General features: G+C 38.6%; 2 protein-coding genes across 3 annotated transcripts; one reads left to right on the top strand and one right to left on the bottom strand.

Moving 5' to 3' along the window:
• Window positions 1–31,284: 31,284 nt before the first annotated feature.
• Window positions 31,285–53,364, top strand: PRPF4B (pre-mRNA processing factor 4B). Its single transcript, XM_058805929.1, has 15 exons — window positions 31,285–31,431; window positions 35,169–36,362; window positions 39,215–39,388; window positions 39,656–39,811; window positions 40,546–40,627; window positions 42,139–42,349; window positions 44,732–44,805; window positions 46,174–46,264; window positions 46,627–46,774; window positions 48,001–48,138; window positions 49,759–49,912; window positions 50,840–50,954; window positions 51,440–51,591; window positions 52,048–52,134; window positions 52,797–53,364. Exons 1-15 carry the CDS (start codon window positions 31,394–31,396, stop codon window positions 52,998–53,000), a joined length of 3,018 nt encoding a protein of 1,005 aa, XP_058661912.1. The 5' UTR covers window positions 31,285–31,393; the 3' UTR covers window positions 53,001–53,364.
• An 11,570-nt stretch (window positions 53,365–64,934) lies between these two features.
• ECI2 (enoyl-CoA delta isomerase 2) lies at window positions 64,935–88,822 on the bottom strand. 2 transcript variants are annotated; one of them, XM_058807608.1, is made up of 11 exons: window positions 88,749–88,803; window positions 79,659–79,846; window positions 75,767–75,929; window positions 74,405–74,503; window positions 72,538–72,729; window positions 71,654–71,723; window positions 70,204–70,306; window positions 69,367–69,487; window positions 67,220–67,309; window positions 66,247–66,390; window positions 64,935–65,472 (listed from the first exon to the last, which is right to left on the bottom strand). In XM_058807608.1, the coding sequence occupies exons 3-11, from the start codon at window positions 75,887–75,889 to the stop codon at window positions 65,317–65,319; spliced, it is 1,098 nt and encodes a 365-aa protein (XP_058663591.1). In that variant the 5' UTR covers window positions 75,890–75,929; window positions 79,659–79,846; window positions 88,749–88,803; the 3' UTR covers window positions 64,935–65,316. The 2 variants fall into 2 exon arrangements, with proteins under 2 accessions (XP_058663591.1, XP_058663585.1); XM_058807602.1 differs by lacking the exon at window positions 79,659–79,846 and having other exon boundaries at window positions 88,749–88,822.
• Window positions 88,823–144,179: the final 55,357 nt, after the last annotated feature.

The raw sequence follows: 144,179 nt of genomic DNA, 5'->3' as shown, positions 1-144,179 counted from the left end.
GTAGAGATACACTTCCCACAGCCTGAGCAATTTGCTTTAGCATGTGACTGCATTGCCATTGACTTACCCCTTGCCTGAGTCACAGCTGAGCCTATTTGTTTTAATCCTTGTTCTGATTTAGTTACAGCACCACATAAAAGACAATGGGATTTGTGAAAATCTCCTATGGAGGTCTACCAATTCAGGTATGCACTCAGTAGGGCCATGCAAATTGTAAGGCTGGGAAAAAGCCTTTAGAAGTAGATTTCCTGGAAGGCTGGGGGTTTACTTCCTTTGCCTGATGACTTGGCTCACTCACCACTTGCACTCTGGAAAAATTGTTTCTACTATGCATCTTTAAGTCACCAGCTAGGTCTTCAACCAGCACTTTTTACTCAAGACACACTTGTCATCTCAAACTCTTCTCCCAGACACAAAACAATTGGGTATTTCACTCAAAAATCTAATATGCTGTTAATGGCATCACCCAGCAAGACTAGAATTTCTGGTGAGAATTAGAAAATTAAGGTAGGAGAGAATCAGAGCTCTGGAACAACAGGGCAGGAAAATGACAAACTCTCAAAACTGAATTGAATAAATTCATCAGCATTCATTTAATTACTGGAAGAAGAGGGGTAAGACAAAATCACCCAAGAGATCAGCTGCAGCCCAGAATTTCAGAATTGATAGTTTTGTGGTGATTTCAGCTGACCATTTCAGAATTTAGTTGCCTATATAATTGAAATATATTAATGATGTCCACTTCTTTATAAGAGGCATGTTTTCCTAGCACATCTTGCTCTAGCATGAGACAGGCAAGCACACTGGCTTCACTCCTAAATGACTTTTAAGGGATAGAGGAAAGGAACATTTCTTCTATGTAGGACTCTTGCCAGCAGTTCTGAAAGCTGGGGCTGTTGTCCTTATGCCTAGCAATACACATATGCAACACCCCTTCATTTCACTGTAAGGACCATATGGTCTGTCTAGCATGAGCTTGAACCACTGCCATTTCATCCTAGCCTGGCTGTTCTGTAACAACAGAGGAATCCAATTTTCAATCCATCCATTTTGTCAGTAGTGTTGTCTTAAACCTATACCAACTCATCACCCAGTGAGAGGCACAGCTGCAGCCAGTGAAGTTTAACTTTGCTCTGCAGCAGCACAGGAAAAAATGACCTGCCAGCACTAATCACTGAATGCTTGAGGTTAAAACGTTTCCTAAAAAAAGGATACTAGTGCATCCTATGTAATTAATGTTTAGCCATAAGGTGAAATGGTTAACTTGACTCTTCTGATCACTCTCAGAGACTGAGAATTAAGCATTTTACTGTGTCTGCATGAAACTCGCTGTGAGCAAGAGGTTTTCAGCAGACAGTGAGATGATGCTCTCATGTGTTAGATAGGGGCAAGCAAACAAAAGTGGCGCAAGCATTTACCCAAGAAAATCATAAGAGGATGACCACACTAGATAAAACTGAGACAGGCTGGAAACTTAATCACATTTGTTTGTTATTGCAATAAATAAATAAATAAATAACTCATTCATAGGAAATTTATAAAAAAGCAAAATCTGGTCAAACACATGCTCTTTCTGCTTACAGTTTTAAATCTTTTGTGATGCTAGCTTGCCAGGCAATTTAAGATAACAGAGCAGCCTTGATGCTATCCCTGTGCAGGGCAAGGAGTTGAATCAATCAGGATCACTAATCACTAATGAGAAAAAGCCACAGCACAACACCGTAGAAAGAAACAGCTGGCAATAATAAATCTAAATTGTTCTTCATAGAGAGAAAAATGGAATCATGTAGTGATAGACCAACATCTTCCTGAATGCACACAGTGCTTGGCTTTGAGCAGGGCATTTGAGGATCTCAAAGGAACAGCATGGTTCAACAAATGCTTGCTAATGAATGAAAAAGTTGTAAAAGGAAAACGAAATATAAATATAAAAATGCAACTTCAAATTAGCTCATTCTACAGCTTTACTGAAGTAGCATCTTCACAGCCATAGTGGAAAAAAACCCAAAAAACAAAAAAACCCCCAACAAATTAGTTGATGCTGCCATCCTTACTTTATCATGCAAAGCAGATAGGAAACTGGATATTGCTCTCTTTCTGCAGGATCTGTGCCAGCTAGAAAGCATACTATAGCCAGAATCTGACAATTCATTTAGAAATGTTTTTGACCACACAGATTGTAATTACAGAGTGAGGAGTTAGAATATAATGGCTAGAGAAAATGCCCTGTCATTGATGGCCAAATAATTCAATTTATGCTTCATTTATCAAAAAACAAAATCATGAATGATCCAATTACAGCACACACACCCCTCATTGTAAAAAATAGCTAGTCTCAAAGGGTTGTTTAAGTTAGCAGGAAAATGCAGTGTAAGAATCAATAGCAAAAAGTTAAAGCAAAAAAATAACACCAATTTAGAAATAAGTAACATTTCAGTTGTGACCTATTGGTAAGACTTATTATGAAATGAAGTAGTAAACTTCCTTTTTTTTAAGTTCAAATTATAGAGTGTTTTCATAAAAACAAGGCATGTCTTGTCTATCAGGAATTCTGTGAAATGGACTAGAGAGAACATGCCAGGTGGGAGATCGGACACAGGCACCTTTCTGTGCTTTTTGGGGTCAACCACACTATGAAATCAGTAATTTCTCAAAATTCATCACCACACCCCTTAGTCTAAATTTATTGCCAAGTTTCCCATGAAAACAAAACTTAGCTTTGTGCTCTACATAGACATGGGCTTGTCCAGTGCCTCTTAGTAATTCTGGAACCCAGTAGCAAAGTTTAATGAATTCAACAAAAGGCAGGGGGTTGCTAAATATGAAATGCTTAAAGGATTTATAAAAAGAGACAAAAGAGAGAGGATCACAGAATTACACAGAGAATCAATCAGATTGGAAAAGACCTCTGAGATCATTGAGTTCAACCCATGAGCAAACACCACCATGTCAAGTACACCATGGCACAAAGTACCACATACAGTCTTTCCTTAAATACCTCCAGGGATGGTGACTCCACCACCTTCCTGTGCATGGGAATGGCAGTCCATTTCAATGTCTATTCACCCTTTCTGTAAAGAAATTCTTCCTAATGTCCAACCTAAACCTCCCCTGGCGTGGCTCAAGTCTTTGATAAGGTCACCTCTGAGTCTCCTTTTCTCCAGGCTAAACAACCCCAGCTCTCAGCTGCTCCTCATCAGACTTGTGATTCAGCCCCTTCACCAGCTTTGTTGTCCTTCTCTGGGCTTGCTCCAGCACCTCAATGTCTTTCTTGTAGTGAGGATTTCTAAACTGGATGGAATACTCAAAGTGTGGCCTCACCAGTGCTAGATGTAACTCCATATGGAATTGTTGTGGCCAAAGTGTAGGACCTGACCTTTGTTGAACCTTCCGCTGTTGGTCTCAAGCCCATTGATCCAGCCTGTCCAGGTCACTCTGCAGGGCCTTCCTGCCCTCCAGAAGATCAACACTCCTGCCCAACTTGGTGTTGTCTGCAAATTTACTACAGGTAGACTCAGTTCCCTCATCCAGATCATCACTAAAGGTATCAAACAGCCCAGCCAGTCCTTAACACAGAAGACATCCTCTTAACCCATGGATCTCTTATTCTCCACAGAGGAACGGAACACAGAATTAGACATCAGAGAATCCCCTTGGGAGGACATGCATCATGCATATACACACTTTGAGAACAAGGCTTTAGTAGCTTTGCTGTTCATGAAATTGCTTAAGTGAGACCATTAAAAAAGCAATTTTTTGCTGTGGCCACGGATAGCATACAGTCCACGTTTATCTCAAAAGTTATCTGGGAGATGTTGCTGTTATGATCTCTTCTGGCCTTAAAATCTATGCCATTGTGTTACTTTTTCTTCAGCTCTACCATTAGTTGAATTCCTTCACCAATATTAGTCTGAGTAGCTCTTTAAAACATAATAGAGAAAAACATGATGGACAATACGACTTTTACTTATGAAAATTCCACATTGAGCACGAGACTGCAGGGACTGGTCTTTTTGAAATACCGCTACAATTTTCAGATGATTTCAGAAAGGAATTGTAATAACTAATTTGACTATTGACAGCACTTAATTTTTTCTGAAAATACAACTGAAAAGGATCCCATGCCAGATCCTCTTGCAAGGCTGGGTTTGCAGAGAGCAGAGATGTTAGATAACTTGTTAAAACAATTCCTGCTGTGGCTACACCTAGGAAACAAGCAACTTGCTACCCCACCACCCCAACCAGAATGGGATTGATTACTTCCAGGAGCAAATACTGTCTTCATTGCCTCTAGAAAGTATCCAAGTACTAATTTTAGGTGGAATGCATTACTTCTTAGGCCACTTAAGTTTGCAAAGCTCAACCACACATCTGGCTCCAGAAAAGCTTGAAGTTAGTACGAGACCAGGTTGGGAAGAATCAGCTGCAGCCACTGTGACCTCTTGCAGCAGGGTGTGGAGTAAAGTCATTGTTTGCAGAAATGGTACCAGCATTTAACCATATCTATCATCTACAGGAAGGAAAGTACAATACAAGGAAGGCCATGCTAAGTCCATCCTTAGCAAGCATGGGTTTTTTCCCTGAAGAGATTTCCTCAAACCTGTAACAGGACATGTTTGCCTCAGTTTAATTAGAGACAGTTTCTGTCAAAAGATCTGTTTCTGCCTGTTCCGCCAGCAGTGACTAAGACAGGTTTAATTGCACGCTAGGAAAGGTGTGCTGCATTGCTCACTTTCTATTAAGGGAAAAGAAATTAAAGCTGCCACAGAAAAATGGAATGGAGGCACCTCCACACAGCAGCTGGCAAGTGAAGAAAGGGCATTCCAACCACCAAGACATCATTTCCGAAAAATCAGACAACAATCAAGTGCCTTGGCCAGTTGCACTGACTGTGGCAGAGGAAGTAAAGCTTTCTTAGTATTAGGTTAAAACATCATATTATCTTGTTGCTTCCTTGTATTTGCACACGAAGAAAGAACAAGGACAATGAAACAGTAACACAGCTATTTACCAGTGCACGGCCTTTTTTAACACTGGACACACCCACCGCTATAAACTGGGAGCCAGAGAGAGACATTGTTTCAGAGCAAGTGCGTCAGGAGCAAAAAACTGGAACAACTCCCTGAGCAATCTCATTCTGGACAAGGGCTGTTAGTACGTGTCACCTCAGTGGCAGGGCTGAGGACAGGGAGCCACGCTTTCTTGCCAACCCGTACTGGCAAGAATACTAAAATTCTGGCCAAAGTATTCTTCATGACACAAAAGAGGAGTGCTACAGATCCCTTTCCTCAGGGATGAGAGTTACTAATAAGTACAGCAGTGCACTCTGTTCCTCAGCAAGACTTGAATCACCACCTATAAAGAAAAAATTCTTCTGCTCCTGCTAACAGCTATTACTGGGTACAATTCAGACCAGAATAAATTAACACCAATTAGATGCAATCAGCATAAACTTTCAGCAGCAGTTTATGGGCATACCTTTGCATATGCCTGGCTGGGAACACAAAAAGAGCTTCCTTCTCCCAGGGCTATGGTGGTTTGTCATTGCTGTATGACCATATTACTCAGAGGGTGTGGAATTATCAGGGCAATAACCCAAAAGAATGCTGAATATACATTTACAGCACTGGACTTTCACCTACCCTACCTCTGTTGGTTCATCTTCACAAGCCATCTCTTGGCACATATTTTTTGTGTTTAAGAGTCCACAGGGAGCTGCTTATTTAGAAAATACAGTGTAAATGAGGAAACATAATCCATAGATATTTTCAAGATATTTTCTGCCAACACTGCTGCTCTGTTTGTAAGCAGTTTATTCCTCTTGGTCTTTTATATTTCCCATTATATGTAGAATTACCTTGGAACAGGAATGTGAAGTTGGAAACACTGATTTAGGCGCAATGCAAACCAAGAGTGTACATCATATATACCACTAAGTCCTGTATATTTATGACCCAGAAAATAATAATGTACTAATACAATGCAGTGTCTTGCAGAATTTAGAGTTAACTACATATAATAGCATTAACTATTGATTCTTCAACAAAAATCATATTTGATCAGTTCTATCTGGCTCTCCTCCCTACTTTTTAAGTTTTTGTAGCTATTGTGAATTAGTTTTCACTAAGAATCTTCTAAGGAAAGAAGGGAAAGAAGTAATTTTTCTTCTCTATTTCTAACACTGTCTTAAAGAGGACAGGTATCTTTGAAAAGACTCGGATATGAGACAGAACCGTTTTTCCTTGCCCGACTTGTGCCCCAGACTTACTTTGAAGCCACAGTGAAAAAACTTAAAAACCTTCTTCTGCCTTATGTTACCTCTGCCACCCCTAAAGGAAGGGCTCTGACCATGAAGCTAGAAGAACATCTGAAACCACTGCTAACAGAGCAATCCAGTCACTATTAGCCATTAGAAAAATAGAGAAAGTCTATACAAATAACATTTAAGATATGTTACACTGAATGATGTAACCTAAATCCTGTTCCATTTAATACTGCATAATTGAATATTCTCTGAAACAGAAATTGGGCTCCTCATGCGTAAATAACACTTTCATACAAGCACTTAATAATCCCCATTTCCAAGAGGTTTTAATCCTTCTGCACTCTTAGGAAACTCAGAATACTAAACATTGTCTTACTGTGCTAAGGAGTCTTCTGAACCATGACAAAGTATCTTCACAGAGATAAATAAATAAAAGTAGGGGCACAAGGACTTTCCCAGGTTGTCTCTTCTCAATGGAAGCTCCAGCAATGAAAGCAGAGTTAAGAGTTGATGAGTTAATCATGACCAGCTGGAGGTACTTCAGTCTGAAGATTGGGGCTAAAAAGCCAGTCCTGTGGTCAAACTTGCCTCTTGAAGGCTCCCTACTCAATGTCAGCATCTTCTGGAGAGCACTCTAAGGCACCTGGCTCACCTCAGTACACACCCACACTGAAACACTGGGCTCCTATGGGCACTCTGAGGTTGGGGTCCTGGGTTCCTCCAGCCTTTTCTGAAATCAGCCTTCACGCACTTCTGGAAGGATTCCACATCACTCAGGACTTCTACACCTAAATCCTATTGCATTCCTAAATTCTCCATCTTAGATGCATTCTAGGTCTAAGTTGCTCAGGCTTGACCACAAACAACAGGAGATTGGGGGCCAAAAGGGGACAGCAATAAAATATCATTGGCCACCCCAATCTATTTCTCTTTTTTTTACAATTCTGCAAGCTGTGTGGCAGGAGCTCATTTACTATTTTAACATCTATAAATTACTAATATAATTTGCAAAATTCATCTTGGCACTGTTAAATGAGTTCAAAATAAGACTGATGAATGCATGCAAACCAAAAGGATCCAAATTAATGAAAAAAATCAACCTAGCCTAAAGCAAACTACTAGCCTTCACACACTTAGACACCACTTTGGTGACTGTCAGACACCCTTAGTGAAGTCAGCAAGATATTCTGTTCAGAAGAGGCCTTAAGGTGTGGTTTTAAATCAATTTAATTAAAATAGTATGAAAAGTTGTGCCCATCTTGTTGGATAGGATTACAGTTCCAGATTCATACATTAGCCAGGTATCAGCCTAGCCACTGTGGCTGTACATGGAGGCCTAGGCCTGTGGTTAACATCAGGCACAGTGTGATTAAACCCAGGAAAATCTGGCAAGAAATGTATGTTCATTATCTTCTTTGAAAGTCATTTCCTACGAATAATCAAATTTAATAGGTATGGTGTGCCCTCCAATTAATATCAACCAAGCAGAAAGGAGACCAATATTGTAATTCTAGGAATACAATATTAGAATTCTCAACATTAGTGGGTACCCTATCTTGTAATGGTGTTTCATGCAACTTTTATAATACACAGTGACAGAAATTCCCAGATGATTATGTAGATATGACATTTACCTTAATTTATAGGAAAGAGCTCACTTGTGCAGATAGTGCTGATGAAGAAAACCAACTACAAATTTGGGAAATGTGTTGCATGTTCAGCATGTAAGCAGAATCTGCCCCTAGAGATTATACTGAAATCAATGAGCCTTCAGAGAGGGATATTTCCATTCGAAGTTTCCAGTCAAAACATGCATTATTTATAGCAGTAGAACCTTTGCCTGAATATAACACAAGAGTCTTTTGTCAGCTCTACCACAGCCCTTAACCTATGCTGTGCCTGCATTTTGTTGAGATACTGCTCTATGAAAGGTCTTTCCTGACAGCAAAGTAGGAAGGACAGGGAATGCAAGGATCAGTTTGTTCAAGAGGAAGCACAGGTAACACCCTAATACCTCTCTCAGACTCACAGAAATTGACATTCAAAAGAACCACGCACACCACCACCGCCTTCTTTGCTGGATTACACAGAGAGAAAATAAAGCATACTAATTCAGATTTTCCTTGAAAAATTTGGCTTGGAGTCAGAAGCAGACTTGGAAGACTTCTACTATACTTTGCAGTTTGACTAGAAAATAATTGTTAGTAAACAAGGTACATTTAAAATATTTTATATTATTCAGTGATAGTTACACATGAAAGCCTCACCAGACTTCCACTACTAGCTGTTCCTCAAATACCAAAGTGTGTTAACTTCTGATAAAAGGCTGCTGCTCCAAGATGTCTTAAAAAGCAAACCAGAAATATGTCAAAATTATTAATTTCTGCACCAAAATTTTCTTCCTTTTCTAGAGTGCAAAGAATTCTGATAGAATCTGTCATATTCAAATTGAAAGATCACTTACAAGGACATACCAAAATCCTTCACTTTACTATGCTCTCTGGGGTTGGGATAAAGAACAGATTAGAATTTGGTTCTATAAATTATACCTTGTATATACAAGACCTATTATCAGCAGTCAGTCTTTTCAGTAAACTAATTAATGCTGAATATTTCTGCCTTCTTATAATAGGATAATAAACACACACACACACAGAAAAAGAAATAGAGCACTTATTTTGTATTCAAGGTCCCCTTTCTAATTAACTTATCAAGCTTACTATACAGCCTTCCTGAACAACAATGGGGAAAAAAATGAGAACCCCCCCCCCCAGCATATTAAAAATTCTAGTGGGCATGCAACTGCAGCATGTTACACCTGCAGCTCTGCTACTCCAAGCTACTCTTGCCTGTTCTCAAATGCTTGGTGCTTAAGTGAAAGATGTAAAAACAGGGCAGAATGCTGCCAGAAATAATCTCTTGCCATTACTAGTAATTTAGTAAGTGGTACAGACCATTCTTCACAACACTACTGAATAAATTCCCTAGAAAAGCAGATTCCTTACAACACAATTGTCAAGGTGACACCAAAATGAAAGCTCAGTTCACTTACCAACTATTACAAGTCTCTTTGTGCTCTTTGCAAGATTGGGACTGTTGATCTGAGTTTTGGCTGAATTCCAATTTGTTTAATTAAATTCCACATAGCTACATCTCCCTCGCATCCCTTTGCTGCTGCTAAGTGCTATTAAACAACCAACACATTACATCAGTGTCCTCTGGGCCCAACACCAGCAAGGATCAAAACATTTCTCCAGAGCAGGCAGTGGAAAGCCACTGGAATCCTTCAGAATAAAGTACTGCTCTTGTCATAAATGAGTACTTACCACTCAAGCAATTTCAAGTTAAAGAAACATCAGACTGTTGTGCAAACAAGTTAATACAATTCACATGGCAGTATTTTAAGGAAAGAAAACATTTCCCATTAGTAATTCTGTATGTACTCAGTTGCAAATGTTCAACTACTGTTATTTCAGAAGAAGAGGGACAAAGTATTGATGTTTGGTATGCACCTCCAACCTTTTCTGTGCCAAATGTACAACAGGAAGATGAGACTGGGGATGCTTACCAGTTTCTTCTACTGTGACAATTTTCTTCTCTTAATTTTTTTCTTGAATTCTTTCATAGACATTCTACTTACAAATTGCCAGTAACTTCTCTCCACATAAGCCTCTAACATTTTCCTGTAAATCAAGAAATCCACAATTTACCTGAAGGAAACCTTTTATCCTGTTGTAGTAGTACATTCTTCACAATTGTGTTTCAGAGAACAGTGCTTCTGTCTTGTAGAAAGTTGTGATACTAGGGTTTTTTTATCCCCACAGGTTTTTTTAAACCACAGTCAAATAATAAATGTGGAGTCTTAGAGTAAAACCATTTTAAAGAGCAATTTCTATTTGGCTAAATAAGATTCAGGTATACTTAGCCACTGAATTTTTAAGTCAAGTTTATTTGATATCATGTTTTAATAGTTTATATTTTTATTTCAACATTGGTAAAGTTTATGATAATATACTCATTTTGTTATAAAAAGTAACCATGGAGAGATTCAGTAAATTTTGTTTACTCCACTGAATGCTACAGCATCAGTACATTTTCCTGAATAATTTACTGTTCTATATAGAGACTGTATTAAAAATGAAAGATGAAAAGAAGAAACCACTTATAAGGTTCACTGTCAGCTTTGACACATTTCAATTGATCCTGCCTTGAAATGTCAAGCTTTTGATTTGTAAGTAAGCAGAATGCATCAACAAGAGGAAACCAGAACAGAAATCAACACATTCACCCTTTGGACAGGACAAATCCCAGAATCCTCCCAGCATTGGAGTTACCACCTGTACCACACCCCATGCAAAGCACTTTGGAAAGACCACTCTTAGTGCTTTTAATTGCCACATAAGAACCATTTCTTCTTTTCTTACATATAACCCCTGGCTTTCAGCACAAAAGCCTGACAACACCAACAACTTCTTCCTTTGCTGGAATGCTTTGGGGTTTAGTTAAGGAACCTAATGTTCCACAGGAAGTGGTTTGAGGGTAAAGATGGCCCGGAAACAGGTTAATGAGATTCCCAAACTCAGGTGATATTTCTTTAATGTATTTTCAGAGAAGTTGTTTGTCAACTTCTCTGAAAGTACAGAGAAAGGGGAAGAGGAGCAGCAAAAACTACGGCCAAACACCTCATCATCAGTGTGATGTCAGCTTGTGTGAAGGTCCAAGCTCTTCTGAATGCTGTGATAAAACAGAATTATCTCAGTGATGACTACCACCAGCAGTGAGTGAGCACTGCACAAACACAGCCTATCAGTCTCAAGCTGTAGTGCTCACAAATCCAAAATACTCAAACAGTGGGTCAGGGCACAAGCCATCCCTAGCAAGATCTGGCTCTGCCCAGCAACAGAGCTAACCCCAAGCAGCTCTCCTGAGCAACTTCACTGACAGCTTGGCTGCATTCCAAGTGAGAGATTCTACACCTAAAGTGCCTCTCCTTTTACACAAGCAAGATGATGCTTTTCACCTTTTTTTTTCCCCTACTACTGCAGTAAGTTTTTGCACCATGTTTTCAGCAGTATTTCTATTTCAGTTGTGCAGCTGTGGATGTATCTGTTCTTTTAAAATAAAACCTCCACAGAGACAATAAAAAAATCTAAACTCCTACAAACAGAAGTGTCCCAATTTAGTTTTCCATCTTAATAGGACCTATAAGCATGGAGATCCTTCAGATACAATTGCTCCAGCATGCAACCAGCTACCTCAGAGCTGCACACTTTTGTGTGTGCAGATAATTCCAACTCAGTGTAGTGAAAACTGCAAACTGCTCTGAACTTGCGTTTGTCATACATTCTACCTATTTTGCATTATGACAAAAGGACATGCCTCAGAATAAAGAGCTTAACTGTAACACAAATACCGTCAAGGATTCATTCTATATTAAAATGTGAGATTTGCCACACATTTACTATGGGTCAAAATCTTACCCTGAGATGGTGTAATTATCATCTGATACTAATCAAAACCTCAGTTTTTTCATATTCAGGAATACCAAATCTAGAAGCTAAATCTTTGAGTTCTGGCACTTTCCTCATGCAAGACCAGCCAAGAATACAGCTGTACACAGGTTACAAGAGAATCTAGTCTGTGACTTGTGGGTTAGTCTCAGCACTTGTGACCTAACATCAAACAGTGAGACTCTCAAACTTACCAATTTGTAACATCAACTTCTCTGAATTTAAGGTTTGCATTCAATAAATATTGAGAATCCATTTATTTTGGCAGCACTCTGCAGACCCACAAGGTAAGACACTGAAAAAAAATCACCTTTAGGCAGATACACCTACTGTTAGCAAACTGGTGTATTACCTTCTAAGATTCCACTGCAAAGTTAAGTGTAGGCAGGCAGTAAGAAATCCTAACAGGTGAATAACCCACACATTTAAGTGATGCTTCACAAGAAATTATGATGTCTTGTAGGAATGCCCATCATTCTCCAAGAGTATAAAAGGGGACACACAGAGAGGTCAGATTAAACAATTAAGTGTGCTAAACTTAATTTTTAGACTGATTTTTAGGCTAGTAAACCATACTAGTTTAAAAACCTCATGGCTTGTGATGCCAATATTAATGGGTTTTCTCTCTTTGGAGTAGCAGTACTTGGGTGGTGTTGTTATCATATTGTTGTTATCATATTTCTAGAGTCTCATACCTTCTGGGTGGTTTTCTCACAAGCAGCTCTTCACAGCACCGTTGTTCCTGCTTCTTCATCAGGGCTCCTGCAAGGCTCCCCCTGAGCACCTAGCCCACCCCCCTTTTATCCCAGTTATCTTCATTGGCCACAGCTGCCACCCAGTTAAGGACATCACAGCTGCAGCCCATCAAGAACAACTGGGACCTACCAGGGCAAGGCCTACATACAGCTATTCAAGTATAATACTGATATTTTACTAGGACTCAAAGGCCACCTCTACTGTAGGGCGGTGGTGCTATTACATGAATACAAGCCACAAAAACCCCAAGACTTCCTTACAAGTATGCTTAATAGGAAAGCATATTTCCTATGAACCTGTCTGATTCTGTGCCATCAGAAGCAGTCATCTGCCTCTTCCAAGTCACTAATATGGCAAATATCTCAAGCAAATTCACATCCCATCTTCTACACAGCTCTAAGCTCTTGAGAAGACAAAAGCCTTAAAGTAAAAGATCATTGTGAACAGCCCAGTCACATACTCACACACATATGTCCAAGTATCAACACATGTAAAGATTCACTCTTTTCTAACTGAGTATCAATAAACACTTTCTATTTATTCATTAATTATATGAGAATACTGTAAAGGTTTATAGATTACACTTTTCAGCATATTTCATCACAGTAGTTATGCCATCCTTAGTCTTGCTTACACTCAGATCTGTGTGTTATTTCTGCTCTTTACACCTCACTTTTGAACACAGCCCACTGAATCAGTCAATGGGTTTTGTGTGGGTGCAAAGTGTGCACTTGGGGACTGGGTGAGGTTTGTCTTGATTTTTCTTTCTTTTTTTTTTCTTTTTTTTTTTTTCTTTAGTATTCTTAAATTTTATTGTGTTTTTTATATAATTTCAGAAGTAGAGGGTGTTACATTCCATTGTGCTTACAAGTCTTATGACCAACACAGACCCGAAATAATCTATGTAAGAAAAAAAAAAAAAAGCAACACAACAAAACCCCAGCCTTAACTGTATTTACCCAATTCAGGCCGTGTCTTTCACAAGTGGCAATTCCAAACATCCCAACTATTTAGGTCAGGAACATCATGCAGATAAGAACTAAATATTTTTTAAGTACAGATTTCACATACAACAAAAGAGTACTTCTAGACAGTGTTATTGTTTACTTTAATGAATACTAGTTAAGTTATTCACTTCCTGATCTCATAGACTGTCACTATAAGTTTTTGACTTATTAAAGAAAAATCCTATTCATTTCCAAGGGAACCAGTTTCACAGCAGAAGTAGAGCATGCAAGTGTTTATAGAATCATGATGGCTAACATGCACCTAACAGGGCAAAGCAGGCTCATGGAAGGAGGCACATTGATAATTTGCAAGCAGCAAAATAGTTGGTTTCTATAAGAAGGACTGATTTATTACAAGTAAATGAAAAAAAAATGCTTCTAAAGTAATACTGCAAAAAGAGACAAAATACTATGACAGATATTACAGAATGGCTTACTTTTAAAAGGAATTTTAGTAGCACAGGAACTTAAAGAGTACAGCTCCCTGTCATTAAGTTGTATCCAATCACTAAGGAAATCGTTGTAACAAGGTCATTAAGTCATCATTCCATTACATACATTTAATTAATTTTTTGTTACAACACTTGGAAAATGTTTACAATTCTGCATTTCCACCCACCTGCCACAAAAGCTAGGAAAAAGTGTTTTAGCCTGTTATTCCATGACTAGATATTGAAAAGCTCTGGGTGAAGAAGGAGGTTACTTTAAACCCAAGGTGTTTTATCACTTTTGATAAATGTGTTTCCAGACTTCAGTCGAGGCATCAAAAGACTCTCCAAACACAGCACTAGTTTTGTAATCAGACCTACCATTATTATGACAGCTAAAGAACCAGAATAGATTATATTTTTTGTTATGTAAGTAATAAATCCAAGCTAATCAAACCTTCTCTCCACCAACCACTGCACACCTCAAGAAGTGAACTCGTGGACATTAGCTTATCTTAGTTTAAATCTTTCAGCTTTAGGGGAAAAAACCCCAAAACAAAAGAGTATTTAGTGTAAAGAGTTTAAACAGACATGAATGTAACATTTAAACATCCGATAAGGCTGCTAGGTACGTACTTGGAACATGTATTTCGGCTTTACTAGGACCAGCTAGTGCTCCCACTTATCACAAGACACGCCCTGCCAACACTGCAAGAGGAGATGTGTTTAGCACTAGCAAGAATGCGATCATTTCCTCAGTCCGCGGGGGCGGGGTGGGGCGGTGGAACCAAAACACAACAAGCGAAGCTGCAGACAAATCAGTGAAAAAACTGCGTAGTGAGCCTAAACCACCAAATTAAGACATAAAATTAGTGAATGAACACGTTTTTGGTTTTTTAATGTAAGTTACTACCACCTGCCCCAGTACCCCTTCACACACATGCACTGATACTGTCACCTACTGGATATTTTTGTATTTATCCCATTAGCGTTCCATTCATGTTCCAGCAGGGTCTATGTGGTAGTTAGATACAGAGAGAGCTGTAAAGAAGAGCTAGAAGGCAATTCCCTTAAGCAAAAAAGCCTGCACAGAGCCAAGGTCCCAACAGGAATATATGTAAATGCTTGGCTTGGGTAGGAGTGCATACCTTAAAGCGTGGGATTTTGGCATTTTTTAAAAGCCAGCAGATTTACAGAATTTGTCTGGCAGAGGGATTATTTACACTTACCAACTCTACGAGCTCAGCCAACATTTGTAGGGCCTCTCACTTGCATGTGTTTGCAAGTGCCACCATAGTGGCACAAGAGCAGCACTCACATTTGGAAAGCTTCCCACTCACCAGGAAATGAAAAGCAATAGGAAGGATGCTTTATCTTCCAGGCAAACGCCAAGTGTGTGGGAAATTCAGGAGAGTATCAGGGGATCAGCATTTACAGCACATCCTCCAAGCCACAGCTCATCTTTCACATGATCCTGTTGCTAATGAAGCATGATCTTAGACACTGCTCTGGGCACTTAAAAGTTGCAGTCTCTTTAAACAGCAGCAAACCTACTGCATCTAAATTTGGCTTCAACCACAAGTCTAACCAAGATAGACTGGCCAGAACCGTTTCCAAATTGAGTTTTGATATTTTCTTCTGAATCAAAGTTCAGAGGGACAGCTTCAAGTGTATTCTATGCCACCAGCTAAAACCAAACAAATTCCAGAAAGTGGAAATGTAGCAGAACAGGAAATTTTCAAAAAGCAATAGGAAATTACATTAAGGTACAATAATTTTAACTTAATGAAGAAAACACAAAGAATTTTCTGTAAAGCCATCAAGGAGAACATTTACATCACAAATACAAAATAAAAGAATGACTTTCAAAAACAAAAACATCAAGAGGTATGTTCTTAAAGGACAGGCCACCCCTTTCATTTACATTCCCACTGAAAAAAATCTAATTTACAATGTTTAATTTCACATTTGTATGAAAATTCTGAAATATTAGTCTTACAGTGGAGAACCTGAAATGAACCTAATCAGGAAGAAAGCACAGACTGAAAAAATGAGACAGAATCACAGAATGGTCAGAGTTGAATAGAGGACAAGCCCCACGTAAGCAAAACAATTCTCATTTTTTATGTCCAAAAATAAAACAAACAACGAAAACATTTGAGTTAAAAAAAATAATGAAAAGTGAACATATTTTAAGAATCAAGTAACAATTCTCCTCAAGCATTTCACTCCAGCATAATTACAAGCATCTCTCCTGTACCAGTTCTACCACTGTTATCTTTCAAGAGTTAATGCACTGCATGAGCACTGCATAGCCAACATTCTTTAGGTTTACCTCCAACTGTCGATGGGGAAATGAACAGGAAGAGGCTGACATCATGTTCATGAGCAGCTGTCAAGGTAGCAAATTGTATTTTCCTAGGTAATAAGTAGCTTCCTAAAACTAGTTACATGTGCTTGCTGTTGGTCACATAGCAGCATAACAAGGAATAGGAGGTAGTTCAAGATTTGCAATTTTCTTTTCAGCGGTGACTGTCTTCTTTTTTTTTTTTGCAAGAGTTTAATTTATTTTGCAGGGGTTTGGACACTTGTTTATTTATGCATCTAAACACCATTAACAGTGCCTGGCCACACTGCCCAGACAGTCTCCCAGCAGAAAATGTTTTGCCCATCACTCTCCTTCTCCTGTAACTTTTGAAGGCCTGTCAGTTGGCTTCTACATAAGCTAAGAATATTTAATAGAGCAAATATCTGTCTCTGAAGACATGGCACACTTGCTACCACAGACACTGAGAGCCATCTGTCCCAGTAGCAAGAGATGTCTATCAGCCCCCTTCACACCCAGGTTTCCTGCCAGGCATCTGCCTACTCTCCTGTGCCACCCTGAGTGATGCCACGGCTGCGGGATGCAGCACCACCCACAGCACTTCAGTGTTGGAGCGCCACGCTTCTGCCAAGTGACTGCCAGAGTGTTTCCTTTCTTCAACTCAGGGAAAGGTAATTTTGTCACTAAGGACAAAGGTGGATATTCCCCATCCACTATGCTGCCAGGTCCTATAGGACAAGTTCTCCACAAGCTGTTTTATTTAAGTATTATCACAAGCATCAAATTGGCTCCCACTGTCCTGTCCATCCATTCACTGCACACCCCAAGTAGGAGGTTTTAGGAGAGCTTTAACCCAACATAGCCTGTTTCCATCCTATGCATTCACTTAACCTTATTTTCTAATCCTGTAAAATGTTCAATTCAGAAGAAAGAAGGAAAGCTTCACTTTTTAAATACCAACAAGATGGAATGGAGCCAACAGTTCTATAGGGGGACAGAATATAAGAAAATAAAGATAGTGCAGAAAGTAATCTTACCCCTAAGGAGTTGCAGCTGGGCCAATTATCAAAGATTAGGAACAGGCCTGACTTTAACAGGCCACAGCTGTAACCAATGAGAAGAAGAGTGCTTAAAAGAGTGGGGTGGCTGCTTGAGAAGGGAACTGGAGTCAGTTTGCTGCTTTGTGGAGAAGAAAGAGTCAGTGCTCAGAGGAGATACCCACAAGAAAATATCAAGAGCACACAAAACTTCTGTGATAGAAGACAACAGTACGGAACTCCTGCAATAAGATGACAACACAGTTCCAAGCAGATAGTACTACAAGGTACTATTTTTGTGTAATTCAGAATTTGTAATGTAACTGCCTTTTTTTTTTTTTTCCTTTTTTTTCCTTTCTTTTAACCCTCAGAATTATGGCTTTACTATAATCACAGCAATGCCAAGTCTATTTGAACAAATCACTTGGTTGAGTCAGAAAGACTGTCAGAGCATCAGTCACAGAGACTGGGCCTTTGACAGAGGTTCAATGAAGTTCAAAACTGAACTTCAGGGTGAAGGCTGAAGTAGGGAGCTTTCCAGAAAGTGAAAGGGAATGTAGTCAAGGTGGAAACCCAACTCTATGATATTGAAAATCTTCAAATATGCCTATATTTGCAAGTTGATTTTAGAAGTTTTGAGAAGACATTCCTATTTCTAATCTGGCTGTAGAGTAGCAGAAGAGAAAAAAAAAAAAGGTGTGGTTAAAGTCCACGTCCCTAAGAACTAGCAAAGATGCTCTTTTCAGTTAACAAGGCAGGAACATAAGCAGTCCTTGTCTTTGCAGGGTTTATATCTTTACATAGGTGTCTTCTGAACACAAATTCTAAACCAGGATCAAACATATCCTTAAAGATCAATATCCCAAATTGCCATTAAAAACCATCAGTTAAAAATTCACCTGTTTTGTTAAATCAGGGTCACAGTGTTTGGTTTTTGCATATTCAACATAAGAGAGAAAACTACCAGCAGGGGAAAAATACACTTTTTCTCTAGAAATCCTTTTTATGTCACAAAATAATCACTCCTGCACAGCACTCAATACTCAACAGTAGAGTACTATTTTTCCTCCCTGAGCAATTTACACAAGTGGTAACATGAAGAGGACATCCATGCAATTCACCTGTGTTTGCACCTGCTGGGTTAGAGAGACCTTGTTCCCTATTCCCAATGAAGGGCTTTGGTGTCAGCATGCATTCCCATGGGTTTCTAGAAAGCTAACTACAAGAATGCTTCCTGTCAGAAAGGAAATGAACTCTGTCACAGCTGGAAAATCATCACCTACTCTTCCTGCGTAAGTGGTCTGAAGGGATTACATTTCTCAGTTGCTGTGTTAATTTAGGCTTTTAATGTGTTTTATCATCAGTATTTAAAGCTATTAGTTAGGAAAGATTCATACCACTGTGAGAAAGGTAAGAGCACAAAGATTCTTATCAGACCTGTATACAATGAAATACTTCCATTTATTATGTTTCAATTATTTATTTATATTCCCAAAATGCCATGGTTTGCTGTGTTGAATTAAATTCCTAGCAGCCAATACTGCATAATGTAACACGATCATATTGGATTATTCTATTCTGATGATTGATTGGTCCACCAAAGCTTTCTAGAATTCTTTTGTTTCTGCTATATTACCTGTTATTCTTGCAGGCCTACAAATGGAATTTATTTAAAAAGGGGGAAAAAAAAACTCCATATGAAAACTATGTATGTGCTAGTATACAAAGAGAAAATTCCTTGGAAGGGAAATGGTAAAACATTTGAAAAAGCCAATGCAGATTACAGATTTGTTATCCCAAATTCATTGATTTTTCTGGATTATCCCCCTCACCATCCTCAGTGTACCTCAGGAACAACAGAGGAAGCACTGGCTGCTCACAAATTCAAGCACAAGTCTTTATGTTTTAAAATCACATCTTTAACACAATCATTTCAAAGAGATAACGCGAGCATAGAAGTTTAAAATCCTTGTCCTGTGAAAAACAACTATAGCAGGTTTAAAAAGTGCTTACTCACCTATCCAGATTATGGACCTTTCCAGCAAAAGGAAACAATGTCCTTTCAAAACACACTGTAAATAATTAATAACTGAGTAAATACTATTCCCAAAAATATGCAATACATTCATATATTAGATGTAATAAACAGGATTACTCATTCTTTAAACACTCTATAAGGAAATCAGAGCTATTTTAATGACATATTTGCAAAGGCAGTTCAAGTCCAGACACTCAGAAAATCAAGTATTTTAGAATACTATGGAATTGATTTATACTATGCTCAAGACTTCTACTAGTGAAAGTCTTCTTGCTAATTACTACACAAAGCAAGAATGAATCATAGAGTTATTTTATGCAACAGTATTCAAAACAAGAAAGAAGAAAAAGGGAATTTCATCCTCAGTTATTTGTGTGGATCTTTCCTGCACTAGAAAAATAAAGCTTACATTGCTCAAAGAATAAAAGCCCTGGACTTGCATGAGGGAACTTAAATACTCAGGGGAGTTGTTGAAGTGTTTGATGCATAGAAGGTGCTAAATCAGTGACTTCAGTGGAACCATAAAGCCTATATATAAAAATCTGTGATTTAAAGAGTGGGATTTAAGATGAAAGGCAACTCTGAAAGGCAAGTTGTGCCATTCTGAATAAATCTTTGTCATTATCTCCTCCTCTCCTCTTAAACATTTGTAATCTTTGAAAAGGAAAATCACCAGAAAAGAAAAAGTCAAGTCACTTGATAAAGTTTTAGGCTCCATAAAGGTCTCACATGCATTACAACACTATTTTAATGAAAATCATCAAGGCAAGTCTATCAGTGAATCAGTCCTGTTAGGAATTAGTTTAATTCTTCCCAGTTAGCTACTGAATGCTGATTACAGCAGCTGATAGTCACAGAAGCCACTATGTTTTTTCTTTCTCTATATAAACTACTGGATAAAATTTAGCAGCTGAAAAGTCTTGACTGCTCTCTCTCTGTGGCTCTTTGTTAACTGCTTGATCTGTAACTTAAACAGAATTACAGCCACACACTTTCAAGAAATTCACAATGGTATGTAATAATCAGCATTTTCCCTACAGTTTATAAAGACTCCACTATACTCCCAATCAGTAATATTGTACACTTCCATAATGTTTTAGATGATAAACCTGCACTTTGTGGCTGAAATAATGCAATAAAATTCGGTTATATTCTTTAGCATCATTAGAACTGCCGTAAATTGAGGACTTTAACTCCCATGCTCTGTCAGCAGAATGCACAAGCACAGAATGTACATGAGCACATTCATTACACACGAATGAAAAGCATCACTAGATTCAGTGCATTCTTGGTCTTTTTTCTCTCATCAGAAAATAAAACTATGAAAACATTATTTGGATTTGTAATATGTAACTTGATAGAAAACAAGTAGTTGAAAGATGTTAAGTAAGACTTAGGTGACATTAACGGACAAGCTCATGGGGTTGGGTTGCTTGGTTATTTTATCCTCTAAAATATATACACACCTAACTGCCATGTCATAAAATCTTAACTCTCAATACTGAACTGCCCTTTCTATAAACTTGAGATAGATTTTGCTGAATATATTCTACTGCTTAACACTGAACAGAATTCACACATTCCAGCTGTCCTCGTAGCGAACAGGTAGGAATTATAATTTTAAACCCTCCCGTAGTTATGGAGCCCCTGCTGTAATTCACAGGCAGAGGGGGACACTGGAAAGCGTTTGAAAACTAAGAAACAGCCCCTGATGTTGTTCATCTGCTGCCCCCTCCTGGAGGAAAACAAACAAAGCGCCACAGCACGGCCAGGAACACAGCTGGATTTCCAAGTCCAACACTTTGCTGGTAACCTCCTGACAGCAGATCTTTCTCCGTTTAAAGGAATTCCTTGAAGTTTTGCAGTATCCATAGACTCTAAAATATACTTCCCATGTGCATCTGTTAATCTGGGCATAACGAGAGGGACAAAGAGAAAATGAGGCTGCTTGCTCCGGCACTCTGGAGCTGTGTGCAGGGCACAACCTGTGCTCTCAGTCACAGTGAGCACAGCAGAGCTATCCTCACACCCTTCTGCCATCAGCGATTCCATGTGTGCCGCAGGACACACCACTGAGCTGGCTGTGATTCCCAACAGATCCCATTCTGCTCTGGGGACAAGGCCTTGAGAGGAAAGAATTACAGAACAGCTGCAGGCTGGGACTACAGCCAATGCCAGTTTTATGAGTTTGCACCTCAGGGGGACTGTAGGAAATGAACAGTGTTGACATGAAGTTCGTTTTGCTGTATAAAAGTCAAGCAAAACTCAAGTCAGAAGTAGGTATGAAAAGTTCAAGTAAATTCTTAATCTCCTCTTCCAGGGAGAGCTCCAAAATACATGATACCAATATTTTATAGTACCATCAGTCATGGAAAGACTTAAAAATGAGATATGAAAATGTCAGGTGATGAAAGACAAAGCTGTAGAGAACATAAACCTTGCTCCTCATTCTGTGCTATGTTTGTGACACAGACATAAAATAGAGCTTCTCAAGAAAAGTAATTTGTTTGAGTTGGTTTTTGTTTGTTCATTGTTGTGCTGTTTGGGGGTTTTTTAACCTGTAGGGCAAAATTAGATGCAAGTTAAAGATAAGTAATTTTTAAGTAATTTTGAGGAATGAACTGCTTGATTTTATTTTTGTGTATACTGCAAATACTATGAATCGGCAAGTGATTTACAGAAATGTTTAACTGCCATTCACACACATCTTGGAAATACAGATTATCATTACTGGATGCACAGTTGCATTATAAAATTGCTAAAGTGCTGCTCAGAACAACAAAAGGTAAAAATAAAATTAGGTAAGCACAAATTATAATCATAAAAATGACAGCATTTGAGAAGTTACTACTGTGTTTCGTGTACTTGCCATGACAATAAATATGCCTTCCTTTTTAAAAGTGACAATGCAGGAAGGAGAAACATGATTTTCAGGTTTCTCATTTGACCTGAATCACTTTGTTCTAGTAGATTACCATGTTTTTAACATATAAAAAATTTATCCTACAATGCACATTTCTAACATTCCTGTCTTTTCTAAGCTTCCTCATGTAAACTTCCAGTGATCATAATACATACAGATAAAGAACAATAACCTTTTTACATAATACAGCTACCATGCTACAAGGAGTTTATTTTCATTATGTCATGAATATCCAAAAATTGTTAAAATAACATAAAATGCTAATTACGTTGTTAAGACTAATACAAAGATCAGTGAAATGTCAGACCAAGACATAACCTTAAGAAATAGAGTGCTGCATACACTTTTAAATATATACACCATACTTTGTAAAATTACGAGGGAAAAAGCCCATTACATGATTGAGAAGATCATGTTTGTTTCAGAGTAAATTAAATACTTTCAACCATGCAAGTATCATTTGGCACAGAATAACTTAATTTGACTCATTTTTTGGTGCTGACATAGTTTGTATATTACTGCTTTTGTACAAGCAACAAAGTACCAAAATACCAAAAATTGTCCTTTCACCATCCTCCCAAAAGCTTACAAACAAGATATAAAAGCTGATGTTAGCTGTTATATAAATAAATCAATCTCAAAACAGAAGTACCAATTCTGAAGATAATTTGTAAAAAGCAGAACTTGATCATGTGAGACATTTCAGCAGACGGCTGTTTACAGAAAGAAAAATTTAAAGACTTTTTCCTCACCCAGTGTCACCAAGCCTTACTTATTAATTTGCCTACACCTTTTAATATGATGACACAGCAAGCATCAGATTACAAATACTGCTGGATTCTGGAGTTTCTAGTGACTAAGAGAAAAGGGAAGATAAATTGCCACTTTTGTGACCACGTACAGATTAAAAAATATTTGAGAATATTATTGCTTTTTTCATGTGCTGTATTCAAGCATAAACAAACACTTACCTGACTCTCCAATTCAGTGTGCACCAGCATGGTTTAGTCAAGATACCACAAACACATGTAAGGATGTTGTGAGGGAGCTGAAGCCAGTAACTCTGAAGGGTCTGCATGTCACAGGACATAAGGAAGAAATATGTGAACTTTTATGTAGCCACTGTATGGCACATTCATGGGGTATAGCAATGTAGAACCTAGTAGCTCAGAACATACAGCAGTACCTACTGCTAAAGCAAACAGCATTTCTGGTCATTTATTTTAGTATATTAAGGTAAATTCCCAACATATTTCCTACAACATAATATAAAAGCTGTATTAAAAAACTCTAAGCCTCAACTCATTAAGGTTGCTAAGACAAGAAATAAAAATTAAATATTGCCAAAATTAAAGTTAAATTGCAAACATCAAAGTTGCCTTGGTAACCTTAATCTCATTGTTTTTTGTATATCTACTCTGCTCTCTCATAAATAAAGCAAGGCTAATGAAGCACTACCCATTCTACACACTGAATTTCAAAAGGATCACTGGGAGCAGAAATTTGCATACAGGCAAATCAGGAAATTGAAGATTTTGCAAGTGTACCCACCCACACAGATGAGTGCTTGGCTTTTTGACCTGTATTGAGAGCTCTCTTAATTTCTTCTCTTTTTTTGTGATTTTGTTTTCTTTTCAACATTCAACAAGTTTTTGGTTTCATTTTTGGAATCAAAATACCTAAGAAGTTAAAACATTAATGCCAGGTTTCACATTGGGGAATTTTTATATATATATAAACACACACACCCCCCCCAAAACCCTCTGATGCTTCAACTAATTGTCATTTGAGTAATGGCAGCAATATTAAATGGAAGTGACTGTGCACCCTGTTAATTTAATGCTGGTTCACATGTTTGAGACTAAATCCTTCTGTTCACTTCAGACTAAACTGCGGCCCAAGTTATTCTCATTTTCTGAGACTCCCCATTATTTTACTATTTGCTCACTTTGCCATGACCCATTTTCACTTTTCCTAACACACCAAATTCTACTTAAGCTCATCTCCTCATCTTGTCTTTATCTCTGGCAACACCTCACAGGTTTTCCAGCCCCACTGGTGCTCAGTAGCCAACAACTTTTATATTCTGTCAACAAAACAATTAAAAACCTTTGCAAGCAAGGTGCCAAAGGAAACTGGAAAGTTTTCCTAGTTCCTGTCCCTGCCTCCCTAAAACAGTCTGTTACAATTAGCTTCCTGCAGTAAGGTATTGTCATTGTTCACTGCATTTTTCAGAGACATTGAAAAGGCCAAATCTCAACAGATTTTTCCATCAGGAATGTGGCCTTTCAACGGTTCTAACAGAAGACACCTCCTGAAGAATGCTGATATATTTCCTTCAAGCCATGGACTGTTAGGGCTTTTTCAATAAAAGGTATCCACAGTCTTGCAGGTTCCACTTGGAAACATGAACAGAAAGTTTTCCCCATATACCTTCTAGAAAATTGGCTGAATCATTTTGGCTGATTTGCACATTTGACATCATGAAATATCCAAAAAGAAATCAGAGAGAGTCTAAACCCTTGGGTAAAAATAGATCTAAACTGAATATTGAACCTAGATGGTCATCATGAAGAGCATTACAATTCTGGTGTTACTCCAGCCATATTGACATGAAGTTAAAGCCAGAAAAGCTTCAGACATGAAGCATCCTTTAGCTTTGACATTCTCAGCAGTCCAGGGTCCCCAACCCCACTTTAGCAACACAACAAACAACAAAATGATAAGGTTATAGAGTCTTCCTTGCATGAAGCAAGGATCTCTACCTCTTGCAGATGGAAATAAAGCTTCACTGAGATGAAGCAACACTTGACAAGGGAAGTGACTTGCTGCTACTAACTTAACAAGGCAGAATTTCCTTTTAAACTAACAGCTACTTATCCAACCTAGCAACTATCAAATGCCAAAATGAGCCCACCAGAACCTCAAATCAACCTAAGAAGTACTCAAAACCCCCATCATGTCCTGCCATCCAGATTTCCTGCACTGAAGGTTGCCTTTTCTCCTCTACCTATGTAAGAGCTGCTCAGCTGCAAGCTCAATGCAGCTGCCACATCCCAGCCCACCTACTGCCTTGGAAGATGGGGATCCTTGTTGAGTGCTCTCAAGCAAACCCTAAGAAGTCCCTAATCCTTCCTCCCTGACCTTCAAATCACTGTTCTAATCTATCTTAATGAGTTTTAAAGCCTTCTTCCATCAATTAAAACAAATATATTTGTATGTACACTTGTATTACACAAATATTTAGCACTGAAAGAGAAAAAAACAACTGTAAGAGAAATAAACAACTGCAAAAAACCTGACATCTTGCATTCAGTACAGTTAGAAACAGTACCTGTGCTTGCACAGATGCTTGCAGGCCTTGATCCATTCCTTAGCTGTATTAAAAGCCATGGTTTGTTGCAGTAGCTTAAAACCAGAGCAAATATGTTAATCTAAAATAGAAGAAAGACATTTATCCACATTAAAGTTATTAACATGAATGTTCAAACTGAACTCCTATGCAGTTTTAAAGTATTTTGTGGTTATTTAGGCAATATGAGGCCAAATTTGGCTGAGATGCACAGCATTAAAGAAGAAAGAGCAATTATTGATTATGACAACATAATTTGACCATGGAGACTGTGGCAGCAAATCCAAGGTTAGCTCAGCTCTAAGAATGCCTAGTGCACTCAAAAGTGTCAAAACAGAGCAAAAACCAAAACAAACCAAAACATAATAACAAGGAGCTCTCAAAGATTTCAAGCCACAATTAAAAATGAGTTAGCAAAATATGCACTTGCAGTGGAGTTATTTTGTTGTAAATTATGGAGCATATGAAAAATATTGAAGGAACAGATATCTCTGAATACCCGAGCTTCAAGGATTATTTTTAGTGGCAGACACAAAACACTTTATGTGTCCCTTTTCTTCTAAGCACAACTGCTGACAGGCTAAATTTGGTCTGGAGAAAGTAGTGGTAGGAGGCTGCAGGTTTTGCCCAGAGGATTTCTGTTTAAAGGGAAATGCAATTGAGACCACTAACCTTTCTTGTAAAGGTTTTAATATAAAATAACTCAGCTTCACAGCAACTTCTGAATTCTTTTTTAAGATTTAAGATTCAATTTGTATATTGCTTTCCACTAACCAGTTAGGCTTTCAAGTAGGCTAAAAGCTACAACAAACATATTGTACCAAAAAACATTAGCAGTGAGATTACAGTGAGAACTTGATACTAAGTTAAACACTAGCTTAGTGCTAAAAAGCTGTGTTTAAAACTATTTCAAAAATCATTCCCATACCAACAGGAAGGCTCTACTGTATCAGCTCCACAAGCACAAGGAATCAGCAGAAAACAAATTTCATATAATTTTACACTAAAGCTTCCTTTACTAGAATGAAACATCTGAAAAACATTACCAAGTTGAAATTTCTTAGTTTCTTTATTGTTTCTTCTGCACCTCAAAAATGTATAGAAATTAGCATGGTGTTAAAAATATTTAGAAAGGTTTTCTTTGCTCACATTTATCACAAAAATACAAGCAATATTCAGAAAAAAATATAAAATGTTTGCAATTCCACAGTACTATCAACAGCTAAAAACATCGTTAAGTATTTAACCTCTTAGATTTTTTACTAGGAAGCTAAAATTAAGCAAACTTCTGCATGTTAACATAGCAATGAATAGTAATATAACCTTCAAAATTCATTGCCCTCACACATAATGGAAATAGTCAAAAGAGCATCTTAGGAATCCCAGTCCCAGGTTTTCTCACTACAGTTGTAAGAAAGATGGATTTTTGATCCCCACACCTCCCACCCAAAAGGAATGAAAATATTCAACAGACAATTTATAATTTGTTAATGAAAAGCAGTTCTCCTTTCACTTAAAAAACCAACAACTTGTATAAGCACTCATAAATTTTTTTACTGCTGTAGTCATCTCTGTTTTGAAATACTGTGCATTTCAATTGTCTTTCCATGTGCTTTCCTTCCTACCCCCTTAGAGAAAATGTTACATTGGACTGCAGCCTTCTTCTTGGCTTACAGTCACAATCAAGGGGACACTGTAATTCACTGTGAAGCAAATAAAAAATCTGGTTTGTTTTTAGTTCTAAAATTTGCCATTTTCTCAATTACTTTTCCTCCAGGAATTCTGCTATAACCTTTTTAAAAATTCTATCTCCTGCCCTGTCAAGCAATAAAAACCTCAGAATGAGCCCATGTATCCCAAAGACAACAAAGGCATCAAAACCAGACAGTGTAACACGTAATGCAATCTAAACCTTTCCATCAAAACCCTTCATAATCTAATCTAAATCCTGCACCATGACACAGATGCCTGGCTGTAACCACAGGATGCCCTGTCATTCCACATTCTTCCACATTCCTAACCTTGCCTGTTTCCTTACCTGACCACTGCCACAAACTCCAGCACACACCCATGAGCCATCACCTTATTTCACAATCACCTGTGCCATTCTGAGCAATCACAACCAAAGCAGTAGCTCAACCCACAAAACAAGAATTTGGTTTATGTCACAGCAGCAGCCAGGGCAACCTTGCTAAAATCAATTAATCACTGCAACCACCCGCAACACCGAATGGTTAAACTGGGAAAAATGCCCAGACTACCTTTGGGCACTGTCATTCAAGATTTTTACCTACAAACATGAAGGTGAGCAGTAAATGCACAGTTTTATGGAGGGCAAAGCACTTGAAATTACTAACAGAAGCATTATTTAAGCAATGAGGAAAAAAGTGTAATTGGTACCAAAGTGACATTAGTAATTAATGCAAAGGGGAACAGAACTAGAGTACTGGAACAATGTTCCTTTGTGATTTAGGAGACAGATTATGCTACTCAAGGTCTTTCATATATCAATGGAGATAATATTTAGCTATAAGAAATGTCACCAAACTCAGAGCTAAAAGGCATTCACCTAGATAGAAGTACCTTCACAGAAATGTTTAGAGTCATTAAAAAACTACTAATACTGAAATTGCTGGACTATAATGATCAACTACTCATAGAAACAGTCATAATCCAAAATATTAAATGAGAAAGGATTTTGCAGAATGAACATCATCAAAATGTGAACATTTACAACATATTTTTAGAATTTTTACAGTTCTTACATTTTCTTTACTCAAACCAGCATGAATATGTTCTACAGTAGCTTCTGATACTGAAAGGCTCCAATACATTTTGACCAAACAAAATCATTTGCAGCAATAAGTTCAAGCTGAGGAGGCAATTGGATGAGAGCAAAAAATAAAACCTGACTTACTGGTAAAATCACTGTGTGGGCACATAACCATGTCCTGATAATGCCAAGCAAGCTACTTGAAAATTGCTTATCTGCTCAGTTTCAGATGATGTGCACTGAGATGAGGTTTCCTCTGAGGGATGTTTCTGTGCACCTTCCAGGCACTTCATAAAGTGATATAAAAGCACTCTCACAGACGAAGCACAGGCAGGTTTCTTTTACCCACATGTGTGATTTTCAATCATTTTCCATTAAGATCTACTCAGTCATGTGACAATAAACACATTTAAAGCCATGATCCACATCATGACCCTTTAAATGGATTTTCTCAGCATCTTGTGGCTCTAATGCTGTTTTCTCTCAGAACTCAGCTTTAAGGCACAAGCCTCTTCCATAGGGTGAGTTGAGCCTTTAGATCCAGCTTCCAATTGGATTTTCAACTGATTTTCCTATTATGTTTACACCCTGATTGAGCCTTAGGGGTTTTTTATTTCCCCAGCAAATGTCTGGGTTCTAACACAGGAAATGTGACAGATGCTAAGAGGCATAGACTGGGTTTGTCTGTCTTTTCTCTTGGAATATGGAAGAGAAGTCAGCACCGCAGGGTTCCTCAAGCTGCTATAGGAAATTCCTGCTCAAGGAAATAAGCTGCTACTTCTCCAAACAAGGTGTTCATTTCACAGGAGTGAGATGCATGAGGATTATGCTTGAGCTCATGTGACAACAGCAAGGACTCTTATTTTAAGGCATCTGACACACAGGCAACAAGAGAGCAATTTTTTGCAAGATTTTCTTTGTTTTTATTCTTTTCATCTCCAAAGCTCATTTTTACCTTGGTCCATTTTAGGGCAGCCTGAAATTCGACATGCCATATCATTTTCACAGATTTGAGCCAGGAGTTTCCTGATCTTACTTTTTGCAATGTCACTTTCAGAGATTTGAGCCAGGGGTTTCCTGATCTTACTTTTGATCCTGCTTGTGAAATAGCAGAGCTTGCACCTATGTATCTCCACCAGAAATATTTCCACCAGACCAGGCAATCTGGGCTTCAAAATCCTCAAGCAGAGCAGCATACAGCTGGGATGTTGTAATGTCGTCATGGTGATGTGTGGGTTCATTGACAGAACACATGGATATTCGCAGTTAAATGTGTTAATTTTCCAAAGTTGCAGTTGGCTAGAACATGGAGCTGGTAACACCAAGGTGGTGGGTGCAATCTCTGTACTGGACATTTACTTAAGAGCTGGACTCGAGGATCCTTGTGGATCCCTTCTGTTATGAACAAAAATTCAGTTAATATTTTTTTCTGTGAGAAAAAGTTACCACTACTGCTGGGCTGCTGCCTTTGTTATTGTAATCACGAGTCGTTGTCGTTAATAGTTGTTTTTGTATTAGTAAAAGCCCTGGCTGGGGCGAGTTAATGGCCCTTCTCCTGAGACTGTAACGGGTGGGGACCTTCCCAAGGCTAAGTTGTACCTTTCCAAGAATAGTGAAGACACCTGAGAGGGTGGGGGGGGTTATGCAAAATGACTCCCAAGACCAAAATGCTTTGTGGAACCCCCGACTCCAAACCCACGGAGAAACCCCAAAAACAACGAGCCAAATAAGAGTTGAGAGACTAGAGTGATGTCTGGACATGAAGAGCCGAGTGCTGAGCCTGCAGAGACGCGGAACACCTTCGGACCCTCTCACCCTGACCATGGGAATTGACCCCGGCGGTGAGACCAAGCTAACAGAATGGGAGGGGCACCATCTTATGGGATCAAGCCCTAAAGGCTCCCAAGAGGATCTGATCCCCAGCTCTGCCCCTAGTAGACAGAGCTGTGCATATCCCCCTCCTCTGAGTCGCCCTGGGAGAGACGACGGGAGACTGCAGCCCCGCCGAGCTACCCAATCCTGAGCTGATCACTTTTAATAAAAGCATTAAACAAGAGAAGAAGTCTCCTGGCCCTTGTTTATTTCACCTTCCAACTCAGTATAGTCTGTGAATCTATGAGAAGACAATAATAACATCCACTTCATTATTTCGAATGTCTTATCTACAGTCTGGGGAGCAACGCCATCCAGATTCAGATTCCAGCCCTGGGCATGCCTGCAGATCTTACGACTATCTCAAAGAAGTGAGGGTCCTGCACGAGAAAAACGATGCCATAAATGCTCAAATTACCTGTTGAAATTAAAAACGAAATACAGGTTAGCAACGGTACGAGATTTCTGTGCTAAGTTTATAACAGCTCCTGTTAGCAGACAGGCAGGAGTGATTTTAAATCTAATACTTATTTTAAAAGGCGAGAACGCTGGTGAGAAACCTGCCCCCTCCAGCCCAGGAGCCGCCACCGGAGCGCACCCAGCCCCAGCCCCGAACCCCAGCGAACCCTTCCCTCAGCCCGGCACAGCCAGGCCGAGCCGGGAAAAGCAAATTAAGCGGAGAGACGTATTTCTACGGGACCACAGCATTACAAAACGGCTTGGGTTGGAAGGGACCTTAAAAACCACCCAGTTCCAACCCCCTGCCATGCGCAGGGATAGCCTTCCACGGGACCAGGCTGCTCCGAACGCCCCCAAGCATGGGGCATCCACAGCTTCTCTGGGAAACGTGTTCCTCTGTCTCAGGGCTCTCACAGCGAAAAGGTCCCTCCCAATACCTCATCCAACCCCGCTGGTTCCCAGCCGGCTCCCTTCCCGCCGGACCCCTTCCCGCTCCCTTGCCGCCGCCACCGCCCTCACAGGCGGGGTGAGGGGCGGAGCCTCCGCCACGCTCCCGGCCCCGCGCGCGGGGTTCACTTCCGGTCCCGCGTCTCCCCCCGCCCCCTCCCAGCGGCGGCGGCGGCAGCGAAGGAGTTCGGAAGTTCAAAATGGCCGCCGCGGCCGAGCCCGAGCAGCGACCGCCCGAGTAAGGACTGGCTGGAGGGGGGGGGAGGCTGCTCGCGCTGGAGCTTACGGGAGGAGGAGAAGGGAGTTGGAGGGAGAAGCGCGGGCGAGGGGACTGGGGAGGTGGGACATAGATACGGGACGGGGACGACCAGAAGCGGCCCGGGTGGAAGTGGTGAGGGAGGAGGAGGAAGGGGCTGTGGAGAGGAGGACGAGGGAAGGCGGCCGCGCCGGGGGAGAGGGGTTGCCGTAGGCGCCGCTGGCCCGCGGCGAGGCGGCCCGGCGGGGCCTGGGGCGCTGGATCGGCCCGTGGATTCGGGAGGGCCGCGCGGGGGGAGGGGGAAGGGAAGCGGCGGCGGGCGCGTGTCCCCGGGAGTCCCGCGTGCGCCTTCCCGCCCTGGGGTGCTCCCGCCGCGGGGAACCGGGATTGCCGCCGGCCAGCCGGGATTGCCGCCGGTGCGGGGGACGTGGGACGGAGGGATGCGCATCTTCCGCGTGGCTGCGAGGCCGCTGCTGCCCGCCCGGGCGCGCAGGGCTCGGGCATCCCTGAGGCCGATCCGGGCCGGCGCTCCCGGGAGCCCCGCGCCACTCAAAGCGCGCACACCCCCCACACACTCTCCGAGCCGGGCCGGGGGCTCCGGGCCAGCGGGGCTGCCCTGGGGCCGCCGAGCCGCTGCCCGCCCTGCGGTGAACCCTCCTCCTCCCTCCCTCCTTCCCCCGAGCCCCGGCCGCTCTCGCGGTGTGGAAAGTGCCCGTGCTGGGGGAAGCAGAAAGTGATTTGTTGCCGCCAGCCCCTCCTTCCAGCCCTCGAAATGAGTGGCAAGTGGCGGCTCCCGTTGGGAAACGCAGACGGAGCTGCCGCCTCCCTGCCGGAGCGGGGCTCCCGGGCGTGCGATTTGCAGGCGCCCCGGTTTGTGCCGCGGGGTTTGGGCTTGTCCACACTCTCCTGAGTGAACACAATCTTCTGGAAATTCTGCTGGGAGTTAACGATCTAATGCTTCCTCTATCGCTCCTCTTTACTGCATTAATATTTTAGCCATATAAAGTGCTTTCTGTGTCATTTTCTCCTTAAAAGTTGTGATTTGAGGCTTGATTTTATTGTTTATCCTGGGAGTAGAAAACGGGCGAGGAAAAGCAGTGGGAGTATATGTGAGCCGTGTAAAACACATGCTCATGGAGAATAGGGTTTAGTATTGTAGAAAGTTAAGTGATAAGGTAGAAGCTGATGATAGGGCTCCTGTATGAAGGAAGAGATGGGTGAAATCGCTGCACATCCTTGTGAACTTCCTGTTATTCTTCTTCTTGAATTCAAAAATAGGAAAAAGTAGGGCTATAACAAGTTCATGTCGCAGTTTCTCTCTATTTAAAGCCATTAGCACCTAAGCATTTAGACATGCCTCATCACCTTCTGAAAAGGCTTTTTCATCCTTGTCGTTATATTTCTGAAGCGTTGAGTGGAAGTAAAAGTTTATCCACAGTTTGATGAAATTACTTGAAATAAATGTATTCCCTGTACATGAAGAAAACTTGAACTGTTTCTTGCACATTAATCAGCCTGATGTTATTGTTGAGCTACAAAGACAGCTGGCAGCTGTATTGGCAACCTGTAGTGGCCTGAGATGCTGCTGTGGTGATGTGTCTTGTCTGGCACCTTAGCTACCAGCTGGCTTTTCCAGAATTTAGGATGAGGTTATTGCATAACTCCAAAATAAATACAATAGCAAAATAACATTCCTAAATATTTTGGTATTGCTTTCTGCTGTTAAGAGAAGGAAGGCTTACCTGGAACAGCTTGAACACATGTAATTTGTATTGTATTTAATATTTTTATAATGTCTTGAAGTACTTTTAATGTGCTAACTGGGGACTTTACACAGGATACTGGATCCAACTAAAAGAAATTTTGAAGGGCACATAGTTCTCTTAAAATTCTTCTTGTTACATTTCCCTACTTATGTCACAGATAGTCTTGCTCAGGATGGCTAATCCAAGTTGAAGAAGTTTTGCATTTAATGCTGCTTCTTTTTAAACTTTTTATATTGCCAAGTGCAAGATTAAATAAGCTCTTTTTAAGCCACTTTTTCCTCCTTTGTTCTGATACACTTTTATCATAATGGTGTGGAGTGTCAGGGAGCAGCAGTTAAGAAAAACACCTTGCTGTGTGCCTTGAATAAGCAGAAGTAGTAATTTAAACATCAAAGACAAGCAGCATTCTGAGTTAAATCTCTCAATATTTTATATTCTTAACTCTAACAGTTTGTTCCTTTTGGACATTATTCATTTCATAGCACTAGAGTTCTAAAAAATAATTTTAGCCAATAATTTAGTGTACTTTGCAGAAAAGTCAGTTTTATTTACTAATACAGGAATTTGCCTAACTCGGGCAGGAGAGAGTAAATTTGCACTGCTTGAAGATCCTGTCCTTAATTAGGAAGACACTAATCAAATTCATAGTGAGATGCTGTCCTTTAGGTCTGGCTTAGAACATCTCAGATACATTTATTGGATCAGATGATTGATTGGTCATATTCTTCAGAAACAACTGAGACCAGTAGAGTTCAGAAGATAATTTCCACATTTCTGTGTACATTCACCCCCTGCTCCTGACTGTCATGTTTGGGGGATTTCTTTTCACCTAATGAGGCTTAGTATGCAGCAAAGAGCTATGTTTAAGTTATTAAAGTGGCAACTAGTAAATTTCAAATCTGTTGTTTAGATGGGGTGAGTTTGTAGAGAAATGAACTCTGGCACCTGTGATATTTCAGAAGGCAAATGTCTGTATTAACAGACAGTAACTTAATTGATGTTGTGAAGGAGATGGGGAGGAATTTGCTGAACACTCTAAAAACCCCTATTGCTAAGCCAGTTTCAGTGGCTATGGAAGATAATACAAGGGAATCTGTAACATCAGGACTGAATTTTATATTTTTTAAAGTTACTATTTGGAGAAATTATAGTTAATTGAAAATATTTTTCTTAGAAGAAACACTGTATGTCTTTATTTTAATAACCTGCTGTAGACTTATTTTCAGCAGTTTTGGTCAATGGCATTTTACAGGTGTCAAGATTCACACATTTTTTTGAAGCTACTAATCTGCTGCATACTGTCAGAAAGCTGCTCTGAAATTAGACTTCCTTAATTTGTCCCATTCCTCAGCAACGTTACCTGTATTGCATAAGTAATATAAATCTGTAAGAACGTTTCTTGAACTTCTAACAGGTGTGTACACTTAGAGAAAAGAATTGCAGCTAAGAGAGTCAGCTCTGGATGAGATTTTGCAAGAAAGTTTCATAAGGTGGTCAGCATCATACCTTGAAATAAATTTTGATCTTTGTATCCCAACTGTTTTCTGCCACTTGAAAATACTTGTAAAAGCATGGCTTGGGTTAGGCATTGGAGTGGAGCAGAAAGTGACACAGATGATGGTGTAGTACTGACAAATAAATATTCAGCACTGTGTATGCTGTGAACAGATGGGTCAGAATTGAATGTAAAGGTATAAGCATTGATTCCATCCACACTTTTGTCAGTGCATTTGCTGTCTGTTCCTTCTGTACTATTTCCTTCTGCAGCCATAGCTGTCTGTTCCTGAGGAAGTGTATCTGCTCTTATAACTTACTTAAATTACTGGTACATTTTTAATTCTCCAAAGGTAGGTGAATAAATGCCAGTTAGTTTCTGTCATAAAAGGCTGTCTATTTAACATGAGATAAAGGACTACAGTGAGTTTATAGTACTGATCTCTTTATTTCTTGCAGGGTTGAGGATGCTGAGGCATCGGAGAAAAGTGTGAATGAAGAAAATGGGGAAGTGTCAGAGGCAGACCAACCTCAGAACAAGCACAGCAGACACAAAAAAAAGAAACACAAACACCGAAGTAAACATAAGAAACACAAACATTCTTCAGAAGATGACAAGGACAAAAAACATAAACACAGACACAAACATAAGAAGCATAAATGGAAAGAGGTGGCTGATGCCTCTGACAAAGAAGATGGACCAGCTAAAAGAACTAAAATTGATTTTTTGGCTCCTCTGGAAGACTTAGAGAAACAAAGAGCATTGCTGAAAGCTGAACTTGAAAATGAATTAATGGAAGGAAAAGTCCAGTCTGGGATGGGATTAATATTACAAGGTTATGAGTCAGGATCTGAAGAAGAGGGGGAGATTAATGAAAAAGCACGAAATGGAACAAGACCTACAGCAAAGTCAAATACTAAGGGGAAATTAGAACCTGTGGACAATAAAACTAGTTCCAAGAAATCAAGTAAGAGTGAATCAAAAGAAAGGACTAGGCACAGATCTGACAAAAAGAAATCCAAGGCAGGAGTTGATGGAGTAAAAGAGAAGACTACTAGAAGCAAGTCAAAAGAAAGGAGGAAATCCAAAAGTCCTTATAAGAGGAGTAAGTCTCAAGATCAGACAAGGAAATCTAGGTCTCCAATACTTAAGAGAAGATCTCAGGAGAAAAACAGAAAGTCTAAGTCTCCTCCAGAGGATAGAAATAAGGCTGATGATAAAAGTAAATCAAGAGACCGCAGAAAGTCTCCAGTTGTAAATGAAAGCAAAAGCAGAGATCGTGGTAGAAAATCTAAATCTCCAGCAGAACTAAGAAGCAAATCCAAAGATAGAAGATCACGGTCCAAAGATAGAAAACCTAGGAGATCAGAGACTGACAAAGAAAAAAAGCCAATTAAATCTCCTTCTAAAGATGCTTCTTCAGGGAAAGAAAACAGGTCCCCTAGACGGCCTGGCCGCAGCCCAAAGGGGAGAAGCTTGTCTCCCAAGCAGCGTGAGAAGTCCAGAAGGAGCAGATCCCCTCTCTTCAACGACCGGAGATCGAAACAGAGCAGGTCCCCCTCTCGAACCCGCTCTCCCGTTAGAAGGGTGAGGAGCAGATCTGCAGAAAGAAAAAGGAGAGAATCAGAAAGGAGGCGTCTTTCTTCTCCCAGGTAACTTAAAGTGTCATGAGCCGCCACAAAAATGTGTTAGGGGATGAACTATCTTCTAGTTTGGAGTTTATCTTCTCATTTTGTTCAGAAAATAGGTATTAAAAAAGATACTCAGATAGTACAATATATCATGAGCTTCCTTTGTATGTATTCACGTTTTTTTTTTAGGACTATTTTTCCCAGCTGTCAGAGGTGCAAATTCATCTTGTGGTTGTTAAAGTGCTAAGTTATTTGTTGCTCACACTCTTATTGGGAACAAGTTTTGTAACTGTATTCTTCTGTCTAATCAGAATTTGGCTACTATTTTGATTCTTTGTCAGTAGTTCTGTTGCTTTCTGAAACTTCTGTGGAGTGAGAATCCTCTTCAGTGTTACATATTAGTGTTGGCTGAAAGTGAGAAGTTAAACCCTGTTTCCCCTCAAGAAAAGCCCTTATGATAGTGTCAGTATGTGTGGAAGTAAGCCAATTTTTTTATCAAGATATCCTTCTCAGAGTTGTTTTTTTTTCCTTCAAAATACTGTGGATTTGCTAATGGAATGGTAATGTTGCTTTGTTATTGGACTGCCATATGTAATTATCATATTTTGCATACACTTAAAGGAGAAGGATGGATAACTATTGTATTAGTGCAGTCTTGGCATTTTTTAAAAAAGATTTAGCCTATGAAAGCAGTTGCCTTGAAATTTGAATGCTAATAATGCCTGGGTGGCGAGTTTCCAAGAAGAGAACAATATGAGTGTACATGTTTTTGGAAGTTAATTCATTGGCTGTAAGAAGTTTAAGAGTTAGAAAAGTTCAGCAGTGGACAATAAATAATTTAAAACTTTGTATCAGGGGGTTTAGTTTCACCCAGGCTGAGAACTAAGAAATATGAATTTTAGAATGAATTGGAACCACAAAGCTTAGAGAAGAGGCACCTAAAAGTGTGAAAGTTTCAGCCTGAATCACTGTGGTTACTCTGGTTTCGGGTATGGGGTATCTTTGGGTGCTTTGGAGAGTGGCCCCAGTGATGCTAACCCGATCAAGTGAGAATTGTAAATGCTGTCAGTTTATCAGGAATGTGTCGGCCCCAACCACTGAGTATTTCTGGCATAGTAGTTGACTTTTCCTCTGCAACGTTTTGCATCTTTCAGTTTTCATTTTTCTTGACAGCTTGCATTGCAGCCAGCTTGAATTGCTTGTCTAGACACCTATTTCAAGTGATGCATGTGTCTAGAATTTTGCTGTCAAAGTCATACTTCTGTAACTGCGTGGTGAGCAGCATGTGAGTGGGGGACTACTAACATATTTTCTGCTGGAGGTGTTTGCAGATCAGCAGGAATAATCTTTCCTTGTAAGACATCTAAATTAATTCCACCTGTGTTCGAGGTTTAACTACTTGTAATTACTCAAACTGCCAGAGAATTTCAGGAGCTTTAATGAACAGTTTTAACAAAAACAAAAATCCTTGTAATTTCATTTTTCAAGTTTGTTTCCAGTATTCTAATCTTGTAAGACACTTCTCAGGTCTTTGACTGAAGTTACTCATTATGTGATGTTACTATGAATTTTTAATCATCTTCCACTTTTTATCTCACCCTTGTGATCTCTGAACTAATTTATTTTTTGTGACAGATATTGTGATTAGATTTTGGCAGTACAATGGCTCTGTTAGGAAGCCTGGAACTCTTCATCCTGTGCCTTTTTATGTAATATTGTTCACAGGAACATAATATAAATTAATTGGGCTAAAGGTATTGGCCTGCTCCAGCATTTGAGTGCAGTAATTCCTTGTAGAAACTGCCAGTACTCTGCATACGCATAAATTTTCCTTTTGCCTCACTGTTTACTATTTTGCATCAGTTCTGTATGTCTGATCATTGTCTCTAGTTAAGGTAATTGAAATTGATGTAGCAGTCTCAAAACAAACGAAAAAAAGTCACAGAATGAGTGGAATTAGTCTTCTAAGATATTTTGTTCATTGATGAGATATAACACCTGTTATTCCAAGTTGTTCCAATTTAATTAAAAAAAAAAAAAAAGGAGGGGGGAAAAAATAGAGTAGCAACATTTCCTTTGAAATAGGGTGAAACTATTTTCCGATTGCTAATGCAGCTTCGTAAGAGTAGTTGTTAAATTTATAATTTATATTCTTTCTAGTTTTTAACTGACCTCTTGCTGTCATGCAGTTAAGCTTTATAATCCCATCAAGGATTTTTTTCCTTGAATAATTATGAGAATAATCTGTTTAGACAAGAATAAAGACATTTTGAGGAGTGTATATAGTATCAGACTTGAATTATTTTTTTAATTTGAGAAGGGATAATTTAGATTTTAGTTAAGAATTCTAGTTTTCATCTGCTGTTTTAGAATGTGTGAAATGTTGAAGCCATGCAGTTGTAGTGCCCAAATTGAAACAGACATTGTTGTCAGTCCTGTGAAATAGCATGATCCTAAGCCTAAATTTCAATAGCATGGTGGGAAGTTGGTGAAATAATTCTCAAGAATAAGAGTCTGGGGTTTATATTGTTTCAGTACTGTGTCTGGTAAACGTGAAAACGGGCCACTATTTATGTAAGACCTAAAAACAAGCTTTGTTTTAAAACCTCTCTTAGCTTGTTGGTAGTAATTAATGAACTGTTTCCAGACTTGTCCTGAGCTAGAGCTCTGCATGGGCACACACTTCCCAGGGTGGGGAGAGACACACAGGAAAGGCAGCCAGCTCTGCTGGCTACTTATCCATCCCTCCCTCAGAAGCCCATCTGGTGGTCCCTCACCTGCAGTAAAATTTTCAAGTGAGTTTTTAGAGGGAATAATTTCTTTTTTTCAGCTTGCTCCTGATTTTTACTACCACTCTCTTCCTCTGTTTTAAGAACACGGACCAGGGATGACATTTTGTCCAGGCGTGAAAGATCCAAGGATGTCAGCCCACCCAGCAGATGGTCCCCGTCCAGGAGAAGATCTCGGTCCCCCATTAGGAGGAGGTCTCGAACGCCCCTTCGGCGCAGCCGATCTCCCAGGAGGCGGAGCAGATCTCCTCGGAGGAGGTAAGGGCACCCTGAGATGTTAAGTGTATTTTGTAAGATATTACAGGAAGAATAAGGATTGCCATCATATGTGTAAAGAGATCATGTTTGGGGTTTTTGTCCATATTAATATGTGCTAGCACAGTTAAATTCATTTTGTCCTCCATTAATGAAATTGTTTCATTACTTGGAATCATTTGATGTCTTACTTTTCTGGAAAGATTTTCCTTCTTTTCTTAAAAACAATCCCCCAGTCCAAAATCCAAATCTCTTGTTTTTATCAAACAGGGATAGAGGCCGGAGAAGTAGATCTCGCCTTCGGAGGAGGTCCAGGTCACGTGGTGGCCATAGACGTCGGAGCAGAAGCAAAGTTAAAGAAGACAAATTTAAAGGTAGTCTTTCTGAGGGCATGAAAGTTGAACAGGAGTCTTCATCTGATGAAAAGTAAGACTATATTTCTGACTTACACTGATTATTTATAATCTGCAGTTCCATTGATACCAAAAATGAACTAACATTTATCTTGATGCTGTAGGTTTGAGTTGTCACCTAAAACCATAATCATGTCTTTGTACTTGCGGTCTTGTCCAGTTACTGTTGTGAGAATCTGAAAAACTTAGGAATATGCAAAAAATACCACAACCTCTTGGCTAGTGGGCAGACCTGTGGGGAGGATGTATCATTAGGTTTTTAGGATCCTAAACCTGATCAGGATCTTTTGAAAACTTTTGGCCTGCTTGCTAAAGCTTACTGCTTGAGGAAAAGCTTTAATAGCTGAAAGGATTAACTGCTATCTGCAAATTGTGTTTATATTTCCTAAACCTCTGCCTATTTAATTGTGTAAGAGTATGCATTCTTAATGAAATTATTAAGGAAAAATGATGCTGCAGTGAAAAGGAACAAGGATTTTTTGTTTGTTGTGTTTTAGAAGAGAGTTGTTAATTGTTTACAATTAAAAATAGAATGTAGAAAGTCTCAGTGAGATACCAAGAGATAAGTTTTCTTTGTAAGGAAATGTAAATATATGCAGTGGGATACACTGCATAGCTTTCTGAGTCATTTGAACAGCTATTGTTTAATATATTCTGTGCTTTATATGCCAAGCAAGTTCACTTGGTAAAATTCAGTAGATAATTATATGTTTGTGAAGTCATATTAAAAAAATCATATTTTTGTAGTCTTGAAGATTTTGATTTGGAAGAAGAGGATGAAGAAGCAGAGATAAGACAAAGGAGATTACAGCGACAAGCAATTGTTCAGGTACATGGTTACAGGAACTGATTCTGTGTTTTTAGTGTAAAATGTCAGGGTAATGGAAGGCTCTTTGCCTCTTTGCCTATTGCTGAATTGCAATAATAATGCCTATTGCTGTATTTTTCCAGTTAGTTCATTGTACATGTTAGTCTCTCTTAAACTCTACGCTTCTATTGTCACAGCATTGCTTTTAAAACTGAAGTGACTCTTCTGTGAGTCATTTTTTGCTACAGTTAAACATTCTCTGATGGTCTTAAGACAAGTTAAAAATGTTCTTCAGTTACCTTTTTCTGTAGGTTTTCTCTGTAGCTGTATCACTGATACAATAACATCAGTGTAACAGTAAGTTTTATATCAATTAACCTAACTGGGTCAGTTTGTTTCAAGTAGAAGTTGTTCTTGTCAATTTCCAAAATTACGTAAAGCCACTGTCATGTTGTCCTCCCTAAAAGTATATGTGACTTGCATGAACTTCATACTTCAGTAACAAGGTAACAGTAATCACAAGTGTAATGTGTGATCAAAACCCCTGAAAGAAGCTGTGGCCAGAGGGGGTGTCACTGTACAGTACGAGTCAGCTATCTCTTTTCAAAGGTGGGATTTGGCACACAATTAGAACATAGTAAGCAAAATGCTGTGGTGTATTTATGTAGTATCATGTACAAAATTACTGACTTTGATGTAGTGCTTATTTTAAATAGCACTAAAAATACTGTTCATGGTTTTATGCAAAGCCCATTGTAAAATCCTTCAGAACTATGACTGAGCCAAACCATATAAATTCTTTTTAAAGACTGGTTACACCTGATGTTGGTGCAGGCTGGAAGCAAATTGCAGAGCTGAATTCCCTAAATGGAAAAACCTCTGCTTGTATGATTGAATAGTTCAACCTGGACAGCTGAGTGGTAGCAGCATTTCTTCATCTTGATTTTTACCTTTTGGGATAGGAGGTGAGGTCTGTATAACTTCATAGTACCAAAGGGTGGCAAAAATTGGAAAGATGATATTTGAAGTTTTTTAATGCTTTGGAAATTTTTCAACACAAATGAATAAACAGGATTTATAGTTCACATTAAAAAAACTGAATCTAAAGGCTACTTTTCTGTACCATAACACTAATAAAACTGGGAAATATTCTAGAATGTAGGATATAAAATAGGTAATTTTTCATCAAAGACTGTATTTCAGTGTTTGTGTGCCAGGATCGTTTAGTAATAAATTTGTTCCTGCTCACATTTTTTTGTGCATAACTAAATAGTTAATATTCATTAATAATCTGTTTTTACAGAAATGTAAAAACCTAAAGAACACATATTAATATTTCAGTCTTATGGTCTGGACTGTGATGCATTGTGACATTCAAAATAATCTGTTGTCTTTATAGACATAGGTGATTATGAAAGCAAAGATTAATGTTTCAGCTGAAAGCTCAAACCATTGAAGGGGTGGATATGAAAATGTTTAAGTTGTGATAAATTGTAACAAACAGTGAGATTAAAAACTAAATTTCTTTTTAGAAATACAAAGGCCAGACAGAAGACAGTAACATATCTGTACCGTCTGAACCGAGCAGCCCTCAGAGCAGTACGCGCAGTCGCTCCAATTCTCCTGACGACATCCTAGAAAGAGTCGCTGCTGATGTTAAGGAGTATGAACGGGAAAATGTGGACACATTTGAGGCATCAGTGAAAGCCAAGCACAACCTCATGACAGTTGAACAGAACAATGGTAAGATTCTGAAATCTCTCTATTGCTATTTATGAAAGCTCAGACACTTGGCTTAGTTTACTTATGTACTTCCAGACTAGGAAGTAGATTGACTTTTTGGATGGAATCTGTGCATGTTTTTGCAAATATTATGGTGCTTAAAACATAGCATTAAAATAAGGCTTCCTCATTAGAAAGGATAATATGAGTGGAACACGTTCTCTGCATTTCTGGTAACTCTTAACACAATTTGTGCATTACATTTGGAAGAGCAGACAAGGATATCTGTCTATATGGTTAAGAATTACCCTTCCAAATTTTTCTTTTCACTCAGGCAAGTTGTTTTCTTAGAAGCTTAGTATAGTCCTAGACTTTATTTTGTGAGGGTTGGAAATTAGGCTCCTTTTTTTATACCTTTTTTTGGTCAAAGCCACTTTTACAGAAGAATATAGGTAGGTCTGTAGTAATTTAGAATGATTAAAGCTTTTGAGAGCCATTGCTAGTAAGTCCGTTTTAGCAGCATAGCTAATTGCTCAAATTAGGTATTTTCTTTCTCTTCCCCCTGTCATGTACTCTGTTGTACAGCCATGTTGAAATGAAATAAGTTTTGATAAAAACCTGCCTTTTGCCAGCTGCAGCAAAAGGAGCATGGTAGATCTCCCAGCACACCCTGTAGTATTGAAAGTGTGCTGCTTTTTTTTGTCTTTTGAAGGTGGATTACTGTAAATCTTCCAAGTAGTGAGAGGTGTGTGCAGTTGCTGTGTGGTTCTATTTGAGCTAGTTTAAGGTGCTCTGGTTTCTCTCTACAGTTTAATTGCAATTGCAATGTTTAATGAGGCTGTGGAGCCTGCCCAGCCCCTCTGAGGGAGAATTGCAGTTAGCTTGTATTTCATGTCCTGTGCCACACCTATCTTTGGGGGGTAAATTCACTGTCTCTAGTGGATGCTTCTCTTCAGAGTAATAAAGCTGCATCTTTTTGGGACTGCTGTACTGCTCTGTAGTTTATCCTGGCATTCCCTTGAGCCATATATTTTCAGATTGTTCTCCTGCAACATTAGTGAAGAGAACTGTTATAGAGCTTTCTTTGCATACCACAAGTTTAGGTTTATGATGTCTAATAGACTATGTGTTTTTCCTATTTTGTCAAAGCATGTACTGCTCTAATTTTGTCTATTAAAGCATATGAAAATTTAAGTCTTAACTACCTAGGCATTCTCCCTATGTAAAAAAGATTTTTAAAGTTACATTCACATCTGGATTCTGGGTTGGAGGTGGCTGTAACAACAGCTGAAACCAGTGGGTTATCTTCCTCTGTAAGAGTGAATTTTTATTTCTATCCTGACCTCTTATAGGGCCAGAGTAGTAAGTTGCTAAGAAACTAGTCAATAACTCATTGTAGCCTAGTACAGGTAACTGGAACTAAGGAAAGCTTGAGGAAGTTTCTAGGAGAGTCTGCAGCTCAAAAGAGTGGTATAAACTGCCTCCTCATAAGTGTCAGGTGACAGTTCTGTACCTTGAAACAGTGGTATCAGCATGCTGGATGATTTTTTATGCTGTCAGATTTTAGTCTGGTTATTTGGTGTGGAAGGGGCTTGTGCATCACAGGACCTGAAGCCTCCGAGCTGAATTAATTATTTTTCTTCACTGCGTAGTGAAGGGAGGGTCTCCAGTTTTCCATGTTCATGGAGGGCTGCCATAATGTGTGCATGAATGAAATAGTTTGAAGTTTGCTTGCTTTTACTAATGTGTACTTAATTTATATTTCTTTGCTTTTATCTTATCAACCAAGTAAAATGTCTTTGGGATTTAAAGATGATTAAGAGGTGAGAAAGGGATTATCTTGCCCATAACAAAACTGTTTCTCTTTAACACAATAGTAAACATTGTGTTTGACAAAAAGCTGTACACTGGGTCCTTTTTAGCAGGGTTGGAGAAAATGTTTTCCAAACAAAGAATTTCTGGGCTTTACAACTTTGGCTTTTGGTAAAATATCTCATGATTAGCAGAAAAGCCTGAACTTGTGTATTGAAAACATGACTGTATTTTTTTATGTAGACACATAGTAATTTTATACTTCTTTCCATACATATATATAGATAGTCATTATTTGTAGGGAGCATGTAAGTATGTAGTTTTTTCTTTCTGCTATGTTTACTTGAAAGCTATTGCACATAGTTTTTTAAAGAAATACAAATTTTTGAGTTGTTTGAAGAACTTAACTAGTCTGAGTTTTATATTCTAGAATGTGAAATGATATTTGCTAGAAACATTAGTAGAGCTACCTGTTTGCCAATGTACTGATCTTAGACTATGTTGTAAAGATACCAAGTGCCAAATTATACTGGCAACAGAGTTATCGTTTGACATCTTTTTCATGTTGAGTAATCTGAATCTCATTTTAAGGTTCATCTCAGAAGAAGCTGCTAGCTCCTGATATGTTCACAGAATCAGATGATATGTTTGCTGCATACTTTGATGTAGGTAATTCTGGAGATGAAATGTATGGGGTTTTTTTCTGCTTGATTTTTGCTAGGGTCACTGTCACTTGAGGGTTGTGAGAACTTTGATTTGTAAAAGCATGTGCTGCTAAGTGACTGTATGTTCTTAATCTTTTGGTCAGCCAAGGCAGGCAAAGTGCTTCCTAATTAATATTTCAGTGAAATAAAACCTGCTGAAATTAGTGGCAATTTTATAGAGTTAGCAATTGGGGAATTTACCTGCTGTTTGAATACAATGGCACATGGTAAAAACATGAATCTATTTATAAGTTCAGCTTTTTATTATTGTTACCATGTTGCATGTTCTAAATATGAGCTTTTTCCAGAGATTCATGTGTGGTTAATTAAAAAATGTGTAAAATACTGCAATTGGCTAATGATGCTATGTTGGAGTAATCTGGTGGTTTGTTTGGAGATTTTTTGGCATGAAGAGATACATTTCCTGGTTTTACTTTAACACTTTTTCATTAGCTTTTCTCTAAATATGCTGCAGTGACCCTCAGATATTGGCAGTCCAGTGACTACTTTCGAGACTTTATGTGCCACTCTCTTTAAATCCTCTGTGTTGTAGCTGATGCACAACCCTGAGAAATAACTAAAGAACTTTCTTCTTAACTTAAACCAAAATAGACTGGAGAATTTTTTTGGCAGATATAACACAGGCTATGTATAACTCTGGTATCCCTCTGACCTGGAAAAAGATGAATACTTGAAGGGTAGTGTGTGTGTGAGGGTGCATTTTTAAAAGGTCAGAAGTTACAAGTGGGGATTTATATGGCTTGTAAGTGAGCAGCTCCCTCTTCCAGAAGCTATTGTTCAATTGAAGATAAACTTTACTACTCACTGTTTTGAATTTGTGGTTAAAATACTATCCAGTCTGTTAAGAGATGTCAACAGCAGTTGTAGAAGTGTTATGGTAGTATGTGTAATAGTATGAAACAAGTGGCATATAATGAACAGAAATTCAGAGCTTAAACAGTTGTGCTTTCCTTGCAAACTGCTGAGCCTTTTTACTATAAACTTACTGTAAATAAGTAGTCCTACTTAGATGGTCCAAAATGTGCATTCTGATGTGACTTATATAATTTCCTTGTGAGTATTAATTGAAACTTTGCCCATTTATGTTTAATAATAATAATAATTTTGTTGGTGGATCTCATCCTCTTTCCTTGCATCAGTCTTTAGATACTGGTATGTAAATAACATTGTTTCTCTCTCCTGCAAGATAAGTGTGTTTGTATTGTGGAGAGAGCAGTTTTTCAGTAGGGAAAAAGGGCTTTGGGAAGTAAACATCAAAGAAAAATACAGAGCACACAAGCAAAGCTGTTACTTTTCTTTTTATTTCAGAGTGCTCGTCTAAGGGCTGCTGGGTTTGGAAAAGACTTCAAAGAAAACCCCAATCTCAGGGATAACTGGACAGATGCAGAAGGCTATTACCGTAAGTTGTGTTTGTCTGTCTGCAAGGACAGGTAGAGTGAGGGTGCTGAGTGAGGCTCAGAGAGTATTGAAATGTTGTTCTAATGTAGATATATCCCAGATCCCTCTCTGAGTGTGTAATGTAATGGATGAAACAAGCATGCAGGTCTTAACCTCAGTTTTGAAAGGACTCCAGACTTAGAAACTTACCCTTTGTTCCCCATAATTTCCACAAAGCTAGGTGATACAAAACATTGTGCACCATGAAATTAAAGGATCTTGCTATTTGCCCTCATATTTTGTAATGATAGTGGTTTCTTTTTCTTGAAAAGTTCCATTATGTTAATCCCTCATAACTTGAACTTGCTTGGTTGTATCCCTCAGGTGTTAATATAGGTGAAGTTCTGGATAAACGTTACAATGTCTATGGTTACACCGGTCAGGGAGTCTTCAGCAATGTGGTGCGAGCCAGGGACATGGCCAGAGCAAACCAAGAAGTAGCAGTGAAAATCATCAGGAACAATGAACTTATGTAAGTAATGGGGCTTTTTGATGATAATAAAGCATGTGGAATAGTTGGAAGTTTTTCATGGTGTGATTTCAATCTCCCTGTTTCAAGTGAAGTAACAGATCACAGCTGTGATTCCTGCCTTTTCTGCTAATGTGAGCCAGACAATGGGAAGCGCTTCAAGACTATGTATCCACACTTCTTTACAGCTATCACAGGAAGAAGGCTATTTGCATTTTTGTCAGGCACTTTCTCATTTGCAAAACTGAAGGAACAGTGATAGCAAGAAACAAGGTTACAGCTAATTATGAGCCCTACGTTTGAGATGGGAGTTGTGAAGTGTAAAAATTTTATTTCGATGGAACAAATCTATTTGGCAGGCTGTGGGTTGGATCCCAGTCAATCATCTGCAACTTAAAAAAGATCTCCATAGATGTAATTATTTTTGTATGTTTTCTAAACATTTGCATGTATATAAAATACATAGAAAGAGATGGTACTCTCACTGTTGAAATACAAAAATAAAAGAGGTCTTTCAGAATGAGTGAACATTAACAAGTAAGATCTCTTAAACTATGTCATTTGAGGACTTGACTTGTCTACAGTACTTGTTTTCACCATCTGCTGCAGTATTTATGCAGTAATTTCTTGTGTCCTCTTCTGTTAATGACAACTTAAATGAAATCTTTTCCATCTATTTTACCTTGGAAGTTTTAAAAATTGTCTTACTGTGTGTATAACTGGAATTGTTTTAATTACATGAATAAGTATCCAGAAAAGTTTTAAAGGCAAAAGGGAGGTTGATAAGCTGTTTTAGTTTGGTGAGTTGTATAGGTAATAAGCTTGGATGTGTAATTGAATCCATTGTCAGTTCAGTTTGTCTTTTAATACTGTTGTATGTGTTGAAGCAGTTTTTTAAACAAGTAAACTTCTCAAGTGGGTGATGTTTGAAATTTGTCACGTTACAGGACAAAATCCAGTTTTAGCCTTAGATGCAGCTGAGAATGAGGAAAGAATAATTAGGTTGCAAAGGTACAGTGAACATCCAGGAATTAAATAAACTTACCTAGTGTGTAGTCACTGGCAGCAAACCATTGTTGTGATTTTGGTTTTTCAGCTGTGGTACATTAAGTATTGACAAGACACTTCTCATTCCTGGATAATTATAGCCACACAAGTGAATGTTTAGATTTAAAAAGGTATTAGAATCTAACTGATTTTGTTTTAGAGTCACATTTCTCTGTTTTCAGGCAAAAAACTGGCCTAAAAGAACTGGAATTTTTAAAGAAGCTCAATGATGCTGATCCTGATGACAAGTTTCATTGTCTACGGTTGTTCAGGCATTTCTACCACAAACAACATCTGTGTCTGGTATTTGAGCCACTCAGGTAAGATGACAAATGTTTGGGGTTCTCTGTAAAAGGTAAAGTACTACTGTATGTTCTTTACCTGTCTGGTTTTGGCTGTTGTTGAGATACCTTGTTGAATCTTGTGCCAAGATTCAAGAATGCAAGGAACTTTGAAAAAAAAAAAAAAAAAAATTGTCTGTGGGCACAAATTCACAGACTACTGGACTATTTCTGATTTATTTTTAGCACTGTTGTGAATTTTCTGCCTGGAAAATATTTGAAACAAGATAATGTACTAAAGATGGTTCATCTCTCTAGTACTGCTGTTAATGATTTATGTCAGTATTTTTATTAGTTTTCATAATTCTTCATTTTAAGGGTTTGTGTTAAGATGCATTCCCAGAGAGATTGAAGAAATACTGTATATTCCGTAAAGAGTACACATACAGTAACAGCCTTAGGGAGAAAGTTGTTACAGTGATTCTTGCATGCTCACTTTCTGTTCAAGTAATTAAGCTCTTGTGACAGGTTGATTGTAGATATTGTTTTATGATCAGATGTATTAATTGCCTGTTTTATGTTCAGATATATTAATTGCCTTAGTCCCCATTCCTATTTAGAGACATCAGTTGTTCAAATCTTAAGTTTTTTGTGTATGTCATATTTTAAGTTTTGCCATATTTGGGGTGATAATAAGTTATATACTACAACAATGCAAATTTTGTGAGATTACTATCATATTTCATTAATAAGCTGTAGAACAAATTATTCTCTTGTGCTACACTGTCTTGTTTGTGTTAAGATGCATTCCCAGAGAGATTGAAGAAATACTGTATATTCCGTAAAGAGTACACATACAGTAACAGCCTTAGGGAGAAAGTTGTTACAGTGATTCTTGCATGCTCACTTTCTGTTCAAGTAATTAAGCTCTTGTGACAGGTTGATTGTAGATATTGTTTTATGATCAGATGTATTAATTGCCTGTTTTATGTTCAGATATATTAATTGCCTTAGTCCCCATTCCTATTTAGAGACATCAGTTGTTCAAATCTTAAGTTTTTTGTGTATGTCATATTTTAAGTTTTGCCATATTTGGGGTGATAATAAGTTATATACTACAACAATGCAAATTTTGTGAGATTACTATCATATTTCATTAATAAGCTGTAGAACAAATTATTCTCTTGTGCTACACTGTCTTGATAACACACTGTTACCTTATTTATGTCCAGTTATGTTTTTGTCCTGGAATGATGGAATGATGGTCTTTTTATCTGCTGCTTAGGTCACCAAAAAAATCTCAGCTTTTATCTTTTGTGTGCTTCCTTTTCATTTATTTCTGGAGAAAATTAGTACAAAGGGTTTACAGTTGTTAAGAAAATTCTGTTTGTGTGCAAATAAATCCTCTCATATAAATATTGATTAAAGATATAATCTGAATTAAGTAAGTCCAGTGTAGTAAGTAATTACACAGCATAAGACAGATCTGACTGACCAGCCTTTTTATTTCAATTTCTGTAGCTCACATAGTGGAATATTAAATGCTACATTTCTCAAAAATACATAAAGCTAACTGGTTTGTTCAAGTTTGTCATAGAGTTTAGGAGTTTTTCTGTCAAGCTCTTTCCAATTTTTTTTTTCCCCCTTTTCCCTTAACAGTATGAATTTACGAGAGGTGTTGAAGAAGTACGGGAAAGATGTTGGACTGCACATTAAAGCTGTGCGGTCCTACAGCCAGCAATTGTTCCTGGCTTTAAAACTTCTTAAAAGATGCAATATCCTACATGCAGATATTAAACCAGATAATATTTTGGTAAGTAGCAAATAATTAAAACTTTTTTTGCATAGTCTGTAGCGTAAAATGAAGTATTTGAAATTCATATCATTCTGTTAATTTAGATGAAGTCAAATTTACTGACAATGTTAAGGGTCCACACTTTGATATAAAATGATACTGTGGTATAAGTAGTAAGAAAGGAATACAACACAGCATCTAATTAAAATCTTCTCAAACAAATATTAATCTCCTTCTGTCTTTATAGAAAGCAAACTTTCCAAAGCAGGACATTGCCTTACAGGAGAATTATTTCAAAATTTCCCTTCAAATTTTCCCATCAATAGTTGAGAGATGTTCTTGCTTTCTGCAAAATGGAAGCAGATTGTTTGAGTCTGAAATGGAGATTTTGTTTATGTGAGTGAGATGATGGGGAAAGGTCTTTAATGCCTCTTTTCTGGTAGGGCATAAGAGCTACATGAGAGGAATCCAGTGGTTTCCTTTGGTTTTTCTTTGGACATCATCCCTGTGACAAACTCAGATTTTTAATTTATCTAAAATGTTTTCTTATTACGATCTCAGCAGTAAAATCTATGTAAGCATGAGATGTGAAAAATACACTGTTTTATAAGTGGTACTCTGGGTTCTGGAGTTGCAAGTCTAAATCGACAAAATTTCAATACCTGGAATGAAATCTGGGTCCAGCAAGGATGTTTTGTACATCCTTGAAAAGTACATGAAACTGACCTTTTTTTTTTTTGTATTTTGTACGGTCTGAAGACATTAACTCTCACTTTCATTTTGAGCAAGTTTTATAATTTTCTTAGAATATAGAGAGGAAGGACCTTCCAGTTTAAAGCCTGAAAGTTTTTCCTGTCTCTGACTTCAGTGTGTTGTCACTTTTACAGTTCTGTTATCAATTCTGTCCACAAATAATGCTAATGGATATTTATGTTTAACTTGCAGGTGAATGAGTCTAAAACGATACTAAAGCTTTGTGATTTTGGCTCAGCTTCACACGTTGCAGATAACGACATCACACCTTATCTAGTTAGTAGATTTTATCGAGCTCCAGAAATCAGTAAGTGCATTTTGGATTAGCTACATCTATCACTTGCCAGCAAGTGCCAGTATTAGCAGATGAAAATTTGACTTGAATTTATTCTCTAGTCTTAGCAAAACATGACTCTGAGAATACAATGGCTGTCAAAAATTCAGACTTTGAAGGCACGTTTGTGCGACTCTTGATGTATGTTAGTGATCAGCTCAGTGAGAAGTCATTCTGATGGGTTATAGCTATGTTTCAATTTAGAGGTATTGTTCTGACTTCTTGGATTTTGCTAATTTAAAGCTGATCAGTTTAGGTGTTAGGTAAAAGTTTCCCTTTCTAAAATAATGGTACTTCAAAAGCTAAAATGTTTATGTCCTTCTTTTATGGTAGCTTTTTATTCCCAAGAAGAGCAGCACCAATATAGTTCACAAATCAGAATTTTTTCATCTATCTGCTTTTGTGATATTATATCAAAGTCTACCTGTATGGAATTAACTGGAATTCCTCTGTTTCAGTTATAGGAAAAATCTATGACTATGGTATAGATATGTGGTCTGTAGGCTGCACATTATATGAGCTTTATACAGGAAAAATACTGTTTCCTGGCAAAACCAATAATCATATGTTGAAACTTGCCATGGATCTCAAAGGAAAGATGCCAAACAAGGTAAGAAAAATAAGTACTTAATATATGAAACTGCTCTCATGTACAGTAGAACATACAGTCTTTGTTCTGGAATTCTGTTTCTTATCATACATATTTTTTCTTAACAGTAAATGCTAGACTTTGCTCTGACTGTGTAATTTATACTGATTTAAAATCTTATGAAGTGAAAGTATACAGCTTCTTTTTCATAGACTAAGTATAAAGTGAAAACAGAAACCTTCTAAGCACTGACCTGAAAAACCTGCGTAAGTCAATGAAAGATCCTGTGTCCTTTTTCAAAGGGTTTGAACTGTATCTTTGTATTCAATCTCAACACCTCTTCCTGTCCTTTGGTATTTTTTTTTAATTAGTATTAAATTACTTATGTTAGCAAATTAATAGACATTGATGTTAATTGTGAAATGTGTAAGACACAGAGAACTTGGCTGAAACTCTTGCCTCTTCCTCATTTTCCAGATGATTCGAAAAGGTGTGTTCAAAGATCAGCACTTTGATCAAAATCTCAACTTTATGTATATAGAAGTAGATAAAGTGACAGAAAGGGTAAGTCTAAGTCCTCCATGTGTTGACTAACCCATCACTTTTTCCGAATTTTCCTACTACATGGTCTTTCAAATGTACCTTGACTTCCTAATTAAAAACAAGATTTTATAAGCTGTTAGAAAGTCCTTTTGCAGCAGTATGGACAGATTACATACTTATAAAATGGCCAAATAATTTTTTTTTACCCTAGGATGTAGGAACACAATTAAGAAAACTAAATTGAATCTGGTAGATATACAGGGTATCTCCATATAATCTGTCCTTAAATTACTAATAAAAGAAATTCTGCCTTTATTTTGTAGAAGGACGTTTTGTATGATATGGTTATATTGTATGAAGTCACTATTAATTTTGGTATCATTTTGACATATTATATCTAAGAATCATAAAATAGTGGTCAGATATGGGAACTTTCCATGTTCTGAGTTATGGGATGTTAGGTTCATGTGTGAACCTGTTTTTGTGGCCTCCCCCTCCACAGTGTTTTTTCCACTCTTTTCTCTGCACATGACGATTTTGTGAGGCCATGTGGGGGCAGGGTGTTACTGCTCAGGTACAAGACAAGCCTGCTGAAAAGCTGCAGCTGAAGCTCTGTAGAAGGGATGGATAAGGGGTTTGTGCATTACTTCTGTTCTACAAGGCTACCATTTCTATGTTTGTAGGAGAAGGTAACTGTTATGAGCACCATTAATCCAACCAAGGACCTATTAGCAGACTTGATTGGGTGCCAACGACTCCCTGAAGACCAGCGTAAAAAAGTGCACCAGCTGAAGGACTTGTTGGACCAGATTCTAATGCTAGACCCAGCTAAACGGATTAGCATCAACCAGGCTCTGCAGCACGCCTTCATCCAGGAGAAAATTTAAACCAGATGAAGAAGTTCAAAGGGTTTGATTAATTAAGATACAAAGACTGAAGAAATTTCACAGCAGTTATTAATGTATATAAACATAAATATTTCCCCTGCAAAGTTGAGGAAGAAATGATACATTTGAATTAACATCAAGGCCGATATTTCTTTTAGAAATGTTAGAGTAATTCTGTTTTGTGTCTTATGTGAAAATTTTCACTGTAGAACTGTTTTAATTGCCAAGACTGCACAAAAGTACAATGCTAATGTATATGGTTGCAGTTCGTATATATTATAAAAAGAAAAAAGCATCTGTTATAAAAAAAAAGAAAGAAAAAAAAAAAAGAGAGCAGTAATACTGGGTGGTTGATTTGTTTTTAGCAGACTTGGCTTCATTTTTGTCTTTACAAAATGGCCAGCATAAATGCTGTTTATATTCACATTTTCCTAGGTGTGTGTGTGCAGGCCACAGCAGCATGCCCTTGGTGTAGTCAGTGCCGAAGGGGGTCTGTTCCTTCTTGAGCCTGCCCGCAGGGATGGTCTCCTCTTTTAAAGCAGGTTGTGTACAACTTTCAGTACACTGAAGGTAAGCTAACCCATCAACATCACCGGTGTTTAAGCTGTTATTTTACTGGAACAACTGACAAATGAGAGACAATAGCATTGTGGCAGAATTCCCTGCATGTTTGAGAAATGATCTTGTTTTATTTTCTGGCATTGCAACCGTGGCATAGTTACAACTTCTGTTCTGTTCATCACATTTAAAACTGGGAGAGAGCGCACTTGATGGATAGAGCGCCTTCAGTGTACTGTTTCTTATTACTTTAGTTTTTTTAATCAACTTGCTATAGACTTTGTATACATTTTGTTAAATACAGTTCACTATGACATAGAACCAATACTTACAGAAGAGTTTTCATTTAGTAATTACATATGTTGGGATCTCATTCGAAAGACCTTATATCTAAAGGATAGATAGACAACATAATTTTTAACTATTTGTATGTCATTTTGAAAGTGTACTGCTTTATGCTAAAAGTGTTTCATTTGTTCATTGTTTTCATTATTTGTGATCATGTTGTCTTTCAATACAGGCATAAACCTTCCACTCTTGAACAAAGCAGCTGCTTTTTAAAAGCGGTAATTGCTTCTTTACCTTTTATTTCTTTTGTAAATGAAGCTTTTCTTTAAGAAATGTGACTTTAAAGTGTTGTCTCTTGCATAAAACAGTTGACACTTACTTATTGTAAAGTGAAGATTGTTCTGCTGCATGTAAAGTGGACCATGCAGATTTCTGTATGTTTTCAGTATGCATCATTAGATAATAAAGTCTTTTGTGAACAAGGCATTTGTAGCCATTTTTAAAAGAATCTGTCTTCAGTGATGGTAAATCAGGTAATTTGTAAGACCCGCCCCTGCATTTCCTATTAATCATTTAATTAAAGGGATTATTAAATGTTATGATCTTTGGGAGAACTATAGGCTATATTAATTGGATATATAATTATCACTGCTTAAAAACAAAGCAAAAAAACCCTACAGATACTGTCTGTCTGCTTTCATTGTAATGAAATTATTCCTGTAGGACGTGGGATTAAATTCAGGCTTTAACTAATGTTTGTGCTGTTTTTCTCACTTTTCCTTTTTGATGGTGCTGAAAGAGAAAAAAGGAAAGCGAGTCACAGGCCACTCAACGCCTACTCCATGGGTCTGATTTGCTGAGACACCAACTTCACCTTCCTAACAAGGTTATTTCTGACAGCATGTGTAGATAAACATTTAGCAACAAGTTAAAAGAGCTTGAGACAATTGAGTTGGTTATACAGGGTGACGAAAACAGAAACAACCTTTGCAGGTCCATACTGCTGTTTTAATGTTCTCTTTGACAATGTTTAAAAGTTCATCTTTTCATTTTTTTATTAATATATTCTGACAGGCTGTGAAAACCCCACTGGTTTCACGTACTTTATAATACTTTGAACTAAGAAGGATTTTTGTATCCATCTAGGTACATAATGGCAACAGTCATGCACTCTTAGTGCACTCAAGAATGAGGAAAAATGCCACAAAGCAGGTCATTCTGCTGGTGGGGAATACCCCACCAAGGAGGTGTAATGAACTAACTACGAAAACAAGCAGGAGATGGGTGATTTTGTATACCTATTTGGAACCTTCAACCTGTCTCTTCTCAATTTATATTGTAAAATCCCTAATAGAAACCAATCTCTCCCTATTTCTACATATTGAGGTATCTTTTCCATACAGGAAATGAAAGAAGTTAGCTTTCATGTTTAGCGAAACACTAGTTGCTTGCTAGTTAAATACAGCAACTGTATCTTGCACTTTTATGACAGAGGCAGCACTTCTGAGGGCACTTTTACACAGATGTAGTAATAGCTTATTCTTTCTGTTGCTTTGTACTTTATTAAAATAGGAATATGAAACAATGAAATGAGTTGGTGATACAGAAACAAAGCAGTAGAAAAGATGCCCCTTAATGCCTACAGAATTGTTTTAAGCTGCTCTGGAGAAGCATAAAGTTGCTCGTTTACTTGTTCTTTGTGTTGTAGGTGCAGCTCAAAAGAAGATGAAGGCTACCAGAAGACATGAACAAAGGTTTCTGTCCTATAAAAGATATGAAAAATACTCTTCATCTAGTTCTGTCTTAATCTTTTAGTTTCCAGCATTTCAATTTAGAATTGATTAACACTGCTGCATTACTGATAATTCCTGAAACATACTTGCTGTATTAAAATTTGTTACATAGATTGTTTTGTTTCTGGTTGAAGAGATTTTTTTTATTGCAATTAAATGCAGGTAAACTAGCATTACTGTTTAAATGTGGTTTTATTAAAATGATAGAATGAGCAGTACAAAATCTATTATATTTAGGAAAAAAATAGGCCATTATATTTGGTTAATGTAAATGTGTTAACCAGAAAACATTTAAGCAGGTGATGCGCTTTTTTCTTCAACTTCAGTAGTTTTATTATTTATTTCAATTCTGTCAAACTTAATTATCCATACAGAGAATAGCTGGCAGGGGTTATTTAGAAAAAAAAGTGGATTTCAGTCCCCCATCCAGCTGATACTTCTTGTTGACAACAGTAGAAAACTTTAGTTCTGGCTTCAAACACCTCTGGGCTTGAGGATCTTTTGACACGGTTAAGGCCCCTCTCCAGTTTTGGGCAGTGCCTGTCCCTGTAGCCTGAGGTCTCTGAGTAGCTGTGGCTGCCCCTACAGGCAGCTGAATTCATGGATGTGGCTGGGTGCAAACAGAACAGCTGTGCAACTGAGGTGAACAATTTCTCAGTTTATCTAATAGGGAGGATAACTTATCTTTTCCTCCTGAGCACAAATTTTTAATTTATGTCTTTGCTAGAGGTCCTACCTATAGAAGGTTTGGCTAAATCTGCTGTGCTGATTTCTGTTTCCTTCTCCCTCATGGTGACAAGGAGCTTCACATTTAACAGACTCAGTTTTCCAAGCCTTCCAAAAAACCCAAGATTCCAGCCCTGTGGAGTTAGAATATGTTTTTATTACCTTGGTGTATACTATTTAGCTTAAAAATTAATTACTGTTTCAAGAGCTTTTAATAGAAGATAATGATTCCTTTAAAACCTTTTTAATAATACTTTATCTCCATACATAGGGTAAGTGGCACTAAACATCTGAAGAACCTTTATGTGTATATTGACCCCCATACAGAAGGCAGACCAGACTGTGATACTGCTGGAGATAGAGGGATCTTCTGCAGCATGTGTAAAATTGTAATGTGGGTGGAGGATGTTGAGAAATGGCAATTGCTTGAAATTAATAAACTGTGCTTGAAACTTGCCTTCATCCTGTCTTCTGTTCTGCCTCCATATTCTGCTGCAAAGCTGTGAAATATATTAACAACTTTTAAATGCACTAGAAATTAAGTGTAGTTCTTTGAATGGGGTTGCTCCTTAAGTATCAGAGGCATTGGGAAAAGTCTTCCTGAACATGTAAAATGGAGCTTTTGTTAGGTTGCCTCTCCCATAGCTTTGGAAGCCCCTCAGCACCAAAGATTTAATGTGAATTCACTTTTATTTTTACTGTGTCTTTTTTTATCTTTTATAGCAAGGTGTTAACCTGTATTGAGTCAGGGGCTGAAAGAATTGGATTGTGTTGCAGTGAAGGGAAGCCATATATACTTACAAATTAACCTTTTTAAGGGAAAAAATAGGTGGGGAATAGCAGCATGGTGAAGTGGGAGGGAATGTGTGTTTTCATTTATTAACTTGTAAATTATGTATCACATTATTAGTTTAAATATGTTTGTGTGTGGGTACAGAAGTGAGACTTAGCATGTGTGTTCTACACTTGTGTCTTAGTTTTGTTAATTTAAGTATGTAGATAATTAAAATTTAATTTTAACTTGTGACAGTACTTACTCTAAATGTAAAACCTTGGCATTCCTTCCATCATACGTCTATTGAATTCTTCACTGTTAATTATTTCCTCATAAACATCCATTTTGATGGTTGTGGCCTAGGTATTTCTATAAAGTAGGTAGGAGGTAATTATTTACAAAATAATGAAAACCCACAAACATTTACAAAGATTCAGTGATTGGCTTAAGTTGCTGAGAAATAATTTTAAGCTTTTTATGGGAAGGTATAAATGAATAGGCTATATCTGACTAAACCGTTGATGGTTTAGTCTCAGAAGTGACTTTTTAAGTGAGAGTGCAACAAAAGAAACTAAAGGGGTCCCTGAGGATACCTGAAGTACACCCAGCCTGAAAAAAGGGACTGATAGTAGCAAGACTAATTAGCAAAGGAAGGAATTGATAACAAAAGTTACTGGGCACAAGAAGGCAGAGAAGAAACTACTCATGATTGCCAGTAAGTGTTAAAACTCTAATTCTGTATTGTTAGAGGAAATGGGGCTTTTCACAGACTCTTAGTGAAACTGACATGTTCAAGGCTTTGAGAGCCAGTTTAAACCTGTAGCTACACTAGACCTTTCCATTTGGAGAGGCAGATCTGTCACAGAATCTGACATAGTATCAGGCACAAGCTTAGTTTTTTAGAGGATGAAGTTGAATTCATTGGTGAAAAGACAGGTAACCACCTTAAGTATTCTTCTGTCTTAGCAAGAAAAAGTTATTTAATAGTCTGGGTTTGACATTCTGCATATTCACTTTCCAAACAGCTCTTAACTACTGATAGCAAAACTCCTTGTGTAAAGGGGACACCTCAGCTATTCTACAAATCTTTCTCCTATGTTAAAACAAAGCTCATCTGAAAAATGTTATCCAGATGAGGTATTCCATGTAAAACAACCTGACATTTGGGCTGCAGCTTTTCCATGGGAAGGAACAAGGTTTTGCTCAATTAAAGCCAAGCTGACCTCCACACCATGGTTACTTGAGTATCTACTAGTCAACTAGGAAGGCAACACACAATTCTGTAAATAATTTCAAAAAATATCCAGACAGATTAGGCCAGCTGGGTTAAACTGGTAACAGTGTGTTCCTTTCAGCTTCTGGAATGAGGATACAGCATTGTGGGTGAAAGTGAGGACTGCCTGCAACCAGTGTTCCTTTGGGTGATCTCCTTCACACAGAATAATGACAGTTTGGTCACTGTGAGTTTTTAAATTAAACCTGAAATGCGCAGAATGCCTGTGACGGTGTTCACAGGGGTTCTTGGATGAGGTAAGACACGAGGATCTGACTCCATGTTTCAGAAGGCTTGATTTATTCTTTTATGATATATATTCTTTTAGTATAGTTTTAATGTAATAGAAGAAAATGTTTCATCAGAAGGCTAGCTAAGAATAAAAAAGAAAGGAATGATAACAAAGGTTTGTGCCTCAGGCTCTGTGTCTAAGCCAGCTGGGCTGTGATTGGCCATTAATTACAAACAACCACATGAGACCAATCACAGATCCACCTGTTGCATTCTACAGCACAGATAATCATTATTTACATTTTGTTCCTGAGGCCTCTCAGTTTCTCAGGTGGAAAAAATCCTAAGGAAAGGATTTTTCATAAAAGTTGTCTGCGACAGAATGCCTATCCTTTTTTTCCCTGTAGGAGGCTTAAATCTGGCAGAAAAAATTTAGGTCTAGAGGTTCCTCCTTTTACAGAGAACATCCAGCACTCTCTGACAGGGTAGGAAATGGGTGGTTTCACAAGTTGACCCAAATTGCTTTGTAGCTCATTAAGGCTAATATACCACATCCATTCTTACTTGCAAATAATTTGCAATCTATTTATAAATGTTTATAAGGCCTTAATAAAAAAACTGAGCTGTGCTTACATGAAAATCCCAAATAATGCCTAGGTCAAAACCTTTTTTTCCTTGTTTTTTTTTTTTTTTTCAATAATCCAGGAATCCTCATTTCCTGTAATAAATTACATAGCAGTTGAATACGTGAAATTGAGAGCAATTTAGGATATCTCACAGACAATCTGCTCCAAAGACTGCAGCTAATCCTGTGTAACTGACTTCCAGATTTGTTCCAGACTCCCACAAGAAGGTGCACACCCACTTTACCTTCTCATGCTCATAGGGGAGGCTGAGGACCTTTTCTGTATTGTTCCTACTGGATTCACATCATCTTTTTGATTTCTAGTACACTGATCACAGAACAGAACAAACACATAAACCGAGATAACAAAACACAAATAACATCTAGGCAACACCCAGGCTTCCTTCTGGTTTCCCAGCTGCCCCTCAGTGACACAGTGACAGAAATTTGAGGCAGAGTCTTGTTCAGAATATGTGCTGCAATGTTGTGAATTAAAAGCTATCCAAACATCCATAACACAGCTAGATGCCAGGCAAAATAAACAAATAAATAAACTAAAAATCGCAAACCACAGTGTGGTTTTGGTCTAAAAAGTGTTCTAGCTCCAATCTCATTTTTCCCACAACCATTAGCAGTCCAGTGGCCTGTGATGAATCCCCAGTGATAATACACTGGCCAGAAGAAAAGGAAGTGTTATCAGGGTCTTTGTCTGTGATAGGAATGATTAAAGAAAATGAAGCTTGAAGGGCACAAGGGAAACCGTGGTTTGGTTTAAGCTGATTTTGCAAGGGGCAGGTGTTTAAAAATTTTTAGTGGTTTCTTGGTTTAATATCTATCACAGATATAAAATATTATCTGCCTTTCCTAGCATTCCTTAAGGCATTGGACTTCCACAGGGCTTTACGGAGTAGGGAAGGAGAGAGTGGCAGAAGCCCCCATCAGGGTTCTTCCAGTTTCAAACTGAGCAGAGACAATCACACATAGATCCATTGCTTTCCTGATTTACTATAGGAGAAGGCACAGCTGTTACAAGTTTGTCCCATAACAGGAAATGTAGTATCATAAACATTCTTCCTAAGTCTTTTAAAATACAGAGTTTGCAGAACACTCACAAAAGCATATTGAAAAGAAAACAACCTTCCAAAACCTGGCCATGTGCTCTCTGCTAGCTACACCACATAATGGCAAAACCTGGGACAATTCCCCTCTCCACCCCATCAGTATCACATTTCTATGTTTTCCAGCAAGAGCAAAGGGCGGGCACATCTCAGAGATGAGACTCTATGAGGTAAGGGCAGGGTTTGGGAAAGGAAAATGTTTAATAGAAGTTTTTGAATTCTTACTTCATATTGCAGAATTTGTTTGTCCTAGATGGGTAGATCAGCAAGAACTAAATTTGAAACAAACCTATTCAAGGTTTGTTAAAAAGTTAATCATTATTGAAATTGTTCTGAGGTAACAATTTTAGAGCAATTAGGTCAATTCTTAGGGTATCTAACTGCACCATAGCTAAACAATAATTTAATTGTTAGTAAAATCATCAAAAGAAAATACAACAGTAGCTGTATGAGTGGAAGGCTGCTTTTCTTCACTGAAATTCATCCTTTTGATTATGAACAATCCATCTCATGATTGTTAAAACGTGGTGTAAGCCATGTATTTTATAAAATAATGTTTTCCTCTGACATCCAACTAATTTCCAAACACAATCAGCAAAAGCAGCAGCAGCAAATTATTTCTGTGTGTTTTTCCAGGAAAAAGTACATGTGAAGATACATGCCATTACCACACTTGGTTTTTTAGCAGAACCTGTTGTGATATGCAGGGGTTAATGTTTTTAAACTGAAGGGGAAAGCAGGTTCAGACTGGATATTAAGGCCGAAGTCTTTTACAATCAGGGTGGTGAAACACTGGAACAGGTTGCCCAGAGATGTGGGGGATCCCCTATATCTGGAAAATTCGAGGGGATGTTAGATGGGACTCTGAGCAACCTGATCTAGTCAAAGGTGTCCCTGCTTCTTGCAGGGAGGTTGGAACTGGATGATCTTTAAAGGTCTTTCCAGCCCACGCTGTTCTGTATTTCCTGCTGATCCCAGTCTATGCTCTCTCACTTTGATAACCTTAGTGTTTAGTTGAGTGTTTCAGCCAATTCTACAACCATGCAACTGTGATTTAATTTAGATCCCATTTCCTGGTTTTGTTTATTGCAGAGCAGAACAGCACAAAATCCTTGCTAAACTTTAATGACATTCACTGCTGTACACTTACACACCAAGCAGGTCACACTAATGAAGGAAATTAGATCAATTTGATACTGTTTGTCCTTGACCAAATGTTGTGTTCTATGTCTGTGGATTCTATTACTACTTAAGAGATTACCAAGAAATTTCTCCACTGATTTTGTGTACTTACCTGGTACCTTCTTTTACTTCTTTTACAATTGCAGACCTCGATAAAAAATGACATTCTGTACTTGTATCACAAAAGAACTGTAAAGTCACACATTTTCGAAAGATGAGGACTAATGGAACAATATCAGAATGTCAGAAGTTGGCTTTTGTTGCTCAGATGCTTTTAAAAAAGTTTTTAAATGTTCTACAGTCATCACTTTAAATGTCAAAATGAAACAACATTCAGCAGTGCTGTGAGACAGCACAAACATTCCTTTGTTGCAAATTGCAGCAACTCAGAAATTGTTTTGTTAGCTTCTTTTAGGTATGTTGCTACAAACTCCATGGAATTTCTGTAAGTATTTTAATTCCTGTTTTTTTAAGCTATGCAAATATTTTACAGATTTTAAAATTAACATTCATATCAGTAAGTGAAGAATTCCTTATTTCATATCTGTAAATTAGTTATACTACTTTTATCTAAAAGACAAGGTAAAATATACATCTGCAATAGATATTTTACTGGTTGAAAAACATTAAACTCTACACATCACTAGATATAAATGAAGGTGAACCCATTTCATACCCTTAATTTATTGTGAGGGATACAAATTGGATATATCATTATTTGTGTATACATTCAGGGAAAACAAGTTAAGTGATTATTCAAAGTTCAGGTTGGAGTTCTCAATCTCCATAAACATTTCCTATGAATTAGAATACATGGTGCAAAAGAAATGTTGTTTGAAATTGAAAGTACTGACATGGTTCTTGCAGTTCCAGGATCTTAACTAAATTGGAAGAGAAAGCCCAGTAACAATGAGACAAAAAGCCAAGCAAAACCTCCCTTCCTGCTGTATCCTACTTCATCAATAACTGAAACCAACAATTAGGCAGAGAATAAAGATTATCTACTGAAGAAATTATACTAATAATGGGGTTAATTAATTGTATATTTAGAAGTCTACAAGCATCTTCAGGGTGCAACAGACTAACATGCTGGAGAGAAGACTTAAGGCTTACTAGAACAGACTGGTCTTTACCTCCCAAATGCCCATTCTTAACTTTAATGACAAAAGAAATTGACATCAATTAATAAAAACATGTTGAGTGCTCCAATTAGAAAGTACATAAATGTGATTACCTGTTGATATTTAATTTGAGTGCTAACACGTCTTTAGGTGCATTGCTCTCCCCTGTTTAGCCTGGGTGGGTGCCTATGACATGAACTACTCGATTTAACTTTATATCATTATTAAAACATTATTTTACCTGCTCAGAAAAATTTGTCTTCTTCCAGGCATAAAACAGTCATTGCTTTTGATATTTTAGCTGAAGTAAGGAAAATTTTGTTCAAATATCAGAAATTTGTTCCACAATAAGCACAAGTAACATGAAATAAAACAGGATACCTAATTTATTTGGCCAACAAAGTTCACCTGTTATGCTACACTGATGTTCAGATAACCTCAAATTTAGCAAAAGGTCCACAAGAGTCCTGCAAAAAAAGAAAACCAATTTGAACAATAGTGGATGTGAAAACATTTCTCAGAAATTATTGACTTACCTTTTTCCTTGGATCTTTTCACTAGAAAATTTTAACATGCTACTAGTGTGTAACTTAGTTTCAGTGAGCTGAACTTGGCTTTTAACATACCTCAGGTGTTGGGTCTGCACAAACAAGATTTTAGGGGATTTTAGGAAAGGACAAAGGTTTTGGGCTTGCTTTTTCCTCCCCAGGTTTTGCATGTTGCATTCTAAACATACTCCACCTACTCATGGCTAAAATGTATTGATACCAATTGATATTGACATTACGTACACATTACAGGCAATACAGAGTGCATTTTAATATTTGCTTGCTTGCAAATCAAAGAAAAAGAATTTTTAAAGAAAATCTTGTAAATGTAGACATTTTTCTTGATTTCTATAAGATTATATAATGTGCATAATTGTCTGTAATTCCTACACCAGGAAAGGTGTAGGAAACCTTTTAACAATGACCATAGCTTAGTTTTTCATCTTAAATTCTAACCTGTTTGAAAACCTTTTATGACCTTGTTCAGCTCAGAGATCTATGACATTACCTTCATGGAAGTGCTCACATCCAGCTGGAACAATGGAGAGGCACTTCAACACAGCACACTTGTTATGGATATTCACTGTAAATTCAATGTTAGAAACACAAAAACTGGCTTCATAATGCAGCCTGAAGATACTGAGTGTATCACTTATAGGCAGAGTTTTATGGGTTCTGACAGACTTTGGATTTCTAATTGCTGGTCTCAAATGTGCTTTTAGTCAAACAGGTGATGTATTAGCATTAACTATAAAGAATATAATCAATGAATATTGCAGGTCTAATCAGTGTAATCTTAGAACACCCTATTTTCTGAAGCTTGGTGCTGGTATCTTGCCTCTGGTATTCATGTGGTCCATTTGATTATTTACCTGTGATTCTATACAAACATAGAGGCAGATAATAGGTGTGTGTATCACTGTGCCAAGCAGGACCCAAATCCTATTGTATATTGCAATTTTCCTAATTTCCCCAAATGGGAAAATGGGCACCATCCAACAGTAATGTCTTAGAATTATATAAATGTTCCTGAATGTTCCCTTCCAACAGTCTAATTATAATAGATATAATTAATACGTGACTGCATTTCAGAAGAAATTATCCCAAGTTGCTGCTTTGTTGTATGGAGTAAATAAAGAGATTCATCAGACTTCATTGTTCTTAATACCAGACACCCATAAAATGTGTATAAATTACTAAAGATGCTAATTTGAAACAAACATTTTGTGAACATAGAAGTTATGAACTTTCCAAGTGATCTGAGACACTAATTTAACTTTTCCAAAAGTTAACCAAAACCACACAGGAGTTCCATTCCCTAGAAGTAATGTTGATTTATTCTTATTACTCACAGAGAACAGTGGTTTATCTTTCATTGCTGTAAGAGGTATGCTGGCATCTACTGATCAAGGCATCCCTGTTTCTGCTGTTTCATCCAACAACAGGTTATCACAGGCTGCATTTTCCCATGAGGAAAGCAAACACATCACACTTTTCCACAGAAAAGGAGTTAAATGAAGCAAGTAATGGAAAAATATATTGGGGATTAGACCCACAAAGCTCAAAACAAACATCTTTTGAGTTGAATGTGAAGTCAAGTGAATTTTTGTAAGATTATTACATTAACAGGGCTCCCAGGAACTAGTTACCCTCTCACTCAGGATGTTTCACAGAAAGAATAAGAATCACCACAATGGTAATTAAATATTTCTATTTATTTTTTCATTAATACAGTATTTCCTTTGCCCCAGACAAATAAAAAGAATCATTCATAAGATATTTATTGAAGAGCTATCAAAACAGAGTGCTACAGAATCTCTTGCTTCCTTTAGAAGACAACCTGCTTTAGTATTATTCAGAAACATCACTGATGCCTACAGAATAATGAACTTTTTTCCCCAACCTAAACATCCATCATGGATCCAAGGCACATAACAGTGTATTAATTTTGGGAACCAGGTTTGACCTGGTACTCAGAACAGATATACCACATGGAAAGGTATACGAATTACTATTTGAAGAGGAAGTTTATCAATGATGAGGTGATGCCAGATGGTGAATTACTCTACTGGTGAAGGTCAGAGTTTTGATTTCTTCTGGAAGAAGCTGACAATAGCATTTACACATTCATCAGACAACCACCTCTCTGTCAGCACTTCACACTCTCTACTGTTGACTGCATGGAGCTTCTCCTTTTCCAAACTTCGTAACAGCTGCTTGGACACTGCCAAGGACTGGAGGAGAAAGAGAGGAACATTGGGAAGGTAAGTTTTCTTTTTATACTTTAATGCTTCAGCAAATACAAAACCCACACTGGAATCCTAACCCAAATGCATTAACATCAGATCTCTTAGCTTTTAGTCAACCTTTTTGCTGGAAATATTTGCTGTTTTTAATTCCCCAGACTGCTAATAAGGTGGAGAAGGCTCATGGGAAGCAAACTAGCAGTTTGTTCACAAGTGCTCATAATCAGGGTAGATGGGCCAAAGAAACAAAACCCACTGAACTGTCTGCAGTGCCAAATGCCACTCACATTACCAGTCTCCTCCTGTCCAAGGAAACACAAGAACTAGGGAGCAGGAACACTGAGTTCAGCAAAAAATTAAAGCCACTCAGTGTCATCTTGAGTACCCAGAGTGCACACTCTATAATAATATTGCAGAACCAGTGGTAAGATTCTTAAATATAAAATACTGCCAAAATAAAAACCTAAAAGAAGCCACCTAAGGCACTCACAGAGGCACTGCACAGGTGGATTAATCAGTACATTTTTAAAGTTTTTCAGCCACTGCATCTCTGTGGACAGTGCACTGTGTTAGATGCCGACAGAGTAGAAGAGAAGGATCTGATTCTCAGCAGCAGAGGGACCAATCTGTGCTTGAAGGAAAATATATTGAGGCTCATTATTTCCATTAAGGATGAAGTGAAACCAAGCGACAAGATAGGTTTGGCAGAAGAAATGGGAATGCTACAGGCTTACAAGGTGGAGAAAAATTAAAAATACTGACATTTTTGGGGAGGCTTGCAAAATCTTCTAATCTTGCCCAAACTTCCTTCTGAAAACTGCTGTCAGGGAAGACTTCAGTCACAAGTCCCTGGGCACAGGCTTCTGCTGCAGTCAGCTTTTTGTTGAAAAGCAACATCTCACTTGCCTATACAAAAAAAATAAAGTGTGATTCAACAAGACACAAGGCTTGAGTTATCTGACAGAGAAGCTGCATGCTTCCACATCACATTCATTTTACTCTCTTGCCTGTTAATATCTGCCCTCTGAAAAGAACATAGAATAGGTGGTTATTATTATTATTGTAATTATTAAGGAACCTCCAGACACTGTCTACTTCAAAGGCCCTGCTTGAGCAGGGTACTCAGTCCCATCCTCCAGGCCATAAGGAAGAGGTTATGCAAGTTTCACACACAGAATCAACCCCTGGGCTCCATCACTAGGGACTGGCCTACAGCTTCTACTGTTCACTAGGACTGTGCATGTCTTTTTGAGCAGAGCTCCAAGGTTGCAATCTGAAATTACCTCATCATAAATGTGTTTGTTCACTTTTGCAGTGATTCCAAAATTTCTAGAACATGTACTGGCAGGCTGTGTCTCACTGAACAGACTATTCTTGGTACTTGGATGTCTATGAAGCACTTGCTCTGCTCTTTAGAGATTTAAACCCTGCTCAAAAAAATAAATTATATTAATGCATTAAATATAAGTATTTAAAACTACCCAGATTTTTTTCTGTTGGATATCAAAAGAAGCAAAAAGGATTTATGCTGTTCTGAGGAAAAAAAAAAAGATTCTGCTGTCTCTTCTTTTTTCAGGGTTTTTTCCCTTTTTTTTTTTAATTTTTTTTTCTTTTTACTATAAATTAGTTTCCTTATTTCTAGAATAGACAGAGAAATTAGGAGTATGGACAGAAGACCACAAGATACCAACACACAAAGGTCAGATGATCCCACAGGCTGTGCAGACATTCTTACCTTGGCTGAGCCCATAATTTTTGGAAACAGGTAAGAGGAACATCCTTCTGGGCTCTGCCCAAGTTGGCTAAATGGGGTGTGAAATGTAGCCTGGAGAAAAAAACAGAAGAAAATAAAGGAAACCTTAGATCAAAGCATGGAATTGACATACTAGGACTTCATTTTCATTTTAAATCTTCTACTGAGACAGAGTTCACCAAACACAGCTGAACTATTGCCATAATAGCCTTCAAATACCATCTGGTAACATTGCTTCATCCTCTCAGTGCACCCCAGAGGCAACTTTGTGTAACTCCATTTCCACATCCAACAACCCAATTGATGGAGCTACATTAATTCAATACAGCACTTAGAGAAACTAATGTGTAGGTGCAAAATCTTTACAGAAAGGATGTTCATGCACATTTGCCTTAAATGTTATTAAATACATATTCCAAATAATTTATGAGGCAAAAAGCATTTTTGCCTTTCTGAAGCACACCAAGTTTATTCTTCTCCTGAAAAATTCTAGTCATTGAATCTTCCTCACCAAATGTTAAGCAAATCTACAAAGAGCCTGTGCCAGAAATGCAGCAAGGAGTCATACAAAATAATACCATAATTGCAAGTCAGAACTGAACAGTGAACAATCTGTTAGAACAGACAACAATCAACTTTGAGAAGGCTTCAATAAATTTGAAGGCAATAGGAAAACTGTCATGAAAGATAATCTAAGTGAAAGGCTAGGTTAGATCTTACAGAAATCCTCCAAGAACTGTTACCAAGGGTTCAAGCAAAAGCTGTCCCAGTGCTGGTAGGAAGGTACCAGCAGACTCTAAATAATGAGCTTGCCATGGACTTTAAACACAAATATACAGAAAGTGAAAACTATGTCAGATAAGTATGCAACTAATATAATTAGCTTTAAAACTAATTAGAGATTTTAGAAAAATACAAAGGAAAAATAAGATGCATTTATCAATGATTATGTACACAAAGTAAAAGGAAGTTCAAGTATGAACTTCAAGCCATTCAAGAAAGAAGGACAATACATTTCATGTGTATTTGGATTAAACTTCAACTAAATCCATACTAACTTATGGCTATAAGGAGATGATATGTTCAGGGCAAGTGACTAGACTTCCAAATAGTGTTGATAAAATTGAGAGGTATGAGTAAGAAGATACTACTGATGGACAAATTATAGTTTGTTGGGAACAACTTGGTATGTAGCATGTGATACACAATAGGGAAACCTGCTTTACTGGCAACTTTGCAATAAGGGATCTAGGTGTTTGATCAGATCACAAGTATGTAAATCAAGTAACACAGTGGGATGTCAAATCAGAAATACAGCCTGCAGAATGTGGAGAAGTTCTTCTGCTCCATTTCACGTCAGTAAGACACAAGTTGGAGTGATGTGTCCAGCTTGTACCACTATGTTTAAAGAGACTCAGAGCAATTGGAAAGAGTCCTGAGGAACGTGACTGCAGGCCACATGAGGAAAAGCTGAACAACTGGCAGCTGTTCAGCTCAAAAAAAGGAAAGGACTGAGAAGAGAAGGTAAACCTGAGATATATTTAATAGGCTAAGTATACTGATGGCTAAGGCCATCCAAGGGAGACTTCTTTAAACTGAGAAACAGGGAAAAATAGGTTCACCCTGTAGAAAAAAAAGATCAGATGAGAGGGCTGAAAGAGGAAGAAGCCAACATTTCTCTAGTAAAAAAAGAGATCTATGGGCTATAACTGACTGAATAAATCATGCACATTATACAAGCATATGTCAGGAGTGACACAGTCATCAGTGATCTGTAATTAATTACTTCAGCCAGTTACTGAACTTCCATTACAGAATAAACTTTTGCTCCCCCTTTCAAACATCATTTCACACCATCTTAGAAGAGGGGCTCTTAGAAAAGAATCTCTGAACTGGAATTGTTAACTTGATAAGCATAACTATAGCATGGGAGATTCCATGTATGTAATCAGTGGCTGATACACCCCTGTGCTGTTTATTAATACAGGTAGGTGCTCCTTGATGTGATACACAAAGCCTTTAGACTTTTCTGAAGTGTTCTTTTCTTTCAGATTACCCAAAATCAAGTAGTATTTAATAGAGAAAGAAGCTTTAAGACTGTCTTGTGATAGGCCATGCCATGTACTTACCCTGTCAGAAGCATAGACAAGGTCACACAAACCAAGGACTGTTACACAGATTCCAATGGCTGGGCCATTTACCACTGCAATCAGTGGTTTAGGGAAATCGATAAAATGACCCACAAAGTCTCTAGAGAGAAGGGAAAACAGAAGATGAAAGATGTATGAGACACACCTCAAGTGTTTTTCATCCAATATAAACAAACTGCAAAACACGTAATTAGACACTGCATAACAAACCCCATGAGCTAGACAGAAACTGTGTAATGTATGGGTTTTGAGCCTTTCAGAAATTAATTCTGACAAAATAAGAACTATTTGAAACAGCTGCATTTCCTTAGCAATTAAGAATCAAACATGTACATGTCAGCAGAGCTTTTCTAGCTCCTGTGATCAAGTTATGGAAGTGTTTTCCTCTTCAGCTACAGCTGCTGAATACAGCACACTGACAAGAGCCCTCTGCCTATGCATCCATCCCAACTCCACCCATGGGACAGCAATTCCCTTCACAGACTCTGTTTGCAGTGAAGCCCCAACAGGCACAAACACTGTAATGCTACCTCAGCACACAATTCCCTAGAGCTCTTCTGCACACGTTTGAGAAACAGCATTTTGTTTCATCTGACAGCTGCTTCTCCATCCAAGAGGTGCAAAATGCATTCTCAAAATAAAACATGTTCCAAAAGAGGACAGTGTTGTAAGAACTCCATTTCTCAAGCTTCTCTGTGCATTGGGTGTAGAGAACACTGCCTATGTAAGAGTTTTCTGCTGTTTTCTAACAATGCCTGCAAATTATATTTTTCCCATTACAATAACTTATGTACATATGAAACTGAGATGTTCTACTTGAGTAATACTGCTCCATCTTTTGCCATCTTCTCCATTTCACCAGGCTGGACATTAGCAAAATTGTTCAGATCATTTCCACTACTGTAGTAGTCTCCATTTCCTGCAGAGAACACATAGAAGTAAATGCACCAATGGTTTCTGAATAGGAAAGAGAAGAGAAGCTTTCATTTATCTCATTTACATAAAAATTTTATCCCAAGTGTCTAATAACATTAACAAATTAGAGGGATTTTTTCAAAATATACACAATACCTTAAAGGACATCTAGGGTTTAAATGTATGTTTTGACTGTCAATTTGTTGAACAAAATAATCAGTAAAAACCAAAGAACGCTAGCTGTGAAATATTTCATGGGGAAAATTAATTTTCTTTTTTTTTCTGTAACTGTCAGATGGAAAAAATATTTTATTTCTTCCTCTGCACACTTTCTTGGGGTTTTTTTTCTGTCAATTTGCAACTATTCAAACAATTAGATGTGATAAACTTTTTTTTTTTGAACAGGACAATGAAAATGTAAGTTGGTTCATCTCCCTTCACCTACCTTCAAACCGATGAAGAAATCAAAAGGAGACAGAATAACCTATTTAATATATGGTAGAGTTCTACTTTTTTAGGATCTATTTAGAAAAAGGCACAGTAGTCTAAGGATAAGACTGACAGCACTGCACTGAAATCACAGTAAGAAACAGATAAGTTGGTATTCAATGTATAAGTCAATTTGAGGCACCACCAAAAAAGCAAGAAGCATTTAAAAGCTGACTCCTGCATGACTCAATGGCCTAAATCACCCTATGTTCCATGAGGATGTTCACAGGATGGGACCTACTTTACACTGCAGTGCTCTTATTCACTGTGTGAAAAGGAACAGAAAGGTTTTGCAGAGGTGTTTGATGTTGACTCACAGCTATATAATGTGCTAGACTTTCCAGCTTCAGTTGTGTGAATCGCCTTTCTTATCTTGTAAGGGCTGTGGTGCACAGCCACTGCTACAGAAAGGAAATCCAGCATCCTGGGAATGGGAACCAGGTGTTGGTAAAGCAGACAGTGGAGAGGAATTTGCAAGCAATTACCTCAGAGTAAACAGGTTCAAGCCCAAATTCACCTTGAATTCACACTACTTAGCTACCGGCCAAAACTCGAGTTTTGGCTAATTTCCTAAAAAGACACTTTTCTGCAATGAGGATGGGCCAGATAGGCAGCAACTCAAAAGTAATAAAGCCTTTAGGAGTGTTCCATATCCATCTTCTCAGGTGAGAAAGATGTTTTAATGTAACAGCAAGCTTGTTTGAAAATTTAAAACACCAGCTTAATGAAAATTTGCCAAAACACTTTGGAAAACCTTTGGTTGTTAATAGAGGAAAGGATTTCCTCACTTAATTTTACCTTAGTCTAAACACAGGTAGGTATTTCATGTCAGTACTATACCTTGGTATAATATAAAACATACCAGTAATAACTGCTATGGTAGAATCGTTTTTTCCAGCTTCTTCAAGTGCTTTGATAATTTCTCTGTACATCTGCATAAAAGGAAAATCAACAAAGTACAAATGTGATGCTGCAAAAGAACCTAAAAATGAGATTGACACTGACAACAAGGAACTCAAGAGACAGATTAGCTATCATCCCTTTAACTGCTGAAAAATTTGTCATGCACAGAAAGTTTGGTATTACATGTGAAGTACTTCAGACCATAAAGACACACACTTGCAATACTGAAAACTTACAGTGCAAATCTAAAGGACAAAATAAAGTCCTTTGGAAGAACAAGCACTGACATGAAAGAGCTAATTTCAATACAGCAGTTTAAGTGGACAAAATAACATACTAAAGAATCAGCAGCAGTGGGGTGAAGACCCTGCTCTTGTATTTCTGCAGTTGTGAACCAGGATGATTGTGATGCTTCCAACAGGATGGACTTACTCATGCAGATAACTGTGGGAAACAGAAGATCACCTACACATAGGTCCAGCAGGACTGAGCCAAAGGCTGCACAAATGCTTTGTTATACTCAACATGGCAGTCATATCTTGCATCCAAAACACAAGCCAGTCTTCCTGCAGTTTGCTATTTTAATTTACTCTAGACCATAATCCTATACTAAGTTTGAAAGAAATCAAGAGACACAGAAAAGCCTAATTTGTAAAATTTTAGCTGAATGATTTCATTTTTTACTGGATATTTATTCCTTAGGTTGTTGTTGGATCCCTCACAAAGGTTGGACCACCATGCTTCAGACAGTTCTGTTGAACCCGTAGTAAGGACCCTTTAAAGACTAAAGTAGCTTCTTCAGAAAGAACAAAATAATTAATCCTCCCAAGTTCATTGTTTTACCTGATGGTTGATGGCATTTTTCCTATCAGGTCGGTTAAACATTATCTTTGTGATATTGTTTTTGGTAGTAACTATTAATGTTTCATAGCCATCGTGTCTGCCCTCCTCTGGAGAAGCCTCTTTCTTCTGGCGAGCAGATTCTGCAGACACCAGACTTGAGACAAGGTCAGCATACTTCTGTCTGGCATCATCCTGTAACAAAAGACAAGAAATTTAAAAATAAGGCAGAAAAAAAGAGATAAAATATTTTAAAAAGTAAGAAGAAAATAACACAGACAAGATTATGAAAAGGGACAATTGAAATCAGGTACAGTACTAATAAAATGGGTACCTGGGAGGAGGGGAAGGTGACTGCTTTAGGGAAAAGAAAATTAAAATCTTCATTATAACATATTCCAGTTAGCGGGGAGAGGAGGGGAACATGTTGTATTTGAGCACTGCAGAACATGCTTTAAATCACCTTAAAGGCAGCAGCAATAGATTCACAAAATGAAAGTGCATAGATGCTGGGATGATGACATTTATTTTGCTGGAAGAGTGCTCCCACCCATGATTAAGATTACCAGAGAGACCTTTGTCATACTCCCAGCATTTACACATTTCTATGGATCCTTTGTTTCTGCTTTCCAGTCAGACATTTCTCCAACAAAATTTTTTATTTTAGAATATGTATTGCTGAAAATAAGATCACTGAAATAGATCTTATGGCATTTTAAAATTGCTTGAAGACAATAGTTTTCATTTAGCCCTAACATGACACACAGAAGCCTAAAGAATTCTGTCTCCCTATTTGTAAAAAAAGCAGTAATTTAGAAGAATTTTAAGTACTTGGTGGTTACAACTTATTGGCTTGAAAGGATAACATATTTTGAACAGTTCTATAATCCATAATGAGTAGCACATGAAATTGTCTATCCACTCTCCACTCTAAATGGAGGAGCCAATTCTTTACCTCAAGTATTTCTTGACTATTCCTAAAAGCTGCAGGGCCATCTCAAAAATAACCCTAAAACCCCAAACTAAACAAAAGATCAAAATGCACCCCAAAAAATCCAAAGCAAAACAATATCTTATACTCATGAGATTATGCAACCATATTTTCTTCTTAAAAAAAAATATATGAAACCCCTCCTCTATATTAAAGAATCTTTTTGAGACTGAGCTCGGCAACTACTACTGAGCAGCAGGCCTAATGCAGCACTGATACAGATGATTTGAAAAGCTTGTTTCCTTCATTTAATAGCAGCTGAGGAAAACATGGCAGCTCTGTGCAGACATACTAAAGACTGCATGAAAAAGGAATGCTTATGTATCTCTGCATCTTTATTCTCCCTGCTTGCTTCACTTGACTTCTCTAAAGGTTATGAAAGATACTAAAAATATCAAGATATATTGAGAAAGAAAGAATGAAGAGAGGTTCTCAATATACCAATTTTTTCTAGTCTTTTAGTCAACAGCATAAGAGACTGAATTTTTAAAATGGCAAAGCTATGAATATGCTAAATTCAGAGATTTGTGTTTTGTTATAAGAACTGAGAAGTTCAATCCATCTTTCTTAAAGAGAAGAGCAGAATGGACCATAATGCAAAAAACCACTATTCTCATTGGAAGTCAGCACCTCAGATTTCTTACACAGATACAAGCTGGCAGTAATAATGTAGAACTAGGCTTACACACAAAAAAAAAACCTCCAAAGAGTGAAGCAGTGAAGTGATAGAGGAATACAGCAGGAAACATTTTGATGGCTGAAGCAGAGATGCTCAACTAGCATGTAATATTTTTAGTCATCAGCCACTCACTTAAAGACCAGGTACTTCAAGGAAGAGTAATCTACAAAGTATCTAAGTGAAAATATGGGTTTTGTCACCTGAGACAAATTGCCAAGAGAGTTCCATGCATCCCATTTGGCTTTCTTGACAAAGTCCAGCATACCTGGTTTTGGAGCATTGCAGGGACCTTCAGTAGCCTGAAAAGAGAGAGAAACAGACTTATTTCAACCTTTGATTAAAGTTCAGATGACATGGTAGAAAATCTGATGTCTGTTCCGAATACCTATCTGATCAGGATTCAGAATTCAGCTCTGAGAGAGAAGAAATACTGGTTGGACAATTTTCTGACAGTTCACACACTGTGAGGTTTTCAGTGTCTGCTATTTCTAATATTGTATTGGGCTTCCAGAATCACCTAGCCAATATGAGACTGGTTTCCAAAACCCCCATGCATGTAAAGTTCTGCCACAAAAACTGTGAAAATTTTATACATATAGAGAATGTTAAAGACTAATTACCTGTGTGAAGATACCTTTGAATAGGAACTATTAATTTGGATCTTCAAAGTCTGCCCTGCTATGGCAAGGGCATTGGACCAGCTGAACTGCAAGAGTTTGAGCTACCCTGAAGTATTCTCTCATCACTTTTCCTGAAGAAAAATAAACTATTGGACAGAAATATTTCAAGTGTGAGGCAGGAAAAAGAGAGAAAGAGGAAAGAGGAAAGGAAGACATTTATGAGCTCACCATTATTAATCAATAGAGCTGTCTTTAAGGTTTTTTAAATGACTTACTGACTGCCTTCCTCAACATAACAAGCCACAGCCTGTACTGATGCTGCAGTCAGTCCTGATCCACAAATACTTAATGAAATACCAATACAAGCCCTGCTATGGGCATAAAGTTATTTCTGCAAAGGTCTCCTTTCATGCTGTGGTAAAGAATAACCTTCACTTGAACTGTGGAGGAACAGTTCCTTGAATTAAAAATAAACAAACAAAAAGCCCCAAACAAAGCCTACAATGACCATACTAAAAAATAGAGGAAAAAACCCCAGAAATCAACTTTCAAATGTCAACACCATTATATTACAGGCCCAGATGACTGCAGATAGAAGAAATTTAAGAGGAAGCATTCAGCCTACTCTTTTTTTCCTAGGCATAAGCCATTTTCCAAAGCTGAATCAATATTACTACATGGAAAGTATCACACAATAGATGCAATTTTGCTCTATTTCTTTGAATAAAGGTTCTACTGAAAGCATGAAAAAAAACAGGTGTGGTATCCCTCAGAATTTAGGTTTTAAGGGGCTGGCATTTCAGGAACACAATTTGAGCACATAAAATGAGGAGCCTGTTAACACACAATACATACAGCCAGTATTTCAAACAAATTTTACAGGCCCATCCCCTCAGGTTAAAAATACTCCTTGCCAAACTAAATAAATCAAGTTATGCCTACCTGTTTAAACAGGGCATAGAGTTTCAACTTCACTTCATTCCCAGGATCCTTTTTCAAAAGCTTCAGCTGTTCTTGAGCCTTCTGGAAGTCCTTCTGGCTGACCTGCATGGTAGCTGCAGTCATGTGCAGGTGAATTGCTGGAACCCAAACAGCTTGAGTTGGCCTGGGAGTAAGTGGGGAAAAAAAGATCCCATTACTTCTTTTTTGTGAAAGACTAGAGGAGACACAAACACACTGCTTTTCAAGACATTTAAAGTAAATGCGAAACATTACATACAACATTGATCAGAACAACAACAAGAAGAAAGGTATTAAAAGTCACAAGAAAGTTGCTTTAGAAGTTTGCTTTTGCTGTGATATAATTAACCTCTGGAAATTATTAATTTTTATTAATTATTTAAATCTCATTCCCTTGCACTCAGCACCTTGAATAATGCATTCAGTTCTGGGCCCTTCACTACAAGGCAGACATTTTGGTGCTGGAATGTGTCCAAAGAAGGGAACAAAGCTGGCAAAGGGTCTGGGGCACAAATCCTATGAGGAGCAACTGAGGGAGCTGAGGTTTTTTAGCCTGGAGAAAAGGATGCCCAGAGGGAACTTGGCACTCTCTACAACTGCCTGAAAGGAGGCTGAAGCTGGGTGGGGGGGTCAATCTCTTCTCACAAGTAACAGGATGAGAGGGAACAGCTTCAAGTTGCACCAGTGGAAGTTTAGACTGGCAAAGAAAATCCTTCTAATATCCAGATGGGTGGTCAGGCATTGGAAGAGTCTGCCCAGGGAAGTGGTGGAGCCACCATGCCAGGAGGTATTTAAAAGATGTGTCTATGTGGCATCTGGTGACATGGTTTAGGGGTGGACTTAGCAGTACTGGACTTGATGATCTCAAAGGCCTTTTCCAGCCTAAATGGTTCTATGATTAGCAGCTTGATACATCCATTAATTAAGATGAGCATGCAGCCTGGCTGCTCTTCGTGATCTTTTCAAGTGGGTGTGCTACTAGCTAGAAACGTTTGAATTTGAAAGTCTGGTTCTCCTTTCAGGGCAGCACAAGTGAAGACTAATTTCAATATGTACTTTGGAAAAGGACTGTAAGTAAACCAGCTTAAGAAAAAGAAAGGCAGTCAAAATATTCTGGGAGAATAACTTCCCACCAGAAAAAGGTAGTTCCATCAAAACCTCCCCCAAGAGTAGCAAACCTAACCCAATTCTATAACATTTCATAAAAACAGGTTTACTTCTGTAAAGTTTGGACTCAAAAGCTAAGAAGTCTTAAAATTTTCATTTATTTCAAGAGGGCAAAAGCATGCTGTCACAGCTTTTTTTTTTTTTTGTTAAATTGCAATATACATTAAGCATTTTTACTATTTTTAAAATGTTTGCAGTTTATGTCTGAACCTTTCTTCTCTATTCTAGTAAAAAGATAAAAGGCCCAACTTTCCCTATTCTAACTTACAGACACACCTGTCATGCTAGAACATCATATATGATAGATTTTATAATCAGTCTCATTTAAAAATTAATGAGTATCTTCAACGGAGACTGACAGAATGCTTAATCAATTTAATGTTAATATTTCAGTTACAGGACAATCATTTAAACATCATGGAAATCCTGCCTTTTTATACACACCTAATGAGAATTTAAAAGATGTTCTACTGGCTACCTCAAAAATGTCCTCATTGCTCTTATTTCTTAAAGAAAATTTATTTTCTGCTGAACGCCTAGAAGTTGCAGGCAGGAAGTGTGAAGAATGTGAACTGTTCCTCATTAATTTTATTCCTCTCTAATTTTATGTAGCTAGATGATGTCTTATAAAAAGATTTGTAAGACCTACTGTTTTTATGTTCTATTACCCAAAGCCCTTCTTTGTTAATAAAATCAAAGTTCTGATATTTTGGAGAAACCAAGTTTGAATGACAGACACAGAAAGAATATTTTTTGTTATACACAGAATTTTTTTCAAAGCGAAAGGATTTCAGAATTTGCTTCAAAACCTTATGCCTACTGGCATAAGTAGCAAGAAGCCTATCTGAACAATACAAAATGGAACAGGCTATCAGAAAAGGCTGCAAGAACAGAAAGTTCTGTTACTTAAGCTGATCAGCTGTAAGCTTTTATTAAGATAGCAGTGCACCCAGACACACATGGGATAAACAACTCTCACTGTAACCAGCATTCAAGCTGGCGTGTTCAGAAGACTCTGTCAGAGTTTAACAAGTTCATCCCTTAAATAGCCAGGAGGTTATTTAGCCAACTTGTGGACTCAGTTTCCAGCACCAAAAAAATACCTTCAACAGGAAGAAGTGCACCTAAATGGATACAGATACAGGATTTTTAACACTACATCTCTTTCATCAGTCTGTCCTAGAGTCCCAGAATATGACATTTCAGTTCTTATTCCCAAATGTGTTTTTAAAGCCACATTAACAGGAAGAAGAAATGAGCGTGCTAGAAGAGCAGTTGTTTGTTTTGGTTTGGCTTTCTTTTCCTTCAATTTTGCTATCCACCTTTGGAATTACTGGAATGCTACTGTACCCAAGATGATCTGTCTATCTGCCACAAATCTTCTTGTCAGTCTAGGAAGAACTGAGGTAGAGCCCGTGTTTAAAAATGGAGATTTGGGTTTACACCATGTTTGACAATCTGAATTTCACTCCAGCCTGGCTATGGTCAGTATCATAAAAAGGCTTTAAGAATCTCTTTTATATACAATTTGATAATGATCATAAATTAACAAAAGTTGAGCAAGCTAGGGAGAGGAGGATGCCATAGCAGCTGGTCTGAAGGTATGAACACACATATTTATGATTAAGGCTGGTTTGGTTTGAGTTTCTTTGCATTCAGCAGGTCACAGTTACTTACTCCTTATTAAGGATGCAAAACAGAGAAGTTAGATGATAAGAAAACAATTAGGTGAATCAAAAAAGTTGAATGATTTTTCAGTAAGTCCAGGCTCAGAGGAACTTTGCTGTTTGGTTATATTCACTTTTTGCTTCTTAGTTAAATGTTTGGGTACAATTGTTATCTATCCGCTTCAAATACTTCATCTTTCATTCTTCTTTTCCTCCTTACCTACTGTTTTGTAATAGGAAATTGTGCAACCTAGGTGTTTAATAAAGTCTGTTCACAAGAAAAGGCCTTTTATCTTTCATTCTTCCTTGCTGCTTGTAGCTCAGTTCTCTGCAGGACATTGATGATTCACCCCATTCCTTCTGCCTTCTGATCTCTACAGACATTTCCTACACATCACAGATGCTCATCAATTCTCAACACGCTAAGGCTAAGCTGATTACTATGACTTCTCTATTAAAATAACAACAAAGGATGAAAACACAAAGGAAAAATTAATTTATCTCACAATTAATTCATCTTGGGCAGGACTTAATTCTTCAGAGGCACACACAAACAGCAGTAAGAAAGCCCCTCAATCCCAATTAGATCACACAGAGTGAGGAGATGACTCCTCTCAGCTGGCACAGCAGCACTGCCACCTCTGGCACTGCACAGTGGTGCCATGCCACAGTCCCAAGGACAGAGAATGAGGAGAGGCTGCTGCAGTACAGCGTGCCACAGCTGGTTCTCTCCATCTGCTGCTCCCTTGCTGTGACATTGAGTCCTTCCTGCTCACTCACTGGGCAAATCCATGCCCCACTTCAGCAGCCACACAAGACTTTGTGGAAACCAGGCAGGCACAGAGCCTGGAACCTGGCATACAGGCTTTTAATCCAAGCAGAAAAAGAAGCCTACAAAAGACAACCAAAAACGCCTCTGTATTTCTCTTTCTCACCTACTCACTGCAACAAAGTGAAATCATTTCCTTCACAAAGTTTCCTGTTTATTGCTCTGCACCAAGTGCCTAGTTAGCTGCCACTGCCCCACTGCTACAAATTACCTTCACTGTAGGCAGCCACAGAAGAGTGGTGAGGGCTGGGCAACCTCCCCCAGCTGGGTAAAAAGCCAGCTCCCACCAGAGAGACAGAAGCAAGATGAGTCACAACTTGGCAGCGCAGTCAGAGTCCATGACAAACGCCTGTGCTCTCCTGCAAGACCAGTCACTGGGGACTTCGCAAGTTGTACACTCTGGAAAAAGAAATAAATCCTGGGCATCACTGTCTGAACCTGAAACATGCAGGTTGACAACCATTCTGTATTTATTCCCTTGGTTCAGACATCTCTTTGCTGCCATTCAGTCATTCAGGATTCCTTGGAGGCTCCTCATTCACCCTATTCACTCCACCTGCTCACTTAAATGTCCCTTATCGCAATAAACATTCAAATGTCTCTTAAATTTAGGACTGCAATCACACTGAAAGTAATTTCTCACTGTTTATATTATTCACAAAAGACTGCAGAGCCTGTTAACAGCAGGCCTCTCACTTCTGTGTAGTTCTGTCCCTTGCATAAGGACTTTAGAAGAGTTAAAAATGCCAACTCTTTGTAAAATAGTGACTGCTCACTTTCTAACTTTTAAAGCGTCACAATACTCTCCTCAAAGATTAAATAGAAGTCAAAAGATCTCTTTGCACAGGAAATATCAGACACACTCAGCAAAAGAAAGGGAGGGATATACCTGAAATCTATCTTCCATTTACTTAGTACAAGTTTCCTTTTAAACATTAGTAGATCCTGGGGAAATAGAGCACATAGAAAAGCAGTTAAAAATCCTACTAGGATTAAAAGCAGCGGGTGGTGCTAGATACACATGGGTTTAAAACTCCTGGCAGAAATGGAAAACACTCATTTTACATTATTTTAAGTAGCTTTAGGGAGACAAGCAAGAAAAAGAACAGGAAGTGGTGTTAGAAGCAAGAAGCACATTAAACTGTCACTTGGAAGAACTCTGCAACATCTTTTGTCCATTATGTATAAAACTTCACACCATGTGTACAACATCCCTTCTTTGCCATGATCTCAAGGTGCTGTCATTTTTTCCATTGCTCTTTCCACACTATCCTCATGCAGAACAGTGAAGGGCATGGCAACCACCCCTTGCCATTTCCCACACACAGTTTTGCAGCATCACAAAGCAGCATTATTTCTGCTCATGTTCTTTCCATCTCAAGAGAAAATTACATGAAACCCTGGTTTGCTGGCACTGTTTGAAGAGTTATATGGGTATTTTTGTTTTTTTAGTTATGACACAAAGCAATCAATTCCCACCAACCTCACGGTGCTCAGTGCTTGGTTATAACCTAAAACAAGCTTCTGATTGCATGCCTCTCCTGAACCCCTGCAAAGAAGACACAGCACATGTTTCCCAGCCCAACCCACACCTGATTTGCAGGTGCCAGCCAGACCTCCAATTTTTATATAAGGTTCAGGAGCCTAAAAGCTATCCCAAGAGCTTCACCTGCCCCAGCACCAGCAAGTGCTGCTCCTAGAGACTGCTGTGAAGTCACACAGGAGGAGAGCACCCAAATCAGACCTCCTTGCTCCCTGTCCTGCTGTGGGGACATCCATCCACAGCGAGGAACCACACGTGCCCCCTGCCAAGGTCACTGGGGCAGTCCTTGCCTGCTGGTGCCTGGACAGCACCACTCCAACCAGCTTCAGGCTTCATTCTCCTTCCTTCAGTAGCACTTCTCTCACTTTGAGCCTCCCTTAAAATTTTCCTGATTTTTCTCCCTGGAGGGTAAAAAGGATCTGGAGATGGAATAGCAACTTTGGATCATCAGTTCAGCTACATCAGGGAGCACAGGTGGTGGAAAAGCTTGTCACCACTGGCAATTGTAGCAACTGTTAGGAAATGAGGAGTGTAAGGGGAATAGAAACCTGTGTTTAAACTGTAACCATGAGAAAGCGAGTGAACCTTCTGAAAATAATGACTCAAGTCTGACCTGACACCCCAACTTCTCTCATTCCCCCACCAAGTCTTCATATCAGAATCTCTAACAAGAATTTAAAGAAGAAAGTTTAATTACCAAACAATCATGACAGTGAGCAAAGCATTAGCAGTACCACGCTTCCTTGATAACCAGGAAAATATTTATCATTTTCCATATTCACTTGCAGCATTCTCTGCACACAGTAAATTTGTTCGACTTCACTTTATTTTGCTGACAAGAGGAAGCTATTGTCTATGTTGTTAACATAAAAATGATTAGAAAATTTTAATCTGCAGGTTCCCCAAGTTATCATTCATCATGCCATTGATTATATTCTACTGAAACCAAACAGATAATAATGTAACATTAAGGACTCATAAATTTTTTACATAGCTCAAGCACTTATACAGCAATATAAGAGCTTTTCCTATACTGCTTAAAGTGAGAGGGCTCATTTCTGCCATATCTCTCCAGTTACTCTCCCCCTATAAGCTACCTATACCAGAGCTGGGAAAAAGAAGAGGCACCTGAAAATGCTAAAGCAAAATGAGCATCCTGTGGCATGTCTGGAACACTCATTGCTCCTTTAATGTTGGAAAAATAAAGGAGAGCTATGGAGAGTGTAGATGGTGTATCTACAGATAAATTCTGGATAGTCTCTTCTGGCTGTAGAAGAAAGGTAAATCTTTCTTTCTTTATGCCATCTTATTACAGGCTGTTCCCAAAGAAATTCATATCAACTATACACACTTTTCACCATATACTCTTTTCAGATTGTTTTTTTCTTTTCTTGCTATTGAATTACTTTATCATGTGTGCCTATCAAATCAACAATGCCTGCTGCTGCTGTTAGATTTGCAGCTGCAAAGCACCCTTCCTTTAAGTTGTATAGACAGATTTTCTTACAAACAGGAGCTGTGTATAATGTTAAAAGCAACCTCAGCTTGACAATTTTTATGTTAATAAAGGCAAATTGCTTTAGGCTTTTAGTTTTAGGTCTGTCCTTTCAAGTTTCTTCTCTTATACTGGGAAATGTGGAGTAAACACTAGGAGAAGGGAGGTGGTGAGCAAGTGGCTGCAGGGTACTCCACCTGGGGTTAAACCACAACAATCCTTTTTGATGCCCTGTGTGGGGCACAAAGGGTTGAGATAACAGATCTGACCATGGCACGTTAGAACAAATTTGTTAAAAGCATTTAATAAACCAGCTTAATCAGCTGGTTACAATGCTTAGAGTTACATTTGCTCAGAGTTCTTGCATGTGTGCTCACAGTCCTTGTTCCATCCACGGGGTCTTATCAGCATCAAAGTTATTCTCTAGAAATCAATGTATTTGGTTCATTTGGGGAAATACCTAGTTTTATTAACCATGGCAACCCCATGAAGCAGTTGATGACTCAGTAGACAGAACTCCAGCCTTCCTAAAAAATCCCCAAGATGTATCCCTTCCTGTTCCACCAGCATAATCCCTGGAAGTACTCCACTATCCTGCAGCATGGAGTAACTAAAATTTACTGCTATTAGGCAATAAGAATGTTTCTAATGTTCTCATATTTCCAAGGTATCTTACTAGTAGAAAACATCAGTTCAAATACTCTATAAACAATTTACTTACTGCTACTTTAACAAACAGAAAGAAATTAAAGCCAAATTATTTTCCCCTTTACATTAGAATGTTTCAAGCATTGTTCTAAAGACAAGTTTAGTGTATAAATCCTTATCAGCTTTTACTATTTTACACTCCTACACTGTTTTGACATATAAAAACTAGATGATAATTATGTGTCTGTTGGCAAATTGAAGTGCTGAATCACTGTTGTTTAGTGCAAGTGGCTCAGCTGTGCTTGATAGTTTCTTTTTCAATATTAAAGAATAGCTAAGAATGAAGGCTCTAGATTACCATTCCCTGAGATATGAAGTGATCTTTGTGCTCTATACAGACACAGTTTTGTTTTATTTTATTTATGCTCTCATCACAGCTGCTGGGAGGGTCACTAGGGTCATCTCCTGAAATCTCCACAGGAACTCTCTCTTTCCAGCAGACGACTGGACATGATGAATGACTAAATCATGAGAGAACCTCCTGTATGTGCTAGTCTGTGTAAGACATCTCTAAAAGCAGGATGGTTTACAGACAGAAACACACTTTAAAGTTAAAAATAAGAATTTCAGCAGAAAAAATATAGAGCTGCAATACTCATACATGTGACATTTGCTGAGAACCACTCAGTTTACTGCAGCATTTGGAGAGCAGCAAACTCAAATACATTCCTTACACATCATTATCCAAGGTGACTTAACAAAAAGTTATGAATAAATACTCAAAACCCGTGGAGAAAGGAAAATGCCATTTTGATTTGGCTTGCAGGGACAAATCATGTTGGCTGTATGGAGAGCAAGAACATGTATAGTTTAATATTAATGGCTTATGGCTTCTTGACAAGGATACAACCAGCTCCTGCAGCTTCCACCCACATCAGAACACCCACTGACACTCCTCACAGTGCAGCTGAATCAGTGAAAGGAAACAAAAATTTTGTCTGAGGCTTACTTTCTCTCCTGAACCCATGGCACCCAGATACAATAAGGGTGGGCAAAAAGCATACTGAACAAAACAGTAACAAAGCAGTATTTGCCAGTGGCTTATTCTGCACAAATCCAGATCTCTTTCAGACAGCTTAGAATTAAACACTTTAGGTCTAAACACAAAGTAGCACACTGCTCTTGGTTTGGTCAGTATTTCCAGCACCTACAATCAAACAGACCAACAGGTTGTCTTTAAAGACCTGGGGCAATTTATTCAACAAAAATCTGGTAATCTGCAATGGAAATTACACACATACCCAGGGACTTCATGGCATGTCTTACTAAGGCAGTGTAAAAAGCTTAAATTATAGCATTTAGAAGGCTGCACCTAAAGCAGCATCTCCTAAGAAAGAGGTCAGAGGATTGTGTTGAATTGTGCCAGCTCTAAGTGGGTATGCAACACAGGCAGAGTCAAACTGGCCTCTGCTATCATTGTAGAGATCATGAAGAATTATTGATCTGGGAAAGAGGCAGACAACCCATATAACTTGGAAGTTCTTCCTCTGAATATAAAGGTGCTTCATCTGGCTTTCTACAGGCAATTAAGAAAATCAACACAAAACCACACAGATTCTTTTGTTTCAGAAACAAGCTGACTATACTGACATGTTTGAAGCCATAGGAATTTTACAAGCATGTGTATCATGGTATGAAATGACAGCATATTTAAAATTTAAAATTTGCCCTGTTTAATGCTTAGCTCACAAGGACCAAATCATTCAAGAATTGTTGGCCATTCTATAAGCTAAATTCCTCCTACACCAGACCTTATGCCAGAAAAAATATTATCAGAACACCATACCAGAAAAACAGTAGCTGCTCTTTTGGAGGGCCAAAGAATCATCAAAGAATCCATACAACACAATATTTCTAATCCTCAAAAAACAATTTTTATTCATAATTAAGAACGGAATCTCTTCTACTCAACACTGGTGAGGCCAGACCTGGATTACTGCATCCAGCCCCGAGTTCCATAGTACAAGAACCATGGTCATACTGGAAAGAGACCAGAAAAGAACCACAAAGATGGAGCATCCCACATATAAAGACAGTCCTAGAGAACTGGGATTGTTCAGAAAGCTGTGTTCCACAACAATCCATCCTCAGGATTTCCAGACACCTTGGCTTGATATTAGCTATGGACTGTGAAATCCAGCTCAACTACACACAGCTTGCTGCTCTGGATTACATTTTGTTGATTTTAACTGCTGTGTGTATTTCCATTCAAAACAGCTTAAGAGTGTGCTTACATAAGGACAGAAGTTTACAAGACACTTTTCTGAAAAACTATCCAATCATCTCACCACTACCTTTTGTCTTTTAAGTTGTTTTGGTAAAGCAGCATAAGCAAACAAGATCTAGTAATCCCTGCAATTAATACAAGTATTTTCACAGAAAGCCTCCCATTAAGAGATTTAGTTGTTAATTTTGTTATTCATTCCTTTGACTAGTTAAGCCCAATATTCAAAACACAGCAGATTAGTTTATTCCAGTGGCTATGTTTCAGAATTCTGGCCCTTAAAGAGAAATTCAAGATCCACTGGTGGATCTTGAATGAAGAACCTTTCTTAAAGACTCTGAAAGTTACCTTAAAATGCTATGGGAAGCTAATTTTACCTGCATTTTGCAAAAACCTACTGCAAAAGTCAAATGGCACAAGGTTTCAAAAAAGGAAAGAAAGTGGTTTCTTTAATATATAAAACAAAAAAAAATTGCTACTTGAAAGGTAAGAAAAGTATGATGAGCTCTCTAAACTTCCTACTGACTTGCACCGAGACAGAAAAGACAAAGCTTAGGGAAAAAATAGGTTTAAAATCTATTAAATCTATTTTAAAATTCAAAACAGGAGTGTGTCCTGCTTGCTTTTCTGGTGGCCAGGCAAGGGTCTGTGACCCACATAACTTAGATCACAAACACCAACTGTAACTACAGACCTGACCTACCAAAAGGAAGTTTGCAAAGATAAGCATGGTTATCTTGAGCAGGAGGAGCAGAGTACCTGAGCACTACAGAATCCAGCACAAGCCAAGGAGGCTGATAAATGGAAATCTGTCACAGAAAAAGATGTTGGTTGATAGGGAATATCAAAGAACTGAGCAAGGCACACCAGTGCAGCCTGAAATACAGCACCAAGAGGCACAACTTCAGAGAGTCAGAAACCAAAATGACTATGTTACTGTCTGGGTTTGACCAGGAGAGCGCTCTTGGAGAAAGTCTTGGCACTGCTGCCAACTCACTCCCCCAGGTTTGCTGGCACATACAAGTCAGATCCCTGCTAAACTACATTAAACTGGGAGATGTCCCCCAGCCACTGACAGACAGTCAGTGCTGGGATCACACACAAAGGAAACCCCCAAAACAAGGACAGCACAGATGGAGGTTTCCCAGCAGCAAGCATTTGGTGCCCACTGGTCTGTCTGACCTGCCCTGAGTGCAGATAAGGCTTCACAGCAGTGGTGTTGTGGAGTCCCCACCTCAAAGATCTGAGAGCAAAGACTGTCAAATGCAGACAGCCCCAGCAAGACTCTTCTGAATGTGCATTTGTGTCAGCATTCCCCCTCCTCAGATGAATTCAAACTTGAAATATTATATACTGAAACAGTTATTATATACTGCAGCACAAGAAGAGCTTGTGGAACCCCCAGTTCCATGTCTGAATGTCTTGTTCAGAAAAACAAACAAAACAAAATAAAGCAAGAGCAATTCTTGTGGTTTGCCTTTATACTTGTACAAGTCTTCCTCTTTCAATGTTTCAAAGATAAGAGTCTTTTTTTCCAGTTTAGACTGCAAAAAATGCTTCCTAAATTCACCAGCACACCAATGTTGCCAGTGTCTTTGATAAAATTCTTCTTGCATACTGCTAAGACAGAAAATAAGGCTCACTTTTCTGGTGCTCCAGCATTACAAAAATTGTACTATTTTTCTTTATTATAGCTGATTAAATACTAAAAACATGAACCCATGTTCAGGATGTATTAATAAATACTGTTTTATGAACTGCTGTCTCATATAGAATCTTGTCTTTTCAAATACATCTGACTCCACCAGCCTAATGATGATCAGCAGCCAGTCTTTTACGTGTTTTCCCAATTTAGAACTGCTTTCCCTCACTTTCATTGTAACAACTTAGCTACATTAAATTAATACCATTTAGCTGGGAAAGCTTGCATAGAGAGGTCTTTTTTTTAAATGAGCACAGAAGTCGCACAATTCTCTTTGTTTCTCCCTCTGTCTTAGAATGTTCATGTACTTACTTCAAATAAGTTCTTACAAAGCTTTGGGTGAAAAATATTACAATTTAATGCATAAATGTCTTACAGTTTTCTGGCTAAGATGTGCTCATGCCTAACAGACATACTTGGATACTTGAGTAAAACCATTTCATTTATGAAAGTGTGCATTATAACAGTCAAATCTGAATGTTGTTGCCAATCAGAGTATCACACATCTTTAAATCTATTGGTATGACAATTCACTATTCTATTTTGGACTTGTTTACTTATTTATTATTATTACAAGTATATATAGTATTAGTATTACAAGTGTATATATATACTTGCTTACTTTAAAGTACACTTAACACATCTTGCTTTTTCTTGAGTATTAAGCTATTTTTGATTGGAGGAGGAAAATCTATGAATTGGCATACTTTGTGGTTCTAATTCATATACAAGCAACTTCACAGTGGAATTTCCAATATAGCCATTTTCAATAAAAATGTATATCACACAATTCCAAGTGTAATTGCAACTCAAGCCACCCCTTCTGCTTTCCACTGCCCAGCTAACTCTGAAGGTGCACAGCTGCTGCAGTGCACAGTCCTGCATGTGGCACTTTATTTGGAAACAGCTTAAAGGCAATATGTAATAAATAAAGGTAGAAAAGATACTGTGTGATTGTCTGGAAAGCCAAAACAGTCTTACAAGGAGCCCTAATTAGCTGGACACACAATTAAGCTTGGTTTTGTCAAAGCCAGGCTGGATGAGGGTCTGAGTAACGGGTCCAGTGGAAGATGTCCCTGTCCCTGGCAGGAGAGCTGGAATTAGATTAACTTTAAGGTCCCTTCTAACCCAAACCATTAATGGGATCATTACATGATCTATGGGACTGACAAAATAAAATATAGAAAACAATAAAAGGCCCGAACACACACACTCTTTTAAACATTTCAGTACATGGATACCTCACCCCCAGCCTAACCAAGAAGTTTTCTGACGGCGAAATATTCGCCTCAGGAAGGCATCAAACACAGGTTTCCCACTCCCACGCTGTGTTCAAACACTTAAAGGTGCTTGGCACGGCTGGAGGAGTCCCCCAAGTTTAGCAGAAAGCGATTTTCCCCGTTTTTGGGATGAGAGCGGCGGCCGGCCCGGTGCAGTAACGCCGCGGCCATGCAGCCCGGTGCATGCAGCGGCACAGCAGCACGGGCGGCTCCGCACGCCGAGCCCCGGCGGGAGGCGGCGGGAACTGCCCAGCCCCGGCACGGCACCAGCACCGGCACCCCCGGGCCCGCCGCTGCCGCCGCCCCGTGAGGGGCCCCGCCGGGCAGCCCCACAGCGATCGGCACCCACCTTGTCCCGCAGGGCAGCCGCCAGCACAGCCTCCGGACAAAGGTCAGGGCCGCGGACGCCATAACCAGGGGAAATGAAGGCGGGAGGGGAGGAGACGGCAAACCCCGCCCCGGGCATGGATCGCCGCCTCCACGGCCGCGGAGAGGGCGGCCTGAGGGCGGGGCCGGGACCGAGCTCCGCCCTGTCGCTAAACGCGGGTGGGATCTGCTGTGTGTGGTAGCGCTCTAAAGATGTGCCCGGGAATTGCGGAATCATGTAGGTCGGAAAAGACCCCTGAGTCCAACCTATGACCGAACACCACCTTGTCAGCTAAACCATGGCACCAAGTGAACTAGCTGAACCTCGTGCACTTGAACGCCTCCAGGGATGGTGATGGCACCACCTCCCTGGACAGCCCATTCCAATGTCTTCACTTTTTCCGTGAAGAAATTCTTTGTAATGTTCAGCCTGAAGCCTTTCTGGTGCAGGTTGAGGCTATGTCTTCTCATTCTGTCGCTGGTTGCCTGGGAGAAAAGGCCGATCCCACCTGGCTTCAGCCTCCTTTCAGGCAATTGTAGAGTGATAAGGTCACCCTTGAGTCTCCTCCTCTCCAGCTCCTCCTCTCTAACTCCCAAACTACTGATAATAAATGATGGAGAGCAGCTTAGTGCCCCAGCTCCCTCAGCACCCTTGCATAAAATCCCATTTAGTGCCCTAAACTTGTGAGTCTAAAGGTGCTTTAGGAGCTGCTCAGACCCTAAACTCACCCACAGCAAGGGTATCAAGAAGACCAGGCAGCTCCACATGCTGCAAATTCTGCAGGGTCAGAAATGGAACCAGCTTTGGCGCAAACCTGGTGGTCGGCCAAGATCACCAGAGCAGTCAATGGAAAACAAAATGACAGGAAACTGGAGCCCTTTCAGGGGGAAAAGTCATAAGCTTGTCCCAGTCCCTCCAATAGCAACTTGTAGTGGGCATTGCATCATTAATTACAGCCACTTGTTGTACTAAGTTTCTATTTAGAAAGCTCCTAAAATGTTTGTGTTCTTGTTTGTACACAAAAATCATCTGGCAGGCTGGTTGACTTGGTGTCTGTACGTCAGTGGCACTGGCACTGTGTGAGGGCAGAATAAACACTGTGTCTGCCCCATCTCATTTGAAAGATATCACTGTCTATTGCTTAGCTTTTGCTCTTTCATCTTCAGCTCCAGCATGAAGGTATATTTAATTTTCCCTTGCTAGTGTTACTTGCTCTGTGAAAGATGTTTCTGAAGATCCTCACAATTCAGGTACTCAGCTCTGTTCGTTTCCTTTCAAAAGACATCTAATAAAATCACCTTTTAGTCCAGGGGCTTTCCCCCCTTTCTCCGCAAAAGTAAATGTGTTTAAGACTCTCCTCAAGGATAAATGTTCTGAAGCTGCTAATGATCTGCAAAGTTCTCCTTTCTTAAGTGTTTGATTACAGTTTTCCAAATAGTACATAACTGATAGAGATCAGCAATCAGGATGGCACATTTTTTCCCTTATACTGTGGAAGTCATGATGTGTGACCCGAGCCAAATCACAGGTAGCTGGCTTTTTCTAATGTAGACTTGGGTTTCAAGTATGGGTGTTCTTTGAACTTGATATATGACTTTTACTCATGATTACAGATCTAAAAGCCTAGCATTTCTCAATTTCAGAAACAACCTTTATTGGTTTACAGTTCTAGCAGACCTACTTAAAGCAGGTATTTATTTGTGTTTTAGCCTCTCAGTAACAATTTCCATCTCTGCTACACTAGACTGTGATGTGAAATTATTTCACATTTGCAGAAGGCTTTAAGAGCACTCTCCTGAAGATGCTGTAGTAAATACTTCTGTTGATCTATATCCTTATTTTCCCCTAATCAAGCAAAACTCATGGCTTAAAAGTATGTAACTTGTTAGAGACTGTATTTTGAACATATAAAGACAAACTGAGCTGAGTTTTGCTCTGAGATACAGCATCAAAGCTTATGCTGTGAATAAGAGGAGAATTTGGCTCTAAAATGCTAGCATTTGTTTTGTTAAGTTATAGGAACACTTTTTTATAAACTGAAACCTTATGAGCAAAAAATTTAGTGTTGTTATTTGTAAAGGCCAGAAAAATCACTACAGAAATGCAATGTAATGAATATCAATTGAAAGTTTACTGTAGTAGTATTGCTAGCACTAAAGAAATGAATCTAGAGAGGGCTCCCTAGAGGACTCATTTAGTTGTTTGCTTTAGATTTATTGTTTGACAAACAAGTCCCTCATGGCAATTCCCTCTCTAGCATTTTATTATTAATGGTAAGATGAAGATTTTTTTTTTCCTGGCTGCACTTTTATCCTTGGGGTAAAATTCTCATGTTCTTTCCTTTAGCTTATCTTCATATTTTCTGCTACTGCCTAGAAGTTTAATTTTGCTTAATTTCTTTATGCTGAATGTATGTCAGTTTTAATAGACCAGGCTTTTTAATAAAGTCACATTGGAGCTTCTGAAAATGCATGAACATTTTCCAGTTTTGCCTGAAGACTGCAAGAAGGCATCTTTGCATTCCAAGATGGATTGCATACTATAGGATTAAATATAGACTCCAGCAGTATTTTGTGCTTACAGAGAGGGCATAGAGAAATTGTAACCTCAGTGACTTATGTTTCTCATCACCTCTCTAAGATACAGATCACAAATCCTGTATTGTGTCTACAAGAGTGCAGTTTTCTCTGTCTGTCTCTAGAAACCTATACCTCCAGGTGTCCTCCTTCCTTTTTTCTTTTCTCTTTTTCCTTCTCTAGTTTTTCTCTCAAATTCCTAGCATTCATCTCAGTACTCAGGTGAGCTAAGACATAAACACTCCCCCCTTTTATGAACAGCCCATCACACAAACCTCTCTCTGTTCTATAGGTGGTGTTATCTTTTCCTTACATGTGCACTATGGTTTATTTTCTTACCATGTTTTTAACTGTTTCTTCTTTGCGATAGATTCTTATTCCTGGAATTGTGATCTTGGGGGATCAAGGTCACAAACCTTACAGCTTTCAGTGTGGCTCAATGTTATGCACTTTTCTTCTGTCCCTTTATAGATGGGCACATTTATGTGCTAGAAAAAACACTGGGCCCTTCTTATGAAATACCAATTCATGCACTAAGTTTTCAGACCACCAGATCCTGATGTTTTGCTTGCAGAATGATTGCCTGTTGTAATCTGTGCTTGCGTGCTGTGTGTTTCAGCATAATTGCAGGTTCTCTGGTGTGTTGATACAAGCCCGAACAGTGTTTTGCGTAACTTCGTGGTGGAAGGGAGGAATGGTGTTGACACAATCAAAGCTGATTTTGATATACTGAGGTGATCACTCTATCATTTGTATCACCAGTTTCTTCACGAAATTTGCATCACCAGTTTCTTCTTCTTCAGTTGTGCAACATTCTACAATCTGACCAGCACAATCATCTTTATTTTCTTTTTCTGTAATGATCATTCTTGCATCTTTGCAATAATTTCTGTACTCATTGTTTTGGGTGTTTGATTGTTTTTCCTATAGATTTTCTAAAATAAGCTTTTTGTAATGTTACTGGACGGAATTCATTACTAAGGAGTTGAATATTTGCAGTTCTTTACCATGACAAGGCAGCTGTTCTCTCTTTGATGGAAATGTTTATCCAGAAAGCGGATGTGTTGTGTACTATATTATTCAGAAATTGATTTCCATGACAAATGGTTTTCCCCTTGAAAACAAGTCCAATAAATCCTGCAAGACTTACTTTGTGATGATTTTAGAATGGTTTTTGCATTGATGATGGCAACCTGTTTTAGACATGTGAGAGAGGGATTTTCATAGCTTTGCTGCTACAGTGTAGAAAACTACAATATTAGCAAATGGCATTAATCACTGATGTCTTTGGAATCTCCTGTTTACATGGGACCTATTTTTTTCTCAGCATGAAAGGTATGCTCAGTTCCTGACACTCAAGGAGGAATTAGACTTGGACCTATTTACTTTAGCAGAGTTTTTTACCAACAGAGAAATATAAACATGAGACTTAATTGGGAGCTAACAAATTATACTCCACTTTTCTTGGCTGGATTGCTGGTTCATTTTCATGCAATCATACTTCTGGAGGAATAGCCTTTTTGCAGCATTGTGCTTACTTTGGATCTAAAATACCAAGTTTTTGGTTCACAATCTTCTTACACTTTGCCCTAATGTTCCATTCAAAAACATCCCTGTTACTTCAAACCACTGCAGTTCTTTGACCATGAATGTAAATTAATGTATCCCATTTAGCTGCAGATTATCCTCATCTAATAAAAATATAATCTCTTCTATCCTGAATTATGAATCTTTCCAGAACTCTCAGCATTCAGAAAGGTTGGACAATACATACAATTTTTATCAAGCCCCTATATACTGGACTATATGTTTAGGCCTAACTCACTGAAATATTTTCACAAAGGAATATCTGAGGGGCTGAGTCTCCTGTCTGGAAACTGCTGTAATTAGTTAGGCACTATACTGCTATTGAAGGACTTACCTCAAGTGTACCATAAAGTTAGCTGTCACATTGTAATTTATTGCTTAGTTCTTCTCCCTGTGTGCTGTAATGTCTCTCAATATTTTCTTCCAGAATTTCACTGTGCAGTCTTTCTGATCCCTCTACAATACAGTTGCAGGAGGTGCCTGTGTTGTGCAGGGTCTAGTACAATTTTCTGTAGGTAGAATGTGGGTAGATTCCTATTTACTTTGGTCATCCACTATTTACTTACAGCATTCAGACACCGGAGAAGGCTGTTTACACTGTAGTCATCATCATCATAACTTTTGTACTTCTTATCACCAGCACTTAGCTACTCTTACAAGTCACAATCTCAGGTTTAAACAAACTACTTGGCAATCTTGTTTTGAGGCCTCTCTCTCTAACCAGTGTATTGGTGTTCAGAAATTGCTACACTTTCCCCATCTTGTTTGGTTAATTGAATGAACATTTAAACTGCATAGGAATGTTATTCTAAAGATGTTTAACCAGAACAGAAACAAAAGTGCAATTGGAAATAACTTTTTTTAAGGAAATATCATGGAAAGCAATCTCAAAGATATTTTCTGGAGCTTTACATAGTAACCAGCAAATCTATGTATTTAGCTTTTGCAAGATCTGTATGTTTTCAAATATATTATTCAAATAGTAGATTTGCAACCCCTATTAACAATCTGTGGAATGTGTACATTCTCATCTTCCTGTTCTGAAATGCTACAAGTATTTGTGGAGGGTTACATATCATATGCCATTTGTCAGTACTTTGGCAAGATACCCATTGAAATTAATCTGAAAATGCAGGAAATGAGAAAATCCTGTTTGAATGCCTCTAAAATGATAGGTTGGGTTCCACTGGTTTTTCACACTAGAAGCACTTGGTAAAGAAACATTATTGCCTGGAATTCAATAAGGAGATGTAGTTACAGGATCCTTATTTTACATGTGAACCAAACAATGGCAGAATTGTTGTTAATTAAAGGAATTGAAATCTTCTTAGGCTGGAGTCCCTCTTAGTTTCCTGAACCCTTAAGTGATGCAGGTGTTCATTGTGGGCTCATCAGACCCTTTTGCCAAATAACTGGGATTCCTCTTTTTGTGCTTTCACTTGAAATTAAAAAAAAATGTGTTTTGAGCTATAATTTTAGAGTTGAAACTTTCAGCCAGAATAAGCAAACACACTACTGAAAGGAGCAGTGTTTCTGTTTTCCTCAGTCCCTCCCAGTTCACTCCCAAGCCTTGTTTTCTGCTGACAGGGCTGTTTTCATGGCCGTGCTTTAACCCAGCTCAGGGAATCAATCTGAGTTACAATTAACCAGGTAAAACCCAGTAAGTAAATGAATAATGCTTAATTGTGACCCAGATCAAACAACTTATCCTTTTTGTCACACACATGAATGCAAGCTCATGCTGGTGCCAAGGAGGGGCCTGACAGGCTGTGGGATTGCTTCTTTCAGCAGCAGTTACATCAGCTTATGATATTAAAGCATTAATGCACTGCCTCTGGGGGATTTGTTTCAGTTTCTGTCATAGCCTTGAGGGAATTGGTATGCTTTCTGTCTTGGGCTGTTTATATAATGTTTGATTTTGCAGGAAGCACTCTACCTATAAGTAGGTACAAATGTGACCGTTACCTGGCTCCTCTAGAGGAAGCATGTTATAAAGTGACAGCAATCTGCATCAATTAGCATGTTGAAATGAAACTTGACAGAGAGCTAGGGGAAGACATTAAATCCCTACACATTTTTTTTGTTGACAGAAGAAAGTGAAACTATTAATGGTTCCAGTAAGCAAAGACTGCATCACAAGCTTTGTACTCTATCAAACAATTGTTGTAGTACAGATTTTTCTCATGTGTGAGATTTTCTGGGCCTTGAGGTGTTGTAAGTAGCAGCATTCTCTGCTTCTGCTTGTTTGTGATCACCCTTGCACAGCCCACTGTGCAGTGCTGACACCGATATTTGTGTGGGCATTCAGTGAACCAGACCAGAGAACTGGTGCACTTAAAAAATAACCCACACAAGAAAACCCATTAGCTGCACCAGTTTCCCATTTTGATTTACCCTCTCTACAAAAATAGTGGAGCTGACACAGCTTGGAGCACAGTCACGCTTTGAGATGGCATGATTGCTGAAACATTTACATTTGGACTGCATCACTGTGTTTAGTAACACTTAGTTCCTTCATTATTTCACCTTTCCATGTGGTGCCCAGTGTCAGCAAAGGAGTTTTAGCAGTAAATCATAGCTGGGTTGGAGTTAAGTACAGCAGGGCATTCTGCTTGTACCCAGTCTAATTTGAAGACTGGCTCCTGCTAATTCATTTCCTCCAACAGCTCGGGGCTTGGATGATCTAGCAGACTCCAATCCACCATAAATCTGTTGACAAGGGTATGGTGTAGGTCCATCTCAGAACTTTGCTTGAACTGCTTGCACAAGTCAGGTGTCAGAGACTGGTGATTCTTCTTTAAATTTGAGCTAGTGATTTTGTGGGGTGTTGACGATGTTCTTGGAAGCTACCCTAATACATAACATTTTTCCTTTGTAATTCTTATTTGCATTATTTCTGCTTTTAGGCAAGTTTAGTTTTGAAACTGTTGTCAATTTTATTCAGTATGTATGTCTTGCTTTAACCCCAGCTGGCAACTAGGTAACACGCAGCCTCTGACTCAGCACACACACAGAGAAATGGATGGGCTGAGGTAAAAACAGTCTAATAACTGAAGCTAATAATAATGATGATGATGATGATGATGATGATGATGATGATGATGATGATGATGATGATGATGAGGGAGAAAACAAAACGAGAGGTAAAACCCATGAACCAGAACAGAGGCATTTTCTCAATGACCAATACCCGCCACTGACCAATACCCAGCCCCAAGCAGCGATTGGCTTCTCCAGGACAATTTCCCCCAGTTTATATACTCAGCAGGATTCTGTAGTATGGAATGTCCCTTTGGTCACCTCAGGTCAGCTGTCCTGGCCATGCTTCCTCCCAGTTTCTTGTGCACCTCCTCCCTAGCAGAGCATGGGAAACTGAAAAGTCCTTAACTTAGGGTAAGCACTACTTAACAACAAACATCACTGTGTTATAAAAATTTGTCTCAACTTCAATCCAAACCACAGCATTGTGCCAGTTCCAAGGAAGAAAATCAACTCTATCCCAGTTGAAACCAGGGCAAAGTATTTAATGCACTGCTCTTTCTTCTTCCACTGGCCTAACAAGTCTTGATGGACTAGGAACAGTAGGAACACAGAAGGAGTGATCCATGCCAATGGCAAAGGTGTGCATAAGGACATCATGATATTGAGTGACTGGATGATAAAAAGTCAGTTTAATTCGGTCTAGAAAATTTTATATGATATCCATTCTATTTTTAATGATCTGCTGAGGTATTGAGCTATAATAATTCTGTGATAATATCAGTTTTGTGCTCAATAGCAATTAAAACAGAGCTGAATCTATCTTTGTTCACATCTGTATAAATTGGATCACAATGCCTCTATATCATATAAATCTTATAAGGTTAAGGAAGTAAACCTGCTATGTAGATGCTTTGATACTAGAGGTATATTCCTTTGAAATGGTGTGAACTAACCTGATTTATTTAATTTGTTTGAAAGTTATAATTTTGGTTTCAAATTGGATTGATAAGCAGGTGATATAAAGGAATCTATTAATCATTAGAATAATAGGAGTACTTTCCTGAGGGAAATGACCCCCACACATATCCCCACACATCCCTTAAGGAGTCTTGTAACTTGAGATTCAATTTAAGTAAAAACTTATTTATTCTATTTAGTCAAATTTTTGAAATCTTTATACTTAAAATCTAGTGTCCCTCGTTTTTTCTTAAGTAAATTATCTCTTTTCTTCCTGTAAGATTTTCTTATCTACCTCTTATTTCCTTTTCTCAAATTACTCCCTCAGTCTCTATTCTCCTGCCTCTTCCATGCTCCCCACCAACCCAGCCTCAGATTTCCTCCTGTGTTACTGGTTTCTTTAAATAATTTCATTCAATATTTATCTAAGGCAGGTTAATCCACATAGTTGATCTGCATCTATTACAGGAGAGTGTTTATAAAAATGCCTTTTCCCAATTAGATTTTAGAATGTTTTTTTTTTCATGCAAGTCTCTAGCTGTTAAACCCACAAAGAAAATACTTAAATTATGTCGCTGTAATGGAGACCATGGCATTTTCCAATTCTGTTGCATGGAATCACCACTAAGGAAATCAGGAATCTTATGACTATGAATGAATTGAGAACTTGGGCTCTGGCTTGGTTACAGAATGAACTGGGGCAGTCCTGGGGCCCTATAATGCCCTGCGGAAGTATGATCTCCCTTTGGAGAGAACCTGAGCATAACCAGTAAATGGCCTTAAATTGTAGCTGAAATGAAACTCAGGACTGTTTCTGCTCAAAAAAGAAACCCAAGCTGCTTAAAAATGGAATTGGCATGGCCAAGGTAGAAGTTGTTATCATCCTTCAGTCCAACAGCACCCATTTTGTACCAATAAGTAAAATTGTTTCTTGAACAAGGTAAAGTTTGTTGTAAAACATGAGGTCTCCTTCCTGCACATATGCACTTAATCTGTGCATCCCAACAGTGCTATAAGCCCTGTGAGCCACAAGTGTTGCCTCATGCTTAAAGGGGCAAATTGTGCCTGACAAAGAATTTTGTGCAGCTGCAGTAAGCCCATAGAATTTTATTCTCTCTGTCGTGGTGGAACTGCTTGGTTGAGGAGGGGATAATGGTTCCTCTTCCTTCAGTATGCAATGAATACCCTTTAACTGTCCAGTGCTTTTAGTCATGTGTGAAGAATGCTTTGCAGATATTTCCCCTAACATTAAAATATCAATTACTTGGAAGGTGTAGAGCTGTAGTTATCCTCTCAGAAGATTTAAACTGGTTCACCTTTGAAGACTCTAAATATGTCTTTTGTTGATTTTGGATCTGTTTTGACATTACACAAAGATGATAGAGAGTTATTTTATGGAGAGAGTACCTGATATATGCAGTTATGGCCATGACAGCAGCTTTTTATGTATGACTCCAATTCCTACGATGGCCTAGAGACCCTCAGCAATGACAGTGATTCATTGCTTTCAGTTATGAAAGCTGTTAGTAGAACACCTCAGTGCTCCAAATTATCCTAATTATTAAATCACTGAAAGCAAAATTGTGAAGTTCTTGCAATTAAAATAAAACTTTAGCTTTGACTGAATATGCTGGGATGATATTTTTGAACATGTCAAGTTGGGAAATAGGAATTGCTTTTGCAAAGTTAAATGCAATCCTAAAGAGGCATGCAAGGAAATTGTACCAAGCTCATTTTTAATTCCTAGCAAGATGTCCAGATCATACTAGTCACTGGCACCAGTTGTTATGCTGGTAGACAGCAGCAGGCAGCAGAGAAGCAAAGGGATGAACAGACATGAAGAGTGAGCTGATTTCTACTGCTCATATACTGGAAAAAGAGAATGATAGAAAAGGTAGGGAGAAATGAGAGATAAGGCAATTACTGAAGTATCTTCTCCTTCTATGAAAGAGAAGGCTAAATGATGAAACACAGAAATAAAATTTAAATAAGAAGGATATCATGGCATTATATATATATATATATACACATATATATATATATCCTGCTAACAAGTGAAAAAATTGTGGTAATTTCTCAAACATTTCTGCTTCATAAAAAATGTGCCATTTGTATGGGTTAGAAATAAAAGTTAAAACATCTCAGAGCATGTTTGACTTGTAAAATATTTGTCATGACTATTGCTTTGAAGAGCATGCTCACAGTATGCTGTTGGTGTTTTACATCTCTATAACTAAATAGTAAAGCTGCTGTAAAACTGAGCAGGAAATAACATAAAATTCTATAGCCTTCAAATTAGATTCTTTACTAATTTCTCCATAGGGACTTACAAATTATGTGTACACTAAATTTTTAGAGGACACTGGAGTGTGTAATACATGCTAATTCATTTTTTCCCTCTTCTCTGGAGAGAACTCAGCCAGTTCAAATATAGATTTCAGCTTCTGGTAGACTTTCCTACTTGGAAAAAAATCTCACCTCCCACACAGAAGGGACCATTGCATGCATACACATGTGACTATGCATGAATCCCAGCAATAGCAATTAGTTTCATTCATCCTGCGTTTGGGAGAATTAGTAAAAGCTAGGAAAAATAGCTAAATATATTTATTAGTGACTTTAAATGGTTGGATTTTTTTAAAATGAAATCATACTGGATAATTTCAGAGGACAAGAGTCTAGTGCAGCTTTTATCCTGATCATAAGAGTTGTTGTAAGCAGTTGTCTGAAATACTTGTACCAGTAATAGTCAAGTCTGGAGCAAATGCTTGCTGAGGTTGTGTTCAAAGGTAAATTTTCCAGGGGTTTTCTGTCTCGTTACAAGGCTCCCTGCAGCTCCTCCTCGTGGTAAAGCACTGGAAAACGAGGGCAAAGTAGACGTTAAGGCGGCATCCTTTGTATTGGACCATCACAGATAATCAAATATAACATAAACCCAAATAAAACAAACCTAATCAAAGGATTCACTCTCTGTCGAATAATTAAGCTGAGTACAGATAAATGAGAGTGTTGTAGATGCCTGCTTTCCTATGGAATAGTTTTCAGATTGCAAGGTGCAGTGCAATCAGAGTAAGTAAATGAAGCAGGATCAGAAACGTTAGAAATTGGTCACATTTGAAGCATAAATTCTAATGGTGTTTAACTCTACATCCAGGGTTTAGTAATCTTTGGTAACCTGGAGCATAACAACATTGTATACAACAGTGTATTTGTAATGTCATTCCCTTTATCCCTACTGACAAACACAAGCTGTAATGCTTAATCCACCTGCTTTAGTAACCAAAGACTCTTAACACAATTTAAGAAATATAACACATGCCTATTGTTTTATAAATAAACATGGTTGCTGTCTTCTTGGAGTAAGGCCATTAGGTGTACACTAAGTTAATTATAAGGAATTAAATGTAAACTTGAGACAACCTACTAATTTCCACTAGTCAAGCTTAAAATTATTTTTAGCACCCTTTACTTCACTGTTTATTTGAACAATGTAAATTTATGGCTAATATAGCTCTGTATTCTGGGTAATTTACTGCAACCCAGCCAGTTGCCTAAGACTGTTACCATGGGCCAAACCTGCAGAAATGTCACAAGTCCAGCTTTGCTTTTGCATAGGTACAAGCTGATATATACGGCTTTTGCAGAGCAGGAGCTGTCTGGATTGAACTGGAAAATTTCTGGAGCAGAAGAATTGCTAATGGCTTTCAGTTATATCAGTTGTTGCACTTGTAGTGAAATGGGTTCAGACTGAAAAGGCTTCATTGACATTACACTTTAGGAAGAAATTCTTTACTATGAGGGTGTGAGGCCCTGGAACACGTTGCTCAGAGAAGTTGTGGATGCCTCATTCCTGGAAGTGCTCAATGCCAGGTTGGAGGGCTCTGAGCAACCTGGCCTAGTGGGAGGTGTCCCTGCCCATAGCAGGAGTTGTGGAAGTAGATGATCTCCAAGGCCCCTTCCAACCTACACTATTCTACGACCCAACAATATAGATGCTATGACAATTCCTGCAAATTTTGAGACAAAACTGAGGAAGCTCCAGATTTGCTTAAACCCAGAAGAGGTCTGCTTAAAAATTCACATGCTTGCCAAGAGTGGAGTGTTTTCATTTTTCCCTTGCACTACTGACGCAATTTGCAAACAAGAATGCTGCATAGGCTGGTCTCTGCTTTGCAAGTATTGATTACAAGCAAGCACACTTTCTGGTTGAACTTGGGTTTAGTTTTTCCCTTGCTCCGTTTTTTTTCTGGTATTCTATGCAGGATTTTATTCCTATACTCCTCTTGATGGAGTGTCTTCAGAAATTATTGATTTTTTATACCTACTGAGAGCAATTTATCTGGCATACATGTCCCTTCCACAGAAAATTAGAGGAGTTAGGCTTCCTCACAGTGTTCTTTGGCTACTATAAAGCACAGGGACTGCTTTAAGTATTATAGAAGGGTTACAGATACCTTTGCTATGCTTATACTTTTAGTATCTTTTAATTATCCTTTTTGGTCAAGCATTTAATGAAATGCAATTTATTGATGAAGCTCTGCAAAAATGTATTTATCTATCATATTGTTATCTGCAGATGTGTTCTTAAACACTTTTGTAAGTCTCTGTTGTACCTGTCAGCACATTTTAATGCTGTGTCCCAGCAAGTATGGATTACCACATCAATTCTGTTTTTGCACTGTTTTGATTTGCTAATGACCTCTCTACAAACTCTGCAATTTACTATTAACAATATTTGTTCTTTGGCTCAAACTTAGGCCAGTGATAATACCAACCTGGCCAGGGGCTGGGTTTAGCACAACTTGCATTCTTTGCTGCTCCTTTTCCTGAGGCTGCTTCATTCTGGGTCTTTGATCACAGTCCGTAGAAATTGAGCCTACTATGGGAGGAGGAGAGCAGTTTTTGAAGCAATGAAAAGGACATTAGAGCAACACTTAACATGGTCCAAACAAATCTGTCTTGTTTGAGGATAACACTATTTCCTGACAGTCCCTTTTCATTTAGATGAAGTCCAAACCCTTGTAAAGTTCTAGCAGGTGTTTTACTACGACATTTTTCTTTTCTTTCCAGACAGATCTGGAAGCTGTCTTCTCCTTGCTCCAAATAAAAATGACAGGACTAGTATCACAGGCTGTCAACTGCCTGATCACTTCTTGCTGGATCCATCCAGTTGTTCTTGAATATTTTGAGGAAGGTGCCCAAATCCTCTTGATGTCTTTGAATCCCAAACTTCTGTCATCTTCAAGAGCTCAGAATAATTATCCAGTTGCCTTGTGTTTATCCAAATGTCTAATATACAAATACTCTGGTGTCAGCAATTCTGTGATGCTTATCATCTTATAAAACGAAACCCTTTCAAAACCCCTAAAGTCTGAGAAACCTTATTTACCACCTGGACTGAAGGCGTACTTTCAAAAGGGCTTTGAAATACAGTCTGAACCAAAATCTTTTATTTCAATGCATGTAGGCAATGGATTGTCAAGCTGACAAAGTTATTATATGCACATTGTAGACAAACAGATATCCTGGGTTCAGCTTGTCTGGCCCTCTCAGTAATTACACTTGAAGCACCCAGTTCCTTTTATTAAATGCCTCTACTCGTACGGTCACGATGGGCATTATAGCAAGAAGAAACATTAAAAATGTTAGATTTCCTAACCACAATCTCTTGAGCAAACAAAGAGTGCTTCAGTAAACATGGTCTGTGAAAATAAATAATTCTGAAAGGTGCTATTACATTTTTCTTGGTAGACGTCATCATAAGTACTGCCGATTCACTAAGTACCCACTTCGGGAAGACAGTATCAGTGAAGTAATTAATCCTTCATGATTCCTTTGTGCCTTGAAGCTTTTGTTTCTTGTCTGACAAAAGAAACATTCTGTCTCTGTGTTGTTGTTTCACATGAAATTTGTCACTTCCTAGAAATTTATTCTTAGCTGGAATTGTAGCTGCCTTGCTCTTTTTGAGACAATGATATTTGAACCTCTTTTCACTGAGAACAGGGGTGCAGCATTTTATTGGATCTGTTTTATTTAAGTCTAGTTCAGAAGTTCAGACTACATATGAATTTGCAATGTGATTAAAGCTCTGTGAGCTCTTCGGAGGCTGTCCCATAAATTAATGCTTTGGAGGAACACTAGGTGGACACCTGGATCTTCTGAAGCTGTGGGAATTTTATGTTGCATGTTCTCATTTAGAACAGCATGCACTAGGTCTTCCTTTGTTTCTATTTCCATAACTTTGGCACTTACCCTACAAACCTGCATTGAGTACTACAGTAAACATCAATTACTTGTTAGTGTTATGGGCATAATTGCAGTACTAGTAGGTTCAGGAAAAACACTGACTTTGCCAATTTTGGTGACCATCTCACAGAAGCTGCTCATATGGAAAAGTCACTCTCTGCAGTGTAAGCCTCTGATCACCCTTATAAATAGACTTGTCACCACTGGTGATTTTTATCACTCTAAGGGACTTGATCTTGGCTGTGAAAAGGCAGCCCAGTCTTCTGTCTCACATGATGTCCTGGTACAGCCAGGACTGATGGGGTGAGGAAGAAAATTGTTGGTCCATTAGTCTCTTTCACTTTGTGAGTCCTCAGCTGCAATAGCTAGAGTACTGCCAGCTAGTAGAGAAGTGAGGGACTCTATTTGCAGTGCAAAGCAAACACAAAAAGCCAGCCTTGTTAGATGGTCCACAAGAATCCTTTGCTGCTTGCAGAATCTTCTAAAAATGAACTCAAATTATCTAGCTTCTTCCTTTTCACATGCATTTTGAAGAAGGTCATGTTTTGAAGTGTTTCTATGAGCATCTCAGTAAAACTAGCAGACCTGGGAACAAAATACTAAATTATGTAAATAAATTCTGAGAGGCACACTTTAAATATTTTGCATGTGCAAGCTACAAGAATTTTATAGCTGCTTTTCAGATATAATACCTGCTTTTTAGTTCTTAGATCTTTGATAGAATGTCATGGTGTAAAGTAAATGTGGTGGATTTTCCTCTGGAGTTTATTACACACATATTTAATATAGGACTAAACTGTTTAAATTTTGATAGAGTCATGTGGAACATATCCAGGTTTCAAAGCATTAGAGATTCTTTCAAGAGAAATACACATGAAGTACAAAATATTATGCCAGTCAGACTTCATGAAAGGTCGTTTTTCTTATTATTTATTTGCAGATGCTTAAAAGTGTTGGCAAATTTATTCACACAGGTGAAAGGAGAGACTAATTTATTCCAATCTTGCTCAGAATACTGCTGGAACAAAAAGATGTTCCATTCAGTGTACCTCCACAACAAAATGGGTCTGACATATAGAAACAAATGAGAACATAGAGTCATTCATCAGTGTTCTTGTAATCCTGGACTATTTTTATTATGCTTGAATATATTACAAACTGTAGACCATTTTCTTAAACACTGAAGCATTTGGGATGAGAGGGACTGTCAGTGCTGTTGGACCACCTCTCTGGCGACCTGAGTAGTCTCATCTCCATCACAATAATTATTTTGTTGCTTCTCTCTTTAATGTAACAGCATTTTAAGTAGCACTTGCCAAGCTCTGGAAGGGACTCAACATACCGAATAATTGTAAAAGAAACAGTTTGTAAAAACCTGTGAAAAGAGGAACTGATACTTTTAGAGACAAACTGGTTTTACTTTCTTCATCATCCATGAAATTGTGCACCTATGCTTGTAGAGAGTGTGTAATTTTTTTAAAGGTGAGGTTTGTTCTGCATTACTATGTACCACTGAAGGCATAATGAAACACTGGTATTCTGGTGTTCCCAAGTTTTCAAAAAGGAAAAGTAACCTTTATCTGGGTCCAAGCACCTGCTGTAAAAACTGAAATATGTCGATTCTTCAGTGGAGATTAATAAGAACCATCTTCCCCTATCATGAAGAACAACATCATGCTCTTTCTCATTTGTTTTTCTGTTATTTTTGAACAAAACCACTCAGTATAACAAAGATCAGTTTACTTTCTCTGGCAAAAGCAGCCTGTAACATGGTCATGTTTTTGTGCTTCTGTGTCTCTTCAGAAAGGTGATTATATCTGTAAATGACATTATTGGGCATTATTTGCATCACACATATTTGAAGAAGATTATTTGGATCATTCTTCTGCTTAGTGCAGCTGAAACCACTATCTTTGTGAAGATGTGAATGGAGCAGCTTCTGGAGTCTAGCTGAGCAGAGTAAAAAAGGCCTAAAATGTCACCTATAAAGATATAAAAATAGAAAAAATTATCAACATGCATTGCTTAGTATTATGGCAAAGCTTAGGAACCTCATTCTTTGTTGTTCTGGGTGCTGTCCAGGAAAATCCACCCCAAAACAATGAACAAAGAGCTTTCCTGCCACAAAGAGCTTACAATTTAAGAGACAACAGGGTGGAGAAAGACAGTGAGGCATAAAGAAATAAACAGCTGCCAGTGAATTCATGGGAGACTGGTACAGTTGTCATTGCTGGGTATTTAAAGGGAAGTGGATAAGAGCATGGCTTCAAATCCTCCAGTGCCCTGTTCTATGAAGAATAAATATATTTATGTGACATGCCAAAATTGATAATTCTTTCTTGCAAGAGGTGATATAAATTCCCCTAAATAATGAAATCCATATAAACATGCTGTACAGCCTTTGCTATTTCTTCCATTTTTTTAGGAAGAAAAAGAAAAAGAAAACATTTTCTGCCGCATTGTGAACCCAGGGCTCCGCAAGTATTCTGAACCCTGGGACTTCAGCCTTACAGGAGCAATCTTTACTACCAGTGTTGTAGGACCGAGTATCTCAGCTCTTGGAATACTATGACCTGAGATGATGTACTTTCTTGATGGGGTCAGCAGTAGCTTTGTCTCCAGTGACCATAGAGCAGCAATGTTCAAGATCCTGAGTGGGGAGAGATAGGCAAAGAGCAAGGGAGAGATTCAACTTCAAAGTGAGGTTGGCCTATTCATGGGGAGCTCATGGGTGTGATCCTGTAGAAGGCATCACTGAAGAGCAAAGGAGCTCAAGTTATTACTCATAAGAAGCAAAATGTTGTCCATGCCAGGACTCAGAAAAATGAGTAAATGTATCATGGCTTCACAAAATAGACAACATGCAGCTCAGTTCCAAGGCAAAAAGAATGTATGTAAGAGGCAGAAGCAGACTACAAAGAAAGAATATAGACGTTGCCCACATGGCATGGGTGGCAGCAGGGAGGAAAAAGTTCAGCTAGAGCTGAAGCAGACAATACACATCAAGGCCATGCTTACTCCTAGTTTAGCAGCAAAAAGAATAAATGATGAAAATGGCCCATGGCTGAAAGTGCTGGTAAATTAGTGGCAGAAGATTTAAAAATGCCTCTGTCTTTATCAACATTTCCCAAGCTTTGTGCCCAGAGACATGTTCAAATAGGAGAGATAGTGTTGAATGGCCAATTGAGAGCTCACTTGAGAAATCTCAACCAGTAAAAATACAGGGCACCCGATGGGTTAACCTTGTTTCCATTTTTTGGAAATTATGGCTCAAGTCCCCTTGGTAACCAGTCCTCACCACATGAAGGAGAAGAAGGTCACTGAGAGGAGACAGTGTGGATTTGTCAAGGGTTATATGCTTGACCAACCCAATTCATGTTATAATGAAATTACTAGATCTATGAATGAGGAAGGAGCAATGGATGTTGTCAGCTTTGACTTCAGCAGGATGACAAAGCCTTGCACAGCACTTTTCTGTCCAGGTCACAGTGTTACAGGTGGCAGAAAAACCAGAAAATTCTAATGGTTTCAGTTCATTCATCAGTCAGTTTGGGTGTTTCCAGTAGTACACCTTCTGCAAACGGCCTTTATACTGTCCCATATTCCAGTTATTCCTACCTCTACAATTAACATCAGGATTTTTTTTTTCTCTAAAAGTTCCATTTCAGATGAAATGATTCAAAGTAGCCTACTCTGCCCTGGCAAGTCATCTCTCCTCTCTCCTTGTCTCCCTTACTATAAATAGCTACGGGGGTTTTGTTGGGTTTTTGGGTTTTGATTTTTTTTTTTTTTTTTTTTTTTTTTAACCCCTGTTGCCTTCTTTCTGAGTTAATTGTCATTCTTATATACTCTGGTTCCACCCCATATTGATTCATGCAACCCATCGGTAGCATACTCTTCTGTGAACTGCTGTGTTGCTTAAGCCGTAATTAAACTCTTACCCCCTGAGGTTAATTTTCCCCTACACCAGTTTTTCCATTGGTATCATCCTGAGGTACACACCTTGATCTTGTCAAATGCAAGTTTCTGTCATCTGTACTGGGAGAAAGAACTATTAGAAAAGAAGCTGCAGTTTCTCAAAGCCCTCTCTGAAAAGAAGTACTGACCAAATATTTTGGAGTATGCAACATTCATATCACAAAAAGATGATTTCTGTAAGTCAGCTTGGAGGGGAGCTTCAAGAGCATGGTCTTAGAGGCTGGCCATGAAGGTCACCACAGTTTGTAACACAGTACTTCAAATACTTATAAGGGCTTAAGCTTAGGTTTGTATTTATTACAAATCCTTGCATATTCAAGATTTGGTGCAATGGTAGATCTTTTTCCTTTTATCTACTTAATAAATGCCTCTAAAAATTCCTTTAAGTTTGCAGTTTTTCTTGATCTTAATTCACACAGAATAAAGGAACAAAGTATTCATTAATATCTTATTAAACCTGATTATAAATTAAGATTAACTTACTTAAATTGTAGTGTACTGTGGACCCTTGTAATCATTTATGCATTATGTAACATGATTTTTTTTTGAAGAAAACAGTTCTCTTCTGATGGCCCTTCACTGTAAAGAAAACACAATATTCATATAGCTCAGAAATGCCTCTTTAGATGCTTCACCTTTAAAGAGTTTTCACAATTCATTTTCAGGCTGAACTGTAGCAGCATCCCTGTTTATTAATGTCAGCACAAATTGTCTCCTAAATTAATTTAATTATCTAAATATCAAAAGTAATTTCACACCTGCAACTCTTACCTAATTCGCAAAAGGCAACATAACTATCCTGGCCACAGTCTTCCAAACAAACTGTGGCTCTTGGATCCAGTATTATGGACCTAGGTATTAAGCATTATTTCCTTTTCTTCTCTTAGCAGATTTGGTGGCAATATAACAATGTTACTTTAACATCCAAAAAATGTGTTTAAAAAATACCCATATCACAACATCTAAAGGAAAGAATACTTTAGCATCTCAAATTATATGAGCACCCGATTTGAAAAATTGGTAGACAGACAGAACAAAAATTGCACTATTTCTTTTTCTGCTTCCTGAAAGACCAAATGCAGAGATGTATCACATCACTATCACAATGGATCATTTTAATTGTGGTGCTCCACAGTGATGTGGTACTGTTATGATTGCACTATAAAAGGCTTTTCTGATACCTTCCTATTTTTAACTTTCAGTGACATTTGAAGGAAATTCTATTTTTTTTCAAATCAACATTTTTAACAAAATGAAAGTGAAAAGAAGGTCTTGACTACATTGGTTTTGTCTGAAGATTTTGGGGGAGGTAGGAAGGAAAGCAGATGAACTGGATTTAATTAGATTAAAGGGTTGCTTAGATAAGAATGAAACAGACATCTTTTTGCCTTTATTATCAGCAAGCAATCACTGAGTTTTAAATAAGAGAGAGGCAATGCATCTTCTCAGTCTTGCCAATGAACAAATGAGCATAAAATGGCCATCAATAGAATAACCTTGAGGTTAGCAGGAATGCCTTAGCAGGGCACTTGAACACATTAATTTATGATGTTCCATCTGGTCCTGTATTTCTCTGCTAAAGGAGATGAGAGTTTATAATCCTCCTCCCATCTCAAAAAACAGTGCTCCTCCCTCTTAATTTCTCTTAATTTCGACACTTCCTTCCTTCCTTCCTTCCTTCCTTCCTTCCTTCCTTCCTTCCTTCCTTCCTTCCTTCCTTCCGACACTTCCTTCCTTCCGACACTTCCTTCCGACACTTCCTTCCGACACTTCCTTCCTTCCGACACTTCCTTCCGACACTTCCTTCCTTCCTTCCTTCCTTCCTTCCTTCCTTCCTTCCTTCCTTCCTTCCGACACTTCCTTCCGACACTTCCTTCCGACACTTCCTTCCGACACTTCCTTCCGACACTTCCTTCCTTCCTTCCGACACTTCCTTCCGACACTTCCTTCCGACACTTCCTTCCTTCCTTCCGACACTTCCTTCCGACACTTCCTTCCTTCCGACACTTCCTTCCGACACTTCCTTCCTTCCTTCCTTCCTTCCTTCCTTCCGACACTTCCTTCCTTCCGACACTTCCTTCCTTCCTTCCTTCCTTCCTTCCTTCCTTCCTTCCTTCCGACACTTCCGACACTTCCGACACTTCCGACACTTCCGACACTTCCTTCCTTCCGACACTTCCTTCCTTCCTTCCTTCCTTCCTTCCTTCCTTTCTTCCTTCCTTCCTTCCTTCCTTCCTTCCTTCCTTCCTTCCTTCCTTCCTTCCTTCCTTCCTTCCTTCCTTCCGACACTTCCTTCCGACACTTCCTTCCGACACTTCCTTCCGACACTTCCTTCCTTCCGACACTTCCTTCCTTCCGACACTTCCTTCCTTCCTTCCTTCCGACACTTCCTTCCGACATTTCCTTCCTTCCGACACTTCCTTCCGACACTTCCTTCCGACACTTCCTTCCGACACTTCCTTCCTTCCTTCCTTCCTTCCTTCCTTCCTTCCGACACTTCCTTCCTTCCTTCCGACACTTCCTTCCTTCCTTCCGACACTTCCTTCCTTCCGACACTTCCTTCCTTCCGACACTTCCTTCCGACACTTCCTTCCTTCCTTCCGACACTTCCTTCCTTCCGACACTTCCTTCCGACACTTCCTTCCGACACTTCCTTCCGACACTTCCTTCCGACACTTCCTTCCGACACTTCCTTCCTTCCTTCCTTCCTTCCTTCCTTCCTTCCTTCCTTCCTTCCTTCCGACACTTCCTTCCGACACTTCCTTCCTTCCGACACTTCCTTCCTTCCGACACTTCCTTCCTTCCTTCCGACACTTCCTTCCTTCCTTCCTTCCTTCCTTCCTTCCTTCCTTCCTTCCTTCCTTCCTTCCTTCCTTCCTTCCTTCCTTCCTTCTGACACTTCCTTCCTTCCTTCCTTCTGACACTTCCTTCCTTCCTTCCTTCCTTCCTTCCTTCCTTCCTTCCTTCCTTCCTTCCTTCCTTCCTTCCTTCCTTCCTTCCTTCCGACACTTCCTTCCGACACTTCCTTCCGACACTTCCTTCCTTCCTTCCGACACTTCCTTCCGACACTTCCTTCCTTCCTTCCGACACTTCCTTCCTTCCTTCCTTCCTTCCTTCCTTCCTTCCTTCCTTCCTTCCTTCCTTCCTTCCGACACTTCCTTCCTTCCTTCCTTCCTTCCTTCCTTCCTTCCTTCCTTCCTTCCGACACTTCCTTCCTTCCTTCCTTCCTTCCTTCCTTCCTTCCTTCCTTCCTTCCTTCCTTCCTTCCGACACTTCCTTCCGACACTTCCTTCCGACACTTCCTTCCTTCCTTCCTTCCTTCCTTCCTTCCTTCCTTCCTTCCTTCCGACACTTCCTTCCTTCCTTCCGACACTTCCTTCCGACACTTCCTTCCGACACTTCCTTCCGACACTTCCTTCCGACACTTCCTTCCTTCCGACACTTCCTTCCTTCCGACACTTCCTTCCGACACTTCCTTCCGACACTTCCTTCCGACAGTTCCTTCCTTCCGACACTTCCTTCCTTCCTTCCGACACTTCCTTCCGACACTTCCTTCCGACACTTCCTTCCTTCCGACACTTCCTTCCTTCCTTCCTTCCTTCCTTCCTTCCTTCCTTCCTTCCTTCCTTCCGACACTTCCTTCCGACACTTCCTTCCGACACTTCCTTCCGACACTTCCTTCCTTCCTTCCGACACTTCCTTCCGACACTTCCTTCCGACACTTCCTTCCTTCCGACACTTCCTTCCTTCCTTCTGCCCTGAAGCCGCTCTGCTGCTCTAGCTGGTGCAGTAAGAACTTGCCCTTCCTGTCTCAATCTATCTCAACCATTGTGCAAAGGAGTAAATCATGGCAGAAGCTGACTACCTCTGAACTCATTGCGGGTGACTCAGTGTTTTATTTAAATAAAATTTGCAGGACTTGAAGTACTTTAAAAATCTTACTTCATGTGGGAAGGTCCTTGTGACCAAACCAAACCTTATTTTTTCTGAAAGCTGTTTTTAGAATGATGAAAGTTAAGAAGATGCAAAAGACTTTATAGGAATCTGAGCTGCAGTAAAGTGAGGCTGGATACATGAATAAGTAAGATCTATAGTGGGAGGAGATGCTAAAAGAGCTGTGGGACATGTGTTGCAAACAGATCAATGTAAGGACAGTCCTATTTTCTCCTGAATTCTTTTAAAGTTTCCTGGAAAAAGCTGCTGTTGTCAACTGACTACCACTGTGGTAGGAAAACACTGTCTCAAAATCCATCTGGATCTGTAGCTTGCTGATATCACAGATAACAACACAGCAATCTTCAAATGAGTCCCTTGAGCCACTCTTGTCTGCAGGCTGCATCTAGAGTACAGACATTAGCTGTGTAGCTGCAACAGCTGAGGTTCTGTGCCAGGTTTTCCGGCTGTCTTGGGTGGGTTTTGGCTCAGGTTTTTACAGACCAAAGTTAAAAATGTCCTTTCTTAATTTATTCACTCTCCTTTGACATTTTCTGTAAAATTGTTGAGATTGTTCTCATGAGAGTAGTAATTGCTGCTTCCTGGAATGACAAGGAGGTCTCCTTAACACACCAATGCAAACTGATGCTGTTCTTAAATGTGGGATTCATCCACTTTTACATCAGGTACATGATGGAGCTATGTCTGACAGGCACAAAAGAAACAATGTGGTAAGGGATCTAGTTCAGCTTTCTGAGTGGTGATGAGGCAAATGGCTGGGCTCAGATGGTTTGTATTTGATTATAATCAGTATTTCTCCAGACATTCTTGCTCACTTTACTGGTCAGTAACAGCATTACCAAGACTGAAGGTGCTCTGTGCTGTAATAGAGGTCACAGGCACTTTCCCTGTTTCCTTTGTTACTGACCGTGGTGCTCTGTTGTGCCTGCCTGGAATCCCAGCAGCCTGGCCTCTAATACACTCTTGTCCTCTTTGCAGGCCTATTGACTCCTGGGGGCTCTTGTTCTACTCTACAGCCTGTACATGAGAAGGCAGGAGGAAGAAACAAGGAGTCAGTCTGAGGGGTAGTAATCCAGTCAGTGCAAGTTTGGAAGTAAATCCCACAGAATCACTGCATGGTTAAGCATGGAAGGGACACCACCCACAGAGAGATCCAGGAGGAGCAAAAGATGTAAATATTCAGCTCCCTGTCTTGTTTTCTAAGATTTGAAACTCTTTCTGAGGGCTTTTGGTGAGTTTCAAGGCTGAAATATTTCCCAGAAGGTAAACTCTTTGCATTCACACCAGCTTCCTCCTGCTGTAGCTTTGACATGGTATATTGGTGTGTCCTTCGCTCGCACATGCCAAAGATCATTTGATCATTCCTGCCGTACATCCAGGCTGGTTAAGAAATGCATGAAATATGATGCTTGTTATGACACTTAGAGCTGAACTGTCCTTGGCAGCTTCTTCATGTGCTGTGTAATTTCCATATACCTCTGAAGAAGAAAAAAGTAAAAGAGAGAGAAAGAGAGACTGGTTTTCTGCCAGTATATCTAGGAAGAAAAGTGTAATATGGATCAAGAGGAAAAAACTTTGCTTCAAATAAAAGTGTGGAGAGGTTGATCCTGGACTCAAAAGACATGATTGTGGTCTCACCTGCTCATTTTACATTGCCTCCAGTTGAATTACACATCATTGCTGCTGGGAGAAATGTAATCAGGGCCAGGACTGTGAGAGCCAGAAGATTTTATAGTGGATTGTCCCATGGTTGCAATCAAATTATCGTTTAGTTTTCCAGGAGTGTTAATATTTTTGAAGCCAATTTAAAGTTGAATTCTTTGGCTTCTCCAGTTCTTTTACTTGCCCTCCAAAAAGATTATATAAATGCAACTAAATAGAACAGCTTGTACTCAGCTCAGCTATTGAAACCTCTAATAACTGTATTTTATATGAATAGTTTTATGAACAAATCATAAACCAATTTGTGCCCTTACATCCTTTTTGAGAAAGCAAGAAATGGAATATTGCAAATGTTAAGCATTTGTGCTTTTCCCTAAGTCAACTGCAACATGTTTAAAGTATGGTAAATTTCAAATGCATGTTGCTTTCTCTCCCCAGTCACTACTTGGCAGTGAATGCCTTTAAGAAAAGCAGTCACTAAAAGTCAAGTGTACTAATGTTTTGTAAACTGCAGGGCTAATTTCAGAGGGCATTCCTCTGAAAACAAACTTCAGAGGCTGAAAGAAATCTCCCACCTATAATTGCAAAGCCTGATGTTCATTAATAAGGTGGGGACTTCAGTCAGTCCATTGAGTATTTTGTAAAGATAAATCCACAGCCTTGTACAGGATCCACAATTTGATACTCTTCAGTTTTATTGTAAATTTTGCTCTGCCAGCTGAAGTCTAGGTGTTCTTTTTGAAGGAACCTCACTTAATTAGTAAGTTTTGTCATAAGATATTGTTTACATGGATAAAAATGTATCACTATATTTTGAGGAGAACTCTCAAAAATTGTTAATATATGTTGTTAATATATATTGTTGTTTAACCATTTGTGTTTCTACTTAATATTTACTGAGAAAAGAACAAAAAAGGAACAAATTATACTTTCTTTTTCGATTAGAAGTTCAGTGCATTGTTTCTGGTCTAGATGTAGTCATGCTATTAAAAGACAATGTACACTTGCTTAGATATGCTTCTTTTTGTCCTGATTACACTTCTTCTGAAGTCAATGGATGTTAGTGGTATATTAGCAACTGCTTTTGGCAGTCTTTAGGAGGGATCTGGAAATTCATTGCACAAGCTTGGTAATCTGTAGTTTACAGTATATGCATTAATCAGTACACCACAAGGGTGGTATAATTGCTTTTTCTGGGCAGTTTACTTCTGCTTTGGCTTTTTGCTGTTAGTGGTAAATTGCAGGAGTCCTTTATTTGCATTAACAATGATCAGACTCAATTCCTTCCTGAAAGAATGAATTCAAATGAAAACAAGATAGGAAATTTAAGAGGCTTGTTATTTTATAGTTTATGAGAGTTCCATTCCAGTAGAATCCAGCAGCAGATGCTTTATGGTTTGTGTCCAAGGTTTTCATGATATATTTTCATAGGTACACTATACATTCTTAGTCATACACTATACATTCTTATATACTATACATTCTTAGTCAAATGTGTTTGGTCATTTGAGAACAGAGAAGTTACAAAAACTAAATATGATTCCCTGACTTGCACAGCCCAGTGTCAGCTCATGTTTAGAAAACGTTCAGGAAACCTATAGTTACCCAAAAGACTGGAACAGAGAAAGGAAGACAAAACAAGTGATGATTTTCATCCAGCTTATTCAGGGTTTACTTCTGCAACAGAAACATGTCAAAACTGTGCATTAAATCCATGAAAATTAAATGGCATATTATAAATTTGAGAGATCTGAAACATTTTTGATGAGCCTGCCTAGCCATAAGAAAATCCCATCCTGGATTTCTAATCTTAAATCAAGGAGGCCATTTTATGAAAATGAGAAAGGATTCCTAATTTATGGCTGTAAGTACTTCAACGTTCTCCTGATGCTTCCCTGAGGTCTCAGTCACAACAGACACTGCTGCTGGTTTTCAAAAACCTAAAAAGTAGATTTGTTCCCTGCTCTGATGTATCTAGGCAGATGGAAAGAAAATAAATTGAGGTCAATATGAAGTAAGTTCTACATATAGGTCGTATGCTGTTATGTTTCTTTATGCAATTATTGTATATGCCTTCTAGTGGCACCTGTCAACAGCATTATACTCAGGTGGTGTCCATCCCCATGGAGCCTTGAGGCTCTGTGGCCAAGATTATTCCTAGTGCCAGAAGTGTGTTGGTAGCAGACAGTGACTGGTTGTACCTTGTTTCTTAAGGCAGATGTTAAGCAATACCAGTACCAAGATCAACACTTAGAAGCATGGCCAGTAACTGACTACCCTTTGATTTTGAGCTCTTTGAGGCTGGCAGTCCAACTAGTTTTCCATGCACATAAGCCATACCTTTCCAGATAGGATGAAAAGATCCTCTAGGAGACTGTGTCAAGAGCCTTACTAGAGGCAAGGCAAATGGCATCCACTTTCATACCCATATTTACTGAATGAGTAATCTCACAACCTTTGTCTTCCTCATTTTTCCAAAAATGATGTTTGGGAAGAATTGCTCCGTTTTCTTCTCAGGAACTGAGACAAGACTGGCAAGCCCGTAGCTTCCCAAATCTTTCTTCATCAAAGGGGAATGATATTTGCCAAAACAGCCTCCTGCCATGCCTACCCAGCTTAATGCACATTGGAAATGACTGCTGTGTGTGTTTTGAGTTTGCCCTGGGAGGCCAGTTATTCTTCTGTTCTCTGTCTTGTTAAAAGACATACAAGATACTGTTGAAATCAGTAACACTGTTCACCTGTTTAAAAATGGAGTGGATATTAAATATGAGTTCAGTTGAGATGCTGAAGCACTCCTATTTTAAATAGCAACACAAAAGGTGTTAGCTAAAAGATATCATATTCAAAAATTTTGTATCTCATTTTCAGAAAACAAATCAGAAAAAGAAACTGAAATGTTTGCCATGTTTTCCTCAAATGTTTTGAGGAAAATTGATCTTTGGAGCCCAGCTTTGCTCCTTGGAACTGTCTCTAGTCAAAGCTGGGAATACTTCATTTCTGAAAGATATAGCAGAGGGAAAATTTGTTTTAGGCAGTTTCAGACAAATCACCAAGCTTTTCCTAACTGGATTATCTGCATAAGTGCAGGCTTTCTTGAAATCTGATCTGCAGATCTGATACAGAAATCATGATGCAGATCTGCATCAGGAGCCAGGCCTTCTTGAAATCATGCAGCTGATATTTCACCACAAGAAATTTCAGTGGGAATAGTATAAAGTTTTGTCTAATTTCAGATTTAATGCATTTTTCTTCTAATTGCTGATGATACTTCCTAATGTTGCTAAATGCTTAAAGAGCAAGTATTTGTAGCTACATGGATCTCTTGAATGTTCTTGAAAAGTATCAACAATACTCCTTAGCAAAGAAGAATAAATTTATTTAATTTTGTAAAATCTCATCCTTTCAAAACCTAGAGAATCAAAAGAAAATAGAAATGAAGGAGTTCCTAACTGATAAGGGATGCAGGTATACTATTAAGGATGAACACTGCATATTTTGCCTGCAGTTTATTTAAAGTATATACAGTTATTGGTCTTTTCCCTGGGAGCTGTCTAATGCATGTGGAATTAAAATGCCACCAGGAATTTTTATTTGTGTCTGGTTAGCTTTTTCCTTCTGCTTCCTATATTGATCACAGATTTCACACTTGGCTGCCTTTTAACTTCAAAGGCAGCATTCCCTGAGCCATATGTAAGGTATCATTGTTCTGGAGGTTTGCCATTTGCAAAATTGTTTCCGTCTTTCCTGGATTTGGTCAAAAACGATTTGGCAACGAGCATTTGATTTATGTACTTATCCCATTTATTTCAGCTTAGTAGGTCTTTCTCCTCTTTTTATCGCCCTTTTTGGTGTATTGCACAAGTTTCTGTTGCAATCCCTGGCGCTGTGATAGAGGCTGGCTGCGTGCTGCCCGAGAGGTCTTTCACAGTCCCACAGCCTCCTGATCCTGTTGCATGAGAGGTCACATTTGGGGACTTAACTGCAAAACAAAATGGCTTAAATTCATCATTTTCAATATACGGGCTAAAGATGCAGAGTTTTGTACATTCTGTATAGGGTCAAACCTGCCATAAATGATAGTTTTCATCGAAACCTCGATCTATTAAGTTTATCTGATTATATGGAATGCTGTAATGGACGAACAAATTGCATCAGCTGTATTGAAGTCATTCCACATTGTGTTTATTTTTAAACTTAAAATAGGAGAACAATTTTATACCTAAGCATGCTATTATTTAGAAAGCACAGTTCTTGATAAGTCTTTCAAAAAGTCAGTTCTCCTTGAAAATTTTTGCCTAGTTATTGCTTTGACCAATTACAGTACAAAACCCTTGCTCCAAAATACGTACTTTTAGCTTTTATAGTTCTATTTTCAATTTTCTTCGGATATCTGTAATAGAATAGGAATAGTCTTGTGAAGTAGATGATTCCTTGTAAAGAAAGACAATTTTCTGTGAGAAAATATTAAGAAAGGAAAATTATATTTTAAATTTCTGTCTGTTCTAGTCTTGCGGTATTATTCATGCTCCTGCAGTAATGTTTTGTGGGTCTCTAATATCTAGTTACCACTTTAACTTTAGCCTGCATACCTCTCTTTCTTTCAAAGATATTTGAAAGAGTGGGAACCATTTTTCTACATCATATTACAGAAGATTTAGGTGATTTTTGTAACCAAAAAACCCCTGGATTTTTTGTTAAAATTAATGAGAAATTTTCCAGTGGAGCGGTTGTTTTCCTGTAGAAAATACCAATTCCATGACTCCAAACGTTTCATTTGGTAGAGACTGGTTTCAGACAGTGTTTTTAATGTTGCCCAAGCATCCTGGGCATAGGAACAAAGCAGAAAATCTCATGTGGAAGTCTACATGAATGGATGGCAGACTGTGTAGAACTCCCAAGGACCATTCAGTGGCACAAACTTTGTGTCCTCCCTACATGCATTTGCAGGAATCTATGTGATGATGATCCAAGCAAGTGGCCCCTCCAGCAGCAGATGGAGCTCTACGTTACACTTTCTGTGCATGGCCCAAAGCTGGTGCATGTCGACATCAGCAAGTCATTGCAGACACATGCTGAAGTGATTGGGAGCTTGGTATTTGACCCACAAACACGAATGTAAATACAGATGACACTTTCGCAAATCAGGAAGGTGTTTGTGGGGCCCCGATGAAGCAATTGTCTCTAGAAGAATGCTTAGAGGAAATGATGTTAGAAATTTGGTTGAAAGAAGAAACAGGAAGGAGTAATGAAATTGGTGAGATGTAACAAACAGAACTGAGAGAAATACTAACATTTATATCTGTATCTATATCTATATCTATATCTATATCTATATCTATATCTATATCTATATCTCTATATATCTATATATCTATATCTATATCTATATCTATATCTATATCTATATCTATATCTATATCTCAACACAGTTGCCAGTGTAATAGCTTGGTAAGCAAGGAGCTGCATAATTCTGTCGTGCTGGGGGAAGATTTTCATACTTCTCCCTCTGCACTGTTTGTTTGTATTCTTCTGCTTCAGAGGATTTGTATATTTTGCTTCCCATAAAGTAGTGCCATATTGAGTGCAGACAGACCTCTGCCATCCAAACCCACCAGCAGATCAAACACTTGTCTAGTATTCCTTTATTATTCCAAAGAGTAGCTGCTGTCAAACACATGCAACCAATACAAACCATCTCTTTACTGTCCAGAAATACTTTCCAGAGGTATTTCTCATATTCCTTCCTTTTCTGGATCATCTGGGAGCTTTGTTGTCAGTATCTTAAGTTCCTTTCAATGAAGACATTCTGATTTTGGTTTGGTTTGTTTTAATTTCAGTTTTCATCCTGCCTCCAAACTTATATTATGCCCTTTTCTTCTTCCCAGACACACTAAGATGCATTTTACAGCAAAGAAAAACCCAGTGTGACACATGTCATACTCCATGACAATATGATTTTCTTCATGGTCGTGTGTATAGAAAACAGGAAAAAAATAGATAAAGAAGAAAGTTTTGATGTTAAGAATGCAAATCTCATTCTGAGAGGGGTGAATCTGTGCAGCTCCTCAAAAGTTAGTGGAGATTCACTGACCATTTACTTTTGAATGAAGTCTGTTCCCTCTAGCATTGGGTGTTACAGACTGATGTATTTCATTGCCTTCACTATGTTATCAAGTTGTCTTCTTGATAAATTAATAATGTGGTTTTTAAAGAGCTAATTGATATTACTGTAAAAGACCCACAATTTAGTTATGGATACTATAATTGCTTCAAGGAAGATACTAGTTCATGTAATTAAAACATAAACTTAGGAACTATTGTACTTATAGTACTTAAATTTCAAGGTTATATATTTTTAATTCCATTTGAAAAGTGTATTGTTATTTTTTTCTTAAATACACTATTTCTTTTTCTGCAAAATCCATAGACCTATGGTTCTTTCTTCTTGCTCCTCCTCTCTTTTCCTTGAAGTATTTTTGGTTTTATACTGAAGCCTCCTCAAGTGGCCTGTGAGATGAAGGCTGATACTGTTGCCCTTCCATTCCTTAATATCTTTAAAAGACAGAATGGTTTTCACATTACAGCAGATCAAAAAACTTACTTTTGATTTTAAAGTCTTGATTGCAAAAATGTGTTGACTAACATATCTTAGAAGTTTGGTACAGATGAAGAACTCATGCTTAACATGCATTTAATTGCCCAGAGTGAGCTCTCGGGATCCATCTTTCACCCGTGTCTTGTGAGTCCCCCAGACAAAGACCTCTGTCTCTGCTTCCTAATTGTGACTTCCCCTGTTACATACAAGGTATTCCCTGATCTAATTGCAGAGAAGATAGCTCTTAAAATAGCTTAGTGTGCAGAAGGAATAATTTACTACAGTCACTTGCTGTAGTGTGTGTCAAGGGAGAGGGGAAACATCTTTTCTTTAATTTTGCATTGACATCCAAGGTGGCTGCACTAAGGAATCACAGCCCACTGTAGACTCCCCATCCATATCTAGCTGCAGTCCTTTTGGACATAACAATGGATTATAACAGAGCTTCTCAGCAGGCTCAACTGTCTGATTAAAATGTTACTGCTGTTGTCTGTGTTACAACATAAATCGGGGAACTCCCCCCTGGCCAGAGTGCCAGGAGCCTTTGCAAATTGTGCTTGACAACAGGCCCATTGGAATCGTTCAGCTCGAATAACCAGAAATGCCAACTTCTGTGCAACTTTGGAGCGCTTCTTACTGACCTCTTTTGGTTGGCCAAAATATACAATCAGTAGCTGTGCTATGCATGTACTGCAATATAGTTTGTTTGTAACAAAAATGTGCAGAGCCTTTTCTTACTTTTTTTTTTAAGGAGGGACAGGATGAGCTTTGGTTTTCACTCGTTAGGAACAATGCTAACTAGACACAGTCAGAATTGCAATGTACTGGAACAATGCAACTTACACCCAGATCTATTCTTGGCTTCAGCACTTGTGACAAGACCTGGGCACTGAAACCGACTGCCTCAATATAACCACACATAAAATGAGCGTGCTTGAAACTGTGCTTTCAATAAGACAGTAGAATTAAAGTAATTAAATATTAATTTCCTTATTGTTGGAATGCTTCATGGATTAATGCATTTGGGTATTTAGGGAAAAGGTCTTATTTTTCAAATGGAAATGAAAGAAAAACAGAAGAATAGAAGAGTTTTGGATTTCAGATGGCCTATGACTAATTAGTACAGTGATGTTGTTCAACCAGCATTACCCAATATCATTTGTGTCATCTTCACCAGTAGTTTCAGATGAGGGACCAAAAAAAAAAAAAGAAAAGAAAAGAAAACAAAACAAAAACAAAAAAAAAAAAAAAAAAAAAACTGGCATGGGCAATGAGAACTGTGTTCTCATCCCTATAAGGAGGAAAGAGGAGACAATTTCTAAAAGAAGGGAAAGAGGGAGTAAGATGTTGAATGACAGACTTAAAAGGACCAGCTGATATGTAGACATTTAGGTGTTGAAAGAGGAAGCAAGAGAATAACGAACAAATATGCAATAATAAAGGTATCGGTTAAATCACATTACAGGTTCTGAAACCAAGCAGGTTCTAGGACTGACAGTAGGACAGTCTTGACTTTTCATGCTGGTTATCTGTAAGCCCATTATGGGTTGTAACAGAAAACAGACACTTTTTTCCTGATCATGAATTGCAGATTGTTATGGGTGCAGCCTGTAACAAAAGTCCATGATTTTTCTATTGCACTATGCAGAGCATAGGGGATGCAATGATTAACCTGTCTTAAGAGCAAAACAGCCTGTCCTGTCAAGGTCAAAAGTAGCTCAGGTTTGCTACAGGCAATAGTCCATCTTCCTGGTCCTTGCTCAGGTTGCCAGTAGAGTATTCCTGTAAGAAACTGTCATCACAGGGAGGTGTCTTAACCCCTGCAAAATGTAGACATAGCACTGCCAATCTGTGTTTGCTTGGGACTGCAAAAGTATTGCAATCAGAGGTGTGACTGCCATTAACTAGGAGGGATCATAATGGTACCCTTTAGTATCCACTAGCTTGGGAGGGCAACCATGACATGGTTGTGATGCAGAACTCTGCAGACCTGTCACACTCCCAAAGATGTATTTTGAGATTATTCTTAATCTCTGGGGGTTTCAGTTCGGCACGTCTCTTGGACGCTACTTTTTTATTTTTTCAACACGGCAACCACTAGTTTGTGAAGTCTCCTCAGCAACCAAGCACAATACACTCGAATATTTGATATCTGCTGCCTCAGTCTAAATGACATTGCCCAGAACATGCCCATGCTATTTCCCTGTGTGGATGCACAAATAATTTATGCTAACTCTCTTCCTGAAGCAATAACCTTGAAGTTACTGCTGTTACCTCCTCACAATGTCTTGGCATGTCTTGTTTGTGTTTTTTCTTTCCATTTGCAAAACTGTGGAAGACAGTTTTGCGTTTTGTTACTGTTTTAAGGCAGGTAGAGCTGACTGTGCCACACCAGCAATAAGCACTGCACAAGTGTGTTGTTGGTCCTGTCTCTGGAGAGATGCTTTGCCTTCGGGTGCTGGGTGCCGTCGATGTTTGTCACCTGCCAGCTCATGCCATGGTCTGGCCGGCTGTGAGCCCCAAAGGGTTAACAGCAAGGCAGCGGTGATGCTGTAATCCTGCAGGGCTGCCAGCATTCTGCACTGTTGTTGTGCCGGATCAGGGGGGTTTGAAGGAGGCTCTGCTGGCTCCAGCAGCTGCCTCAGTCATTTTGGGTCTCTGCTCCTAAACAACATGGATGGCGTAGCAGGTAAAAAGAATGACTGAAACACACATGGGAAGGAATCCGTGTCCTTCCCCTCCCTGCTGCATCCAGAAAACGCACGGCCTCTGAGAAAGAGCCCTCATCTCCTCGGAAAACTAACACAATGTGTCAGAAACGTGTGCCCTTGGGGCTTGGGGGGAACAAAACCCCGTTTGACAAACAACCCTCGTCCTGACTGTAATGGTGAAAACAATGCAGGTAAACCCAACTGCCCTCTGCCCTACTTCTCGTCTGCTGTAAGCAAATAATTCTCCAGCAAAATAACCAGAGGGAGCACTTTTTCCACAACATTGCTATTTTCTAAAATCTGCATTGACTTTGTCCTTACATTGACATTGCAACCATCTGGTACGAATGGTTTGATATGAAGTGGGGCAAATCCACCCTCTAGCTTCTAAAGAAGTACTCTTAGTGAACCATGCTAGATTTCACTTTTATTTTTAAAAAGGCTATGTGCATTAAATTGGGGAGAGCAAAAGCCATTTGGAAATGTCAGAGCTGGACTTCAGCTCCATTAGTAGACATGTAGTATAAGTTCAGGTCTTTTTATGATTTTCATATCAAAACATCTGAAATATTTGACCACATAAAACCTTTGCAGGATTAAAAAGCAAAAGGAAAGAAAAGAAACCAATAACAAAAAAACACCCACCCCACAATTATTGTTACTCTAGGTTGAAGACGTAGGCACAGAAGTGGGTGAATCCAAAGTAACAAAAACATCTGTGCCTAGATTATCAAACTAAATCTCTGTATTAGTCTTCCTCTTGGGAATCTCCCAAGATTCTGACATCCATGATAGGAAATTTGTATTTCCTTGGTTACATAGGTGTGTTTATTCTTTTGTAAATCTCTGTTACACAAAATGTACGAATTGTTGGGATAATCACTGGGTGAGGCAAGTAGCAAGCCAAGGGCAAAACTGAGACAGTGACCTACATATTCTGGGATTCATCATTTGCATGTCATGAGCCAGAGTGTTTGCTAGCATCTCACATCAGGGGCTCTGCTCCAAAGTGTCCCACTGGGAAAGAGGGAGGAAGGGAAGGAAGGAAGGAAGTGTCGGAAGGAAGGAAGTGTCGGAAGGAAGTGTCGGAAGGAAGTGTCGGAAGGAAGGAAGGAAGGAAGGAAGTGTCGGAAGGAAGGAAGGAAGTGTCGGAAGGAAGGAAGTGTCGGAAGGAAGGAAGTGTCGGAAGGAAGGAAGGAAGGAAGGAAGGAAGGAAGGAAGGAAGGAAGGAAGTGTCAGAAGGAAGTGTCGGAAGGAAGTGTCGGAAGGAAGTGTCGGAAGGAAGTGTCGGAAGGAAGGAAGGAAGGAAGGAAGGAAGGAAGGAAGGAAGGAAGGAAGGAAGTGTCGGAAGGAAGTGTCGGAAGGAAGTGTCGGAAGGAAGGAAGTGTCGGAAGGAAGGAAGGAAGTGTCGGAAGGAAGGAAGTGTCGGAAGGAAGTGTCGGAAGGAAGTGTCGGAAGGAAGGAAGGAAGGAAGGAAGTGTCGGAAGGAAGTGTCGGAAGGAAGGAAGTGTCGGAAGGAAGTGTCGGAAGGAAGGAAGGAAGTGTCGGAAGGAAGGAAGGAAGTGTCGGAAGGAAGGAAGGAAGTGTCGGAAGGAAGTGTCGGAAGGAAGTGTCGGAAGGAAGTGTCGGAAGGAAGTGTCGGAAGGAAGTGTCGGAAGGAAGGAAGGAAGGAAGGAAGGAAGGAAGGAAGGAAGGAAGGAAGGACCCAGAAACATGTGTGGATGAGATTGGAAGGTCAGATAATGGATGTTAGGGAACCATAATAAATGAGGAAAATCTGATCTTCCTAGGGTCTTCCTTTCCATCTTCTAACAATAGCTGATGAGGGATTTTTAGATTTGTATCTAACATTCATCCTGTCACATTTATCAGGACTCAGTAGACCTTTCTATGAGGTGAACTAGTCCTTTTTAACCATTTTCCTTTTGACCTTCATTACATGCTGTGCCACTGAGTCCCGCTGCTTCATTCTGCAGCCCATGGAAAACACTTCTCTTTGTGATTTTTGAATCCTGAGGCTTGGTAATTTTCACAAGGAGCCTCTTGCTTTCTTCTTTTTCTGAGAAACAGTGAGTAATTCTTCTGCTTACCACTCAAGATATTTTAGTTATCTACTAATCTCCTTGGACTGTACTTTTTTTCTGGATTGAAGGGCCACAGTCTCTGCCTGAGCAAAGCCTGTCAATGTTTTTATAATCTTTTCTGTCGTCTACTATTCCTTGTCTAATTCTACTATAATATTTATGTGTTAGAATGATCAGAAATGCATTCACTATTTAAGCTGTGAGTGCACCATGGATTTGTATAGCAGCATAAAACTTCTTTCTGTTACACTCTTTATACCCTTTATGGTAATTCTCAAACTTCTGTTTATCCTTCTGACCAATGCTGGGATTCATATGACATTTTCTAAGAAATATTCTCAGAGGAAAAAGGAAGAAGGTTTCTCTTGATCTCTACTTCCCAAAGATAAACCAATATGGGAAGAAAACATCAGTTTCTTTTTCATTGCTTTATCACTTTCACTGCTGGCTGAAGAAAGCAACACCCCAACACCCTCCCCCCTCACCCCCCTTATCTCAGGATTTGGAAGGGCGTCATGTAGTGAGGAATACTGCAGATCAAGAGAGACATACATGAGAAAAGCAGGTGGCATTAATGGCATTGCAGCCCATGAATTTCACTTGAAAGCTAGGAATAGGAAGAAAATGTGGACTTGTGTGGAGTAGGGAAAAGCGGAGCAGAAGAACTGTGGGTTCTTTGTTTCACTTGGAAGGAAAAGCAACTAGCCTAGGTCACAGCATTTTATGTGGTGAGGTTGGGCAGGGATCAAACTGATTTCAAGGCTGTGTAATGCAAAAGCAAGGATAGGTGTATTAATGGTTTATCTGACACTGTGAACAAGAACTGGGACATTTTCCAGTGGCAGACTAAAAGCTTGCATACTTCACAGCTGACTGGAAGCTTAACTTATTAACCATACTATTAAGATAAGATTTAAATGCTGGATAGGGTTCTAATGATTTGAATTTATCAATATTGTTGGGATTTGTGAGTTAATCTGGTGTCCTTATCCAAGTGCAATTTAATAGTGGGGCTTTCTTCCAGATATTTCTTGGGCTAAAAACAACATGAGACTCATTCATGGCTGTACAGATGATTGTACAGATGATTGACCTTGCTGTCAGAGAGGGATTGGGGAGCAGGATGTCCTCAATGATGTGTGGGTCACATCATTACATCTTCTAGCTTCTTTGGAAGACTCCCAGCATTAGGGGACCACACTTGGAGGTACATGACAATCTGTGCTGCCCTCTGGAGCACCTCTGTATGCTCCAGAGATGGCAGGTGTAGGGCAGACCTTGATTTATGTTTGCCTCAGAATAAAGCAACACCTCAGCCAGCCCATGGCAATGCAAGAAGAAAGGCAATGAAAAGCCAACTTTGTTTGTTTCTTCTGCCCTCCTGATTTCTGGTTTGGGAGAGGACAGGGCTGTCATAGAAAGACCAGACGTTTCCTCCAGCAGGTTTGTCAATGCCCTCTTATTTTCTTTAGCAAGAACTACAGAGATGAGCATTCCCTGCATTCAGCAGCTTCTCCTATCTGCCTTACAATTGAGACATGTAACACTGCTGCCTGAGCTTCCTTCTAAGGTGTGGTGGCATTGTCACCAGGACATACAGATGCTTTCTGTATCTCTCCTGTGATTTATGTGTCAAACTTGCAATAAATTCTTTTCACTGTTAATAACTGTCTTGGGTGGAAATGCCATTAAATGAGAAGTCATTATTACTCATCTGTGTATGCATGGAGCTTTCAGTGGGAACACGTGCACAGACAAGGAACATTTGAAAGGCAGGAAGCAAGCACTCCCGGACAGATGGCATTTTTCATACAAGCTATAATGTTGCCACACCATTTCCAACTCATCATTTGGGGTAAGAGGGCAGAATGCAACCCTTAAGAAAGCACATTATCACCCTGTTTCTGTGGAGGTGATTAGAGCAGGAGATATGGCAGCAATCATTGCTGAGGAAATGTTGAGGTGCAGTTTGTGAGCTGCAGCAGCTCCTGCTGACTTGAAATGCTACTAACCAAAAGGTTTTATTAGCAGTGCCTGGTGCAGAAGGGACCTAAAAAGAAAGTGGCTGGCAGGAGAGGTTTCGTCACATTCGTAAAGAAATGTATATTTGGAAAGAAATTAACAGGTTGTCACTGTTGTAAAGGTACAAAAGTGATACTGACGCAGCAGCAGAAAACTTCTTGTCCCCTCTTTACTGCAACAGATCACATATCTCCTTGGCCTGACCTGCAGTTGTAGCTGCAGCAAAGCTAAAGAATTGAAATGAATTAACACTGGTCTCCAGTTCAGGAAGAGCATTAACTTCCCCAGACACTCTTGGCCAAATCTGTCCCTGGTGTGACATCATTTGAGTTACATCAGGTTTAATTTTGTCCCAGATATCTGTACTGGCTTTCATAGCAACAAAACTTTCCCCTTACTTCCAATGTAAGGGTGGTGAAATGAATTAGGTCAAAAGAGACTAAACACTGGATAAAAACCTTGATCCTAGTTAGAAGTTTTGCCTGCTTGAGGACAGGGTTTGGCTGGCTATGGTAATCATGGGGTGGTTCCAATGTACTCCAGACATTGCATAACTGCTGCTTTAATTTACTGCAAATGTTTTTCAAGGCTGAGGATTTAATTCTTCTGAACATTAAAGCTTACAGCTGGGTTAAACTCTCCCTCATAAGTATGTTATATTCAGAGAAGTAAGGGATTTTTTGTCTGTTCACAAGTTTAATAGTTCTTTTTCTCTCTTAGCTGGCTTTTCCTAGATTTTCTTTTCAACACCATGTTATGTGCAGGTACTTCCTCCATCACCATAAAATTTTGCTATGCTACCATTAGCTTCTTTGAAATCTCCAGTTATCAGATTAATTTCTGGAGTTGTTTTTAGATGGAGTACTAGCTTTTCATACCATGTTGAAACTCAGTGTACAATCATCCCGTTAGAGTAGGAACAGGTATTTTACATTCTGTCTTTCTTAAAATTTATTGCACTGCACATATGCACGTTTCAGTGTGTTCCAGATTGAAATTCTTGACAATTCATCCCTGTAGCAAAACTGACCATCACAAATTTTTCTCCTGAATTATTTAACTAATTACTTGATTATCATAGTTATGAACAGTTTAAAAAATTACTTTTAAAAAAGGTTCTCTTCTTTTAAAGATTTTTACCATATAATTTTTTTTCAAAGCCATTCTGCCTCCACTCTTCAAAGTTTTATTTTCTTGTGTGCTCTGCAAGAACATACTCTTCACTTTCACAGTTCATTCAACTGAATTTTGGTCACTGGACCAAGAAGTGTAAAGATACATAACTGCAGCACAGATAATTTGTTTTTCCATTGGTTTTACATATTTTTCCATTGTGTCTTTGCTCTTGACTTGCAGAGACACAGATTCCTCAAAGAACAGCACCAGGAGGTAAACTGCCTTTTCTTTAAAATATACATATGGCTTTTAGTGGTGCCCCTTGTGAAGGTCAAATGGTGCTGCTTCTTACTTCTGCTGACCTATTCCATCTTTTGAGTGCTTTAAAAGATCATGTTGAGTGTTCACAAGTAGGAAAACTCAATTGCAGAATCTTAACTATTAGAAGCAGTGAAAACTTTCTTGTCAACAAAGTCATTAAATGGATTCTGAACACAAGGAGGCAGAAAATTTGTTGGGAAAAAGTAGTTATGTAGAGTTTCCTAAGAAAGGTATTTTGCCATAATTTTGAAAGAAAGGAATCAACAAGTCAAGTTCAGAAACAGTAATATAACCTACTTCAGTTATATTGAAAGAGTCTGGTTTGGCTTTGTTGTGATTTTGTAACAGTAGATAATGTGACCATAGTTTTCTCTGTTCAAGTGTTAAGATTTTCAGGATTTATTAAGATACCTTTTTCAAAAATATCACAGGTATTTATGTTTCTTAAAAATTTGCAAAGAAAGAAGAATGGCTCATTTTTACAATTGCACAATGTTATTATATTTACAATTGTCTCCCTTTGGCAGAAAAATTACAAGATTGTAAACTGTATTACTTTAAAAACTATTCAGGAGAACTAACTGGGTGTGTTACTGCAGCTAAGATTTCCTTCAGAGAAGACAGTAGGAGTAACACCAATGTTTCACAAGTTTGCCAAACTGTTAATTGAAAGTAAGCCAATGTTTTATTTCAACATCCTTAAAACATGATGTAATATTTTTTCTATTGGAATTTTACTAAATTTTTGAAGTTTCATTCTTTTTTTTAGAAATGCTTAATGCTGATACAAAATTTTAATTGTCTAAAAGGAATACTCTTTTTTGACAGAATGAAGCACTGTTTTTAAAGTCCTTTTGTGCTAACATACAGTTAAATTTCTATAGATTTTTCTGTTTGTTTTTCTTTTCCAAAAACACAAGAAACATAAGGAAGTAAGCTACAGCAAAATTCTACACTCTTTTGCCAGTATCATCTAAAATGGACTCTTTAAAAATGAAAGTGACTGTCTTGTATAAATCAGTGATTTTTTTCCTCCCAGATATCAGCAGTGTTCAATGCTTGGCACTTACTAACCCATCTTTCATCTTCATATGTATTGTCTGATCAGACAAATGAAGCAGATTTAAACCCTTTGCACAGCCACAGCTGTAGCATGTGAGACTGTGCTAATGGAAAGGAGGAGGGGAATGGGCCTATGGCTCTGTAACTGCTCCCAATAAAACCAAACCTGCAACTTTTTTTATGAAGGTGTAAAATCTGTTAATGGAGGTACTGACTCATCTGTTCTCAAATCAAGCCTTCAAATGAGTTTTAGTGCTCCACAAGAGACAAGAAAAGGGCTTTGCCTTTTCCAAAGCAATGCCCAAGCTTTGTTTCTTCCAGAATTCAAACAAACTGAAAAGGATTTCTCTGAAACAGCCAATTGAGAACTCTGGGTAAGGATGGATTAGTAAAGATGCTCAGCGTCCTGTTTTCCTTCAGAATTCCTGTGTACAGTACACTGTAGCAAATATTTATATTTCAATGCACAGATTGCTCTTTCATATCTGTGGTTTTTGAGCCCTGGAGCTGCCCAAAGAGGGTTTGGGCTTTACTGAGGATACAAGTATGATTTAAAAGAGACAAGTTTGTTTTATTCCCCTGTCCCAAAACTGTCAGGAATATCACAGTGTGGCTCCTTTGCTAAGTGAATAATCAGAGATGCCTCATTCTTGACAAATCTTCTGAAAGTCATGGCACAATAACACTACTTGGAGTTATTTAATTTATTAAAAAGAAATATGAGTTCATGTGACAGATATGAGTTGATGCTTTAATAATACATGCTACTGGATGCAAAACAGTGAAGTATCTCAACTGTCACCTTTTCTATTCTATTGGAAAAATATCACCTTTTGTGTTTATCACAATATCAGTCAATTAATTGAATATAGAGAGAAGGGACAGCTAAGGCTAGATATTGTCTTAGATTGGATTTCTTTGCAGAGATTTCTAAATTTGTGTGAAGAGTGTTATGGTTACTCAAAAATCTATGCAAGTGGTGATGAACAAATCTATTGTAAAAGTCTCTCATACTAACTTGTATGTCTTCAAAGTAGTCTGTAGCACAAGGTGTGTGGATATACATTTTTTACTGATTGGACTGATCAGGTCTTGCTAACCCTTCTGCATTAGAGAAGCAATATTACCATGTGCTGGGCTAGGGCATACATGTATATACAAGAGTGCACTTCTCTGGGAAAAAAAATATGTGTGTCCTGAAAAATTTGTGAACTGGGCAGCCAAAATTAAACTATAAAAAAACAAATAGAAAAAAAGAACATGAAGATAGTGTTAGACCAAGACAACAGAGAAAAAACCACACAAAGGCATCAACACTATGCAGTGTTTTAAAAATGCTTTAATTAAACAAAAAAAGCAAGCAACCAACCAACAAACCAAACCCAAAATCTCCAGTTCCTCATCCACAAAGACTTTAAAACCATTGCTCCTTGGAAAAGCACAAACGTGTCAGAACTGGTGCAAAACTCCAAGAAGGTCAGGTTGCATGAAGTAATAACCTGGGAAAAGCACCACAGAGTTAATTTTATGCATGTGGATGTGTGCACAAAATAAATACAATGGTAATGGCTCTATTAATAGTTCTTTTATTAGAGAACTGGTGTGCTGGTTTTAGCTGGGGTAGAGGCAACTTTTTTCACAGTGACCTGTGTGGGGCTGTGTTTTGGATTTTGCTGAACACAGGGTTGATAATATAGAGATGTTTTCATTATTGCTCAGCTGAGCTTGCACAGAGCCAAGGCTTTTCTGCTTTTTGTACTGCCACACTGGCAGGGGGGCTGAGGATGCGCAGGAGGTTGGGAGGAGACACAGCCAGGACAGGTGACCCCAGCTAAACAAAGGAATGTTCCAGACCATATGATATCCTTCTCAGTATATGAAGTAGGAGGAATAAGGAGGAAGGGGGGATGTTTGGAGTGATGTTGTTTTTCTTCCCAAGTAACCATTATATGTGATGGGGCCCTTCTCTCCTGGAGAGGGCTAAACACCTGCCTGCCCATGGGAAAAGGTGAGTTAACTTCTTGCTTTGCTTGTGTGCATGACTTTTGGAGTCCCTGTGAAATTATCTTCATCTCAACCCATGAATTTTCTGGCTTTTAATCTTCTGATTCTCTCCCCGATCCCACAGGTTGGAGCAGCTGTCTGGGGCTTGGCTGCTGGCTGGGATTAAACCACAACTGCTTTAGTTTGATAAGTATGAACTCTATGGAAATTATTATTATAGGCAATATTAAAGAGGATAAACCTCTCCTACATCCAGTAGTCATAGTGCCCTATGAAACATAGATAAGTGTGAAAACTAATCTGAGACTGAAGACTTCTGGAGACATGACATCTTAGCTTGGAAATAGAAAGGGAACCCAGTCTAAGCATGATGGAAAGTTCAAAATTCACAGAAAAATTCTAGCCTGAAGTGAACAGGCATGCTTGAGATTGGAGTTGAATCCAGAGCACTTCCAAGTGAATGGAAAGATTCTCATTGTCTTCACGGGTGACAGGGTTAGGATTTTAAGAAAGTATAAGGATTGGGAGAAAGACAAACTTTTCATTATATTATTTAGATTTCCATTATAAGCTACTGAAATTTTTAAATCTCCGTGCATGAGATAGACTTTTTAAAAATGGCTGTGAGAATCTAAGATGTCCCTTTCTGTTCTCTGCTCCTATCTGTTTAATCTATTAACATTCCAGAACAGTTTATTATTTTACATAGATCCACTATAAAACTCAGAAGGACTTTTATGCTGGCCATGACATAGCAACATAGCTAACATGCTGCTGTTCTACTCTGTACAGAGATTTAATGCTCAATAAAAAATAAGGGACACAACTTTTACATGGTCCCATACAAAGGAGTGAGAAATAGGGACATGCTACATTCTTCTCGTTGGAGGAGATTAACCTTTAATGTTGGAGGAGAATGATTAATTTCATTCTGGTACAGCTTGCATGTTGAATTAAAATCCTTTGGAAATGCTCGGAGAATAAGATATCCCCTTGTTTCTGAACATGTGTTTTCAAATTTTAATTGCATGGTTTACAATTACTTATTTATGTAATTCTGACAGTAGCCCAGTGTTGTGCAGAACTGAAAGAAATCCCAGGTCTCCATGGCAAATCATTATTCCTAATATTTTTGAGAACTTTGGTTTTCACATTTTTAACACTGGCAGTGAAAACCCATTTGATAAATTAGAAATATCACATTTTATTTCAAATTGTAGAGAAAAAAAATCTGTAAAAAAAGGTAAAATTATCTTTGTGATGTTTAGACTTGTTAGGAGTAAAAAGAGATGATTGTCAAATATTCATCAGTGTTCAGTGGTTCCCATGGAACTTTTTTCTGTTAGAAGCAAAATTTGTGGTGTCCTGAACACAGCAGCACCACTCCACTTACTGACAAAAGGTGTAGCATTTCTTCTTCGAAGTAAAATTGGGGAAAGTCAAGTACATTGCATGAAGAGGCGTGTTTTAAAAAAACTGGGGCTAAATCTTTGATAATCAAAATCAATGAAGTGGTTTGTTCTTCTAAATTTAATTATCAATTTGGTGGAACTTCCTTTCCAGCTGATATGCTATTTAATAGGTAGCAAAATGTCTTTAGCCTTGTTTCATGTACGAACATCTTGATAAAAGCATGAAAGAGCTCAGTGCCTGTAAAATTGAGTTGGTCCCTTTATTATGAAAATTATTTATAAAGATGTTGCAGGAGAAGCTGCAAACTTCTTGTTCCAGCTGAAGCCTTCCCTGCTGCAGTCTCTTCTTTCCGTTTGTATTTCAGAAATGTTAAAACAATCCTATTCCAGAAATGCATGTTTACATTTGAATTGAAAATTAAATAAAATTTATAACCTATGAAATTGGAGATTTTTTTTTCCCTGAAAAAGTATGACAGTCATTCCATTAACTTCAGCAAATGTATTCCTACTTTGTATCAATGTGCAAAAAGCACAATTCAGCTCTGGTTAGAAATACTCTGTATGTGCTGGATGGATCTTTTCTGCTGCAGGAATAATGTTTCTTTTTATCTTAAAGAAAAAAAAAAGATGGCAAATGTAAAGGAGTAGGTTAATACCTTATAATGACAGGGTGTGCTTCTCAGAGGTGGTAACTCTGTTTATTTCTAATTGACACTATTTAGCTCTTCTGAAAATGGGTCATTATCTTCAACCATCTAAACACCCAGGACTGATTTACAGACCTATGAAATTAAGTATTTGGAGTTTCTATTGATTTCATGTCTGAAAATCTGGCCTTTGTTATTCAACCGCTAATTGAAGCTAAGCCACTAACTTAAAGATCTCTAGTTTGAGGATTTTGCTTGGGGTCTTGAATACAAATGCTTTTTGTAAATGTGAAGATTGGAAAAATGGAGGTATCCTCAGTCATTTCACTGGATGTCTCAAATGTTTCTTTTTGATTACTTTCAGTCACATTCCAATTGTGTTTTAAACAGGTGCATGTGTTGACTTATGTGAAACATAGCCAAAAAAATCAGGTATACTTTCGAAGCCACAAAACATTGCATAAAAATTTGAAAGGAATTACATATTTGATAATGCATTTTAAAACCCCCAGATTTCTATAATACTTCTCTGGGGGCATGTTAATTTATCATTAATGTCCCAAGGTGTTATTCTTTACCCTAATTTATGCACAAACTTTTAAAAATATCTGTACCTGCTTCCTAGATATTGAAGAAGCAAGGTAAGTGTTTTCAGGAACAAAAATTTTGAATAAAGTATCTTGTCTTGAATATCTGCTTATAGATATAATCTAATAATTTCCATTAAAAGGCTTGTCTCTGTGTGCTTCAGAAGGTGTATTTGCCAAGTACTGAATATGCGCTTTAAAAACTTCTTTGGTTTGAACTGTATGTTGTAGAAACATAGTGTTATTAAATGAAAAGACCCATGTTAATACAACATTCAGTATGAAATAATTTAATTGGTATGTCAGAAAATTAGTGTTTCCCATAATATCAGAAATTCATTAAACAGTAGCCATATGTTTTAGGGAATAGATTAAAACCAGTAGTGAGCAAAACCTTTACCTGAAAGACAGAGAGGGAAAAGATCTGGTGACATGTTCTAATCCTGTAGCCAGATGCTTATGCTTGACTACATAACCAGTTCTTCCTGCTCTCTTAAATGGACACATATATAATGACATACAGAGAGGCCTTTCTCTATCAGGATACAGCTGTGGGGTTTGTCTGTCTTCTCTAGGTAATTACCTGTTTCATAAATTTCCATCTTTACATGTATGATCCTATGAAATCAAGCCTATGTAGTAGGGACATGCTATTATTCTTGTAGTCAAGGATAATCTCACCATTGAAAAAGCAAGAAACAGGGAGTCTTTAGGAGGGGAAGAAGGAGAAATCCTCTTGCATCTAAAAATTATCTGTCTCTGTGGACTTGTCATCTGAACTTGTACCATGCTTCAGTAGCTTAGGCATTCATCCTGTGACAGGCAGGAATAAATGTTATGGAGGTGTTGGTCTCTCCTGACTTTAAAGAAGCACCTAGGTGACTTCTGTGTACTATATACCAGGATTTTCAAGCTGTTGAGGAGACTCCTCAGGAAATCCCTAATTTAAGGCTCCAGAGAAAATTCTGTGGTGCTTGATCTTTTCTGTTAGAAATTCCCATTCTTCCTTATTTGTGTTCTGGTCTGCCTTAAGGATGGCCACCTTAAGTGATGTTCCTGTCACTGACATTTAGCATTTCCTGAGACTGCCTGTGGTTGTAGCTATGCAAATTTCATTGAGGATTTAATAATAGACTAGACACATGTGTGTGGGAGAAGTGCACGTAGATCTGGGTTTTTTCCCTTAATGTTGGATATTTGGGTAATGATTTATCCAGAAGTTCTTCAGCTTGAAGAACTTGCTGATCTGGTTCTTTCTGTTTTACAGAGAACTTGAAAGTTTAATAGCTATTCAGCTAACAAGTGCTATACTTCTGGTCAAAATGTGAGCTAAGGAAAAGCTTTTTCCAAAAGTATTAGTTATGAATCTTTACCTTCTTCTACTGATAAAGACTCAGTAACTTCAATGAGAGAAACATTAATTCATAATAAATAAGGATTTTTGGCTGTTCCATGCTTCTGAGTTGAGCATGTAATTTGTGTACCAACATAACTATTAGCTTAAAATGATATGGATTTGGGAAAGACATTTTTTGCATTTTCTTTTTCTGATAGAAATAGACTAATTTGACATTTACTGCTGTAAATAACAATATTCTGTGTCTAGATAAGTTTTTGCAAATGACATATCCAGGTTTAACAAACAAAAATAACTGCCATAGTATTCTCTGTTAGGCCAGCATGTCTCTCATCCAAACCCCAGCATTATTTTTAAAACAAACAAGGATAACTCTGTTAAATACAGTGAACCTGATCTAAACCTCACTGCAGTTATTGTGGCTATTTCCATTAATTCCTATGGGATTTGGATTAGGCTGTGGATTCTGAAAGTGTCAGAAGTGAGCAGCTAACACAAATACAAATATTTTTTTTATAGCTTCCTTTTTCCACACATTTGAACACTCCCTCATAATTCTTCTCTATAAGGACAGACAGACCACCATCAGACAAAAACTAAGAATAAGAATTTCATTTCAAGAAGTGAGTGTTTCCAAAAAGCTGTGAACCCATAGTGTTAAAACATGAAAACCATCTTGCAATCTGAAGCACTGTGGTCAATGATGTTACCAGCTATAATTAACTTTTCAGAGTGGGTAAAATGCTTATTCACTTGGACTCTTCACAAAAACTGGCATATGTGTCAGATTAAGTAGGTGAAATAACTTTGCATTTTGTCTTCATTATGATCTCAATATCACAAAATGGGTGCACTGCAGCAAGTTTTGAATTCCCTTTTGCATCTGCAAAGTCTTATCCTTTAATAAAGACTAATCACTTGCCAATTTGATTTGAAGAACATACAAGAACAAATGAGCGTCTGTAAAGAAAATGCATAAATGTTGACTTTGAAATAGATTAACCAAATAAACCCAAAAGGATTGAGGGATTATTTGTTTATGAAAAATATTCATGCTCTGAGATCATTCATGTCAGAATTGCCATTATTTCCATAATTCTAGAAAAAAGAAACAACTTAAGAAACCATCAAGGTATCACCTGTAGTTATCATGTCTTCTCACATCTTGATTCCAGTGTGTCTTTCGACACATGTCTGTGACTTCTGTAATAGTGATAGGGAAACCATACCAACTGGAAGATTTTTTGAGACCATTCATAACTCAGATTTAGTGAAAATTCCTACAGCTGTATTGTGGTCATTGCTAGTTTAAGTAGATTTCTTTCAGACGTATTCTCCAGGGAGTTAGCTGAAGCCTTAGTATTTTTCCATAACGGAGAGAAAAGATTATTGAAAGTGTTATGAACTAAACACACAAAAGATCATGATGGCAAAGCAGAGAGAAGCAGCAGAGGAAGCAGCAGTTAACATTTTGCTAAGCGAGTTGCTCGGCTTAGTGAAGTCTGAGTGGCAGAGATGGGCTGTAATCGCACCCGTGTGTGATGTACATTGGCATTGTGGAGCAGTTCAGCTACCTCGCTATTTCAAAGAAAGCGAGCAGAGCTCTCGCTTAGCAACCAGGGGTGCAGTTTCACATTACACCTAATACGCTCTGACTGCAGGCTGCTGAGAATATGAGCAGTCCCCATCCATTACTGCAGCTGTAGCTTCCCACACTCTTCCTTCCTCTCAATCTAGTGATTGTGTGGCCATAGGGCAAAATGCTTCAGCTTTCTGATCTGAGGGAAGACAATTCTTTATCTTTCTTTCGCTTTTTTTTCTTCCCCGCTATTTTGTGAGGGATGAATATTTCTCAGAGCAGCAAACCAAGCCAACTCCCCTTGCAGCTGTGAACAGGAACCAGGGTAACTCTAGGGCTGGCAACCACAGCCAGGCCAGGAGGGCTGTTTGAAGTGGTCCCAGATAAAATACCAGACCTGCCAGGGAGGAATCAAGTTCAGACCTAGCTTGCAGCTATACCACAATCAGTACCTATCATAACATGACATCAGATAAAGGCATATTATACTCAAGCTTAAGGTCAATTTTATACTCTCTTCAATTTTATAATCTCTTCAGCACATTTTCACATCAGGCTACTACAAGCTGCTTTAACTTCAGAGAACATTCTTACATGAAAGGGCTTGTTATCATATTGGGTGGACTGAAACACAGGTCTAAATGTTTTCTTAAATGAGGCTTGTTATCATATCCCAAAAGATGGACTGAAACACAGGTCTAAATGTTTTCTGAAATGAGGGTTTAGAATCAAATTCTGCAGTAGCAGGATTAGGTACTCTTCAAAAAATATGGTTTAGCTGACTTCTCTGGTAAATCCACAATGATTCAGAATGGCTTTGAGAAGTTGATAAATTTTTAAAACTCCAAATTTCCTAGTTTCTAAAATGCAAAGTGATTGAGATCATTGAAAAAAATCTGGATCCCCCCAAAGAGGGCTAGCTCAGATCTCCTGTGTTTATGATACTGTGCAATGCTTCTGTTCCATTATGAAGTTTGAAATGTGGCCTGAGCATATTTCTTCTTACTACTATCAAAATTCCTAAGGTCTCAGCATACTTTTAAAAAAGGATAAAATATTTGTTCAAATTCAGAACTCTTTAAGAAAGACCCCATAACAGAAAGAAATGAGCAGGCAAAGATGCAAATTTGATATCTAGACGTACAAAAGAAATATTGCCATTTTTTCAACTAGAAGAAAGCAAGAAAGCAGAATTTACATAGGAAGCCGCAGGAGAAGCAGGAATTGAATCTAGGCATTCTGAATGCCAGCCAAGAGGTTCACCTTTCCTTTGTAGTAAAGAAAAAATAGAGCGCAGGAAAAAAATATTCCAGTGTTAATTTCTTGAGGTTTCAAAATATTCCCCATTCCATAAAAGTCAAAAGCTTTTGAAATTTTTTAAGTAAATGCCTAAAGAATTTCTACTGCCATATTGGATTTTTATTGACGTCTATAAAGTGAAAGGAGGTCTTCACCAAGGAAGTCTGACCTCTGATTTCCTCTTTCTGTTGCTTTTCTGCATTCCTCAGAGCCTTTTATGGCGTGTCCCTAGGATACCCACCAGGTTGCAGGCAGCATTTAGCAGCATCATATGGCACAGACAGTTAAGCAGTATACTCTTGATAGGTATTGTCCTGATGTAAATGAGCCGTGGCAGCAAATCCCAACTTTTATCTCTCACATCCCATGCCGGCAGTCCAATCAGTGGACCATATGCTATCCTAGTGCAAATGAATCAGGGCTTCTCGTTTCTACCACAGGTGTCATCCTGTCAAAAGTAGGAGCACAGTCTTAGTTGTCACAGTGGGGACAGTGAAAGTGACTTCAGATACTCTTTTAAAACTAAAAACTGAAGTCAGAAGATGCCCATCGAGCTTTGTTAATGAATAGTTCTTTGCTTTTAATAACAGGTGTTACTAAAACCAGATGTAGGCATGAGGAGAGAGATAGAGATAGATTACTGCCTAATTCTTCAGAATGGGTTTGAGCTGTGCAGGCTCCATATCCTGCCTGGGATATGCAGAGAGAAAAAAGCTGCTGTTTGTCCCTGTTGTGTGTCCTTAACACGGGGACTTGTCACTTAAGTGCTCCTTTGCTTCAGAGGAATTATAGCTGTACAGGGGTGTGAAATAGCTGTGAACAAGAAAGGAATGTGATTTAAATTGTTCTATGCAGAACTCAAACTTAGCTTGTCACTGCCTCTGTGTGCACTTCTGCAACCGCCGTTTGTGCAGTCCCACAACAAAATGCCTGAATTATGCATTTTTACATTCCCTGGATAGCTAAACCATGTCACTGACTTCAGCTGAAGTAATTTTGACCTCATGAATGCATTACAAATGGTTTGTTAGGGGACCACCAGGGGATGCGGGAGCAGATGGCTGCTCAAACTGGAGCTTCGAGGAGATGATGATGTGATTTGGAAATATCATTGCTCCTTGTCTTCTTCTATTTAGAGGACCACTATGAAAAGCAATCCTATTTCTCCTCCTACTCTCTCACCCCATGACAAAAAAACCAAAGCACCCCCTCAAAAAAAAAAAAAAAAAAAAAAAAAAAACAAACAAAAAACCCCCAAACAAACAAACAAAAAAAAACCAAAAAAAAAACCCCAACCCCAAACCAACCAACCAACCAACCAACCAAAATCCCAGGAGTCCTTAGCACAGAAGAGCACACAATGCCCAAATTACAAGAGATGGTTACTGTAGGGAAAAAGAGTATAGAGACTAGAAAAAGGAAAGTGACAAAACCAGGCCCAGTTACCAGAGAGGCTTTGAGGAGTTAACAGCAGGCAGATATCAGAAAATCAGATCTCTGAAAATCCCCCAAAGAGGTAAGGATTTATGTGGTTAAATCTGATGGAAGGATTTAGTGGAAAGGGTCACTGGTCTAAAAAGGTAGGAGGAGTGGAAAATCTTTCAGTGGGGGACAAAGCTGCAAAATAAATCAAGATTAGATCAAGAGTAAAACCAGAAGGAGTTTGTAGAGAAAAATCATAGAGGAAAAACTAATATAAGAGTGAGAAGAGGAAGTTCACAGGAGGTGTAAAGAGGGGAGTTCCTATTAAATACTTCAGGGGAGATCTTCACTTTTTTGTGCAACTGGAAACAAATCCAGTAATCATTGTAGGCTGAGCCCAAAAATGTCTCTGTACCCCTGCCAAGAAATTAATAATATGAAGACTGCGCTCTTTCAAACAGAAGGATAAGATTCTGAAGAAGTCTGTAGCCTTTTTGAAGAGAGGACATAAACCAGAAATGTTTCAGGGTCCATCTCTGGCTGCTTTAAGGGAGGAAGAGGAAGTGAGCAATATTATGGACTGTGGTACAACAGCAAATATGAAATATAGTATTTTCCTCTCAAATACCTTATTTTATGTCAAGGACACATCATAAAAAAAGAAAAAGGAAGAGATTAAGTCCCTGAAGAACTGAATTGGGTTGGAAAACAGTCTAAAAATACAATCTGAATCTGATGTAGACATCAAGTGACAGCACCATGATACTTCATAGCAATCTTATAGGTGAAATAAAGATGACATTTAAGTACAGGCATAAGAAGACCACAAATTTTAAGAAAAAAATTCACAAATGGATCTGATTAGCACTGAAGACAATATAAAGGAGAGAATTTGAAGTGAAAGGTGAAACATCCCAGGAAATACTAGAGACAAAACAAAACTCCTGGAAATTGATGTAATAAAATTAATTTTCTGAGGCTGACAGGAAAGCCCTGATGCAATTGTATCAGAGAAGTGAGGCAAGATGCCAGTCTTCAACAAATATATCACAGAGTCACAGCTTCACCCATGTTCTCAGTCAAGAACCTTCCACTGGTGCCTTGAGAAAAGGCTGACAACCCCTCTCTAGAGGAGGCCTAGAGAAATTGAGTTCTTATTCTCTTTTCTGCAGTAAGGAATATTTGCATTCCTGGATGGTGACAAGGGGAATGGATTAAACAGTCAGGATATGTTGACAGAGAATTAAATTAAGGTTAATTGTGACTTCCATCAGAAATTTTATGGCTTTAATATACACTAGAAAATTGGCTTTGAAACCAAGAAGAGTGAAATCACAATACATTGTCAAGACCTAGAGGAAAGTCAGATCTTCACTAGCTCTTTTAAAGAATGAAATATCTACTAAAATAAAATCTGTACTGTTGGATAATCAATGTTATATAAATATTTGTAACCCTTAAGCTGAGAGAAGAAGAGTCATACATTGAAAATATAATTTTAAAAAAGAATAAAAAAGAGTGGTGGAATGATAGAACCAAGGAAAACTATTTTTATAAAATTTCAAAGATCTGGATGAAAGAGAACTTTTCAAAATGTAGAGTAGTAGTTTCCTGCCATTTTGCCATTACAAGAAAAAAAACCCAAAACATATAAAGACACGGAAACTGAGCATTTATTCTTTCTTGAGTGGGAGTGGGATGTGGCAATTTTATTGGCTCAATATATTGTGTCTCTTAAAAATCAAGTAGCTAGATGAAGGAGGTAGGTTCTTCTGTTCAAATGTTACCTAAAGTTTTTTTTAATCCTGTCTTGAATATTTTCTCTTTCATTTCTTTGTAAATCTCTTTAGTTTTCTTATAGCATGCAGGAAAGAGGAATTTAACTTCCTGGGGCAATTTTAATGAAGTTCTAGGTTCACCTGACAAGAGCTCAGGATAGATAAGTACTGTCCAGAACAGCATATTTAGAAAGGCTACAAATTTGTTAAGAGCACTGGATCAGAATAATACTTGGAGGGTGATGAATCATAATTTTTGAAACTCCATTTCTCTTTCATACTACATATTACATATATCTTATAATATCTTGAAGGATAATACATATCCTTCAGTGTCTTGCTATATCAACTTACCACTAAATTTATTGCAGCGATCTCAGATGGTCTGAGTACTTCCTGATAGATTTGATCTGGGAAGCTTTTTGCATTCAGCCAAGATGATATTCACAGAGAGCAAGGGTGGTGGCTTTATGTGACCAGTTAAAAGTACAGCAACTGTACTTTTGCTGGTATGAGAATGAGTCTCAGGAATATTTAGAAGCCAATGGTAAAAGTCAAATTTAAAAAATTGAATGCGTGCTGCTAAGAAAAAGAATAAAGAAGCATTGCTGTCCATAAAGCTTTCACCCAGAATCCAAGATGAACAATATTTAATAGACACCTGTTTTGGAGAGAAAGGAATGGATTACTTAAAAAATCTGAGAGAAGTGAGGAAGTAGTCCAGGCTACTGACTGAGGCTGAGATTTACAAAAACTTTAAATAGATTTCTTACTCCTATATTAATGGGCATTTCATATGATTAGGCCAGGAGGAGATGTTGCTTCTCCTTGAAGGGAAACAGGGAGAAATACAGAATGCAAAGAGAAGAGAGTGTATGGCAACTATTTTTATAGGGTTTTTTGCCAGAATATTTTTAGATTGAGAAATGAATATTCTACAAGTGACTATACGGGTACATACTATATATAGTATAAACTATGAAGGGTTTGCAATCTTACTTGTTAAGATTATTTTAGATAGGTGAACTGTGTACAGCAAAATTAATATCTCAAACAGCTGTATTGTGTTGCAACATTTCCCTGCACACTCAGCATTTCTCTGCACACCCAAAATATGTGCACTCAGTTAGAAGGGAAGATCAATGAAAACTAGAGTATCAGCTGGATATTAACTAGGTACCAATATCAAATGGAAGACATATTTAAAAATTTTTCTTGGGAACGAGGTGAAAATGTTCTGCTTTAGGCAAGAACTCTAACTTCAGAAGAGAAGTTTTGCCTTCAGAGGCAATAGATGTAATTGAGGTGAGGCACAAATGCAGACTGTTCACATCCAGGAGGAAGAATCTGGACTGTTAAATTTTTTAAGTGGGAGGTATTCAAACTGATGACAATGATGAACAGTTATTAAATACATAATACCACTTCAGTATCATGGTATCTGTGACTAATTCTGTGTCATGTTGTTGACAGCCTTGCACAGCCCTGGGTTTACTGTGGCCATCCACCTGTTGTCCTCCTGAGGACTGGGATGCTCCTATGTGTGACCTGTCTGCTCCAACAGTGAGGAAGGAGCCTGTCTGGGCCACTCACCTTGTAGCTCTCCTGATTCTCTCGGGAAAGCATCATCACAGAGCAGGGCTTGTGTGCATGTAGCCACTGGGAGCCAGAAGGGAAAGGTAGAGAGAAAAGGCTGTTCTGGGGAAAAGATTGTCCTGTGTCCCAGCTGGTGGAGAGGAGGTATTTACTGCACATTCAGCCCCCAGCTGAGCTTAGACTACCTAGGCATGGAGGTTGCTGCTGAGAGAGACCCCTTCCAACTACCTCTAGAACCCCACTGACCTCTCATTCAAAAATCTTGACATCACTATGATACTGTTAATGGGAAGAAATATTATGAAGGACTCAACTTTGCAGTCCATAAATGAATGCTGCCCTGAGGGGAGCTCGCTACTGGATGGTAAAAAAGATGTTAGGTTGAATTGCTATGGGAGAAGAAAAGAAGAGGGACAGATAAAGAGAAGTAACAGATCCTCACCTTTCTAGGCAAGTAAAAGTTCATTATGCAATTTGCCTAACCTAGCCATTTTTTTTAATATTAAAAAAAAAATTAACAAACCTCTCCCCCCTTACTGTTGGGCTTTTTTTTCCCATGTAAGGTGCTTGTATCAAATTAATTTCTTCTTACTATTCCTCTTTTAAACCTCTAATACTTTCAACTCCGTGTAATTCCTGTGCACTCACTTCTGTTTGGCTACCATTATGATTTGGTTGTATTTTAGTCTCCCAATGACTTTTTAAAATGTCAACTTGTATTTCTACTTTGCACTCTAAAGAGAGTGTCCTCCTGCAGTCTATCAGACCCTTCTTAGGGGGGTGTAAACAGCTAGCAAGGGCAAGTGATAGCGAAATGCAGTTAGCAGTAATTATCCCAGAGTGGTAATACCTTGGGCCTGTTCCAAACTCACAGACAGGCAGCCGAAGTCCCAGCTAGTCATAGCCTTTAGAAAAAGATTGTATACGGTTGAGCAAAAACTCTGTATGAGCACTGCAGTGTGGGACAGGTTCTTGGAATAGTTTCCTGTGGAAAATTTCATTGCTAGTGCACACTGTCTTCCGTCCAAAGTATCCATGGCAATGTAAAATATGTTGCAGCTTTAGTATGGAGAGAGAAGTTGAGGCTGGATTGAAGACAGTTTAAACAGGAAATTCACATTTCAAAATGCTGTATATGTAAAACAACTCCTTTTTCACTGGATTCTGTCGCAGAGGCTGCTGTTGTTTAGCTTGCCTTCTTATTATTTGCTTTTAAAATAGCCTATATATTTACAAAGGCTCAGTCTACATACAAGCCTCATTTAACTTCCATTTGCTACCATTTGCCCCACATTACAAACTCATTTACAAAGTGAATGTGAAAACAAATGTGACCCCTATGGAAAGCCTCGCTGAGCCCGTGTGTGATTGCAGCCGTATGTAACAGCTCATAAATGGTGTCGGCTGGAGACTCTGTTTAAGTAGTACAGCACAGGAGCTTGTCATTTCCGTAACCAGATTGCAGCATCTGTATTTCTCTTGCCCCTTTTCCTGGCTCTGTTAAGCCCGAGAATTCTTTCTAGAGCAGTCATCCTAAAAGCCAAATAGCTCCTCTGGAGCAGTTCGCAATGCTGTCATCTTTAAAATATGCCATTGTGCTGTAAAGCACTCTAAAGAGCTGCAGTGTTCTGGCTTGTGTACTAACACTGAAGTACAGAGGAAAATCAAACCCACAGTCTCCAAAATAGTTGCACTGGCAGGTGAGCAGTAGGAACAAAGTCAGAATCTGAGCAAATAAATTCTTCTGTTCTCACGCGTCACACTGGAACTCGCTATGTTCCATCTCCAGGCACGTTCACTAGCTGTGCCCACCCCCCAGGCTCCATCGCAGCATTCAGGTATGTGCCTCTGGAGGACGGAAGAGAACAGTAAC

This window comes from Ammospiza caudacuta, chromosome 1 (genome assembly GCF_027887145.1).
Source record: "Ammospiza caudacuta isolate bAmmCau1 chromosome 1, bAmmCau1.pri, whole genome shotgun sequence".
In the NCBI taxonomy this organism is placed as follows: Eukaryota; Metazoa; Chordata; class Aves; order Passeriformes; family Passerellidae; genus Ammospiza; species Ammospiza caudacuta.
Note: the sequence above shows the minus strand (reverse complement) of the source record. Positions and strands in the feature narration are given on the sequence as shown.

Coding starts and splice junctions, on each gene's coding strand:
- PRPF4B (XM_058805929.1), top strand. CDS start 31,394: ATGGCCGCCGCGGCCGAGCCCGAGCAGCGACCGCCCGA. Junction 31,432..35,168: donor CCCGAGCAGCGACCGCCCGA/GTAAGGACTGGC, acceptor TATTTCTTGCAG/GGTTGAGGATGCTGAGGCAT. Junction 46,775..48,000: donor ATCAGGAACAATGAACTTAT/GTAAGTAATGGG, acceptor CTCTGTTTTCAG/GCAAAAAACTGGCCTAAAAG.
- ECI2 (XM_058807602.1), bottom strand. CDS start 88,810: ATGGCGTCCGCGGCCCTGACCTTTGTCCGGAGGCTGTGCTGGCGGCTG. Junction 72,730..74,404: donor CTCTTGGCAATTTGTCTCAG/GTGACAAAACCC, acceptor CTTTTGTTACAG/GATGATGCCAGACAGAAGTA. Junction 69,488..70,203: donor GATGGAGCAGTATTACTCAA/GTAGAACATCTC, acceptor CCTTCTCTCTAG/AGACTTTGTGGGTCATTTTA.